This window comes from Bombina bombina, chromosome 3 (assembly GCF_027579735.1).
Source record: "Bombina bombina isolate aBomBom1 chromosome 3, aBomBom1.pri, whole genome shotgun sequence".
Classification (NCBI taxonomy): Eukaryota; Metazoa; Chordata; class Amphibia; order Anura; family Bombinatoridae; genus Bombina; species Bombina bombina.
Genome location: NC_069501.1, coordinates 1,114,523,789 through 1,114,667,967, shown reverse-complemented (window position 1 = coordinate 1,114,667,967; position 144,179 = coordinate 1,114,523,789). Strand labels below are relative to the sequence as shown.

The following is a 144,179-nucleotide window of genomic DNA, read 5'->3' as shown; positions in this document are numbered from 1 at the left end:
ATACAAAAGACGGAAGGGAACTGCACTCTCATACCGGACCGGGTACACATCCCATGACCCTGCAACATGCTCAGCCCTGGGTGCCACTGGCACTCACAGGAAGCTGTGCTGTCCCCAGAGCCACAAGCAGTTAACCCCAGACAGGTCTGGGTGCAAGAACCATAGGGAAAATTACAAAACAAATTAATACAACACACAGAGAAAACCCAGCACTCACTTACAAGCTCTCAGCTAAGATTTAAAAGCAAAAATGGAAAGGTTAGTCACCGCATCTGGCCAAATGGGACAAGCTCAGGTACCACGTCAAGGTCCTCTCCAATACCTGAGACCCTAAAACAGCCACACAATGCAAGCTTTCAAATCCAAACAAACTGAAAACAAGGGAAGGGTGCACAGGAATATGTAACCACCCTAGACATATACAAAAGACGGAAGGGAACTGCACTCTCATACCGGACCGGGTACACATCCCATGACCCTGCAACATGCTCAGCCCTGGGTGCCACTGGCACTCACAGGAAGCTGTGCTGTCCCCAGAGCCACAAGCAGTTAACCCCAGACAGGTCTGGGTGCAAGAACCATAGGGAAAATTACAAAACAAATTAATACAACACACAGAGAAAACCCAGCACTCACTTACAAGCTCTCAGCTAAGATTTAAAAGCAAAAATGGAAAGGTTAGTCACCGCATCTGGCCAAATGGGACAAGCTCAGGTACCACGTCAAGGTCCTCTCCAATACCTGAGACCCTAAAACAGCCACACAATGCAAGCTTTCAAATCCAAACAAACTGAAAACAAGGGAAGGGTGCACAGGAATATGTAACCACCCTAGACATATACAAAAGACAGAAGGGAACTGCACTCTCATACCGGACCGGGTACACATCCCATGACCCTGCAACATGCTCAGCCCTGGGTGCCACTGGCACTCACAGGAAGCTGTGCTGTCCCCAGAGCCACAAGCAGTTAACCCCAGACAGGTCTGGGTGCAAGAACCATAGGGAAAATTACAAAACAAATTAATACAACACACAGAGAAAACCCAGCACTCACTTACAAGCTCTCAGCTAAGATTTAAAAGCAAAAATGGAAAGGTTAGTCACCGCATCTGGCCAAATGGGACAAGCTCAGGTACCACGTCAAGGTCCTCTCCAATACCTGAGACCCTAAAACAGCCACACAATGCAAGCTTTCAAATCCAAACAAACTGAAAACAAGGGAAGGGTGCACAGGAATATGTAACCACCCTAGACATATACAAAAGACGGAAGGGAACTGCACTCTCATACCGGACCGGGTACACATCCCATGACCCTGCAACATGCTCAGCCCTGGGTGCCACTGGCACTCACAGGAAGCTGTGCTGTCCCCAGAGCCACAAGCAGTTAACCCCAGACAGGTCTGGGTGCAAGAACCATAGGGAAAATTACAAAACAAATTAATACAACACACAGAGAAAACCCAGCACTCACTTACAAGCTCTCAGCTAAGATTTAAAAGCAAAAATGGAAAGGTTAGTCACCGCATCTGGCCAAATGGGACAAGCTCAGGTACCACGTCAAGGTCCTCTCCAATACCTGAGACCCTAAAACAGCCACACAATGCAAGCTTTCAAATCCAAACAAACTGAAAACAAGGGAAGGGTGCACAGGAATATGTAACCACCCTAGACATATACAAAAGACGGAAGGGAACTGCACTCTCATACCAGACCGGGTACACATCCCATGACCCTGCAACATGCTCAGCCCTGGGTGCCACTGGCACTCACAGGAAGCTGTGCTGTCCCCAGAGCCACAAGCAGTTAACCCCAGACAGGTCTGGGTGCAAGAACCATAGGGAAAATTACAAAACAAATTAATACAACACACAGAGAAAACCCAGCACTCACTTACAAGCTCTCAGCTAAGATTTAAAAGCAAAAATGGAAAGGTTAGTCACCGCATCTGGCCAAATGGGACAAGCTCAGGTACCACGTCAAGGTCCTCTCCAATACCTGAGACCCTAAAACAGCCACACAATGCAAGCTTTCAAATCCAAACAAACTGAAAACAAGGGAAGGGTGCACAGGAATATGTAACCACCCTAGACATATACAAAAGACGGAAGGGAACTGCACTCTCATACCGGACCGGGTACACATCCCATGACCCTGCAACATGCTCAGCCCTGGGTGCCACTGGCACTCACAGGAAGCTGTGCTGTCCCCAGAGCCACAAGCAGTTAACCCCAGACAGGTCTGGGTGCAAGAACCATAGGGAAAATTACAAAACAAATTAATACAACACACAGAGAAAACCCAGCACTCACTTACAAGCTCTCAGCTAAGATTTAAAAGCAAAAATGGAAAGGTTAGTCACCGCATCTGGCCAAATGGGACAAGCTCAGGTACCACGTCAAGGTCCTCTTCAATACCTGAGACCCTAAAACAGCCACACAATGCAAGCTTTCAAATCCAAACAAACTGAAAACAAGGGAAGGGTGCACAGGAATATGTAACCACCCTAGACATATACAAAAGACGGAAGGGAACTGCACTCTCATTCCGGACCGGGTACACATCCCATGACCCTGCAACATGCTCAGCCCTGGGTGCCACTGGCACTCACAGGAAGCTGTGCTGTCCCCAGAGCCACAAGCAGTTAACCCCAGACAGGTCTGGGTGCAAGAACCATAGGGAAAATTACAAAACAAATTAATACAACACACAGAGAAAACCCAGCACTCACTTACAAGCTCTCAGCTAAGATTTAAAAGCAAAAATGGAAAGGTTAGTCACCGCATCTGGCCAAATGGGACAAGCTCAGGTACCACGTCAAGGTCCTCTCCAATACCTGAGACCCTAAAACAGCCACACAATGCAAGCTTTCAAATCCAAACAAACTGAAAACAAGGGAAGGGTGCACAGGAATATGTAACCACCCTAGACATATACAAAAGACGGAAGGGGACTGCACTCTCATACCGGACCGGGTACACATCCCATGACCCTGCAACATGCTCAGCCCTGGGTGCCACTGGCACTCACAGGAAGCTGTGCTGTCCCCAGAGCCACAAGCAGTTAACCCCAGACAGGTCTGGGTGCAAGAACCATAGGGAAAATTACAAAACAAATTAATACAACACACAGAGAAAACCCAGCACTCACTTACAAGCTCTCAGCTAATATTTAAAAGCAAAAATGGAAAGGTTAGTCACCGCATCTGGCCAAATGGGACAAGCTCAGGTACCACGTCAAGGTCCTCTCCAATACCTGAGACCCTAAAACAGCCACACAATGCAAGCTTTCAAATCCAAACAAACTGAAAACAAGGGAAGGGTGCACAGGAATATGTAACCACCCTAGACATAAAAAAAAAATATATTATATTATATTGACCATGTTGTGAAAAGAATTAGACATGTGCGATTCGGAAATTCGGAAAATTCTGCAAATTCAGAGATTCGGATCGAACCGAATTTCCGAATTAAAATAGTGCCGAATCTACCAAATAAATCCGAATTACTTCGGATTTATTCGGTAGATTCGGATGGCCATGGATTACACTAGTATTGTACAGTATATTAGGTTATATCACTCTGCTATGGGTTACACCTAATATACAGTACATAATACTAGTCTAATCCCACCTAACACTTACCGAAATTCCGAATTTCCGAACCGAATCGAACCTAATCCAGCCGAATTTATTCGAATCCGAAAGAATCCGAACCGAATTTATTCGAATCCGAATAAATCTGAAACAAATCCGAACCGAATCGATTCAAATTTTTCCGAATTCGAATCGCTCCGAACCGAAATTCGAAAAAATCCGAATCGATCCGAACCGAACCGAATTTTTTCGCCATGCACATGTTTAACTAAGAATCTGCTACATTGCTATAGTTATATTGTAGCTAGCTTAGGTTTTATTTTTATTTCACAGGTAAGCTTGTATTTATTTTAACTAGGTAGACTGGTTAGTAAATAGTTATTAACTATTTACTAACTACCTAGTTAAAATAAATACAAAATTACCTGTGAAATAAAACCTAAGCTGTCTTACACTAAAACCTACCATTTAAAAAAATAAAAAACAGTAAAATTATAAAAAAATAAAAAACCTACCATTACAAAAAATAACAAATGAAATTATCCAAAATAATAAAAATTATTCCTATTCTAATACCCTTTTAAAAAAATAAAAAACCCACCCCAAAATAAAAGAAACCTAATCTATAATAAACTACCAAGGGCCCTTAAAAGGGCCTTTTGTAGGGCATTGCCCTAAAGATAACAGCTCTTTTCCTAGAAAAGAAAAACAAACACCCCCTAACAGTATATAAACCCCCACCCCCCAGACACACAAAATAAAAATAAAGTAAAACCTAATCTACCCATTGCCCTGAAAAGGGCTTTTTCTTTTCATTTATTAAATGCCCAACCCCTAATCTAAAATAAAAACTCACCCCAAAACGAAAAAAAAAAACATTACACAAAATAACTAACGAATTATCCAAAGTAATAAAAATTATTCCTGTTGTAATACTTATTTAACCCCTTAATGACCACAGCACTTTTCCATTTTCTGTCCGTTTGGGACCAAGGCTATTTTTACATTTTTGCGGTGTTTGTGTTTAGCTGTAATTTCCCTCTTACTCATTTACTGTACCCACACATATTATATACCGTTTTTCTCGCCATTAAATTAACTTTCTAAAAATACCATTATTTTCATCATATCTTATAATTTACTATAAAAAAAATTATAAAATATGAGGAAAAAATGGAAAAAAACACACTTTTTTTAACTTTGACCCCCAAAATCTGTTACACATCTACAACCACCAAAAAAAAAACATGCTAAATAGTTTCTAAATTTTGTCCTGAGTTTAGAAATACCTAATATTTACATGTTCTTTGCTTTTTTTGAAAGCTATAGGGCCATAAATACAAGTAGCATTTTGCTATTTCCAAACTACTTTTTTTCAAAATTAGTGCTAGTTACATTGGAACACTAATATCTTTCAGGAATCCCTGAATATCTATTGACATGTATATATTTTTTTTTAGAAGACATCCCAAAGTATTAATCTAGGCCAATTTTGGTATATTTCATGCCACCATTTCACCGCCAAATGCGATCAAATACAAAATATCGTTCACTTTTTCACAAATTTTTTCACAAACTTTCGGTTTCTCACTGAAATTATTTACAAACAGATTGTGCAATTATGGCACAAATGGTTGTAAATGCTTCTCTGGGATCCCCTTTGTTCAGAAATAGCAGACATATATGGCTTTGGCATTGCTTTTTGGTAATTAGAAGGCCGCTAAATGCCGCTGCGCACCACACGTGTATTATGCCCAGCAGTGCAGGGGTTAATTAGGGAGCTTGTAGGGAGCTTGTATGGTTAATTTTAGCTTTAGTGTAGTGTAGTAGACAACCCAAAGTAATGATCTAGGCCCATTTTGGTATATTTCATGCCACCATTTCACCGCCAAATGCGATCAAATAAAAAAAAAACGTTAAATTTTTCACAATTTTAGGATTCTCACTGAAATCATTTACAAACAGCTTGTGCAATTATGGCACAAATGGTTGTAAATGCTTCTCTGGGATCCCCTTTGTTCAGAAATAGCAGATATATATGACTTTGGTGTTGCTTTCTGGTAATTAGAAGGCCGCAAAATGCTGCTGCGCATCACACGTGTAGTATGGCTAGCAGTGAAGGGGTTAATTAGGAAGTTTGTAGGGAGCTTGCAGGGTTAATTTTAGCTTTAGTGTAGAGATCAGCCTCCCACCTGACACATCAGACCCCCTGATCCCTCCCAAACAGCTCCCTTCCCTCCCCCACCCCACAATTGTCCCCGCCATCTTAAGTACTGGCAGAAAGTCTGCCAGTACTAAAATAAAAGCTTTTTGGGGGGTATAGGTTTTTTTTTTTTAAAAAAATAATAATTATTCTGCTGTATAGGACCCCCCTTAGCCTCCAACCTCCCTGATCCCCCCCAAAACAGCTTTGTAACCTTCCCTATCTGCCTTATTGGGGCCATCTTGGGTACTGGCAGCTGTCTGCCAGTACCCAGCTTATACAAAAAAGTGCTTTTTTTTCTTAAGTTTTTTTTTTTCTGTAGTGTAGCTTCCCCAAACCCCCCCCCCACCACCACCACAAACCCCAACCACCTCATTGATTGTTTTTTTTCTTCAGTTATTTTAAACTGATTGCACCTTTTTCTGTAGTGTAGCGGTTCCCACCCGCTCCCTCCCCGTGCACGCGCCCGCCCCCGCCCTCCCGTGCACGCGCGCGCGTCCGTGCGCGCCCCCGGGCATCCCCGCCCACGATCCCGCCCCCCTCCACATCTCCAGGGCCATCGATGGCCGCCACCCGCCTCCCGGTAATGCTCCCACCCACCAACGAAGGAAGCCACCGATCTCCGGTGCAGAGAGGGCCACAGAGTGGCTCTCTCTGCACCGGATGGCTTCAAAAGGTTATTGCAGGATGCCTCCATATCGAGGCATCACTGCAATAACCGGAAAGCAGCTGGAAGCAAACAGGATCGCTTCCAGCTGCTTTCCACACCGAGGACGTGCAGGGTACGTCCTCAGGCATTAACTGCCTTTTTTTTGAGGACGTACCCTGCACGTCCTCGGTCGTTAAGGGGTTAAAACACCCCAAAAATAAAAGAAACCTAATTTATAATAAACTACCAATAGCCCTTAAAAGGGCCTTTTGTAGGGCATTGCCCTAAAGATATCATATATTTTTCTGAAAAAATACAAAAGACCCACTAACATTACGAGACCCCCACCCCCTCAAACCAACAAAATAAAAAAACCTATCTAAAAAACCTAATCTACCCATTGCCCTGAAAAGGGCATTTGTATGGGCATTGCCCTGAAAAGGGCATTCAGCTCTTTTGCTGCCCTTAAAATGGCATTTAGCTCTTTTAAGAGTGCCCACCGTAATCTAAAAAAAAACCACCCCAAAAAACCTTTAAAAAACCTAACACTAACCCCTCTTTAGGTACGATCTTCATCCAGGCAGCATCTTCAACTAGGCGGCTCCATCTTCATTCATCACGGGACCGGCATCTTCTTCATCCCTGCGGAGGCCAGACGGCGATGCGCAAAGGCGGAGGTCCAGGCAAAGGTCCAAGGCGGAGGTCCAGGTGGAGGTCCAAGGCGGAGGTCCAGGCTGCTTAAATCCTATTGGCTGATTTGAACAGTCAATAGGATTTTAGCAGCCCTAATTCCTATTGGCCGATTCAAATTTTTTAGCCAATAGAAATGCAATGGTACCCCAAGTATAAAAGGGGTACCTTGCATTTCAATCCTCAGTGTGCGGCGGACGATCGCATGAAGAAGACCTCCATGTCGGATTGACGGACCTCCGTCTGGACCTCAGCCTAGGACCTCTGCCTTCAGACTTTAGGAACTGTAAGTGGATCTTCGGGGGTTAGTGTTAGGATTTTTTAAACTTTTTTGGGAGGGGTTTTTTTTTAGTTTAGGATTTGAGCTTTTCTTAAAAGAGCTAAATGCCCTTTTCAGGGCAATGCAAAAGAGCTAAATGCCCATACAAATGCCCTTTTCAGGGCAACGGGTAGCTTAGGTTTTTGTTAGAGTTAGGTTTTTTTATTTTGGGGGGTTGGTTGGGTGGTGGGTTTTACTGTTGGGGGTTCTTTGTGTTATTTTTACAGGTAAAAGAGCTGTTTAACTTAGGGCAATGCCCTACAAAAAGGCCATTTTAAAGGCTATCGGTAGTTTATTGTAGGCTAGTGTTTTTTTTTATTTTCAGTGGGCTTTTTATGTTTATAGGGCTATTAGATTAGGTGTAATTATTTTTTATTTTTGATAATTTAGTTTTTTATTTTTCGTAATTTAGTGTTTGTTATTTTTTGTAATTTAGTATTTTGTAATTTTTATAGTAGTGTTAGGATTTTTTTAATGTGTATTTTGGTTTTCTTTAATTGGTAGTTAGTTTCATTTTAGTTTATTAGTTATATTAGTTTAATTGTTAGTTTAAACTTAGTTTTTTTAATTTGACAGGTAAGTTTTAATTTAAGATAGGGAAATTGTAATTTTAATATAAAGTTAGGGGGCGTTAGGTTTAGGGGTTACTAGTTTAAATTAGTTTATTGCGATGTGGGGGGTCTTTCGGTTTAGGGGTTAATAGTTTAATTTAGCATATTTCATTGTGGGGGCTTCCGGTTTAGGGGTTATTAGGTTTATTATAGTGGCGGCGGTGTCGGGGAGTGGCAGAATAGGAGTTAATATCTTTATTATAGTATGGGCGATGTTGCGGTGAGGGGGAATAGGGGTTAATAACTTTAGTATAGTGGCAGCGATGTCGGGGAGCGGCGGAATAGGGTTAATACATTTTATTAGTGGCGGCGATGTTGGGAGCGGTAGATTAGGGGTTAATAACTTTAATATAGTGTTTGCGATGCGGGAGGGCCTCGGTTTAGGAGTTAATAGGTAGTTTATAGGTGTGAGTGTACTTTGTAATACTTTAGTTATAAGTTTTATGTAACAGTTTTGAAGTCATAACTACTGCTCTCAGATTGCGAAACGGATCTTGTCGGTATAGGCTGGAACGCAAGCCTTTTAGACTCACCGCAAAACTCGTAATGGCTGCGCTATTGAAACATGAAAAAACGTAATTTATACGAGTGCGGGGCTGATGTTGCGTTACAGGCTAAAAGGCTTGCGGTACAGCTATACTGACAAGACTTGTAATGGCTGCGGTGCTGTTTTAACCTTGAAATTACCATTTTTCAGCATTAAAACCCGAATGCAAAACTTGTAATCTAGGTGTGTGTTTGTTATAGATTTGAATGGACACAATCAGAAATTATGCCATAAATGTATATTCCCTCACTGAACACTAGATGGCAATAAAATATGCACTACAGTCCCTTGAAAATATGAGAGCAAATTCTTATATTTACTATCAATACTTCAGTACTGCAAAACAACTGTTATTCTATGACATTAATATATTGCTATCTGAATTTGAGGATATATTAAAACATCTTACAATAAGCAGGCAATATACATGTAATGGTAATGTCCAGTGATAATAAAATATGCTTTAAATAAGTCTAATAAAAAATATTTAAAAAAAGATATTGCACATAAACGTTATAAGAGCTCAAAGATAGGAGGTCTCATGTGCTAGAAAAACAAAAGCAACAACTGTTTGGATTTAACATAGACATACATACATATAGTGAAGATTGGAGTAGCAAGTATTGCAGTATGCAGTGATACCTTTTTTATTGGACTAACATAATATTTCAAAGACAAGCTTTCGAGAGTTTTCCTCTCTTCCTCAGGTCTAAAGCAATACTGATCATTCTGATATAGATACACATCACATACAACAAATGGAAGGGAGGGGGGTTAGAGGGGGGTCATAAAAGCTGAGAATGTGTCTGAAGGAGAAAATAGCTGAGAATAGCCAGAAAGAGTAAATAAACAGAGGAGAGTAAATAGGCCAGATGAGACGAAAAACAAAAGGAAAAAGAAACCAATATAGGACAATAAGATGAGAGATTATAGAAAGTTATGATAGTGTGTGAGAAAGCCAGAGTCTACATTAAGTCCTTCATTTCTGGTATTGAAATGTGTGATCATTTTCATCTCAAATGTCTTTCGTTCATGAGAGTCTTTGAAATTCCCTTTAAGAATTTTAATCCTGAGGTTAAGGATGGAGTGACCAGTCTGGGTGAAGTGATGACCAACAGGGGTACAATATTCATTTTCCTTGTGATTTTTGATCGAGTGTCTGTGTAGATTCATTCTGAGATGCAGCTTTAGGCCAATTTCTCCAATGTAGCAACCTCTGTCACACGCTGTACACTGTATCATGTACACCACATTAGCAGATGAGCACGAATAGGATCCTTTAATATTGTATGACGCGTTGTTGTGTCTGGCTGTGTTGTTGTCACATATATGTTGACATAGTTTGCAGAGTGATTTGTTGCATCGTGCAGTGCCATTCTGTGTAAGCTTCTGTTCTGTGGTTAATTTGCTGCGGACCAATCTCTGTCTCAGGTTAGGCGTTTGTGCCCATCGCTGTCCCTGTCATTTGTAGGTAGTAATTGTTGTTAAAACTGAAATAGTTGTGTGTGAGTATGAATTCTATAAGCTGGGCAATAGTTGCACTATCATATTTGTGTGTTATTTGGTGCGATGAGAGAAATTTACTGCAGGCCTCAATACCATCCTTATGCGGGATGTTGCTGTATAAGGATTCCACATCCAAATCACTCTGCAAACTGTGTCAACATATATGTGACAACAACACAGCCAGACACAACAACGCATCATACAATATTAAAGGATCCTATTCGAGCTCATCTGCTAATGTGGTGTACATGATACAGTGTACAGCGTGTGACAGAGGTTGCTACATTGGAGAAACTGGCCTAAAGCTGCATCTCAGAATGAATCTACACAGACACTCGATCAAAAACCACAAGGAAAATGAATATTGTACCCCTGTTGGTCATCACTTCACCCAGACTGGTCACTCCATCCTTAACCTCAGGAATAAAATTCTTAAAGGGAATTTCAAAGACTCTCATGAACAAAAGACGTTTGAGATGAAAATGATCACACATTTCAATACCAGAAATGAAGGACTTAATGTAGACTCTGGCTTTCTCACACACTACCATAACTTTCTATAATTTCTCATCTTATTGTCCTATATTGGTTTCTTTTTCCTTTTGTTTTTCCTCTCATCTGGCCTATTTACTCTCCTCTGTTTATTTACTCTTTCTGGCTATTCTCAGCTATTTTCTCCTTCAGACACATTCTCAGCTTTTATGACCCCCCTCTCACCCCCTCCCTTCCATTTGTTGTATGTGATGTGTATCTATATCAGAATGATCAGTATTGCTTTAGACCTGAGGAAGAGAGGAAAACTCTCGAAAGCTTGTCTTTTAAATATTATGTTAGTCCAATAAAAAAAGGTATCACTGCATACTGCAACACTTTGTTTTTTGAGCATATATATATATATATATATATATATACATACTGTATATATATATATATATATATATATATATACATATATATATATATATATATATATATATATATATATATATATGTGTACATACAGTCATGGCCAAAAATATTTGCACCCCTGCATTTCTGTCAGATAATGTAGCACTTCACCCAGAAAATTGTTGCAATTTCAAATGTTTAGGCATTTTCATGTTTATTTCTTTGGTTTGTATTGGTATGACACAAAAAGTGGAGAAAAAAAAGCCAAATCTGACACATTCCACGCAAAACTCCAAAAATGGATTGGACAAAAATTACTGGCACCTTCTCAAAATTGCAAGAAATAATTGCATTCCAAGTTTGTGATGCTCCTGTAATTTGTAAGTAAACTCACCTGTATCAATTAACAGGTGCTGATCATATAGAAATCACACCGGCAACCAGTTAAAATGGTCAAAAATTTAATACAGCAAAGAATTCTATGAGGATTTGAGAACAAAAATTGTGGAAAAGCATGGACAATCTCAAGGTTACAAGTCTATCTCCAGAGATCCTAATGTTCCTGTGTCCACTGTGCGCAACATTGTCAAGAAATTTACAGCCCATGGCACTGTAGCTAATCTCCCTGGATGTGGACGAAAGATAAAAATTGATCAAAGATTGCAACAAAGGATTGTTCAAATGGTGGATAAAAAACCTCAATCAACTTCTAGGCAAATTCAAGCTGAACATCAGGCACAGGGTACAAATGTGTCAGCTCGCCATCTGAATGAAAAGGGACGCTATGGTAGGAGACCCAGGAGGACCGCACTGCTGACACAGAAACATAAAAAAGCCAGATTGGAGTTTCCCAAAACTTACCTGAGGAAGCCAAAATCCTTTTGGGAGAATGTGATGTGGACAGACAAAACAAAATTACAGCTTTTTGGTAAAGCCCATCAATCTACTGTTTTCAGAAAAACAAAATGAGTCTTTTAAAGAAAATAATACAGTCCCTTCAGTCAAACATGGTGGAGGTTCACTGATGTTTTGGGGTTGCTTTGCTGCTTCAAGCACTGGATGTCTTGACTGTGTGCATGGCATTATGAAATCTGTAGACTGCCAAAGAATTATGTGGTGCAATGTAGGGCCCAGTGTCAAAAAGTTGGGTCTCCGTCAGAGGTCATGGGTCTTACAGCAGGACAATGACCCAAAGCACACGTCAAAAAGCACCCAGAAATGTTTTAAGACAAAGCACTGAAGAGTACTGAACTGGCCAGCTATGAGGCCAGATCTCAATCCCATAGAGCACCTGTGGAGAGATCTCAAAACAGCAGTTGGGAACAGGAACCCTTCAAATCTGAGACACCTGGAGCAGTTCGCGAAAATAGAATGGTCCAAAATTCCAGTAGAGAGGTGTAAGAAACGCATTGATGGTTACAGGAAGCAATTGATTTCAGTTATTTTTTCCAAGGGGTGTGCTACCAAATATTAAATTGAGGGTGTCAATAATTTTGTCCAGTCCATTTATGGAGTTTTGCGTGGAATGTGTCAGATTTGTTTTTTTTTTCCCTCCACTTTTTTGTGTCATACCAATACAAACAAAAGAAATAAACAAGAGAATGTCTAAACATTTCTAATTGCAACTTTTTTCTGGGTGAAGTGGTGCATTATCTGACAGAAATGCAGGGGTCCCAATATTTTTGGCCATGACTGTATGTATTTATAAAATATATACAATACCTGTTCCTTCCTGCACACCTTGCAGCATATCTAACAGTCTAGGAAAACATTGCTGAGGTGGCAGTCATGGGACCCCACTACTGTCAATTTATGGCAGCAATGATAAAATTGCTGGCGGTAGTGACTGCATATATCAATGAAAACATCATTGTCCCAAAGTGGATTGGGCATCCCATATTTAGTGTCGCTAGATATTAAAATCCAACCATGGATACTTTACACCATCCTATTACATTTTTTTGTGATAAGCTTTTCTTTTCTTTGACATCTTATAAATAAACCAGAAAAAGGTTCTTAGGGTACTTTCCGCTTATCAATATATTGTTTGTTTGTGTGGCAAAAATAATTCTAGAGTAGAAAAAGAAACAGAACATTGGTAAAATCTTAAATGTTTGTTCATCTGGATTTGTGAAATAAAACAGAGAGGTCACTGCACCCCATATCCAGTCAAGCATTAGAACCTCAGCAAGCTATCTGGCCACATTTTACATTTCTAGAAATTTGATTTTATTCAAGACAAAATAACACATTTCTATATAAACAAATTTCATATTAGTGTAAGTGACATTGCACAAAAGGTCATATATTTACAAATCCAGAAACATACACATTACCAAGAACAGCTGCCTCGGAGCCCCAAGCCTGAAACTATAAGTAGTAGCAGCCTTAAAGGGATACTAAACCCAATTATTTTATTTAATGATTCAGATTGAGCATGCAATTTTAAGCAACTTTGTAATTCACTCCTATTATAACTTTTTCTTCGTTTTCTTGCTATCTTTATTTAAAAAGTGGGAATGTAAAGCTTAGGAGCTGGCCCATTCTTGGGTTTAGAACCTGGGTTACGCTTGCTTATAGGTGACTTAAGGTAGCCCCCAATAAGCAAGCGCTATCCGGGGTGCTGAACCTAAAATGGTGCGGCTTCTAAGCTTTACATTCCTGCTTTTTAAATAAAGATAGTATGAGAATGAAGAAAAATTGATAATAGGAGTACATTAGAAAGTTGCTTAAAATTGCATGCTCTAGCTGAATTATTATTTTAAAAAAAATCAGTTTAGTATCCCATTAAGTCCTAAAACAGGGTGGATTGAAATCATCTTAATCCGATCGGGATGATTGACAGCCCCTGCTAGCGGCCAGCAAGCAGGGTACCGATTGCATAAGCATTTCTTTTGCAATGCTTGTGGAATGTTAAATGTGGACAGTGTATCCTCGCAGCGAGGTCAGGTGGACATGATTTGCTACCGCAAATCATGTCCACCCGACCTATAATAAATGGAGACCAACCATAGCATCCATAAAGAAAAGGTCTGAATAAGTCAACTAAATAGAAGTGGCTGCCTGTGTGTTGCAAATGGAGACAGAGGAGTGAGATTAGAAGTTGTGTCAGCAGTTGTAAAAACAATGGCAAATATTTCACATACAATTGCCAATTTTAAGTTTGTTTGAATGCAAATATAAAATGTATTTTGTTTTATGAAATAGTTTTCTGCTAATGTTCATTTTACATGTACGTGAGAAACAAACACAAATGTAGCCCCACAGGTGACATTTTAGACACCCCTATCAGACAGATAGTTGAATTACTGAATTCTATGTGGATTCTACCCTATGTCAAAAGCATTAAAGTTAAAGTGGTATTAAACTCATAATTTAATCTTCACATAAAATATTTAAATAAGGAAAATAAAATAACTGCACTATATAGCCATTATTCATATTGTCAGCGATATATATATATATATATATATATATATATATATATATATATATAATACCTCTGAAAGTGTTTATTCTCTTTTAGTGAGACTAGAGAGTCTCCATCATACTTAAGTATAATGAAATGTATCTGAACCTGCAACTTCCTGCACAGTGATTGCTTAGGTCAGATCACAAGCTCAATTATATCTGTTCCAAACTTGGCCACTCCCAAGGAGGCCAGTGGCATAGATTCCACAAGACTTTTCAAAAGGTGCATCCCTGAACTGTTCTCAATTTACAAAACCATGTAACTTATGCTTATAATGACAACACACAATTATATATATGCTACGAATTTAATATCACTAAATGTTGGTATAATATGTTTTGAATGTTTCATAAAGTCATCTCAACAAGTGTTCTGAATCTCATAAGGGGTCCATGGAATTTTCGGAAGATAACCTAGCTCCTAAAAGGCTGAGAAATTATAATCAATGTTCCTTTTAAAATATTACCTTTTCATTTATCAGATTAATTGTTGTAAAATGCTACAAGGTCAAACTCTTGATTATTTCCATTTTCATCTTTTCATTCTAGTTTGAATTTCAAAATATTGTCAAAGATTTTCTCCAGAGACAAAATTTTGAAACAACAGGAGAAACCTTGAGTTTTTCCTATACATTTAAAGTTGATGCATTTTTTGATCTATTTCATCTTCTGGGCCTAAGCAAAAAGACATGTCAGGTCAATGGGAATATCATTAACTTGTACTGCACAACTCCAAGCAAGAAGGACACCGTAAAAATGTTTTTGTCAAACATGTCCAACCCTCTCATAAGGATTGGAAGTTCTTCAGACCGCAGATTTAGTACATTTTCTCTTGGTAAGTTTGTTTGTCTAAGGTTAGACACATTGATATCAAATATTTAAAAAGTGGTGGTAAAGATGACATCATTTACATGGTTATGTATTATTTACCTAATAATGTAAAATGTTTGCTTTTTTTTTTCTTTCTATAATCTCAATTATTTTATAAATTATTTAAAAACCTTGTCCTACTGGCAATATCGGTCCCTTGTACCTTTTTATTCATCTTGCTGTAGTGAAGTGATATATACAGTGGTTTCATCCCCTCTGAACTTTTTACAAAATGCGAGCACTCATCTTAAGTTAGCCCCACAGGCTTCTCTTTCTGAACTACTGCACTTGAGCAAAAGTTCCTGTAGCTCGATTATTAGTTGGGAGCGAGCCTGTATTACTGTTTCGGGGGGGGGGGGGGGGCAGGTAGCAGGGCCAATAATAGGTTACAAAATTAAATAAATTACTTTTTGGGAACAAAATGCACTGCTTTAAAAAACCAAAATACTGTATATTTACTATAACTTTAAACATATGTTTTAGCCCAGCAAGTCTGCCCAAAATTTCCTAAAAGTGTAAGCTTATTTAGCTTGTAAGATAGCCATCTACTTATCCCAGGAATTCTTGAAGTATCCCAGTTTTTGCCCTTTCCACCTTTAATGGAAGTTAATTGTACCTTCCGAAAATTATACCTGAACCAAAAACCCTTCAACTTGAGATCATGACCCCTAGTTCTGGAATTGCTCTTTTTTGCTAAAAAAAATAATATTTACAACCTCAGTTTATTAAGCCCCTTAATATACTTGAAAGTTTCTGCCATATCTCCTATTTCCATTCTCTCCTGTAAGCTGTACATATTTAGGTCATTGAGCCTTTCTTTGTAAGTTTTATGTTTTAGACCATGTACAATTTTAGTAATCCTCTTTTATACAGATTCCGATTTATTAATATCTTTCTGAAAATATGGCTTACAGAACAGCAGACAAAACTCAAGACAAGCCCTCAATAGTGAACTGTAAGGCATAAGAACCTCTATCTCTGCTAAAAATACCTCTACTTATATAATCAAGCATTCCACTGGCCTTACTTGCTATATTATTAAATTGTTTTTAAAATTTCAAATAATCTGAAATACAGGTATACCTCACTTTACAGCGCTTCAATTTACAGTGCTTCGCTAATACAGCGCTTTGTGGAGCTGAAGTTCAACTTCCAAATATTTGAAACAGTGCTGTAATCTTCGTGAGATTGCAAGAAAAGTGACTGGCACCATTTTGTTATGCACAGTTCACTCTGTTTACAGCATTACAGTGCAATCTGTGTCTCAGTGTTATAGTCTGGCAAATTTTACTACAGTAATTGTAACTATTTTACAGGTACAGTATTTATTGAATACTGTGCTGAACTAGTGTTAAACTATACATAGCAATATTGCACCTCTAATATATGTTAGTTTAAACATGTTTTTAAGTTTTTAAACACACTGACAAATAAAAAGAAAGCTAAAACTGCCTGGTTTCACTTTAAGGCGGTTTTCACTTTACAGCGGGGCTCCGGTCCCTAACCCGCTGTAAGAGCAGGGTATACCTGTAATAATTCCCAAGTCACATTCTTCTTTTGTAAAATGTAATTGATTTCTGTAACTACGCTTTGGATTTTTCTCTCCTAAATGAATAATTAAAAAAAAATTGTATAATCTGCAAACAGACATAACTTCCCCTGTAGCCGTTTGCTGATATCACTGATAAACAAAACACAGGCCCCAGAACTGACCCCTGAGGAACACCACTAGTAACTGCCCCTCTTCTGAATACACTCTGTTGTCTAACCTTAGCCAGCATTCTACAGTTTTCACAGTTTGTGAGTCTAGACCAAGGAAATACAGTTTGTGAGTTAGTTAGTTTGTTGTGTGGGATAGTGTCAAAGGCTTTGCTGTAATCTAGATACATTAAATCTACGGTTACACTTTAGTTACATAATCAAATAGGTCAATTAGATTAGTCTGACATGATCTTCCTGAAATAAAGCCATGCTGTTTTTGGTCCTCTAAACTGTTTGTCTTTATGCTGTCATAATTCTTTCTTTTGAGTGAGTTTCCATTAATGTCCCAACTACTTAAGTCAAACTGACTGGCCTTTAGTTAACAGATTCTTCCCTACTGCCCTTTTTATGAAGAGATACTACATTCACTATTCTACAATCATCTGCAACAACTCCTGATTTAACAGATCAGTTAATGGGGCAGCTACCACAGACTGAAGTTTTGTTAAATCCCTTGGATGAATATAATCAGGACCCACTGACTTTTGTACTTTTATCTTTGATAATGCCATTAAAACCTTATCCTCTGTAAAAAAAAAAAAAAGTTCTAAGCTCATTTCCATTTTGTAACACCCTTAATGTAGGCACTCTATCTTCACAATATTTTGTGAAAAAAAGAACAGAAGTAATCATATTGGTTTCCTATATCTAGGACTTTTACAGACATCCCTAATACGATGTGCAGTTGCATCTAAAATGCCCCCCTTCAAAATTCTCACTGTTCTTATGCCCCTGAAATAAGAGTTTACCCTTTTAAATAGTTATTTAGGTATTTTCCCATCAATAAAAATCAGCCTTTTAAAAATCTAAATTATAAATGTAAACATATATACAATCACCTAGATTACGAGTTTTGCGTAAAACAGGGTGCAAAACTAACACCAAAAAAGTTGCGTTATTTCACCCTCCATAGTGCTGCCAATACGAGTTACTGAAAAGCCTCCTTGTGCGTGCGATATGGTGGCGCTAAGCTCCATACCGCACAAAAGTCAAGGGCTGCTTTGAAGTGCTCATGCACGCTTTCCACCATAGACAACAATGGGGAGAGTGTGTTAGAAAAAACCTAACACCTGAAGTACGGAATGAAAAATCTCCGTAATGCAACCCCATTGATGTCTATGGGGAAAAAAAAAGTTACGTTTAAACCTAACACCCTAACATAAACCCCAAGTCTAAACACCCCTAATCAGCCGCCCCAATATCACTGACACTATAATAAAGCTATTAACCCCTAAACCTCTGGCCTCCCACATCTCCGCCACTAAATAAACCTATTAACCCCTAAACCGCCGCCCCCCCCACATCGCAAAACACTAAATTACACTATTAAGCCCTAAACCTAACACCCCCTAACTTTAAATTAAAATTACAATATGACTCTATTTAAATAAATAAAACTTACCTGTGAAATAAAAATAAACATAACATTAAACTATAAATTAAACTAACATTACTATTCTAATAAAATAAAAAAATACTACTATATAGTAATGTTAGGTTAATTTATAGTTTAATGTTAGGTTTATTTTTATTTCACAGTTAAGTTTTTATTTATTTAAATATAGTTATATTATTTTAATTTAAAGTTAGGGGGGTGTTAGGTTTAGGTGTTAATAGTTTAATTTAGTGTTTTGCGATGTGGGGGCCAGCGGTTTAGGGGTTAATAGGTTTATTTAGGTGCAGAGATGTGAGAGGCTGGAGGTTTAAGGGTTAATAGCTTTATTATAGTGTCGCTGATGTCAGGGAGCGACGGAATAGGGGTTAATAACTTTATTATAGTGTCGGCGATGTCGGGAGCGGCAGATTAGGGGTTAATAAATTTATTAAATAGTCGCAATGTGGGTGGCAGATTAGGGGTTAATAGGTTTAATATAGTGTTTGTGATGCGGGAGGGCAGCGGTTTAGGGGTTAATAGGTAGTTTATGGGTGCTAGTGTACTTTGTAACACTTTAGTTATGAGTTTTGTGAACAATTTTTGTGGTGCAAAACTCATAACTACTGCTCTCAGATGGCGGTATGGATCGTGTCGGTATAGGCTGTAACACAAGCATTTTAGCCTCACCACACAACCTGAAATACCGGCACTATGAAAATCCCACGCAAAAACGTAATTTATTTGAGTGCGGAATGGACGTTGCGTTATAGGCTAAAATGCTTGCGGTATAGCTATACCGACACGACTCGCAATAGCTGTGTTAATGCTTTTACGCTGAAATTGCTATTTTTTCAACGTTAAAAGCCATAACACAAAACTCGTAATCTAGGTGAATGTTATTTTTCACTTGAAACATGTTATACATTTACTATTTTTCCTTTTTTGCTAACTGGCAAATTGAACAGGCAAAATGGTGCCCTACGTTAATCTGGTGTCTGTTCTTTACTGATGTGTTCTTTAGTGATATTGTGTATCTTCTGAATAAGGAAACTTGTGACATTCACTTTTATCAACACTGAGGTTTAGAGAAGAATTGAAAGGAAAAAAAAAAGAAAGAAATTAAATAAATAAAAATAAGCTCAAATTACTTTGCCAGTTAATTTATATATTTTCTTTAACAAGACCATGGCTGTTCTATTTAGATATTAATTTATTTTTGTCTGAAAAAAAACTAAGCATTAATCTTAAATATATATAATTATATAGCTATTTTTTTTTTTTTCCAGATGTGATCAGCGAAGACCCATTTTCAACAAATGAAGAAGACATAACACCAATTTCACCATTAGCATCTTGAAAAAAATAATGATCATCTAGGTCAATAGAAATGTATACAAAAAACTACAATGGTTTAGTAAATTATAGAAATAAATATACTGCATCTGAACAATTGCAGTGTGTATTTATGTTGCAGTGAAAGTGACCAAAACTCAATATAAATTATATACAGTATCTCACAAAAGTGAGTACACCCCTCACATTTTTGTAAATATTTTATTATATCTTTTCATGTGACAACACGGAAGAAATTACACTTTGCTACAATGTAAAGTAGTCAGTGTACAGCCTGTATAACAGTGTAAATTTGCTGTCCCCTCAAAATAACTCAACACACAGCCATTAATCTCTAAACCGTTGGCAACAAAAGTGAGTACACCCCAAAGTGGAAATGTCCAAATTTGGCCCATTTAGCCATTTTCCCTCCCCGGTGTCATGTGACTTGTTAGTGTTACAAGGTCTCAGGTGTGAATGGGGAGCAGGTGTGTTAAATTTGGTGTTATCGCTTTCACACTCTCTCATACTGGTCACTGGAAGTTCAACATGGCACCTCATAGCAAAGAACTCTCTGAGGATCTGAAAAAAAGAATTGCTGCTCTATAAAGATGGCCTAGGCTATAAGAAGATTGCCAAGACCCTGAAACTGAGCTGCAGCACGCTGGGCAAGACCATACAGCGGTTTCACAGGACAGGCCTTGCCATCATCGACCAAAGAAGTTGAATGCACATGCTCAGCGTTATATCCAGAGGTTGTCTTTGGGAAATAGATGTATGAGTGCTGCCAGCATTGCTGCAGAGGTTGAAGGGGTGGGGGGTCAGCCTGTCAGTACTCAGACCATACGCCGCACACTGCATCAAATTGGTCTGCATGGCTGTCATCCCAGAAGGAAGCCTTTTCTAAAGATAATGCACAAGAAAGCATGCAAACAGTTTGCTGAAGACATGCAGACTAAGGACATTACTGGAACCATGCCCTGTGGTCCGATGAGACCAAGATAAACTTATTTGGTTCAGATGGTGTCAAGCGTGTGTGGCGGCAACCAGGTGAGGAATACAAAGACAAGTGTGTCTTGCCTACAGTCAAGCATGGTGGTGGGAGTGTCATGGTCTGGGCCTGCATGAGTGCTGCCGGCAATGGGGAGCTACAGTTCATTGAGGGAACCATGAATGCCAACATGTACTGTGACATACTGAAGCAGAGTATGATCCCCTCCCTTCAGGGCAGTATTCCAACATAACGACCCCAATCACACCTCTAAGATGACCACTGCCTTGCTAAAGAAGCTGAGGGTAAAGGTGATGGACTGGCCAAGCATGTCTCCAGACTGTGGGGCATCCTCAAACGGAAGGTGGGGGAGACAAGGTCTCTAATATCCACCAGCTCTGTGATGCCGTCACGGAGGAGTGGAAGAGGACTCCAGTGGCAACCTGTGAAGCTCTGGTGAACTCCATCCCCAAGAGGGTTAAGGCAGTGCTGGAAAAAATTGGTGGCCACACAAAATATTGACACTTTGGGCCCAATTTGGACATTTCCATATAGGGGTGTACTCACTTTTGTTGCCAACAGTTTAGACATTAATGGCTGTGTGTTGAGTTATTTTGAGGGGACAGAAAATTGACACTGTTATATAGGCTGTACACTCAATACTTTACATTGTTGCAAAGTGTAATTTCTTCAGTGTTGTCACATGAAAAGATATAATAAAATATTTACAAAAATTTGAGGGGTGTAATCACTTTTGTGAGATACTGTATATATATTTAACTCTTGAAGGTGCTCTTTTATGTATTATCCTGATTGCCCCTTAGTCTATTTATTTTTTTTTTTTTTTAAATCTGATGAGTTGGGCAGTACGGCCTATCATAACTAGGGATGGACGAATGTGTTTGTATTCGAATTTGAATGTTAGAACGAATGTTATTGTAGAAATTCGATTTACATAATAGAATGTTGATAAGAACGAATATTCTTAAAAATTCAATTATCGAATGTTATTTACAGTTTTCGAATGTCAATTTCGAAGTCGAATGTGACATTCAAATTCGATTGTTACATTTGAATTCGAATATTACATTTATAAAACACAGTTGAAGACTTGAAATACTATTTCCAATTTAAATGCTAAATTCAAATTCGAATGCAACATTCGAATTTGAATATTAAATTTATACAACACAGTTGAAGACTAGAAATACTATTTTGAATATCACATTCGAATTTGAATGTCACATTCGAATTCGAATATTATATTTATAAAACACAGTATTAGACTAGAAATACTATTTCAAATTCAAATTCGAATGTAGCATTCAAATTTGAATATTACATTTATTAAACACAATTGTAGACTAGAAATATTATTTAGAATTTGAATATTACATTTAAAAAACACAGTATTAGAATAAAAATACTATTTCAAATTTGAATGTGACATTCAAATTCGAATGCAGCATTCAAATTTAAATATTACATTTATTAAACACAGTTGAAGACTAGAAATACTATTTCGAATTCGAATGGGACATTCGAATTTGAATGTGACATTCGAATTTGAATATTACAATTAAAAAAGACACAGTATTAGACTAGAAATACTATTTCGAATTTGAATGTGACATTCAAATTCGAATATTACATTTCGAAATTGAATGAATACATAGATAAACATTCTATTATTCGAACAAATATTTTTGAATTTTATTGAAAAATTAGAAAACGAAAATTTGAAAATAGAATGTTAGAATATTATATAAACATTCAAAATTCGATTCGAACAAACGTATCAAAATTTGTTTTAAATTTCAAATTTTTAGAAACATTCGCCCATCTCTAGTCATAACTGGACTCCAGGTGATTCAGGCCTAGATTACCAGCAAAGCACTATCTAGCGATAACTGCGCTCAAATTAATTTAATAATGCATATATACCAAAAGCGTCTTTGCAATCGTATTACAAGTTGAGAGTAAAGTTTTTTCACTTGAGTGTAAATATCATACACACACAAATTTTCAGATTACCAAGTAAACCATATTTTACATTGTTAAAGAGACATTAAACCCAAATTTTTCTTTCACGATTCAGACCTTGGGGCCCGATTTATCATATGTTTGTCCGACCTGATCATGCGGAAACGGGGGCATTTGGCCCTTGATAAATTGGCCCCATAAAATAGAAATTTTTACAACATTTAAATTTACTTATATTATCTAATTTGCTTCATTCTTTAGATATTCTTTTTTGAAGAAATAGCAATGCACATGGGTCAGCTGATTACACGAGGCATCTATGTGCAGCCACCAATTAACAGCTACTGAACCTATCTAGATATGCTTTTCAGGAAAGAATATCAATAGAATGAAACAAATTAGATAATAGAAGTAAATTTGAAAGTTGTTTAAAATTGTATTCTCTATCTGAATCATGAAAGAAATAATTTGGGTTTAATGTCTCTCAAAGTTTTCAGAAACATACCAGTTTCATGTTAAATAATTGTAAATCACTAATAAAAAACAGAATTTATGTTTACCTGATAAATTACTTTCTCCAACGGTGTGTCCGGTCCACGGCGTCATCCTTACTTGTGGGATATTCTCTTCCCCAACAGGAAATGGCAAAGAGCCCAGCAAAGCTGGTCACATGATCCCTCCTAGGCTCCGCCTACCCCAGTCATTCGACCGACGTTAAGGAGGAATATTTGCATAGGAGAAACCATATGGTACCGTGGTGACTGTAGTTAAAGAAAATAAATTATCAGACCTGATTAAAAAAAAAACCAGGGCGGGCCGTGGACCGGACACACCGTTGGAGAAAGTAATTTATCAGGTAAACATAAATTCTGTTTTCTCCAACATAGGTGTGTCCGGTCCACGGCGTCATCCTTACTTGTGGGAACCAATACCAAAGCTTTAGGACACGGATGAAGGGAGGGAGCAAATCAGGTCACCTAAATGGAAGGCACCACGGCTTGCAAAACCTTTCTCCCAAAAATAGCCTCAGAAGAAGCAAAAGTATCAAACTTGTAAAATTTGGTAAAAGTGTGCAGTGAAGACCAAGTCGCTGCCCCACATATCTGATCATCAGAAGCCTCGTTCTTGAAGGCCCATGTGGAAGCCACAGCCCTAGTGGAATGAGCTGTGATTCTTTCGGGAGGCTGCCGTCCGGCAGTCTCGTAAGCCAATCTGATGATGCTTTTAATCCAAAAGAGAGAGAGAGAGGTAGAAGTTGCTTTTTGACCTCTCCTTTTACCGGAATAAACAACAAACAAGGAAGATGTTTGTCTAAAATCCTTTGTAGCATCTAAATAGAATTTTAGAGCGCGAACAACATCCAAATTGTGCAACAAACGTTCCTTCTTTGAAACTGGTTTCGGACACAGAGAAGGTACGATAAGCTCCTGGTTAATGTTTTTGTTAGAAACAACTTTTGGAAGAAAACCAGGTTTAGTACGTAAAACCACCTTATCTGCATGGAACACCAGATAAGGAGGAGAACACTGCAGAGCAGATAATTCTGAAACTCTTCTAGCAGAAGAAATTGCAACTAAAAACAAAACTTTCCAAGATAATAACTTAATATCAACGGAATGTAAGGGTTCAAACGGAACCCCCTGAAGAACTAAATTGAGACTCCAAGGAGGAGTCAAAGGTTTGTAAACAGGCTTAATTCTAACCAGAGCCTGAACAAAGGCTTGAACATCTGGCACAGCTGCCAGCTTTTTGTGAAGTAACACAGACAAGGCAGAAATCTGTCCCTTCAGGGAACTTGCAGATAATCCTTTTTCCAATCCTTCTTGAAGGAAGGATAGAATCTTAGGAATCTTAACCTTGTCCCAAGGGAATCCTTTAGATTCACACCAACAGATATATTTTTTCCAAATTTTGTGGTAAATCTTTCTAGTTACAGGCTTTCTGGCCTGGACAAGAGTATCGATAACAGAATCTGAGAATCCTCGCTTCGATAAGATCAAGCGTTCAATCTCCAAGCAGTCAGCTGGAGTGAAACCAGATTCGGATGTTCGAACGGACCCTGAACAAGCAGGTCTCGTCTCAAAGGTAGCTTCCAAGGTGGAGCCGATGACATATTCACCAGATCTGCATACCAAGTCCTGCGTGGCCACGCAGGAGCTATCAAGATCACCGACGCCCTCTCCTGATTGATCCTGGCTACCAGCCTGGGGATGAGAGGAAACGGCGGGAACACATAAGCTAGTTTGAAGGTCCAAGGTGCTACTAGTGCATCCACTAGAGCCGCCTTGGGATCCCTGGATCTGGACCCGTAGCAAGGAACTTTGAAGTTCTGACGAGAGGCCATCAGATCCATGTCTGGAATGCCCCACAGCTGAGTGACTTGGGCAAAGATTTCCGGATGGAGTTCCCACTCCCCCGGATGCAATGTCTGATGACTCAGAAAATCCGCTTCCCAATATTCCACTCCTGGGATGTGGATAGCAGACAGGTGGCAGGAGTGAGACTCCGCCCATAGAATGATTCTGGTCACTTCTTCCATCGCTAGGGAACTCCTTGTTCCCCCCTGATGGTTGATGTACGCAACAGTTGTCATGTTGTCTGATTGAAACCGTATGAACTTGGCCCTCGCTAGCTGAGGCCAAGCCTTGAGAGCATTGAATATCGCTCTCAGTTCCAGAGTATTTATTGGTAGAAGAGATTCTTCCCGAGACCAAAGACCCTGAGCTTTCAGGGATCCCCAGACCGCGCCCCAGCCCATCAGACTGGCGTCGGTCGTGACAATGACCCACTCTGGTCTGCGGAATGTCATCCCTTGTGACTAAGGTTGTCCAGGGACAGCCACCAACGGAGTGAGTCTCTGGTCCTCTGATTTACTTGTATCTTCGGAGACAAGTCTGTATAGTCCCCATTCCACTGACTGAGCATGCACAGTTGTAATGGTCTTAGATGAATGCGCGCAAAAGGAACTATGTCCATTGCCGCTACCATCAACCCGATTACTTCCATGCACTGAGAAATGGAAGGAAGAGGAACAGAATGAAGTATCCGACAAGAGTCTAGAAGTTTTGTATTTCTGGCCTCTGTCAGAAAAATCCTCATTTCTAAGGAGTCTATTATTGTTCCCAAGAAGGGAACCCTTGTTGACGGAGATAGAGAACTCTTTTCCGCGTTCATCTGAGAAAGGCCAGGACAATGTCCGTGTGAGCCTTTGCTTGAGGAAGGGACGACGCTTGAATCAGAATGTCGTCCAAGTAAGGTACTACAGCAATGCCCCTTGGTCTTAGCACAGCTAGAAGGGACCCTAGTACCTTTGTGAAAATCCTTGGAGCAGTGGCTAATCCGAAAGGAAGCGCCACGAACTGGTAATGCTTGTCCAGGAATGCGAACCTTAGGAACCGATGATGTTCCTTGTGGATAGGAATATGTAGATACGCATCCTTTAAATCCACCGTGGTCATGAATTGACCTTCCTGGATGGAAGGAAGAATAGTTCGAATGGTTTCCATCTTGAACGATGGAACCTTGAGAAACTTGTTTAAGATCTTGAGATCTAAGATTGGTCTGAACGTTCCCTCTTTTTTGGGAACTATGAACAGAATGGAGTAGAACCCCATCCCTTGTTCTCTTAATGGAACAGGATGAATCACTCCCATTTTTAACAGGTCTTCTACACAATGTAAGAATGCCTGTCTTTTTATGTGGTCTGAAGACAACTGAGACCTGTGGAATCTCCCCCTCGGGGGAAGTCCCTTGAATTCCAGAAGATAACCTTGGGAGACTATTTCTAGCGCCCAAGGATCCAGAACATCTCTTGCCCAAGCCTGAGCGAAGAGAGAGAGTCTGCCCCCCACCAGATCCGATCCCGGATCGGGGGCCAACATTTCATGCTGTCTTGGTAGCAGTGGCAGGTTTCTTGGCCTGCTTTCCCTTGTTCCAGCCATGCATTGGTCTCCAAGCTGGCTTGGCTTGAGAAGTATTACCCTCTTGCTTAGAGGACGTAGCACTTTGGGCTGGTCCGTTTCTACGAAAGGGACGAAAATTAGGTTTATTTTTTGCCTTGAAAGGCCGATCCTGAGGAAGGGCGTGGCCCTTACCCCCAGTGATATCAGAGATAATCTCTTTCAAGTCAGGGCCAAACAGCGTTTTCCCCTTGAAAGGAATGTTAAGTAGCTTGTTCTTGGAAGATGCAGCAGCCGACCAAGATTTTAACCAAAGCGCTCTGCGCGCCACAATAGCAAACCCAGAATTCTTAGCCGCTAACCTCGCCAATTGCAAAGTGGCGTCTAGGGTGAAAGAATTAGCCAATTTGAGAGCATTGATTCTGTCCATAATCTCCTCATAAGGAGGAGAATCACTATCGACCGCCTTTATTAGCTCATCGAACCAGAAACATGCGGCTGTAGCGACAGGGACAATGCATGAAATTGGTTGTAGAAGGTAACCCTGCTGAACAAACATCTTTTTAAGCAAACCTTCTAATTTTTTATCCATAGGATCTTTGAAAGCACAACTATCCCCTATGGGTATAGTGGTGCGTTTGTTTACAGTGGAAACCGCTCCCTCGACCTTGGGGACTGTCTGCCATAAGTCCTTTCTGGGGTCGACCATAGGAAACAATATTTTAAATATGGGGGGAGGGACGAAAGGAATACCGGGCCTTTCCCATTCTTTATTAACAATGTCCGCCACCCGCTTGGGTATAGGAAAAGCTTCTGGGAGCCCCGGCACCTCTAGGAACTTGTCCATTTTACATAGTTTCTCTGGGATGACCAACTTGTCACAATCATCCAGAGTGGATAATACCTCCTTAAGCAGAATGCGGAGATGTTCCAACTTAAATTTAAATGTAATCACATCAGGTTCAGCTTGTTGAGAAATGTTCCCTGAATCAGTAATTTCTCCCTCAGACAAAACCTCCCTGGCCCCATCAGACTGGGTTATGGGCCCTTCAGAAATATTATTATCAGCGTCGTCATGCTCTTCAGTATCTAAACCAGAGCAGTCGCGCTTACGCTGATAAGTGTTCATTTTGGCTAAAATGTTTTTGACAGAATAATCCATTACAGCCGTTAATTGTTGCATAGTAAGGAGTATTGGCGCGCTAGATGTACTAGGGGCCTCCTGAGTGGGCAAGACTCGTGTAGACGAAGGAGGGAATGATGCAGTACCATGCTTACTCCCCTCACTTGAGGAATCATCTTGGGCATCATTGTCATTGTCACATAAATCACATTTATTTAAATGAATGGGAATTCTGGCTTCCCCACATTCAGAACACAGTCTATCTGGTAGTTCAGACATGTAAAACAGGCATACACTTGATAACCAAGTACAAAAAACGTTTTAAAATAAAACCGTTACTGTCACTTTAAATTTTAAACTGAACACACTTTATTACTGCAATTGCGAAAAAACATGAAGGAATTGTTCAAAATTCACCAAATTTTCACCACAGTGTCTTAAAGCCTTAAAAGTATTGCACACCAAATTTGGAAGCTTTAACCCTTAAAATAACGGAACCGGAGCCGTTTTTATATTTAACCCCTTTACAGTCCCTGGAATCTGCTTTGCTGAGACCCAACCAAGCCCAAAGGGGAATACGATACCAAATGATGCCTTCAGAAAGACTTTTCTATGTATCAGAGCTCCACACACATGCAGCTGCATGCCATGCTGTTCTCAAAAACAAGTGCGCCATACCGGCGCGAAAATGAGGCTCTGACTATGATTAGGGAAAGCCCCTATAGAATAAAGTGTCTAAAACAGTGCCTGCCGATATTATTTTACAAAAAATACCCAGATTAAATGATTCCTCAAGGCTAAATATGTGTAAATATGATCGATTTAGCCCAGAAAAAGTCTACAGTCTTAATAAGCCCTTGTGAAGCCCTTATTTACGATCGTAATAAACATGGCTTACCGGATCCCATAGGGAAAATGACAGCTTCCAGCATTACATCGTCTTGTTAGAATGTGTCATACCTCAAGCAGCAAGAGACTGCTCACTGTTCCCCCAACTGAAGTTAATTGCTCTCAACAGTCCTGTGTGGAACAGCCATGGATTTTAGTGACGGTTGCTAAAATCATTTTCCTCATACAAACAGAAATCTTCATCTCTTTTCTGTTTCTGAGTAAATAGTACATACCAGCACTATTTCAAAATAACAAACTCTTGATTGAATAATAAAAACTACAGTTAAACACTAAAAAACTCTAAGCCATCTCCGTGGAGATGTTGCCTGTACAACGGCAAAGAGAATGACTGGGGTAGGCGGAGCCTAGGAGGGATCATGTGACCAGCTTTGCTGGGCTCTTTGCCATTTCCTGTTGGGGAAGAGAATATCCCACAAGTAAGGATGACGCCGTGGACCGGACACACCTATGTTGGAGAAATAACCCTTTAGCAGGTCTATCCCTTGCATTTGGATTGTAAATAACATGATTTTTTTGTTCTAGAATAAAGACTACAACATTATTAAATACAGTAAAATTGTATATTCAACAAGAGCATAACAAAAATGTAGGTTTTTTTTTAATTTTGAGGGGTTTTGCTATATTTTACAGGGACTTTAATTGATCACTTCTAATGAAGATGCGCTATAACTTACTTTTTAATCTAGCAGTGCCATTTTAATCCACCACGCTCTATACGTCCACTTCACAATTTTTTGTGAGTTAACGGTTTGAACTGTTCTCCAATCAGTGCCGTTAGCTCACAAAAATATGAGTTTTGAAGTGGGTGGCAGGAACGCATGGTATTAGAATGGTTAGATTAAAAAGTAAATGACAGCTCATCTTCATTAGAAGTGATCAATTAAAGTCCATCTAAAATATTGCTTAGATTCTAGACCTGATTTTAAAACATTTAAAGTTTACTAATGTGTAGTAAGCAATTTTACAGTAATAATGCATATACATAACACATACTATACAGCTCAAATGGAGTAATCAATATTGTGGTTATGTCATTTTCAAATACCATTAATTCAATTTCCTCAAAATATTTTGTTTCTGTCACCACATCACAACCTGAGATACTGTATTTTCATAATAACGTCTATTACATACTCACATTTTTCATCTTAAGGAGACAATAAAGAAAAAAAACCTTAAATGTATTGGATAGAACATGAAATTATAAACAACTTTCCACTTTATTTCTATTATTAATTTTGTGCAGTTCTTTTGGTATCCTTTGATAAAGAGGGGAGCTCAGGAGCGTGCACATGTCTTTAGACATCTGGCAGCAGAGTTTGCAACTGTGTTTATAGCAATGTTATACATAGATACAAACACTGCTGCCATAGACACATGCACGCTCTTAAGCTCCTATCAGACTACTTAGATATACTATTTATACAAAGGATACCAAGAGAACAAAGCAAATTAATTAAAATTGATAATAAAAGTAAATTTGAAAGCTGTTTTCATGAAAGTTTCATTTGAACTTTCCTGGCCCTTTAATATTTCTGAAAACCCTTGCAATGGAGCTTAAAAGTGAAAAAAACACCCCTTAAGCACAAAATATACGGCCGTGTACCTTCACATGCTTAAGGAGGAAAATAGTGCTTTGAAAAATAAGAATACTGTAAATTAATATTACTTTTTTTTAATATAAATGTTGTAATTGTAATATATATAATTCTCACATTTCTATTGGTTGTCGTGTGCTGTGCAACATGAAATATACATGGCCATTTAAAGTGTTTCAATATTTAAATTTTAAGACCAACCAAAAGCGAAGGACTTGAAAACAGATATGAATATAGCATTAATTAATCTAGACCGTTGCATATTACGTACATCTGAAATGACCACAATAATTAAGCATCAACTTGTAATATGAGCGCTAGTTTCTTGCTTGGTCTTTGTCATTGAAAGTATAGGTAGCTGTATTTATCTCTCGCATATTCACGTGAACTTGCAATATTTTTTTAAAGCCCGCCTTGTTATATGGATTCAAGCAATAAAATTATTGTGACCTTGAGCTATTATTTGTGTGACTTGTGATGACGATAATACAACACTTGAAATCTAGGCCTCACTGATTATTTTGCTAAGGTGGGTCGAGCAGAACAACAGTCTAAGTAGGGTTGCCACCCGTCCCTTAAAATACAGAACACTTATGTTACACATGCTGCAGGGTGTGCAGGGAGGAATATGAATAGTGCTGTCCAGAAACACAATACATGTTCCTCCCTGCACACCCTGCAGCATGTGTAACTTATAAGTGTCCAGGATACATGGCTGAGGTTGCAACCCTAAGTCTAAGAGAGAAAGAATCATAGAAGCAGAGGCACCGGAAGCACACTCCACTCAGTAAAGCAGGATTGGCTGTATCGTCTGCTGCATCAAATTAGAAAACAAGTTTGGGAACCAGTGGAGTCCTGGACAGTAACTAAAATAGCACCCACTGTTTTCAGATATTTACGTAAGTATAATGGATTTTGGTCACATGTACCAGCAACATTCTGCACCCCCCCCCCTCTGCAATTATTTAGATGTCATGCATGTATTTTGCTGTCTGATATTGACATCAGACCACCTACAACTCTTCAGTTTGCTTTTGTATCAAATTTGCATAACTTTAAAAACTATTTTATATTTATATTATTGTAAACTACTTAAATCCAGGAGCTATATTTTTATACAGGGGTATGTCATTAAATGGTGAGATTGACTAAGGGCTAAATATCGTTACACACACATATGCTAAACATAATAACATACAATTAGATTATAATCACATTTTAGCAAAGAAGTATTATTTAATTGTATCAATGATGGAATTTTCACCGGTGTATTGTGTAGTCTAATCGGTGATGGGGATTTTCACTGGTGTAATGTGCAGTTTAATCAGTGATGGGAATTTCCACTGGTGTAATGTGTAGTCTAATCGGTGATGGGGATTTTCACTGGTGTAATGTGCAGTTTAATCAGTGATGGGAATTTCCACTGGTGTAATGTGTAGTCTAATCGGTGATGGGGATTTTCACTGGTGTAATGTGCCGTTTAATCGGTGATGGGAATTTTCACTGGTGTAATGTGCCGTTTAATCAGTGATGGGAATTTTCACTGGTGTAATGTGCAGTTTAATAAGTGATGGGAATTTTTACTGGTGTAATGTGTAGTCTTATCGGTGATGGGTATTTTCACTGGTGTAATGTGCAGTTTAATCAGTGATGGGAATTTCCACTGGTGTAATGTGTAGTCTAATCGGTGATGGGGATTTTCACTGGTGTAATATGCAGTTTAATCAGTGATGGGAATTTCCACTGGTGTAATGTGTAGTCTAATCGGTGATGGGGATTTTCACTGGGGTAATGTGCCATTTAATCAGTGATGGGAATTTTCACTGGTGTAATGTGCAGTTTAATAAGTGATGGGTATTTTCACTGGTGTAATGTGTAGTCTAATCGGTGATGGGAATTTTCACTGGTGTAATGTGTAGTCTAATCGGTGATGGGAATTTTCACTGGTGTAATGTGCCGTTTAATCAGTGATGGGAATTTTCACTGGTGTAATGTGCCGTTTAATCAGTGATGGGTATTTTCACTGGTGTAATGTGCCGTTTAATCAGTGATGGGAATTTTCACTGGTGTAATGTGCAGTTTAATAAGTGATGGGTATTTTCACTGGTGTAATGTGTAGTCTAATCGGTGATGGGAATTTTCACTGGTGTAATGTGTAGTCTAATCGGTGATGGGAATTTTCACTGGTGTAATGTGCAGTTTAATCAGTGATGGGAATTTTCACTGGTGTAATGTGCCGTTTAATCAGTGATGGGGATTTTCACTGGTGTAATGTGTAGTCTTATCGGTGATGGGGATTTTCACTGGTGTAATGTGCCGTTTAATCAGTGATGGGGATTTTCACTGATGTAATGTGTAGTCTTATCGGTGATGGGGATTTTCACTGGATTACACATTATTAGTAGGTATAGTATAAATGTTAACTGTTATAAATATTATGTATTCTGCCATTTGGATCGGTTCTATTATAATATAATAGAGACAGAGTAACCAAATAAGCAAAAGTGATAATTTCCATAGCTGAGCCCACTCTGCTTCATTCTTAGGGGCCGAATTATCAAGCTCCGAATGGCTCGCCAGAAACAGCAGTTATGAAGCAGCAGTCTTAAGACCGCTGCTCCATAACTGGTCCGCCTGCTCTGAGGCTGCAGACATCAATCTGCCCGATCCTATACGATTGGCCGCAAATCTGCAGGGGGCGGCATTGCACAAGCAGTTCACCAGAACAGAGCTTATGCTGTCTGAATTCATCGATGTCTTTAGAACATGACCCGCTGAGCAGATCATGTCAGACAGACTGATGATAAATCGGCAAATCTGTAAACTACAGACTATTCACAGATGCCAGTTTAACAAGTCTATTATTTTATTATTCTGTTGTTCTAATGTAAAGAGCAAGGGACTCAGAGACCCCAATATGCAAAGAAATATATTAAAAAAAGACTTTGTTCTGAGTCCCAACCAGAGACCAATGAAAAGCGCAAAGCTCAGGGCAGATTTTTATAAAGTGGGACAGACTGTCGTGAAAACTGGCAACTATACATATGGTAAACTGGGTATCCTACAAGGGCATCACATATGTAAGACCAATTGACCCATACCTGTCAGTGTCACTTGAGAATGACACTTAAGAAAAATGGCATATTTAGGAATCCAAGTTGTGATAATGTGCCAGTGGGCAATTTGTAAAATTAATGAGACAAAAAAAAAATCCCTCATGGGCATTTTAAACTTTAAAAGTTGCCTCTCTCTAGATTTAATGAAAACTTGCTGATTATAATTGTATGTTGTGTGAGTTTTCTTATATATATTCAGATATGAAGATAACCATATTACTTTATCTAAAACAAGGTATGGAAAGAGCAGAAGTTTCATTTTCTGAAGTAAAATTCCTGCAAAATAATATTGTTTTTACATTTTTAATAAAAAATTACCTGCATGCAAACATTTGTATTTATGCTAATTTTGTTGTGATATATATATATTGTAATGTACAACTTGGATTTACTTCTATATGATGGGGCCGAATTATCATTGTGCGAGCGGACATGATACGATATTGCGGATCATGTCCGCTGCAAATCGATAAATGCCGACAGCATACACTGTCTGCATTTATCATTGCACCAGCAGTTCTTGTGAACTGCTTGTGCAATACCGCCCCCTGCAGATTCGCGCCCAATTGGCCGCTAGCAGGGGGTGTCAATCAACCCGATTGTATTCGATCAGAAACACGGGGCATCAAGCACCATATGAAGCTTGATAAATATGCCCCGATATGTCTGTTTTGCCTAATATTCAAACCTCAATAAAAATCATATTTTTCTTTTTACAAATACTGGTACTATAATATATACAATAGCTATCAACAGAGCCATATGTTTTTAATAGATAGCACAGTAAGTGTGCTCAGGCACGACCCAAAATGCCACCGTAAAATATAACGCTTTTTGAAACCTGTAAATGCAAGTAAATCATTATCACTTGTTAATTTGCATATCAAATATATGAAAATGCCATGGAAATAAAGAATTTAAGTTATATTTAGACAATAGTTAAAAGGACAGTCTACTCCAGAATTGTTATTGTTTAAAATGATAGATAATCCCTTTATTACCCATTCACCAATACTGTTATAAAAATATACTTTTAACCTCTGTGATGATCTTGTATCTAAGCGTCTGCAGACTGCCCTCTTAATTCAGTGCTTTTGACAGACTTGCATTTTAGCCAATCAGTGCTGATTAATAACTCCACAGGAGTGAGCACAATGTTATCTATATTACACACATGAACCTGCAGTGTCTAACTGTGAAAAGCTGTCAAAATGCACTGATATAAGGAGGGGGCCTTCAAGGGCTTAGAAATTAGCATATAAGCCTACCTAAGTTTAGCTTTCAACAAAGAATACCAAGCGAACAAAGCAAATTTTATGTGAAAAGTAAATTGTAAATTTGTTTGAAATTTCATGCCCTATCTAAATCATGAAAGTTTATTTTTTACTAGACTGTCCCTTTAAGAAAGAAAAGTTTGCGGCAGGGATATAGGTTGTGACAGGGGGAAGGACAGGAAGAGGTCAAAGGTGTGTTTGTTTGTGTGTGTGTGTGTGTGTGTAATTGTAAATGTGAAGTGTTTTAAGTTTAAATGTCATTAACATAGTACAGCACAGAAGTACATGAAGAAATCCACTATTTGAGCGGATTTTTACGTTCCATCGCCTTAGTGATCAAGTTTTATTAATATGAATTTTACTGCACACCCACATGGCAGTCTGTTATGTGAGGAATTTAGCGAACCCACTCTGACATGCAGATATTAGCACGCACTGATGAAACAGGTAATGCTGGCTAAGAAGCAGGCTGCAGTTGTTTTTAAATAAACAGCTTTGATTTTATATTGAAACAAGTCATTGCTTTAATCCTGGTTGTGCTGTCTCAGTTCCAGGGGAGGTGGTGCTTTTTATGGAGTTCTAGTCAGTTGGAGATTGTGAATGCCAGCTCGCCTTTCTATCAGTAACTTGTTAGCGACAACTTAAATAGTGAATTACCATTTGGGGTAGTATTTCAGCCTTTCCTATTGCAGTTACACTATGTGGCATCCCTTTGTTTATTATATTTCAGAACTGGCTCCAAATGTGTCCCAGATGTTGTTAAGAGAAGTTGCCTATAGTGGACTGGACAGATTGCTTATAAGGATTTTTGTTATAACCAGTGGTATTGTCTATAGTTCATTACCAAATTTAGGACTTTGTTATCCAAGGACTCAACCTATATAAGGTCCAGTCATTTATTCATATTTTTATATTACATTAGAGCAATAGATCCCTGCCTGTGGCCATTTTTTATTTCACCGCACAATTGCACTGATATTTTTGCCATCCACTTGTAATGTAGCCCACAGTATATAACACATTTCCCCTCATTATTTCCCTGTAGCTTTTACTGTAAGTTACACATAACTCCCAAAGAGATAACTTGCTGTTGGGTGTAATATATTTATATAATATTTTCAATTTATTTTGTTAAAGCATTAAGTACTAGCCTTTTACAACAAACAGCATAGAGCCATATGCTCCACCCTTGCTATCAACAATATACAAGCTGTAGAAAGTTATTAACAGTAGATAACTATTACTGTATAAATCCATATTAATGGAACGGTATGTTCAGAGACAATGGGGCATATCTATCAAGGTCCGTGTGGCTCGCCAGAAACACCAGTTATAAAGCAATCGCATAGCATAAAGCTCCGTAATGCAGCCCCATTGATGTCTATGGGGAAAAAAAATGTATGTTTAAAACTAACACCCTAACATAAACCCTGAGTCTAAACACCCCTAATCTGCTAACCCTGTCATCGCTGACACCTACATTACATTTATTAACCCCTAATCTGCCACCCCCGACATTGCCAAAACCTACATTACACCTATTAACCCCTAATCTGCCGCCCCCAATGTCGCCGCCACCTACCTACACTTATTAACCCCTAATATGCCGCCCCTAACCTACACTTATTAACCCCTAATCTGCCACCCCCAATGTCGCTGCTGCCACTATACTAAAGTTATTAATCCCTAAACCTTTGGCCTCCCACATCACTAACACTAAATAAATATATTAACCCCTAACATAATCCTAAATCTAACCCTAACACCCCCTAACTTTAACATAATTAAAATAATTCTAAATAAAACTTACTATTAATAACTAAATAATTCCTATTTAAAAATAAATACTTACCTGTAAAATAAACCCTAAGATAGCTACAATATAACTAATACTTACATTGTAGTTAGCTTAGGTGTTATTTTTATTTCACAGGTAAGTTTGTATTTATTTTAACTAGGTAGACTAGTTAGTAAATAGTCATTAACTATTTACTAGCTACCTAGTTAAAATAAATGCAAATTTACCTGTAAAATAAAACTTAACCTGAGTTATACTAACACCTAACATTACAATAAAATTAAATAAATTAGATTAACAAAATACAATTATCTAAATTACAAAAAATAAACACTAAATTACACAAAATAATTTTTTTTTTATAAAAAATAAAAACAAATTACTCCTAATCTAATAGCCCTATCAAAATAAAAGAAAGAAATCAGCTCTTTTACCTGCAAAAAAAATACAAACAATCCCACAACAGTAAAACCCACCACCCACACAACCAAACCCCCCAAATAAAACCTGATCTAAAAAAAACCTAAGCTCCCAATTGCCCTGAAAAGGGCATTTGGATGGGCATTGCCCTTAAAAGGGCATTTAGCTCTTTTACATTTCCCAAAACCCTAAAAATAAAACCCACCCAATAAACCCTTAAAAAAACCTAACACTAACCCCCGACGATCCACTTACAGTTTTTGAAGACCGGACATCCATCCTCATCCAGGCGGCAGAAGTACTCATCGAAGCTGGCAGAAGTCTTCATCCATCCGGCACGGAGCAGGTCCATCTTCAAGACATCCGGCGCGAAGCATTCTCTTCTTACGATGGTTGCTGAAGAATGAAGTTTCCCTTTAAATGATGTCATCCAAGATGGCGTCCCTTACATTCCGATTGGCTGATAGAATTCTATCAGCCAATAGGAATTAAGGGGGGGGGGAAATCCTATTGGCTGTTGCAATCAGCTAATAGGATTGAGCTTTCATCCTATTGGCTGATCCAATCAGCCAATAGGATTGAGCTTGCATTCTATTGACTATTACAATCAGCCAATAGAATGCAAGCTCAATCCTATTGGCTGATTGCAACAGTCAATAGAATTTCCCCCCTCTTAATTCCTATTGGCCGATAGAACTCTATCAGCCAATCAGAATGTAAGGGACGCCATCTTGGAGGACGTCATGTAAAGGGAAACTTCATTCTTCAGCAACTATCGTAAGAAGAGGATGCTCCACGCCGGATGTAGTGAAAATGGACTAGCTCCGCACAGGATGGATGAAGATAGAAGATGCCGCCTGGATAAAGACTTCTGCAGGCTTCGAGGAGGACTTCTGCCCACTTGGATGAAGACTTCTGCCGGCTTCGATGAGGACTTCTGCCGTCTGGATGAGGATGGATGTCCGGTCTTCAAAAACTGTAAGTGGATCATCAAGGGTTAGTGTTAGTTTTTTTTTTTTAAGGGTTTATTGGGTGGGTTTTATTTTTAGCTTAGGGTTTTGGGCAATGTAAAACAGCTAATTGCTATTAGATTAGGAGTAATTCGTTTTTATTTTTGATAATTTCTTTTTTTTTGTGTAATTTAGTGTTTATTTTTCTTGTAATTTAGATAACTGTATTTTGTTAATTTAATTTATTTAATTTTATTGTAATGTTAGGTGTTATTTTACAGGTAAATTTGTATTTATTTTAACTAGGTAGCTAGTAAATAGTTAATAACTATTTACTAACTAGTCTACCTAGTTAAAATAAATACAAACTTAGCTGTGAAATAAAAATATAACCTAAGATAGATACAATGTAACTATTAGTTATTTTGTAGCTAGCTTATGTTTTATTTTATAGGTAAGTTTGTTTTTAGTTTTAAATAGGAATTATTTATGTAATAATAGTAGGTTTTATTTAGTTTTATTTTAATTATATTTAAGTTAGGGGGTGTTAGGGTTAGGGCTAGGTTTAGGGGTTAATAGGTTTATTATAGCGGCGGAGTGGACGGACAGCAGAAAAGGGGTTTATTATATTTAAATAGTGTTTTTGATGCGGGAGGGCAGCGGTTTAGGGGTTAATTATATTATAGTGGCGACGATGTCGGGGAGCGGCGAAATAAGGGTTAATACATTTTTAAGTGGCGGCGATGTCGGGAGCGGCAGATTATGGGTTAATAAGTTTAATATAGTATTTGCGATGTGGGAGGGCCTCGGTTTAGGGGTTAATAGGTAGTTTATGGGTGTTAGTATACTTTGTGACAGTTTAGTTATGAGTTTTATGCTACAGCTTTGTAACGTAAAACTCCTAACTACATATGGCGGTACGGATCTTGTCATTTTAGGCTGTACCGCTCACTTTTTGGCCTCACAGCAAAACTTGTAATACCGGCGCTATGGACGTCCCATTGAAAAAGGACTTTTTTAAAATTGCGGTACTGTCGTTGCGTGACGGCCAAAAAAGTGTGCGGTACAGCTATTCTGACAAGACTTATAATAGCAGTGGTAGGGAAAAAGCATCGTTATGGGCCATAACAATGCTTTTTTACTCATAACGCCAAACTCATAATCTGGCTGATTGTTTTTTTAACTATGAATGAGAATGTAGGATTTGTATCTGTTTGGTGATGTTGCTTCATCTAATATAGCATTGGAAATTTTAGTGTGATTAGCCCCTGCACAAAACCAATGTGCCATTCAAAAACTTCTTGGGGTACTCATTGATAAAACAGTGTTGCCCTAAATTTTTGTAGGTCTTTTAGCTGTGGCATTTGATAAGGGAAAATGGTCTTCTAAATAGGTGGATCAGCCAAACCGGATTGGCACACCTTTTACATTATACAGCTCTTTTTGACAAAGCAATATTCCTGCTGATAAACAATGAAATGAAAAGGGCTTATTGGCAGCCATTTACATGTCAATAACAACCAAATGACAGATTGTGACCAGCCCTACAATTATTAAGAGCACTGTGCTGGTCTTGGACATTTGGAAATCACTATCCCTCATGGACAGCAAATAATCAGAATATAACACCAGTACTAGAGGTTTTTAAAAGATTATAACCAATTTGGACACATACTCTCAAAAGAGGTTCACCACCCCTGCCCTATATGAAGAATATTAAAGACATGTTTCTAGCAACAGGTAATTCTTATCTTTGTCACATAAATGCTAGCCAGTAGTTTGCATCTTAGACTATTCATTTCCCTGATAAAAGTTTATAACATAAATCATGAATAGAAAACTGCTCCAAGAATAAAATAGCAAACAAAACAGCGGTCTGTGTACAGCTCAGTAAATAGTTACCCATAATCCATTGTATTTTGCTCTTTAGAATTGTGTCACATTTGAATTGCATTGTATGTACAGTTGCTCAGCACACATTGATAGACAATTACACTATCTATGGCTCTTTTCTACGGCATTTATATAGGAAGACAGCATACATTCCGCATATTTCTTTATTCTATAGTACATTTAGATTTAAATATTTTTATGATGTTCAATAAATTGCTTGTTTTATTTTGTACCTGAAACAAAAGAAATATTTTAGCATAAGACTCTTCTAAAAATATAAAAAAAGGAATTTACAACAGTTAACCTTTTGCTAAGTATGCACAAATTGTAACAGATGAGTGCCATATAGGGGCATATTTATCAATGTGCGAAGGGACATGATACAAAGTAACGTATCATGTCCGCTGCACATCGATAAATGCCTACAACATACACTGTCGGCATTTATCATTGCACCAGCAGTTCTTGTGAACTGCTGGTGTAATGCCGCCCCCTGCAGATTCGCAGCCAATCGGCCGCTAGCAGGGGGTGTCAATCAACCTGATCGTATTCGATCGGGTTGATTTCTGTCCGCGACCCCATAGCAGGCGGACAAGTTATGGAACAGCGGTCTTTAGACACAAGAAACAAGGGGCATCAAGCTCCATACAGAGTTTGATAAATATGCCCCATAGTATTGTTTTATACAGTGGTTCCCAGCTTTTTCTACCTTGACACTCCTAAAATAATTCTGAAGTGCATGCAAGTTGCCTGAATCATTTTTTTAGTTCTTGACCCACCTCAATGAAACCCACATTTTTTCTTTCATGATTCAGATAGAGCATGCTATTTTAAGCAACTTTCTAATTTACTCTGAATTTTTCTTCATTCTCTTGATATCTTTATTTGAAAAAGCAGGCATGTAAGCTTAGAAGCTGGCCCATTTTTGGTTCAGCACCTGGGTAGCGCTTGCTGATTGGTGGTTACATTTAGATACCAAGGAAGTGAAAACATATATGCATGTAACTGTAACCTAAAGTATAACATAATTGTACAAATAGTAGATATTTGTCAAGTTGTAACAAGCTTCTGGTAACCTCATTTAAATAAGGGGGATGCATGTGGAAAACTCCTTGTCGCAAATACAATAAGGCATTTCCTAATTGACTTTACGAAGTACTACCTCAACCCTTGTACCAAAGAAGGAAATGCAAAGCCTAATTTACAGTAAAAAATTAGGGGCCTGATTATCTAAAGCTCTCTGGGTTTGTGAGATTTTCTAAGAAATCTAATCAGTGCTATGAAGCCCTTTATCTTAATTTTCTAAAGGAAGATTTTACCATGAGTGCAGTATGTCTCACAAAGGGGTATTCCCAGCTTTTAAGCACATGAATGTGATGCATACATTAAAACAGGGTTTATAAAAAAATAAAAATAAACATATAAAACAAAATTTCTCTGCCCGGTCTGGAGTGTTCTTTTAACATTTTACCTCTGCAAGTCTTGCTGTTTCGTATGCAAAAAGTAAGGTTCCGAGATTGTGTCAAAATATGCAAAACACCTATTACCTAATAGAAAAAGACACGTATACGAAAATTTGGTGATCCTAAGGTTTTATACGTTTAAAGGTTCAGTCTATTCCAAAATAAACTTTCATGATTCAGATAGGGCATGTCATTTTAAACAACTTTTCAATTTACTTTTATCACCAATTTGCTTTGTTCTCTTGGTATTCTTAGTTGAAAGCTAAACCTAGGTAGTCTCATATGCTAATGTCTTAGACCTTGAAGGCCGTCTCTTATCTGAATGCATTTTGACAGGTTTTCACCACTAGAGGGCATTAGTTCATGTTTGTCATATAGATAACATTGTGTTCACGCACGTGAAGTTACCTAGGAGCCAGCACTGATTGGCTAAAATGCAAGTCTGTCAAAAGAACTGAAATAAGGGGGCAGTTGGCAGAGGCTTAGATACAAGATAATCACAGAGTTAAAAAGTATATTAAAGTGAATGTAAAGTTTCATGAATTAGTGCCCAGTTTTTAATAATTCTATTAAAAACAGGTGCACTTTCATTGATGAAACTTTATATTGCACAGTATTTGTAGTAATACTTACCTTTTACTTCTCCAAAGCCAGATTGCCGATACCCCGCCTCAGCTCCTCTGTACGTCAGAAATGACGAAACCGGCATCCTCCAATCATGGCTTCCCCCCCCCCAGAGCGTCCTTGTCGTGATGCAGTGCTTGGAGTGATTGGAGGAAGCCGGTCTTGTCATTGCTGTGTAAGACAGCAGGAAGAAGCAGGCGGGGGGTCGTCGAGCTTTGGAGAAGTAAAAGGTAAGAATTTCTACAAATACGGTGCAATGTAAAGTTTCATCAATAAAAGTGCCCGTGTTTTTTATAGTATTTTTAAAAACCGGGCACTAATTGATGAAACATCACATTCACTTTAATATAACTGTGTTGGTTATGCAAAACTAGGGAATGGGTAATAAAGGGATTATCTATATTTTAAAACAATAAAAATTCTGGTGTAGACTGTCCCTTTAAAGAAGAGTAATCAGATTTCTATTGGCTGCAGTATTTAAATTTTAAAGTGCGCCTCCTGCTGTATGTTAATGTTTCCCTCACAAAGTTTCCCATTCCAGCAAGCTCCATTACTTTGTATGGGAGAGATCTTGCACCTCAAAGCCCCTGCAAAGTGTTTTTCTCCTCTGGCCCAGCGAAGTTTTGATTATTGGGCCTTAGATTCTTTGTGCACTATGTCCAAGCAGATGCTAGATGGTGCTACATTATCCCAAACCTGTCAACAAACATGTCTTCTTAAGTGTAAAAGCCCAGTGCTCTTACCATCTATTACCATCTAACTAGCAGGGAGCTAGTTTCCTAGGACAATGTAATGGAGTTTCTACACACAAATTGTGTCCTTCTAATACGTTGGCCATAAATGTTACATTTAGGGCTTCCACCTCAGCCATGTTTTCCTGGACACATGATTTACACATGCTTCAGGGCATGCAGGGAGGAACATGAATAGTGCTGTCCAGGTGCACAATGCCTGTTGCCCTCTGTGAACCCTGCAGCATGTGTAACTCATAAGTGTCCAGAAAACATGGCTGAGGTGGCAACCCTGGTCACTATTTGCAAGTTAGCAGCTTCCTGTTGCATCACACTTTAAGACTATATTATCTAGCAACAGTTCTCTGGTCACAATAAAAGCTTTGAAACATTTAATCTGCGTTTGCAAGTTAGAAACTGAAGCTAAAAAGTAATAGCAAATACAGTGGTATTACCTGTGTGTTTGGGATCCTTTAATATAAACATATTTCACCTATTTCATATGTTTTTATTAGTTTGGCAGGTACACACATATTCAAACACACATACAAATACTATACAAACACACACAAAGGTCAATAGCAGCACACACATACACACCTGTACTCACACACTTCCTCTAACCCCCATTTAATTCCCTACAGCTCACACTTTATTAACCCTTTCCATAATATATTTTCTCTACCCCAATCTATGCCAGTTTATTTCCCTTACTCGTATGCATTTATTAACCCTTGGATCACCAGCTGATTTTTTCCCCAGACATCCCTATGTTACATCTGAATTCATTCCTGACCTACCACCCTTCATTAATTCTGTACCCCCTATTTCCACTGCTATTAAACCTTACAGTATGCACTTTCCGAAATCAATTTTTTTTTTTTTTAATTTCTGGATTTATTTCCTTTAGTTTCTTTTTGTGTATTTTCTTTTTGTCATCTTTTCTTTTATGCATAGTTTTTGGTCTTATTTTTGTTTTTTGCTAATTGCTTTTTGTATGGTCTCTTTTTTTAGGTTAAGTTTATTTTGGGATTAAAAAAGTAAGATTTTACAATTTTTTGTTGTTTTCTGGAGTGTTTTTTGTTCAGTTATGGATAATTGTTGTGAGAGGAAAGGGTGAAGCAAGATGCGAGGGGGGGCAGATGGGTAATAGTTAGTTAGTGTAGTTAGTAGTATTAATGGGGAGATGAGCAGCGCTGAGACAGGGCTGGACAGGGAAAGTAATGGTTGAGGGGGGCATTCTGCTGCCAAGGAGGAGAGGGCAAGAGGGATTAGAGATGGCAGACAGGCAGTTTGCACTGCAGGTCAGGGAGCTCTAGAGGGAAGACATAGGAAGGGCAGCTTGTTTCCTGGTCTGTAGAGGACGGGGGAGGGGTTAGGACAGAAATGGGGCAAGTCAAAAAAATGTGATGACACACCAGTCCTCTCCAACCACCATGGGCGCGATCCGATATACGGCGTAGTTTGCGGCGCAAGCGAGGGAACCCGCGACGCCCGCAGTTTCAGCTTGCATCTCGAGCTATCCAATATACGGCGCCGTCAGATGCTAACGTGCCGTAAGTCGGATAAACCAGCGATGTCCAGAAATCTGCGCAAGTACAAATTTCTGGCGTCGCCAGTGACTTGCGCCACGTTAGAAACTGCCGGCGCCTACAAAACCTGACTAAAGTATGAAATCTCCAGCACTGTCTAACACGCCTCCCTAACATAGCCCGACAAGTCTAACACGCCTCCCTAACATAGCCCGACACGTCTAACCCTCTATCCCCCCTCACTAGCCTAACAATAAAATATGTATTAACCCCTAAACCGCCGCTCCCAAACCCCGCCGCAACATAATAAAGTTATTAACCCCTAAACCGCCGCCAGCTATATTAAATCTATAACCCCCTAAAGTGAGCCCCTAACACCGCCGCCATCTACCTTACCTACCCCCTAAAGTGAGCCCATACCCCGCCGCTATCTATTTTAAAATTATTAACCCCTAATCTAATCCCCATACCCCGCCGCCATCTATATTAAATTATTTAACCCCTAAAATACTAAACTATCCCTACCACTAAACCTAAGTCTAACCCTACAAATAGCCCTGAAAAGGGCTTTTTGCGTGGCATTGCCCCAAAGTAACAGCTCTTTTGCCAGCCCTTAAAAGGGCTTTTTGCGGGGCATGCCCCATTGCCCCAAAGAATTCAGCTCTTTTGCCAGCCCTTAAAAGGGCTTTTGGCGGGGCTTTGTCACAAAGTAAACTGCTCTTTTGCCTACAATCTACATCCCCCTACACCGCGGCCACCTATAATAAATGTATTAACCCCTAATCTAATCCCCCTACACTGCCGCCAGCTATATTAACTATATTAACCCTAATTATATTAGGGTTAATATAGTTAATATCGTTATTATATTATATATATATATATATATATATATATATATATATATATATATATATATATTAAGTATAATAACCCTATCTAACTCTAACATCCTAACTAAACTCTTATTAAAATAAATCTAATATTAATATTATTAATTAAAATATTCCTATTTAAATCTAAATACTTACCTATAAAATAAACCCTAAGATAGCTACAATATAATTAATAATTACATTGTAGCTATGTTAGGGTTTATATTTATTTTACAGGTAAATTGTTAATTATTTTAACTAGGTATAATAGCTATTAAATAGTTATTAACTATTCAATAGCTACCTAGTTAAAATAATTACCCAATTACCTGTAAAATAAATCCTAACCTAAGTTACAAATACACCTACACTATCAATAAATTAAATAAACTACAAATATCTATCTAAAAATACAATTAAATAAACTAAACTAAATTACAAAAACAAACAAACACTAAATTACAAAAAATAAAAAAAAGATTACAAGATTTTTAAGCTAATTACACCTATTCTAAGCCCCCTAATAAAATAATAAAGCCCCCCAAAATAAAAAAAAATCCCTACCCTATTCTAAATTAAAAAAAGTTCAAAGCTCTTTTACCTTACCAGCCCTTAAAAGGGCCTTTTGTGGGGGCATGCCCCAAATAAAACTGCTCTTTTGCCTGAAAAAACCCCCACAATACCACCCCCCAACATTACAACCCACCACCCACATACCCCTAATCTAACCCAAACCCCCCTTAAATAAACCTAACACTACCCCCCTGAAGATTTCCCTACCTTATCTTCACCACGCCGGGCCGAACTCCTCATCCGTTCTGGGTGATGTCTATCCAAGCGGTAAAGAAGAAATCTTCATCCCGGCGATGTTTTTATCCAAGCGGCAGCAAAGTCTTCTTCTATCCGCCAGCATCTTCCATCAAGCGACATCTTCAATCTTCTCTCCACCGACGCGGAGCATCCATCCCGGCCAACGACTGAACGACGAATGAGGTACCTTTAAATGACGTCATCCAAGATGGTGTCCGTCGAATTCCGATTGGCTGATAGGATTCTATCAGCCAATCGGAATTAAGGTAGAAAAATCTGATTGGCTGATTGAATCAGCCAATCAAATTTAAGTTCAATCCGATTGGCTGAACCAATCAGCCAATCAGATTGAGCTTGCATTCTATTGGCTGTTCCGATCAGCCAATAGAATGCGAGCTCAATCTGATTGGCTGATTGAATCAGCCAATCAGATTTTTCTACCTTAATTCCGATTGGCTGATAGAATCCTATCAGCCAATCGGAATTCGACGGACGCCATCTTGGATGACGTCATTTAAAGGTACCTCATTCGTCGTTCAGTCGTCGGCCGGGATGGATGCTCCGCATCGGTGGAGAGAAGATTGAAGATGCCGCTTGATGGAAGATGCTGGCGGATGGAAGAAGACTTTGCTGCCGCTTGGATAAAAACATCGCCGCGATGAAGATTTCTTCTTTACCGCTTGGATAGATATCACCCGGATCGGATGAGGAGTTCGGCCCGGCGTGGTGAAGATAAGGTAGGGAGATCTTCAGTGCGGTAGCGTTAGGCTTTTTTAATGGTTTATTGGGTGGGTTTTATTTTTCGCTTAGGGTTTGGGCTGAAAAAGAACTAAATGCCCTTTTAAGGACAATGCCCATCCAAATGCCCTTTTCAGGGCAATGGGGAGATTAGGTTTTTTACTTAGGATTTTATTTGGGGGGTTGGTTGTGTGGGTGGTGGGTTTTACTGTTGGGGTGTGTTTGTATTTTTTTTTTTTTACAGGTAAAAGAGCGGATTTCTTTGGGGCAATGCCCAGCAAAGGCCCTTTTAAGGGCTATTGGTAGTTTAGTTTAGGCTAGGGTTTTTTATTTTGGGGGGGCTTTTTTTATTTTGACAGGGCTATTAAATTAGGTGTAATTAGTTTAAATATCTGATAATTTCTTTTTTTATTTTGTGTAATTTAGTGTTTTGTTTTTTTTGTAATTTAATTAATTGTATTTCATTAATGTAATTTATTTAATTGTAGTGTAAGGTCAGGTGTTAGTGTAAGACAGGTTAGGTTTTATTTTACAGGCAAATTTGTATTTATTTTAGCTAGTAAATAGTTAATAACTATTTAGTAACTATTCTACCTAGTTAAAATAATTACAAATTTGCCTGTGAAATAAAAATAAAACCTAAGCTAGACAATGTAACTATTAGTTATATTGTAGCTAGCTTAGGGTTTATTTTACAGGTAAGTATTTAGTTTTAAATAGGAATTATTTAGTTATTAATAGTAGGTTTTATTTAGATTTATTTTAATTACATTAAAGTTAGTGGGTGTTAGGGTTAGACTTAGGATTAGGTTTAGGGGTTAATAACTTTAGTATAGTGGCAGCAATTTTGGGGGCAGCAGATTAGGGGTTAATAACAGTAATGTAGGTTGCGGAGATGTTAGGGACAGCAGATTAGGGGTTAATAATATTTAACTAGTGTTTGTGATGCAAGAGTATGGCGGTTTAGGTGTTAATATGTTTATTATAGTGGCGGCGATGTCCAGAGCGGCAGATTAGGGGTTAATAATTTTATTTTCATGTTTGTGATGCGGGAGGGCCTCGGTTTAGGGGTTAATAGGTAGTTTATGGTTGTTAGTGTACTTTTTAGCACTTTAGTTATGAGTTTTATGTTACAGCTTTGTAGCGTAAAACTCATAACTACTGACTTTCAGTTTTCGGTATGAATCTTGAAGTTTTAGGGTGTACCGCTCACTTTTTGGCCTCCCAGGCAGACTCGTAATACCGGCGCAAAGGAAGTCCCATTGAAAAAGGACTTTTTGAAAGCTGCGGTAGTTACGTTGCGTTACAGCCAAAAAAGTGTGCGGTGCACCTAAATCTGCAAGACTCGTAATACCAGCAGTAGTGAAAAAGAGCCATAACGCTGCTTTTTCACTCATACCACAAAACTCGTAATCTAGCTGAAACTTACCTGTGAAATAAAAAGTAAAACCTAGACTGCCTTACACTAAAACATTACAAAAATAAAAAACCTACCATTACAAAAACTAAAAAAACACTAAAATTACAACAAAAAAACTACCATTACAAAAAATAACAAACAAAATTTTTATAACAATAAAATTGATTCCTAATCTAATAGCCCATTTATAAAAAAAAATGGTCTTTTGTAGGCCCTTTAAAGAACTTTTTGTAGGGCATTGGGCTAAAGAAATCAGATCTTTTGCTAAAAAAGAAAAACAAACCCCCCCTAACAAACCCCCACCCCCCAAACCAACAAAATAAAAATAAAGTTAAACCTAATCTAACCATTGCCCTCAGCTCTTTTACTGCCCATTAAAAATAAAAAAAATGGCTATTCTAAAATAAAGACAAAAAGAAAAAAAAAGAAAAAAAAAACATTACACAAAATAACAAACGAATTATACAAAATAATAACTATTATTCGTATTCTAATACCACGGTTTAAAAAAAAAAAAAAAAAAAAAAAAAAAAAAAACACCCCAAAATAAAAACAACCCTAATCTATAATAAACTACCAATAGCCCTTAAAGGGTCTTTTGTAGGGCATTGCCCTAAAGAGAGCAGCTCTTTTGCTACAAAATAAAAACAAGCACCCCCTAACATTACAAACCCCCACCCCCCAAACCCACAAAATAGAAAAAACTAAAAAACCTAATCTACCCATTGCCCTGAAAAGGGCATTTGTATGGGCATTGCCCTTAAAATGACATTCAGCTCTTTTACTGCCCTTAAAAGGACATTCAGCTCTTTAAGATTGCCCAATAGCCATAATCTAAATTAAAAAAAACTTCATCACAGTTGCTGAAGCCCGGTTTGAACGATCTTCATCCCAGCGGCTCCATCTTCATCCAGGCGGCTCCATCTTCATCAATTCAGGGACCGGCATCTTCTTCATCCCTGCGGAGGCAAAGCGGTCAATGGGTGGAGGCGGAGGTCCAGGTGAAGGTCCAAGGCGGAGGTCTATCGATCTGATGAGGAGGTCCTCTTCATGCGATCGTCTGCCGCACACTGAAGATTCAAATGCAAGGTACCCCTTTTATACTGGGGGTACCATTGCATTCCTATTGGCTGAAAATTTTAAATCAGTCAATAGGATTTAAGCAGCTCTCATTACTATTGGCTGATTCGAATCAGCTAATAGGAATGAGCTGCTTAAATCCTATTTATGAGATTATTACATTTGCATATGTTGTGACAGAGATCAGTGGAATGAGTAGTCTTTCCTCTTTCAAAAGATTGGTTACTGCCCAGATGGTGGTGTGAGGGTCTAACCTGCGGTATGATAGGCTATGTATGTCTATATACAAAGAATGATGGCTGCACTCTTGAAAGCTCAAATCTTCACATTTATTAAACAAACAAACACAGGAGGCACTAGACGTCCATCTTACACATTAAATGCTACATAGAGCGCTTACTCATAGATTAAGTCATGACTCCCAGATACATTTTTAAACATATTGTAACCATTCACATTAAAATATTTATACTACGTGATACACAATTTCTCATATGAATGTGATCTTATTTCCATATTGCTTATGTACCTAGAAAACTAGCATGTTATGAAAAAACAAAGCACAATATAAAATACAATTGGAGAGTATAAACAAATTAACAACTGAATGTATGAAAAAAGCAGTTATCTGTTTTTCAGAAAACAAATCTTCGCATCCCATAGAAAGTAATAGAAGCCGTTAATTGATAAATTATACCAGGTTTCCAAAGAAAGCGCAAACCGTTAATACACTGTCGGAGGCTGTCAATACATTGAGAAATATTAGACCTAGCTTAACTAGGTGTAAATGAGGAAAAAGGAGCTTTTTGAGGACTGTTTCTCATTGAAATTGCAAATCCTGTTTCAATGTAGAAATAAGATTATGGGGCTGAATTATCATTGTGCGAGCAGACATGATCCGATATTGCGGAACATGTCTGCTGCACATCGATAAACGCCGACAGCATATGATCTCGGCATTTATCATTGCACCAGCAGTTCTTGTTATTTGCTGGTGCAATGCTGCCCCCTGCAGATTCATGGCCAATCAGCCGCTAGTGTCAGGGTTTTTTCCCTGTTGTGTTTGCCTTGTGCTGCTGGCAGCCATTTTGCTCACCTCTCTTCCTGACTGTGGTGCATTGTGGGGGATGCTGCTCATTTCCTGCACTTCTTTTTATGGCCCGACTGGTGTGCATCATCCATGTGAGACAGGATGCAGTCTCAGAATTGTGATGTCATCACTTATTATTTAAAGGGCCTCTGTTCAGTATGCTTTGCCTTTGCGTTGTCTCAGACCTGTTTGTGAGAGTTCCTGTGTATTACCTGGCTGCCTGACGTCCTTCCTGGTTCCTGATCCCTGGCTTGTTCCTGACTCTGCTGTTTTCCTTGTTCCTGATTCCGGCTCATCTGACTATTCGCTTTGGCTCCTGACTCGGCTCGTCTGACTACCAGCTCTGGTTTTGACTCCTGGCTTGTTATTTGACTTATGGACTTATTATTTTTTGCTATGAATAAAAATGTGATTATTTTTGCATTTCTCGTCTCAGTCTGATTCCTAGCACCCTGACATTAGGCAAAGGCCATGAATCTTTATGGTGCTAATAATCCACCTTTACCTGCCATCATTTCCAGGATGGATTAACAGGATCACCGCTTGGATCAATTTGCACTAGTCCTGCAAACCCTGCTGACTCGCACTGCACTTTTGGACCAAAGTGTCCCGCAAGTTATGGCTGCTCCTGTTTCCGCTGCTGCACCTATGCCTACCAGGAGCATGTCCGGTTCTGCACCTCTACCTCAGCGATATGGAGGCGATCCTATTCAGTGCAGAGGGTTTTTTAACCAGGTGGACATTTACTTTGAGATGTTACCTCAGACGTTTCCCTCTGACAGAGCTAAGGTGGGATTTCTCATCTCGTTACTCTGACACAGCTCTTGCCTGGGCTAATCCCTTGTGGGAGACTAATAAACCTGTGATTTCAAATTACCCTGAATTTGTGGCCTCCTTTCGAAGGGTATTTGATGTTCCGGCTCGCTCATCCTCTGCTGCTAAACGACTCATGTCCATTCAGCAAGGTACAAGATCTGTTGCTCAGTATGCTATTTAGTTCCGTACGCTTGCCGCAGAGGTAGGTTGGAACAATGAAGCCCTTGTTGCCGCCTTCTTTCATGGGCTCTCTGATGCGATTAAAGACGAAGTTACTGCCAGAGATTTACCAGAGGATCTCGAGGCATTGGTGTCTTTTTTTATCCTAATTGACATCAGACTCAGAGAGAGGCCCTCTTTCAAGGAGCGCTTGTGGAAGCCTCTGGTTCCATTGTCTCCTACGTGTTCATTCCCACCCATGCCTCCCTCTCCTCCCATGCCTCCTGGTCCCGAGTCACCAGGTAGTGCTGAGCCGATGCAGCTGGGATTCACGTGTCTCTCCGTGGCAGAGAGGGCTTTTAGGAGGAGGGAGGGGCTCTTCCTCTATTGTGGGTTACAGGGTCACCTTTTGAAGTCTTGTCCTACACGGCCGGGAAATGCTCACACCTAAGGTCCTGTCGGGGGGGCAGACCGGTATGTTGCCTCCTCATCGGTCTTACGATTGTGCCATAGACCTGCAACCCGGAGCCATTCCTCCTCGGGGCCGGGTGTACTCTCTGTCTGTTGCAGAGAATTGTACCATGGAGGAGTATGTTGCTGATGCTCTGTCGCGGGGGATCATCCACAAATCCTGCTCTCCTGCAGGGGCTGGCTTTTTCTTTGTGAAGAAAAAGGGTGGCGAGTTAAGACCATGTATCGATTATAGGGGTCTTAATCGTCTTACCATTAAGAATGCTTACCCTATTCCGCTTATTACAGAACTCTTTGACCGCCTCAAGGGAGCTACGGTCTTTACTAAACTTGATTTGAGAGGAGCATACAATCTTGTTAGGATTAAGGAGGGCCACAAATGGAAAACAGCATTTAACACCAGGAGCGGGCATTATGAGTATCTTGTAATGCCCTTTGGCCTATGTAATGCTCCTGCTGTTTTTCAGGAATTTATTAATGATGTCCTACGAGATATGTTGCAACAGTGTGTTGTGGTGTACTTAGACAACATCCTCATACACTCACCCACACTTGAGGCTCATCGTTCTGATGTTACACGGGTTCTTCAGAGACTACGTGAGAACGGCCTGTTTTGTAAACTCAAGAAATGTGAGTTCCATCAGACTCAAGTAACCTTCCTAGGTTATGTTATCTCCGTTACATGGTTCTCCATGGATCCTGACAAGTTATCTGCAGTTCTGCAGTGGCCTCGCCCAGTTGGTCTTCGGTCTATTCAACGTTTTTTGGGGTTCGCCAATTACTATAGAAAGTTTATTAAAAACTTTTCTTCCTTGGTCAAACATATCACAGACATGACCCGTAAAGAGAATGATCCACTCCATTGGTCACCTACTGCCATTAAGGCCTTTGATAGTCTTAAGACTGCCTTTGCTGCCACTCCAGTTCTGGCTCATCCTAACCCTGTCCTGCCTTTCGTTCTTGAGGTCGATGCGTCAGACTGGAGTAGGTGCCCTCTTGTCTCAACATCCTACGCCTGACGGTTCCTTGCATCCGTGGGGTTTCTTCTCTAAGAAATTGTCTCCAGTGAAGTGCAATTATGAAATTGGCGACAGGGAATTACTGGCCATAATTTTGGCACTTAAGGAATGGAGGCATCTTCTCGAGGGTTCTAGCGTGCCAGTGCTCATTCTTACTGACCACAAGAATTTAACTTATCTATCTGAAGCAAAATGTTTGTCGCCCCGGCAGGCCAGATGGGTGCTATTTTTGTCTCTATTTAATTATGTGGTCTCCTACCTGCCTGGTAGTAAGACTGTTAGGGCTGATGTCCTCTCTCAACAATTTTTGCCTCTGTCAAAGGAGGAGTCTGTACCTACTCCTGTTATACCTCCTGACCATATTTTGGCTACAATACGTATTAATTTGACTTCTCCCTTGGGGGAGGAGATCCTGGCTGCACAAACCAATGCACCTCCTGAGAAACCTAGTGGTAAGTGTTTTGTTCCTGAGAATCTTCGAACTAAACTTTTGCACACTTACCACTATCCTAAAGCCGCAGGTCACCCAGGCAAGAACCAAATGATTTGGTCTGTCACTCGACAATTCTGGTGGCCAAGTCTTCGTTCTGATGTTGCTGCGTATGTTGCCTCCTGCTCAGTTTGTGCACAGAATAAGACTCCTCAACGTCTTCCTGTGGGTCTTCTTCAACCTATTGCTAATGGTGAGTGTCCTTGGACACATCTTTCCATGGACTTCATTGTCGAGCTCCCTGTTTCCAATGGCAATACTGTTATCCTTATGGTAGTTGACCATTTTTCTAAAATGTCACATTGCATTCCCTTGATGAAGCTGCCTACCTATCAGGAGCTTGCTTCAATTTTTGCCCGGGAGGTCTTCCATTTACATGAGTTACCCAAGGAGATAGTGTCGGACCGGGGTAGCCAGTTTGTCTCCAGATTTTGGCGTTCCTTTTGTGCTCAAATAAGGATCCAGCTTTCCTTCTCCTCGGAATATCACCCTCAATCCAATGGGGCTGCGGAACGGTCTAATCAAGCTCTGGAACAGTTCCTCCGTTGCTATGTCTCAGATCACCACAATAATTGGTCTGAACTGTTACCTTGGGCAGAGTTTGCTTGTAATAGTGCTATTAATGCTTCCTCCAAGTTATCCCCGTTCATGGCAAATTATGGGTTTCAACCATCCTTGTTGCCCGATTAATTCATGTCTCAGGGTATTCCGGCTTTGGAGGAGCATCTCCGGCAACTCCGTTCCACGTGGGTGCAGATTCAGGATTGCCTTCATCGTTCTATGCAGCGCCAAAAGTTCCAGGCTGATTGTAGGCGTCTGCCCGCACCTTACTACCAGGTTGGCGAGAGAGTTTGGCTGTCCTTCCGCAACTTGAATCTTCGTGTGCCTTCCAATAAATTGGCTCCCCATTATGTTGGTCCTTTTTGAATACTCCGACGGGTTAATCCTGTGTCCTACGCTCTTGACCTTCCTCCTGCTATGCACATCTCCAATGTTTTTCATGTCTACCTCTTGAAACCATTGGTTTGTAATCGGTTTACCACTGTGTTGCCTCGTCCCCGTCCCATCTTTGTTGACAACCATGAGGAGTATGAGGTCAGCAGCATTATTTACTCTCGTATGTCCAGGGGCCGTGTACAGTATTTGGTTCACTGGAGGGGATACGGTCTGGAGGAGCGTTCTTGGGTTCCCTCCTCTGATGTTCATGCTCCCACCCTCCTCCATGCCTTCCATACCCGTTTCCCCAATAAGCCTTTTGTCCTCCCACGGGGGAGGGTCGTTGAGGGGAGGGTACTGTCAGGGTTTTTTCCCTGTTGTGTTTGCCATGTGCTGCTGGCAGCCATTTTACTCACCTCTCTTCCTGACTGTGGTGCATTGTGGTGGATGCTGATAATTTTCTGCACTTCCTTTTATGGCCAGATTGGTGTGCATCATCCATGTGAGACAGGATGCAGTCTCAGAATTGTGATGTCATCACTTATTATTTAAAGGGCCTCTGTTCAGTATGCTTTGCCTTTGCGTTGTCTCAGACCTGTTTGTGAGAGTTCCTGTGTATTACCTGGCTGCCTGACGTCCTTCCTGGTTCCTGATCCCTGGCTTGTTCCTGACTCTGCTGTTTTCCTTGTTCCTGATTCCGGCTCATCTGACTATTCGCTTTGGCTCCTGACTCGGCTCGTCTGACTACCAGCTCTGGTTTTGACTCCTGGCTTGTTATTTGACTTATGGACTTATTATTTTTTGCTATGAATAAAAATGTGATTATTTTTGCATTTCTCGTCTCAGTCTGATTCCTAGCACCCTGAAATTAGGCAAAGGCCATGAATCTTTATGGTGCTAATAATCCACCTTTACCTGCCATCATTTCCAGGATGGATTAACAGGATCACCGCTTGGATCAATTTGCACTAGTCCTGCAAACCCTGCTGACTCGCACTGCACTTTTGGACCAAAGTGTCCCGCAAGTTATGGCTGCTCCTGTTTCCGCTGCTGCACCTATGCCTACCAGGAGCATGTCCGGTTCTGCACCTCTACCTCAGCGATATGGAGGCGATCCTATTCAGTGCAGAGGGTTTTTTAACCAGGTGGACATTTACTTTGAGATGTTACCTCAGACGTTTCCCTCTGACAGAGCTAAGGTGGGATTTCTCATCTCGTTACTCTGACACAGCTCTTGCCTGGGCTAATCCCTTGTGGGAGACTAATAAACCTGTGATTTCAAATTACCCTGAATTTGTGGCCTCCTTTCGAAGGGTATTTGATGTTCCGGCTCGCTCATCCTCTGCTGCTAAACGACTCATGTCCATTCAGCAAGGTACAAGATCTGTTGCTCAGTATGCTATTTAGTTCCGTACGCTTGCCGCAGAGGTAGGTTGGAACAATGAAGCCCTTGTTGCCGCCTTCTTTCATGGGCTCTCTGATGCGATTAAAGACGAAGTTACTGCCAGAGATTTACCAGAGGATCTCGAGGCATTGGTGTCTTTTTTTATCCTAATTGACATCAGACTCAGAGAGAGGCCCTCTTTCAAGGAGCGCTTGTGGAAGCCTCTGGTTCCATTGTCTCCTACGTGTTCATTCCCACCCATGCCTCCCTCTCCTCCCATGCCTCCTGGTCCCGAGTCACCAGGTAGTGCTGAGCCGATGCAGCTGGGATTCACGTGTCTCTCCGTGGCAGAGAGGGCTTTTAGGAGGAGGGAGGGGCTCTTCCTCTATTGTGGGTTACAGGGTCACCTTTTGAAGTCTTGTCCTACACGGCCGGGAAATGCTCACACCTAAGGTCCTGTCGGGGGGCAGACCGGTATGTTGCCTACTCATCGGTCTTACGATTGTGCCATAGACCTGCAACCCGGAGCCATTCCTCCTCGGGGCCGGGTGTACTCTCTGTCTGTTGCAGAGAATTGTACCATGGAGGAGTATGTTGCCGATGCTCTGTCGCGGGGGATCATCCACAAATCCTGCTCTCCTGCAGGGGCTGGCTTTTTCTTTGTGAAGAAAAAGGGTGGCGAGTTAAGACCATGTATCGATTATAGGGGTCTTAATCGTCTTACCATTAAGAATGCTTACCCTATTCCGCTTATTACAGAACTCTTTGACCGCCTCAAGGGAGCTACGGTCTTTACTAAACTTGATTTGAGAGGAGCATACAATCTTGTTAGGATTAAGGAGGGCCACAAATGGAAAACAGCATTTAACACCAGGAGCGGGCATTATGAGTATCTTGTAATGCCCTTTGGCCTATGTAATGCTCCTGCTGTTTTTCAGGAATTTATTAATGATGTCCTACGAGATATGTTGCAACAGTGTGTTGTGGTGTACTTAGACAACATCCTCATACACTCACCCACACTTGAGGCTCATCGTTCTGATGTTACACGGGTTCTTCAGAGACTACGTGAGAACGGCCTGTTTTGTAAACTCAAGAAATGTGAGTTCCATCAGACTCAAGTAACCTTCCTAGGTTATGTTATCTCCGTTACATGGTTCTCCATGGATCCTGACAAGTTATCTGCAGTTCTGCAGTGGCCTCGCCCAGTTGGTCTTCGGTCTATTCAACGTTTTTTGGGGTTCGCCAATTACTATAGAAAGTTTATTAAAAACTTTTCTTCCTTGGTCAAACATATCACAGACATGACCCGTAAAGAGAATGATCCACTCCATTGGTCACCTACTGCCATTAAGGCCTTTGATAGTCTTAAGACTGCCTTTGCTGCCACTCCAGTTCTGGCTCATCCTAACCCTGTCCTGCCTTTCGTTCTTGAGGTCGATGCGTCAGACTGGAGTAGGTGCCCTCTTGTCTCAACATCCTACGCCTGACGGTTCCTTGCATCCGTGGGGTTTCTTCTCTAAGAAATTGTCTCCAGTGAAGTGCAATTATGAAATTGGCGACAGGGAATTACTGGCCATAATTTTGGCACTTAAGGAATGGAGGCATCTTCTCGAGGGTTCTAGCGTGCCAGTGCTCATTCTTACTGACCACAAGAATTTAACTTATCTATCTGAAGCAAAATGTTTGTCGCCCCGGCAGGCCAAATGGGTGCTATTTTTGTCTCTATTTAATTATGTGGTCTCCTACCTGCCTGGTAGTAAGACTGTTAGGGCTGATGTCCTCTCTCAACAATTTTTGCCTCTGTCAAAGGAGGAGTCTGTACCTACTCCTGTTATACCTCCTGACCATATTTTGGCTACAATACGTATTAATTTGACTTCTCCCTTGGGGGAGGAGATCCTGGCTGCACAAACCAATGCACCTCCTGAGAAACCTAGTGGTAAGTGTTTTGTTCCTGAGAATCTTCGAACTAAACTTTTGCACACTTACCACTATCCTAAAGCCGCAGGTCACCCAGGCAAGAACCAAATGATTTGGTCTGTCACTCGACAATTCTGGTGGCCAAGTCTTCGTTCTGATGTTGCTGCGTATGTTGCCTCCTGCTCAGTTTGTGCACAGAATAAGACTCCTCAACGTCTTCCTGTGGGTCTTCTTCAACCTATTGCTAATGGTGAGTGTCCTTGGACACATCTTTCCATGGACTTCATTGTCGAGCTCCCTGTTTCCAATGGCAATACTGTTATCCTTATGGTAGTTGACCATTTTTCTAAAATGTCACATTGCATTCCCTTGATGAAACTTCCTACCTATCAGGAGCTTGCTTCAATTTTTGCCCGGGAGGTCTTCCATTTACATGAGTTACCCAAGGAGATAGTGTCGGACCGGGGTAGCCAGTTTGTCTCCAGATTTTGGCGTTCCTTTTGTGCTCAAATAAGGATCCAGCTTTCCTTCTCCTCGGCATATCACCCTCAATCCAATGGGGCTGCGGAATGGTCTAATCAAGCTCTGGAACAGTTCCTCCGTTGCTATGTCTCAGATCACCACAATAATTGGTCTGAACTGTTACCTTGGGCAGAGTTTGCTTGTAATAGTGCTATTAATGCTTCCTCCAAGTTATCCCCGTTCATGGCAAATTATGGGTTTCAACCATCCTTGTTGCCCGATTAATTAATGTCTCAGGGTATTCCAGCTTTGGAGGAGCATCTCCGGCAACTCCGTTCCACGTGGGTGCAGATTCAGGATTGCCTTCATCGTTCTATGCAGCGCCAAAAGTTCCAGGCTGATTGTAGGCGTCTGCCCGCACCTTACTACCAGGTTGGCGAGAGAGTTTGGCTGTCCTTCCGCAACTTGAATCTTCGTGTGCCTTCCAATAAATTGGCTCCCCATTATGTTGGTCCTTTTTGAATACTCCGACGGGTTAATCCTGTGTCCTACGCTCTTGACCTTCCTCCTGCTATGCACATCTCCAATGTTTTTCATGTCTACCTCTTGAAACCATTGGTTTGTAATCGGTTTACCACTGTGTTGCCTCGTCCCCGTCCCATCTTTGTTGACAACCATGAGGAGTATGAGGTCAGCAGCATTATTTACTCTCGTATGTCCAGGGGCCGTGTACAGTATTTGGTTCACTGGAGGGGATACGGTCTGGAGGAGCGTTCTTGGGTTCCCTCCTCTGATGTTCATGCTCCCACCCTCCTCCGTGCCTCCCATGCCCGTTTCCCCAATAAGCCTTTTGTCCTCCCACGGGGGAGGGTCGTTGAGGGGACGGTACTGTCAGGGTTTTTTCCCTGTTGTGTTTGCCATGTGCTGCTGGCAGCCATTTTACTCACCTCTCTTCCTGACTGTGGTGCATTGTGGTGGATGCTGATAATTTTCTGCACTTCCTTTTATGGCCAGATTGGTGTGCATCATCCATGTGAGACAGGATGCAGTCTCAGAATTGTGATGTCATCACTTATTATTTAAAGGGCCTCTGTTCAGTATGCTTTGCCTTTGCGTTGTCTCAGACCTGTTTGTGAGAGTTCCGGTGTATTACCTGGCTGCCTGACGTCCTTCCTGGTTCCTGATCCCTGGCTTGTTCCTGACTCTGCTGTTTTCCTTGTTCCTGATTCCGGCTCGTCTGACTATTCGCTTTGGCTCCTGACTCGGCTCGTCTGACTACCAGCTCTGGTTTTGACTCCTGGCTTGTTATTTGACTTATAGACTTTTTATTATTTTTTGCTATTAATAATGGTGTGATTATTTTTGCACTTCTCGTCTCAGTCTGACTCCTGGCACCCTGACAGCTAGCAGGGGGTGTCAATCAACCCGATTGTATTCGACCGGGTTGATTTCTGGTGATGTCTGTCCGCCGCCTCAGAGCCGGGGGACAGGTTATGGAGCAGCCTGCCAATGCATTTGGACCCGACACAGCCCCTGGCAATGAGCATAGAAGGAGATGCCGCGACCCTAGCAACGGCTAGAGCGATGCAGCGTGACACATATTTATCAAGCTCTGTACGTAGCTTGATGCCTCTTAACCAAACATTTTCATACATGAGATGAAATGAGATAAAGGACACCTACTGTATATGGGTGTCTTTATTGTATAAGACAAAGAAGCCCTATGGATAATATAGTGGACCCTGACAGCAGCTATACATAGAACAACAACAAGGGAGGAATATTCTTTTGCAAAATATTCCTAAAACATAAACAAAGAACAAAAGAAAGTGGAGGCTGTGGACAGCTCTGAACAGGAATACACTAAATTATATAATATGTAAAGATCTTATAAAAACCATTTGTAATGCTGCATAGAACCCACAATAGGATATATAAGATAGTGAATACAGTAAGAAATGGGAGCGATTTATAATAAACAATGCACAGTCCATGTAGGCTATAAGTATACGTAGAAGGAGAGTCCAAACACCAAACGCCCAGAAGGTATATAGGGATGGGTGGATCGAGGAAGCCAAGCAATCACTGGAATTAGCACTGTGAAGACACAACACAGATCCCTTTAGGGCATATACTCACAGGAGAGAACCTCAATCAGAATGAGGTAAGTGACAGGCATAGATCCGTGCTTGGACTTGGGTAGAAACTCTCCTCCCGGTCTATGACAGGACATTCCCCTTGTATGCAATGTCAGAGGCAGGTCTTGGTCATTGAATATATAGGCAGAAAGACAAAACGGATACCAATACTAATTCAACTCTGTTTATAATTTGCACCTTTAAAAGGGAACATATATACACCAGCAGCGGTACAAATGTACACTCACATAGAGGACCTCAATGTAATGAGGTAACAAAAGCGCCTATAAATATTATACCATCCTGGAAGATAAAAAACGATAAGAAACCTTCACTTGATTAGAAGGTAAAGTCTGCAAAACGTCTTCAGTCTGGTCAGAGTGTTAAGGTTCGGTAACTGACTGTTAAATCAAGCCTGACGCATTTCAAAGGAATAGGCATCCTTCTTCATCAGAGGCTGTAATTACCAAACTGACCCGAGCACCGTTATTTAAAGCTGGTCGCTTGAGACGCCGACATGCCCACTTTGGATCTGAGTGTTGACGGATTGGAGGAGACTGAAAACATCATTAGCCCTACATCACCAAAGGCTAGAAACTAGTCTAAGTGTGCGATCAGGGAGATTCACTGACTCCCTGGCTTGGAGATATTAAAAGTATAATTACAGGTGTAAAGATAAAATTGGGAGGTAAAATTTGAACAAATAAAGAATTAGTTTAAGACTATCAACTAGTTTGGATAGACAATTAGTAGGATATATTACAATAAACATAAATCGTATTCATGGGTTAGATTTTTAAGGGTTATCATACAAAACTTGCATATTAAGATACTTGCGTGCTACTAATGCTTTAAAACTACTTACGTTTTAAGGGTGGACTACATTCTCATCATAATAGAAATTATAGTTATAAGTATAAAATATATGTAAAAAGTATATATAAAAGAGTTATATATTATATTATATAAAAATGGTAATAAGGGGAAGAAAAATTAAGGAGCATACAGTTATGGTACGAACCTTAACCCTTACAGACATAACAAATTGCAGACTTTGTAAAAACATGTGAGTGGTTAAAAAATAGGTAATCATAAGCAATAGATAATTAATAAGTAATAAAGTGAACCAGTGCATAATATTTTAAAAGCTCTGCTTGTATCATACTTAGACTAAGCTAACAAATATGAAAAAAATTAACTAATTGAAAGTTGAACCAGATCCACAAAACATGACTTTACAAGTTCCTATTGTTATTATTATTACTCAGCACAAAAGTCGTAATAAAAAAAAAATCTAAAAATCATCTAAAAAACACATGACGCATTATTTCAATACATTGTAAAAGTGCAAAGCATATAGTATAAATAATATATATGTGGTACACTACACTGGATCTTTTCACAGTATATTACCAGAGTGTTAAAAATATTAGATTAGAAAAGCAGCTAAATCTATATCCTTATTCAGACCTAGCGGTACTAGAGTACCCATTTTATGAATCCAAAAGGTTTCTCTTTTGTGCAGGTCTATAGTTCTGCTACCACCACTTTTATGTGGATTAATTATTTCTAAAATAGTACCTTTTAGCCCCTGTTGATCTTTGCTTTGAAAGTTCTTGAAATGCATGGATACATTATGAGTAGTTAATCCTGCTTGATATTGCTGATGTGTTCTAACAATCTCACTTTAAAAATCAAATTCTTTATTTGTTAAAATTTTAGCTCCCAATTTTATCTTTACACCTTTAATTATCCAATTTTATCTTTACACCTGTAATTATACTTTTAATATCTCCAAGCCAGGGAGTTGGTGAATTTCCCCGATCTAACCTTTTGTGACATACGGGTAATGATGTTTTCAGTCTACTCCAATCCGGCAACACTTAAATACAAAGTGGGCATGTCGGCGTCTCGAGCGACCAGCTTTAACCCCTTAATGACCACAGCACTTTTCCATTTTCTGTCCGTTTGGGACCAAGGCTATTTTTACATTTCTGCGGGGTTTGTGTTTAGCTGTAATTTTCCCCTTACTCATTTAATGTACACACACATATTATATACCGTTTTTCTCGCCATTAAATGGACTTTCAAAATATACCATTATTTTCATCATATCTTATAATTTACTATAAAATTTTTTATAAAATATGAGGAAAAAATGGAAAAAAACACACTTTTTCTAACTTTGACCCCCAAAATCTGTTACACATCTACAACCACCAAAAAAAAAACCTATGCTAAATAGTTTCTAAATTTTGTCCTGAGTTTAGAAATACCCAATGTTTACATGTTCTTTGCTTTTTTTGCAAGTTAATAGGCAATAAGTACAAGTAGCACTTTGCTATTTCCAAACCACTTTTTTTCAAAATTAGCGATAGTTACATTGGGACACTAATATCTTTCAGGAATCCCTGAATATCCATTGACATGTATATATATTTTTTTTTAGAAGACATCCCAAAGTATTGATCTAGGCCCATTTTGGTATATTTCATGCCACCATTTCACCGCCAAATGCGATCAAATAAAAACAATTGTTCACTTTTTCACAATTTTTTTCCACAAACTTTAGTTTTCTCACTGAAATTATTTACAAAAAACTTATGCAATTATAGCATACATGGTTGTAAATGCTTCTCTGGGATCCCCTTTGTTCATAAATAGCAGACATATATGGCTTTGGTTTTGCTTTTTACTAATTAGAAGGCTGCTAAATGCGACTGCGCACCACACGTGTATTATGCCCAGCAGTGAAGGGGTTAATTAGGGAGCATGTAGGGAGCTTCTAGGGTTAATTTTAGCTTCAGTGTAGTGTAGTAGACAACCTCAAGTATTGATCTAGGCACATTTTGGTATATTTCATGCCACCATTTCACCGCCAAATGCAATCAAATTAAAAAAAACGCTAAATTTTTCACAATTTTAGGTTTCTCACTGAAATTATTTACAAACAGCATGTGCAATGATGGCACAAATGGTTGTAAATGCTTCTCTGGGATCCCCTTTGTTCAGAAATAGCAGACATATATGACTTTGGCGTTGCTTTTTGGTAATTAAAAGGCCGCTAAGTGCTGCTGCGCATCACACGTGTATTATGGCTAGCAGTGAAGGGGTTAATTAGGTAGATTGTAGGGAGCTTGCAGGGTTAATTTTAGCTTTAGTGTAGAGATCAGCCTCCCACCTGACACATCAGACCCCCTGATCCCTCCCAAACAGCTCCCTTCCCTCCCCCACCCCACAACTGTCCCCGCCATCTTAAGTACTGGCAGAAAGTCTGCCAGTACTAAAATAAAAGTTTTTTTAAATAAAAAAAAAAAAACATCTTTAGCATATTTACATATGCTACTTTGTAGGATCCCCCTTAGCCCCCAACCTCCCTGATCCCCCCCAAAACAGCTCTCTAACCTCCCCCTTCTGCCTATATATTCCATGACCAAGACCTGCCTCTGACATTGCATATAAGGGGGACGTCTAGGGATGGGCGAATGTGCAAATTTTCGAATTTCGAATGTAGAACGAATGTTATTACCGAAATTCGAATTCTAAATTCGAATGTCGATAAGAACGAATATTCTTAAAAATTCGAAAATCGAATGTTATTTACAGTTTTCGAATGTCACTTTCGAATTCGAATGTTTATAATTATATCGAATGTCTACATTCGAAATTCGAATTTTTCGAATTCGAATATAAATTCGAATTTTTCGAATTCGAATATAAATTCGAATTTTTCGAATTCGAATATAAATTCGAATTTTTCGAATTCGAATATAAATTCGAATTTTTCGAATTCGAATATAAATTCGAATTTTTCGAATTCGAATATTGCATAATTCGAATATTACATTTAAAAGCATTAGAAATACTATTACAATCTAAATTCGAATTTTTCGAATTCGAATACACGTATTGCATAATTCGAATATTATATTTAAAGAAAAAGCATTAGAAATACTATTACAATCTAAATTCGAATTTTTCGAATTCGAATATTGCATAATTCGAATATTACATTTAAAGAAAAAGCATTAGAAATACTATTACAACCTAAATTCGAATTTTTCGAATTCGAATACACGTATTGCATAATTCGAATATTACATTTAAAGAAAAAGCATTAGAAATACTATTACAATCTAAATTCGAATTTTTTCGAATTCGAATACACGTATTGCATAATTCGAATATTACATTTAAAGAAAAAGCATTAGAAATACTATTACAATCTAAATTCGAATTTTTCGAATTCGAATATTGCATAATTCGAATATTACATTTAAAGAAAAAGCATTAGAAATACTATTACAACCTAAATTCGAATTTTTCAAATTCGAATACACGTATTGCATAATTCGAATATTACATTTAAAGAAAAAGCATTAGAAATACTATTACAATCTAAATTCGAATTTTTCGAATTCGAATATTGCATAATTCGAATATTACATTTAAAGAAAAAGCATTAGAAATACTATTACAATCTAAATTCGAATTTTTCGAATTCGAATATTGCATAATTCGAATATTACATTTAAAGAAAAAGCATTAGAAATACTATTACAATCTAAATTCGAATTTTTCGAATTCGAATACACGTATTGCATAATTCGAATATTACATTTAAAGAAAAAGCATTAGAAATACTATTACAATCTAAATTCGAATTTTTCGAATTCGAATATTGCATAATTCGAATATTACATTTAAAGAAAAAGCATTAGAAATACTATTACAACCTAAATTCGAATTTTTCAAATTCGAATACACGTATTGCATAATTCGAATATTACATTTAAAGAAAAAGCATTAGAAATACTATTACAATCTAAATTCGAATTTTTCGAATTCGAATATTGCATAATTCGAATATTACATTTAAAGAAAAAGCATTAGAAATACTATTACAATCTAAATTCGAATTTTTCGAATTCGAATATTGCATAATTCGAATATTACATTTAAAGAAAAAGCATTAGAAATACTATTACAATCTAAATTCGAATTTTTCGAATTCGAATACACGTATTGCATAATTCGAATATTACATTTAAAGAAAAAGCATTAGAAATACTATTACAATCTAAATTCGAATTTTTCGAATTCGAATACACGTATTGCATAATTCGAATATTACATTTAAAGAAAAAGCATTAGAAATACTATTACAATCTAAATTCGAATTTTTCGAATTCGAATATTGCATAATTCGAATATTACATTTAAAGAAAAAGCATTAGAAATACTATTACAATCTAAATTCAAATTTTTCGAATTCGAATATTGCATAATTCGAATATTACATTTAAAGAAAAAGCATTAGAAATACTATTACAATCTAAATTCGAATTTTTCGAATTCGAATACACGTATTGCATAATTCGAATATTACATTTAAAGAAAAAGCATTAGAAATACTATTACAATCTAAATTCGAATTTTTCGAATTCGAATACACGTATTGCATAATTCGAATATTACATTTAAAGAAAAAGCATTAGAAATACTATTACAATCTAAATTCGAATTTTTCGAATTCGAATATTGCATAATTCGAATATTACATTTAAAGAAAAAGCATTAGAAATACTATTACAATCTAAATTCGAATTTTTCGAATTCGAATATTGCATAATTCGAATATTACATTTAAAGAAAAAGCATTAGAAATACTATTACAATCTAAATTCGAATTTTTCAAATTCGAATATTTTCGAATGTAATCGTAAAATTCGAAACCGAATATTCGAAAATCGAATGTTAGAATGTTATGTAAACATTCGAAATTCGATTCGAACGAACGAATGTGTTAAAATTCGTGCCGTTTTTCGAATGTTGCGAAACATTCGCCCATCCCTAGGGACGTCCTGTCATAGACCGGGAGGAGAGTTTCTACCCAAGTCCAAGCACAGATCTATGCCTGTCACTTACCTTATTCTGATTGAGGTTCTCTCCTGTGAGTATATGCCTTAAAGGGATCTGTGTCGTATCTTCACAGTGCTAATTCCAGTGATTGATTGGCTTCCTTGATCCACCTATCCCTATATACCTTCTGGGCTTTTGGTGTTGCGTTTGGACTCTCCTTCTACATATACTTATAGCCTACATGGACTGCGATTATTTTTACCAAACATTGTTTGAAGTGCACCCCTCCCATTTATTACTGTATTCCCTATTTTATATATCCTATTGGGGGTTCTATGCAGCATTACAAATGGTTTTTATAAGTTCTTCACATATTATATAATTTAGAGTATTCCTGTTCTGCTCTGTACACAGCCTACACTTTCTTTTGTTTTATATATATATATATATATATATATATATATATATATATATATATATATATATATATTTTAAAGAGGGCACTAACAATAAACTTAATCCTGCAACCCCCTATTAAGCCAATCAAATACAAATGTACAGACACCGTCCCTTTAAGAACAAATCAGCGTATACATCACACTCATATTGAGATAAATCAAATTAATATTTATTAGGGCAATAAAAAACAAACAAATTCAACTGAGCCTATATCAGGGATCCCTGAATAAATGTTACCGGTATAAATGTTGCAATTTAAAAGATATCATAGCCATGTAATGTGGCACAACGTAATCAGCAATCTGTTAAAGTTCCACCTGGAATAGTGAACAATGCATCCACAACATGTTGCAGTTCATATAAGTGTAACAAAGCAGGGCTAAGTAAGCCTCTCTTCTTAGTGGCAGGGAATTCACAGTATAAACACTGCAGCATGTAAACAAACCAATGGTCCTCCAAGCTCAACGGACCACAAGATCTTCCGCAGGGACTCACCAGCTCTGGCTAGGTATATGTTAATATGCAGGTCTTCTTACCCCTTATGCCAGGACCGGTGGTCTAGTGAGCTTGGTCTCTAGTAGAACCGCTGGTCTGTTTACATGCTTCAGTGTTTATACTGTGAATTCCCTGTCACTAAGAAGAGAGGCTTACTTAGCAGTGCTTTGTTACACTTATATGAACTGCAACATGTTGTGGATACATTGTTCACTATTCAAGGTGGAACTTTAACAGATTGCTGATTACGTTGTGCCACATTACATGGCTTTGATATATTTTAAGTTGAAACATTTATACCAGTAACATTTATTCAGGGATCCCTGATATAGGCTCAGTTGAACTTGTTTGTTTTTTATTTCCCTAATAAATATTAATTTGATGTATCTCAATATGAGTGTGATGTATACGCTGATTTGTTCTTAAAGGGACAGTGTCTGTACATTTGTATTTGATTGGCTTAATATATATACACACACATATAGGGGCCAATTTACTAATGTCTGTCGGACATGATACGCGACAGACATAGCTAAATGCGGACAGCATACCCTCTCCTGCTTGTGCAATGCCACCCCCTGCAGATTCACAGCTAATTGGCCGCTAGCAGGGGATATCAATAGATCAGATCAGATCCGATCAGGTTGATTGCAGCTGAGAGGCAGCGGATCCAGTTAAGGAGCAGCAGTCTTAAGACCGCTGCTTCTCAACTGCTGTTTCCGGCGAGCCTGAAGGCTCGCACAGGAACAGGGGCCATTCAGCCCTTATTAAATCGACCCCATATTGTGTTGTTTAAATTGTATGGTCTACCTAAATTATAAAATAATTTTTTTGGGTTTCATGTCCCTTTATTGTTTCTAATAGAAATACTTGAAATTCCAATATTCTTCAATTAGAAAAGTAATGTTCTTTTAATTTTTAAATATGTATATATACATATATATATATATATATATATACACACATACACACAAACAACACAATATATTATATATAGTGATATATATATATATATATATATATATATATATGGGAGTCAAAGGGTAAACAGCGCTTATGGAGATTCTTAAAAACTGAATAATATTAAAATCTCGGCAGTGTTGGTGGGTAAAGAAAAAAAAAAAAAAAAAAAAAAAAAAGGGAAGAGAAGTATATGAATATACGTATATATATTAGAGTCTTTGATAGGATATTGGAATCCTAGTGTAATGAAGGCGTAATAGATACCCTTACCAAAAGTTACCTCAATCCTATGAGGTAAGTTTGCCGCATTGGAGGATGTATCTAGTGGTTGAATGAATCCTGGATGTTCTGGTCTGTATAAAATCGCTGCCTCTTGGAGTAGAATGGATGTGGGTCCCCTTTGTGCTGGTTTCTTTAGGAAACTTCCTGTATTTATTGCCTCTTGGAGCTTGGTTTTCTTGTCTTGGTATGAACTTTAGGATGTCAGAGCAGGTGACGTGGTTACAGGGTACTTATTTCTTTTTTCTTTTCTTATTTTTTCTTCATTTTCCTTAGAGTTGTGTCAGCAGATACAAAACTCACGTCTGTGGTACACAAAGATATTTCCTTCCTTCCTAGTACTGTGTGCATAAAATATTTCCAAGCACGCCACTCACAAATTTCCCTTTTCCGACTCCGAGTCGGAAAAAAATCGACTCGGAGTCGGAAAAGGGAAATTTGTGAGTGGCGTGCTTGGAAATATTTTATGCACACAGTACTAGGAAGGAAGGAAATATCTTTGTGTACCACAGACGTGAGTTTTGTATCTGCTGACACAACTCTAAGGAAAATGAAGAAAAAATAAGAAAAGAAAAAAGAAATAAGTACCCTGTAACCACGTCACCTGCTCTGACATCCTAAAGTTCATACCAAGACAAGAAAACCAAGCTCCAAGAGGCAATAAATACAGGAAGTTTCCTAAAGAAACCAGCACAAAGGGGACCCACATCCCATTCTACTCCAAGAGGCAGCGATTTTATACAGACCAGAACATCCAGGATTCATTCAACCACTAGATACATCCTCCAATGCGGCAAACTTACCTCATAGGATTGAGGTAACTTTTGGTAAGGGTATCTATTACGCCTTCATTACACTAGGATTCCAATATCCTATCAAAGACTCTAATATATATACGTATATTCATATACTTCTCTTCCCTTTTTTTTTTTTTTTTTTTTTTGTTTTCTTTACCCACCAACACTGCCGAGATTTTAATATTATTCAGTTTTTAAGAATCTCCATAAGCGCTGTTTACCCTTTGACTCCTATTTTTCCTATATTGTATAGACTTAGTCTATCATACAATATTTGTACCTTCATAGCTGCTCTATGAGATTTTCATACCTCTGACTAGCGCATTTACTTGAGTAACGCCTGTTTCCACTCACTGACACTGAATGGTAACATTCTACTTAATTCTATATATATATATATATATATATATATATATATATATATATATATATATATATATATATATATATATATATATATATATATATATATATATATATATATATATATATAAATAATAGAACATTTTCTTCTAGTGAAGAAAATAGGAATTTAAAGTATTCCTAATGTTGGCGTTGTCAGGGTTTCCAAAGTCCTGAAGTTAGCGCGTCTCAGTCTTTCACTTGCGGTCTATCTTTTTACTTTCAAGTGTAATACTTGAGCTAATCCAACCGTCCTAATTTGTTATCTTGAACACAGTTAGCGATCAAGAGCGATAAAAAATAAAAAAATAAATTTAAAAATTAGCACGCTACCTGTAATCTCCACATATGTGTGGCCTTTTAAAAGGACACTCAATTTTAAACAACTTTCCAAATTTACTCTCATTAACAAAAATGTGCACAGTCTTTTTATATTTACACTTTTTGAGTCACCAGCTCCTACTGAGCATGTGCAAGAATTTACAAATATATGTATATGCATTTGTTAGTGGCTGATTGATGTCACATGACACAGGAGTGGAAATAGGCATAACATTGAAATTTGTCAGAAAAAAAAATCTGAAATTTAAATTAAGACTAAGTGCTATTGCATTGTCTTTTTATCATGCATTTGTTGATTATGCAAATCTGTATTTTACTAGTCCTTTAAGTGATCCAAATCAACATTTCTATACAGGTAGTGAATGGCAATCCAAATATTTAAACTTCCTTTTACACTTGTTAATCCTGTTAAAAGTTACAAGCAAATTAAAAAAAAAAACCCATATCTGTATCTGTCTGTATCTATATTATTTTATTCTCTAAAATTAAATGCTATATTGACTGAAACCTTATACATCCACTTTAATACCTGGGGGTAATTTAAGATATCTTCAAATCAAATATTAATGCCACATGAACTCAACAGACCCTTTATAAATTATCTATATTTGCATTAATATACTTTAAAACGATATTATTAAGAATTATTTTCATCACAAAAATAGACTCATTGCTTCTAAAGTAATTTGACATAGTTTTTCAATAAAACTGAATATAAATTGTATAAGGAAATAGCTCAAATGTATAAATAGAAACGTGGTCATATTACCCCAGAATATTAAAAAGAATCTGCTGCCACAGAGCTCATTGACAATGTATCCACCAGTTTGTTACTGGGGTCAGATAACATTTCTCTCAGATCAGCTCCTCCCCCATGCGGTCACTGCCTGGCAACCTGAGCGTCCTAGATCTAAGGACTGGAACTAATCCAGGATGTCAGCCCTCGCCCTGACATGAGTGAGCTGGAGATGCAAGCAGAGCCCTCCAAGCCTCAACAGTCTGCTCTTCCCAGGGCTGAGTGACTCGCTACCGACAGCAGCTGAGCCTGGAACTTAGAGAACAGTACAGGATCTTCAGTTCCATCCAAGAGAAAACCACCACCATGATTACCACACAGGTGATAAACTGATCGCTGCTTGTGCAATCTGAAACCTTTATAGTGATTTGTGTTAGAATTTAGAACTAAATAGCTACCAGCAGGAGGCACCATATATGGAGGTGCTAACTACCTGGCACTGAATAGGTTAACTGAATTAGCTTCTGTTGTATTTATTGGGGGTGGGGTAATAAATAATTCGCTAGTAGTTTTTATAAGTCTGTGTACAAGGGGACAGGCATGTGTGTATCTTTCAGTATGGTTTTTTTGTTGTGTCATGTTGTACCTGTTTATATGTAAGCATGTTAATTTCACTTTGCATATGTATGTGTTAGTGTATACTGATATACATTTGTGAGCACATGAATGAATTCCAGCCCATTCTCTCCTTTTTGTGTATAAAGCTGGATCTTCCAATCACATTTTTATTTTTTATTTGGCACTTTATCTCCCTATACAATTTCTACCTCTCCATATCTGCTTTTTTATAAGCTTATTCTTTTATTTATATCTGGTATCTATATTGGCTTTCTTTCCTTTATAGGTGTAGTCTATTTATAGTTGTAATAATTTGCTATAGACATCTTAGTTTGATTTAATTTTTAGTAAATTAATATATATTGTAAAATATGTTCCCCATCCCTGCAGATCTTGTCAGTTCTTGAAGTTGCTGAGGGATAATATACTTCTTTATTTATCACTGTATTAGCTCTTCACATCAAAGGTACCAGCTGCACTGAATTTGCAAAGCTAAGGAGGGGAATAAGGGAAATGTAAATACATTACAAGTATTAGGAGATGGGCACCCACTTAACACATGAAAGCTTTTTAATTCACTATTTCACAGCCCCAAAGTTTTATGTTGTAGAGCCACAACTCCTACAAATAAAATAAATTCCAATCCCCCCATCCAGTTTGTGTGCCAATATTTTTTTTAACCATCATCTTGTTTTTTTTAAATTTTTTATCACTTCATCTCTTTTGCAATGCCTGTCCCTCCAAAAAAATTAACCCCTCACTCATTTTTAACATACTCTCATTATTTGGTAATTGAACATCTAGATTTACTTACAACCAAGTTCTATGTTCCTCAGGTGTTATGTAGTAATTATTTTGTTGACAGCTGAATGGTGATATCCTGAAGCCTCAGTTCATGGAGCAACTGAGCTATTTAAAAGAAAGAAGTAAGTCTCCAGTAGAGATGGATCGATGTGATCACCTGACCACTTGCCTTCTGCTGTCCTGTAAACTAGAAAGCAGTAACACCCATCCCAAACCCATAGCTAGAACACCACAGAGACCCAAGACCGCTATGGCAGCTCTAGGTAAGATAAGCATTGATAAAGGAACCTTTTATAACTTTTATTCTCATAAACTAAATCACACCATTTAGTAAGGGGTTGTGAAACTCTTTCAGGATGTAATAAAAAATGTTTGCTTATGAGTAGCAAAAAACCTTTTATAATATACTTTCATTATTTCTTTGATTTAACTTTGAGAATTGTGGGGTCTTAACAAGGTGAATCTTACGATAAATCTGTGTCTAATTGGCCTCAGCATAGTTGGTGATAAGATAATGCAAAATATATATATATATTTTGCTACAAAATGACTGTATCTAGCCTTGTCTACTCAAGTCTGGATTTACTCCTCAAATTAGGTGTCAAATGTTCAGAAATTTGTTCAAATGAGGCCTGTGGGATAAATTATTACATAAAAGGCTTTAAAGGGATATGAAACACAATTTGTTTTTCTTCAATGATTCAGATAGATCATGTAATTTTTAAGCAACTTTCTAATTTACTCCTATTAAGTTTTCTTTGTTCTCTTGGTATCTTTATTTGAAAAAAGCAGGAATGTAAGCTTAGTAGTGGGCCCATTTTTGGTTTAGCACCTGGGTAGCTCTTCACTAACCTGACTTTCAGAGAAGAACTTGCCCAAAATACCTGAGTATTTTTTAGCATTTTTGCGATCACTCCAATTAGGTTAGAGTTAGGTTTACCTGTCAAAACTATATATATATATATATATATATATATATATATATATATATATATATATATATATATATATATATATATATATATATATATATATATATATATATATATATATACACACACACACACAGTGGGGCAAAAAAGTATTTAGTCAGCCACCAATATTGCAAGTTCTCCCACTTAAGAAGATGAGAGGCCTGTAATTTTCATCATAGGTATACCTCAACTATGAGAGACAAAATGTGGAAACAAATCCAGACAATCACATTGTCTGATTTGGAAATAATTTATTTGCATATTATGGTGGAAAATAAGTATTTGGTCACTTACAAACAAGCAAGATTTCTGGCTCTCACAGACCTGTATCTTCTTCTTTAAGAGGCTCCTCTGTCCTCCACTCATTACCTGTATTAATGGCACCTGTTTGAACTTGTTATCAGTATAAAAGACACCTGTCCATAACCTCAAACAGTCACACTCCAAACTCCACTATGGTGAAGACCAAAGAGCTGTAGAAGGACACCAGAAACAAAATTGTAGACCTGCACCAGGCTGGGAAGACTGAATCTGCAATAGACAAGCAGCTTGGTGTGAAGAAATCAACTGTGGGAGCAATAATTAGAAAATGGAAGACATACAAGACCACTGATAATCTCCCTTGATCTGGGGCTCCACGCAAGATCTCACCCGTGGGATCAAAATGATCACAAGAACGGTGAGCAAACATCCCAGAACCACACAGGGAGACCTAGTGAATGACCTGCAGAAAGCTGGGACCAACGTAACAAAGGCTACCATCAGTAACACACTACGCCACCAGGGACTCAGATTCTGCAGTTCCAGACGTGTCCCCCTGCTTAAACCATTACATGTCCGAGCCCGTCTGAAGTATGTTAGAGAGCATTTGGATGATCCAGAAGCGGATTGGGAGAATGTCATATGGTCAGATGAAAACAAAGTAGAACTGTTTGGTAGAAACACAACTCGTCGTGTTTGGAGGAGAGAGAATGCTGAGTTGCAACCAAAGAACACCATACCTACTGTGAAGCATGGGGGTGGCAACATCATGCTTTAGGGCTGTTCCTCTGCAAAGGGAACAGGACGACTGATCCGTGAAATACATGAAAGAATGAATGGGGCCATGTATCGGGAGATTTTGAGTGCAAACTTCCTACCATTAGCAAGGGCATTGAAGATGAAACGTGGCTGGGTCTTTCAGCATGACAATGATCACAAAAACACCGCCCGGGCAATGAAGGAGTGGCTTCGTAAGAAGCATTTCAAGGTTCTGGAGTGGCCTAGCCAGTCTCCAGATCTCAACCACATAGAAAACCTTTGGAGGGAGTTGAAAGTCTGTGTTGCCCAGCGACAGCCCCAAAATATAACTGCTCTAGAGGAGATCTGCATGCAGGAATGGGCCAACATACCAGCAACAGTGTGTGACAACCTTTTGAAGACTTACAGAAAACGTTTGACCTCTGTCATTGCCAACAAAGGATATATAACAAAGTATTGAGATGAACTTTTGATATTGACCAAATACTTATTTTCCACCATAATTTGCAAATAAATTCTTTCCAAATCGGACAATGTGATTGTATGTCTGGATTTGTTTCCACATTATGGCAGAACTTGCACAATTGGTGGCTGACTAAATACTTTTTTGCCCCACTGAATATAATGTAGAGAAAATAAGTCATTGTGTAAACCATTTACAAATCTAGACAAGTCAGAAGACTTGCTTTTACCCCAGAAACTCTCTGATTACACTGTCTCCAATGCAGCAAAGGATTCTGGGTGATATATGCAAATGAGGTTCATAATGACTCACTTTTTTACTTCTAGCCTGCTTTTTAAGGCAGACTTCCCTTTACGCCATAGCATCGCCGCATTACACAGCTTCTAAGCTTTGCTGCATTGGAAACAGTGTAATCAGAGAGTTTCTGGTGTAAAAGCAAGTCTTCTGACTTGTCTAGATTTGTAAATGGTTTACACAATGACTTATTTTCTCTACATTTTGGATTTAGTGGAGGATTTTAAACTCACTTTCGCCTCCCCATATTTTAAATTGCTCTTGTATTTCCCCCAGAAAACAACTTTATCAATTAACCTACTCCCAGCTGTTGAGTGGCAATAACCACGAAGCAGCTGTCCTGGGATTGGTCTGAATCACTGTACTACCCCTAGCTAAGCTTAGAAGCGGTGTAATGCGGCAATGCTATGGCGTAAAGGGAAGTCTGCCTTAAAAAGCAGGCTAGAAGTAAAAAAGTTTGTTGTGAACCTAATTTGCATATATCACCCAGAATCCTTTGCTGCATTGGAAACCGTGTAATCAGAGAGTTTCTGGGGTAAAAGCAAGTCTTCTAACTTGTCTAGATTTGTAAATGGTTTACACAATGAGTTATTTTCTCTACATTTTGGATTTAGTGGAGGATTTGCAATCATGGCACAAATGATTGTAAAAGCTTCTCTGGGATCCCCTTTGTTCAAAAATAGCAGACACACATGGCTTTGCCATTGCTTTTTGGTAATTAGAAGGCCACTAATTGCAGCTGTGCACCACACTTCTATAATTCCCGACAGAGAAGGGGTTAATCAGGTAGCTTGTAAGGTTAATTTTAGCTTTAGTGTAGAGCTTACCAACCCTCTGATCCCTCCCTCACCCCCCCGTGGTCACCACCATTTAAGCTACTGACAGACATTCCGACAGTATGCAGTTCAGGTTTTTTTTTTTTTTTTGTTTGTTTTGTTTTTCTGCAGTGTAGCAATCCCCCAAATAGCTTGCTGCAACATTCACCCTCTCACTGCAGCCTTTTTTAGTACTGGCAGCTGTCTTCCGGTACCCATAAATGCTTTTTCTCTGTAGTTTAGTGGTCCACCCACCTCCCCACTTTCCGGAGATAGTTATATATAGGACCCCCCCACATTTGTAACTGTAGTAGCTCCCCATCCCTCCATCTTCCATTATTTTTATTCTGCAGTGTAGGTCCCATCGCACTTCTTTCCCCCTCCACTGCTGGACGGCCACCCTCCAGTTTGCCTCCCACACAACCTACCAGCACCATCAACAATCTTTACAGATGGTGACACACATCATGTCACCGTCTGTAATGATCAGGCACCTGACTTCATATAGAACCTGGAGCTTCAATCGGGCTTCACTCCATATGAAGACAGATAACATACGCTCAGGAACTCCAGCTCTTGGCTGTAACTTTACAGCCAAAACTGCTAGAGCTTCTTGCAGCTCGGACATGTGTGTGTAATTTACACATATAACTAATATGTCTTTATGTAAAATGAATTTATTAGTGAAACTTCTCTTGTTCTGGTGAGTGAATTGTAAGGAGACCATCCGTCATGAATTTGGGAAGCCTGTTACTAATTTTTCAAAGGACTATTCTCAATCCCGCATTTTGCTTCTGTGTCCTGAATTTGTCCCCCACAGCACTGTGCCTGTAAGCTGTGGTATGTACTGCACGGGCTTCTAAAGGGAAGAGTAGGTGGGTGGAGCAGCCTAATGACGCTGTATGCACCATTAGGGACGGAGTAACACAGAGTGGGAAAAGCTGGGAATAGAGCTGTTGGCACCACTGGATACTGAGCACCATGGGCCCTGACTTGGAGGAGCTGAGTGACAAGAAACGGTTGGTACAGGGCCCAGGTGACCTGGCAACATTGTAGTCTAGAGAGCTGTTCTCCTCCCTGCTACCCTGCAGCCTGGCACAGTCTATCCTGTGCCCTCTCTGCCAGTAAATCGCCTGTACTGGGGTTTTGCTGTACCAGAGTCAGGATGGCAATTGCTGTTGTTCTATTGTGGTTTTCTTTTTTTTTTTTTTTTTTTTTTTTTTTTGTTTACCTGCCCTGAACTTTGTTTATTGTAATTGATATTCCAGTCTCTCTCTACTCTCTTGTATGTATCTCTCCACTCATTCAGTAACATTATAGAGTTGTAGGGGGCACTGTTTTTGTTTTAATAGATTTTTTTTTTTCTTTTTGGCTACTGGAGTCCGGAGATCACTGGCTGCACCCGCGTCTCTTTGTGGGAAAGACATATTACATCGATCTCTGAATACGATCGATAGGGACTGTTAGCTATCATTTATCCACCTTTATGGTGTATTTATGATTTCTTGAAGATAAGTGACTTTTTTGCCTGCGGTTTTAACTATTTAGAGATATTTATTTATAGTTGACTTTTTAAAAAAAAATATTTTATTTTAGTTATATACAGGTATTTTATTTTGTGATTTGTTTTATTCTGTCTGTTTTGCGCTTTGCAGTTGTTTAATTAAGGAAGAAGACGGGTTCATCAAGTATTAATAGGATAGATAAAGTTAAAAGGGGATAAGAAGGATTATTATGGTTTGAGTAGCAAGGTTATTATTAGTAAATAAATAGTTCAAAAATATTTTTTCTAGAAGAAACACATGTGGCGCCACGTAGCGTATCCTGTGGAAGGATGACACCCCAACACCTAACTGTTCTTTATTTGGGTACTCACATATTGGAAGTCACCAAATGAATTGTCTTTGCCTATACCCACAGGAGCCAATTTTCAGCAAATATTTTAATTTTTTTTTAAATCTATATATTCAGAAAAGAAAAATACAAAAATGTTAAAGCCAATAAAATAGTTATTTACACTTGTTCACTACGCATTTCTCAGCCTATGCGAGTATACAGTATGGCTGTTTCATCAGTTGATCCTTTAGAGATTACTAATTTTATTTGACTAAAGTATTTAGTTTTTTTGTTAAACCTCTCCAACACTAAATTCAGGTTCTATATTTTCTCAAGCTAAAGGTTATTCAGTTTCAGATGGCACAAACATATAATAATAGTAATTACAACATACTGTTTGAAGCCTAATGGGAGTATAAGGTGTAATTACATACTACTTACAATTACAGTTTTTAAAAGTACATAAAACCCAAAAATGTTTCTTTCATAATTCAAATAGATCATGTAATTTTAAACAACTTTCCAATTTACTCCTATTATCTAGTTTGTTTTGTTCTCTTGACATCCTTAGTTGAAATCGCTACCTAGGTAGACTCAGAAGGTGCTTATTGGTTGCTGCACATATGCCATGTCATTGGCCTTCAGTTAGCGCACAGTAATGCATTGATGATCCTTCAAAAAAGGATACAAAGAGAATGAAGCAAATTAGATAATAGAAGAAAGTTGTTTAAAATTTTGTTCTCTGTCTGAATCAGGAAATAAAATGTTTGGGTTTTATGTTTAACACATTTTGTGCATTTCCCTGAACACACAAACATAGTTTTGCGTTATGAGTAAAAAAGCAGCGTTAAGGCTCATAACGCTGCCTTTTTACTACCGCTGCTATTACGAGTCTTGTAGGTACAGCTGTCCCGCCACTTTTTTGGCCGTACCGCAAATTAACTTACGCAATTTCCGTAAAGTCTTTTTTCAATGGGACTTCCATTGCGCCGGTATTACAAGCTTTTTTTTTTAGGCCAAAAGGTGAGCAGTACAGCCTATTCCGCAAGATTCGTAACGCATTCTAAAGTCAGTAGTTATGAGTTTTACACTACAAAGCTGTAGCATAAAACTCATATCTAAAGTGCTAAAAAGTACACTAACACCCATAAACTACCTATTAACCCCTAAACCGAGGCCCTCCCGCATTGCAAACACTAAAATAAAATTATTAACCCCTAATCTGCCACTCTGGACATCGCCGCCACTATAATAAACATATTAACCCCTAAACCGCTGCACTCCTGCATCGCAAACACTAGTTAACTATTATTAACCCCAAACCTGCCGCCCCTAACATCGCCGCCACCTACCTACATTTATTAACCCCTAATCTGCCGTCCCCAACGTTGCCGCAACTATATTAAATTTATTAACCCCTAAACCTAAGTCTAACCCTAACACCCCCTAACTTAAATATAATTAAAATAAATCTAAATAAAAATTCCTATCATTAACTAAATAATTCTTATTTAAAACTAAATATTTACCTTTAAAATAAACCCTAAGCTAGCAACAATATAACTAATAGTTGCATTGTATCTCGCTTAAGGTTTATTTTTATTTTACAGGCAAGTTTTTATTAATTAATTTATTTTAACTAGGTAGAATAGTTACTAAATAGTTATTAACTATTTACTAACTACCTAGCTAAATAAATACAAATTTACCTTTAAAATAAAACCTATTCTGTCTTACACTAACACCTAACCTTACACTACAATTAAATAAATGACCTAAATTAAATACAAATACCTAAATTACAAAAACCCCCCACTAAATTACACAAAATAAAAAAACAAATTACAAGATATTTAAACTAATTACACCTAATCTAATAAATCAAAATAAAAAAAAGCCCCCCCAAAATAAAAAAAAAACAACCTAGCCTAAACTACCAATAGCCCTTAAAAGGGCCTTTTGCGGGGCATTGCCCCAAAGAAATCAGCTCTTTTACCTTAAAAAAATAATAAAAACAACCCGCCAAATAAAACCCTAACTAAAAAAACCTAAGCTCCCCATTGCCCTGAAAAGGGCATTTGGATGGGCATTGCCCTTAAAAGGGCATTTAGCTCTATTGCGGCCCAAACCCTAACCTAAAAAAAAAAAAAACCCACCCAGTAAACCCTTAAGAAAATCTAACACTAACCCCCTGAAGATCCACTTACAGTTTTGAAGTAAGTCAACGAAGCCGGGAGTAGTCCGCAACGAAGCAGCAAGAAGTCTTCATCCAAGCCAGGAGAAGTGGTCCTCCAGACGGGTAGAAATCTTCATCCAGGCGGCATCTTCTGTCTTCATCCATCCGGCGCGGAGCGGGTCCATCTTCAAGACATCCGGCGTGGAGCATCCTCTTATTCCGACGACTACCCGACGAATGAAGATTCCTTTATGTGACGTCATCCAAGATGGCGCACCTTAGATTCCGATTGGCTGATAGAATTAGCCAATAGGATTGAGCTTGCATTCTATTTGCTGAATGAAACAGCCAATAGAATGCAAGCTCAATCCTATTGGCTGATTGAATCAGCCAATAGGATTTTTTCAACCTTAATTCCGATTGGATGATAGAATTCTATCAGCCAATCGGAATCTAAGGGACGCCATCTTGGATGACGTCACTTAAAGGAACCTTCATTCGTCGGAAGAAGAGGATGCTCCACGCCGGATGTCTTGAAGATGGACCCACTCCGCGCCGGATGGATGAAGAAAGAAGATGCCATTTGGATGAAGACTTCTGCCCGTCTGGAGGACCACTTCTCCCGGCTTGGATGAAGACTTCTCCCGGCTTCGTTGAGGACTTCTTGCAGCTTCGTTGAGGACTTCTCCCGTGTTCGTTGAGGATGGATGTTGGCTCTTCAAAACTGTAAGTGGATCTTCAGGGGGTTAGTGTTAGGTTTTTTTAAGGGTTTATTGGGTGGGTTTTATTTTTAGGTTAGGGTTTGGGCTGCAATAGAGCTAAATGCCCTTTTAAGGGCAATGCCCATCCAAATGCCCTTTTCAGGGCAATGGGGAACTTAGGTTTTTTTAGTTAGGATTTTATTTGGGGGGTTGGTTGTGTGGGTGGTGGGTTTTACTGTTGGGGGGGTTGGTTGTATTATTATTTTTTTTTTAAGGTAAAAGAGCTGATTTCTTTGGGGCAATGCCCCGCAAAAGGCCCTTTTATGGTCTATTGGTAGTTTAGTTTAGGCTAGGTTTTTTTTTTATTTTGATAGGGCTATTAGATTAGGTGTAATTAGTTTAAATATCTTGTAATTTGTTTTTTTATTTTGTGTAATTTAGTGTTTGTGTTTTTTTTGTAATTTAGGTATTTGTATTTAATTTAGGTAATTGTATTTAATTTAGGTAATTTAATTGTACTGTAAGGTTAGGTGTTAGTGTTACTCAGGTTAGGTTTTATTTTACAGGTAAATTTTGTATTTATTTTAGCTAGGTAGTTAGTAAATCGTTAATAACTATTTAGTAACTATAGACTAATTCTATTTAGTAACTATTCTACCTAGTTAAAATAAATACAAACTTGCCTGTAAAATAAAAATAAACCCTAAACTTGATACAATGTAACTATTAGTTATATTGTAGCTAGCTTAGGGTTTATTTTACAGGTAAGTATTTAGTTTTAAATAGGAATTATTTAGTTATTAATAGTAGGTTTTATTTAGATTTATTTTAATTATATTTAAGTTAGGGGGTGTTAGGGTTAGACTTAGGTTTAGGGGTTAATATGTTTATTATAGTGGCGGCAAATTAGGGGTTAATAAGTGTAGGTAGGTTGCGGCGAAATTGGGGGCGAGTATAATGTAGGTGTCGGGGCCGGCAGATTAGGGGTTAATAAGTGTAAGATTAGGGGTGTTTAGACTCGGGGTTCATGTTAGGGTGTTAGGTGTAAACATAAATTTTGTTTCCCCATAGGAATCAATGGGGCTGCGTTACAGAGCTTTACGCTGCTTTTTTGCAGGTGTTAGACTTTTGTTCAGCCGGCTCTCCCCATTGATGTCTATGGGGAAATTGTGCACGAGCACGTACAACCAGCTCACCGCTGACTTAAGCAGCGCTGGTATTGGAGTGCGGTATGGAGCTCAATTTTGCTCTACGCTCACTTCTTGCCTTTTAACGTCGGGTTTATAAAAACCTGTAATACCAGCGCTGTAGGTAAGTGAGCGGTGACAATAACGTGTTAATAATAAAGTTAGCACCGCACCCCTCATAACGCAAAACTCGTAATCTAGCCGTTAGATCAGAGCTTTCTAAACTTCTCATGTTCGTGACACACTTTTTAAACCTACATAATTTCGCGACACAGTAATTCAGTTGTACCAGCAAACAGGAGGTTAAACTAACTTGTTTTAAGAGATACGGACACATACATAGATTATATAATAACAAAATGTTTTTAAAAGTAACAGTATGTATGTGCAAGAATTAAAAAAAAGTTTAATAACACCAATAACTACTTACTATTTTAATGGGTTGTATAAAGTTGATGGGATGAACACAGTTTCTGAATATTTGGTGGAATATTAGATACAAACACTCACATTTCATCATCAAGCATTTTTAAGCTTCCACTTCCTATGCATATATCAAGAGCAGGAGCAGCAATGCATTACTGGGAGCTAGCTGCAAAAATCCAACACTTTCACTTCTGACTTTAGCTCAGCAACACTTTCACTTCTGACTTCCGCCCTCAGAGCTCTGCGAGTTGCACTGACTACTGCCCATGCTGCAAACAAACTGCTATCCCACTCACTGACTACACATGCAGTCACGAGCCGATTGAGGAGACTACACATGTAGTCAGGAGCCAATGTGCTGCCGAAGCCTCCTAAGGGAATAGTTTCATATCCCACTGAGCTGCGTCATTAGGTTAAGATGATCTGTGAACCACTAGGTATCAATCACGAGTCAACCATGTGATATGCGTAGCAAGCAGGCGGAAAGTCGGAAACCAAACAAAATGTTTTAAAAAAAATTGTGCTGAAGAGGGGAAACACCTACACACTGCTACAGACACACTCATGTGTCACGACACACAGTTTGGAAAGCACTGCGATAGATAATAGTGTACCCCATGTCATATACAACTGACCTGAGAAACATAGAAACATAGATATTGACGGCAGATAAGAGCCATAGGCCCAGCAAGTCTGCCCGACCTTACCTAACAGTATAAACTTATCTAGTTCGTAGGATAGCCCTATGCTTGTCCCATGCATTTTTAAAGTCTCCCACAGTGTTTGTTGCTACTACCTCTTGAGGAAGTTTATTCCATAAATCAATCACTCTTTCTGTAAAGAAGTGCTTCCTCAAATTACTCCTGAATCTACTACCCTTTAGCTTGAGCTCATGACCCCTTGTTCTTGAATTTTCCATTTTATGTAAAATACCCACAGCCTCAGTTTTACTAAACCCTTTAATGTACTTGAAAGTTGCTATCATATCACCTCTTTCCCTTCTCTCCTCTAAGCTATACATATTTAGGTCATTGAGCCTATCCTGGTAAGTTTTATTTTTTAGACCATGTACCATTTTGGTAGCCCTCCTTTGCACAGATTCAAGTTTGTTAATATCCTTCTGAAGATATGGCCTCCAGAACTGCACACAATACTTAAGATGAGGCCTAACTAATGATCTATAAAGTGGCATAAGAACCTTACTATTTCTGCTGCAAATACCTCTACCAATACATCCAAGCATTCTGCTAGCCTTACTTGCTGCATTACTACATTGTTTACTAAGTTTTAAATCATCTGAAATAATAATTCCCAAGTCCTGTTCCTCGTCTGTAACAGTCAGTAAAGTGTCATTGAGTCTGTAATTAACATTTGGATTTTCTTCCCTAAATGCATTATTTTACACTTTGCTGTGTTAAACTTTAGATCCCAGTCGTTTGTCCAATCCTCCAATTGTTGTATATCACTTCTCATTTTGTCTACCCCCCCTGAAACATCCACTCTGTTGCAAATTTTTGTATCATCTGCAAAGAGACATACTTTCCCCTGTAGCCCTTTGCTGATATTGCAGATAAATATGTTAAACAAAACAGGCCCCAGAACTGACCCCTGAGGAACACCACTAGTAACAGCCCCCTCTGCTGAATGAACTCCATTTACTAAGACACTTTGTTTTCTGTCCTTAAGCCAGCATTCCACCCAGTTCACAATTTTTGAATCTAGACCAAGGAGATATAGTTTGTGAATAAGTTTATTGTGTGGGACGGTGTCAAATGCTTTGCTGAAATCTAGATATGCTACATCAACTGCTCCTCCCTTGTCTAATACTTTTGTTACATAATCAAAGAAGTCAATTAGATTAGTCTGACATGATCTCCCTGAAGTAAAACCATGCTGATTTTGGTCCTCTAAATTGTTTGTCTTTATGTAAGTCATAATTCTTTCTTTTAAGAGGCTTTCCATTAATTTCCCTACTACTGAAGTTAAACTAACTGGCCTGTAGTTGCCAGATTCTTCTCTACTGCCCTTTTTATGAAGAGATATTACATTTGCTATTCTCCAATCATCTGGGACAGCTCCTGTTAATAGTGACTGATTAAACAGATCAGTTAATGGGACAGTTAGCACTGATCGAAGTTCTTTTAAAACCCTTGGATGAATATTATCAGGACCCACTGCCTTTGTAACATTTATTTTTGATAATGCTAACAAAACCTCATCCTCTGTAAAAAGATTACTGTTAAGCTTGTTTCTATTTTGCGTAGCATCCCTTAATGTAGACATTGTATCTTCACAATCTTTAGTGAAAACAGAACAGAAGTAATCATTGAGACAGTCTGCAATCTGCTTATCTCCTTCTATTATTCTACCATCAACTGATTTCAATTTTACTATTCCTACCTTATTTTTTCTTCTTTCACTGATATATCTAAAGAATGTTTTGTCCCCATGTTTTACTGACTGTGCTATCTTCTCTTCTGCATGAGCTTTAACCTTCCTAATTAACTGCTTAGTCTTTTTTTGTTGGAGTCTCCATATTTTCATATCATCATCTGCTTGTGTGTGTCTGTAATTTTTATAAGCTATCTTTTTTGTCTTTACAGCATGTGCTACTTCTTGGAAAACCAAATTGGTTTCCGCTTTCTTTTACTTTTACAGACATGTCTAATACAGTGTGCGGTTGCATCTAAAATGGCACCTTTCACAAATTCCCACTGTTCTTGAACCCCTGTAATAAGAGTTTTCCCCTTTAAATAGTTTTTTAGGTATTCTCCCATTAATGAAAAATCTGCCGTCCTAAAGTCTAAAACTTTTGTTTTAGTCTGGGTGGACAGTTCCTGAACATGAATACTAAACCAAACAGATTGATGATCACTGGATCCTAAGTTCTCACCTACAGACACATCTGAAACTGTATCACTGTTTGTAAGTATTAGATCTAATATAGCTTCCTTATGAGTTGGTTCCTTGACTAATTGTTCAAGTGATTCCCCTAGCAGAGATTCAAGAATATACCTGCTTCTAGCCGACTTTGGAAATTGGAGATAAAAATGTTTTTAGAATAGGGGTTGTATATAGGCCTCCATTGCAGGATGAAAAACTGGACAATCTGTTATTAGATGAAATAACCAAAATGACCATGAAGGGTAAGGTTATAGTACTGTGGGAAAACTTTTTAACAGAGATGTAAAACTACTTGTTAGATGAATTTTGCCTATTTTGCTATTGGACGCCACATAGTGCTGTTCCCTAAGGAGATAGGACCTGCGGTATCTGTAGAAGGATGAAAGTGTAAACTAATTCACAAATTCATCCAGTAGTGCCTGTACCATTATCAAGATTTAGCTGCTCTGACACCTCCAAAATCCCTATTAGCATCTAAAGAATAGTATACAGTTGTACATGAGATCATTTTGTTACCCAAAACGTGTTGCCTTTTCCCCCCATTCAACACAGCATTGTGCTCGTTAGGGAGATTACCACCAGAGGAGGAACAGCAAGAAATGACGGGACAAATTCATCCAGTAACATTATCAAGGCCAAGCCGCACTGACACAGAGTACCCTGGTGTCAAGTGTTACATCACAAAGCCCACTTCCTGTTATATATGAGATATGGTACTTTTGGGAAGTGAGTCTGATAAAGGAAGGAACTATCCCTCTCTGCTAGGCCAAATGTGAGGTATATTGCAAAGTCTGAAAGAAAAAAAAATACTTGGTGTTTGTACTATTTTGCAGCTTTCAATGTGTTCTCTAACGTGACAGGGGACACAGAGTGGTAAATGTGAGACATTGCTTGTATGTGATGTTGCAGACTCAGGCCAGACACCAGTAACAGGATGCCCTGGTGAATGGCCTTAAAGGGACAGTCTACACTAGAATATTGTGTTAAAACATAGATAATCCCTTAATTACCCATTCCCTAGTTTTGCATAACCAAAACAGTTATATTAATACACGTTTTACCTCTGTGATTACCTTGTATCTAAGCTTCTGCAAATTGCCCCTTATTTCAGTTCTTTTGACAGACTTGCATTTAAGTCAATCAGTGCTGGCTCCTAGGAACTTCACGTGCATGAGCACAGTGTTATCTATATGAAACACCCTCTAGTGGTAAAAACTGTATAATGCCCTGAGATGAGGGGCCTTGAAGGGCTTAGAAATTTAGCATATGAACCTCCTAGGTTTAGCTTTTAACTAAGAATACTAAGAGAACAAAGCAAAATTGGTGATAGATGTAAATTTGAACATTGTTTAAAGTTACATGCCCTATCTAAATAATTGCAGTTTGTTTTGGATTAGACTGTCCCTTTAAAATGAAAAAATCCAAATGACACAAGAGAAGAACAAGATCTTCAGTTTTACAGGATTATTTTATTATTATTATTATTATCGGTTATTTGTAGAGCGCCAACAGATTCCGCAGCGCTAACAGATTCCGCAGTGCCAGGATCTCAGCAAGGTCACAAAATCATTGTATTAGTGTTGTGAAGCTTAAAGGGATATGAAACACAAAAATGTTCTTTTGTGATTCATACATTATACAATTTAAAAAAAGTTTCCAGTTTACTTCTATCATCAAATTTGCTTTGTTACCATAATATTCTGTGTTGAAGAGATACCTAAGTAGATATCTAAAGTACTACATGGCAGGAAATAGTGCTGCCATCTAGTGCTCTTGTAAATGGATAACATTCTAGCAAAACTGCTGCCAAATAGTGCTCCGGAACTGGGCCATCTACTAAGAATATGTCCCTGCTTTTCAACAAAAGATACCAAGAGAAAGAAAACAAATTTGATAATAGAAGTAAATTAGAAAGTTGCAGACATTGCAAAACATACATTTTAGGTCACATGGTTTTTGTAGCAGAAGTCCTATATTGATCATGGGCAATAAACTAACTAGAGCTATTTCATGGTGTCTCCTAGCAACGCTTCATAAGAAACTTTCTACCTTTAGCCTTCCTGTTGAGGCCTCCTCTTCCTTGAGTGGCTGGGACAGGAAGTAAAGGACACTTCAGAAATGAAGTTAAAAAAATGATTTAAATGAGGTAAAATCCTTTAAAAATGATGAATAATAAAAATTGCAATGATTTCTATTAAGTATAAACCACTGCTTAGTGCTTTTTTGTTACTACAATGAAATTCAGCATTAAATTTTCAGGCAAATTAAATTGAACAGCATTATATACTTTGTATTTATAATGCTGTTCAATTCAATTTGCCTGAAAATTTAATGCTCAATTTTCCAGCTTGGGCAAACTGAATTTCAAATGAGAGACGACAAAATGTGAGGTGAGCTGGGATCACCGGGGATTTAGAATGCTGGCAAGAAATGAGTTAATGGTCAACTAAGAAGAAAGCAGCCTAGACAGTATTTTTCTGTTCCCAGTAGATTAAGGAATCAGAACAAGGAGGCAAAAGAAAGAGGTTCAACTCGGGAGACTTTTTACTATCTTAGAGGAGGTATTCTCATTTCTTGGGTAATTGGTGGTCCAGAACAAAGGAACCTTTAGCCCAAAATGCTGCTGAAGAGGAGGACAATTGCATTCAGCTACTGCTGCAAGGAGCTTCTTCTGATATGTCAGGATTCTGCCCTTATCTCCTCTAAAGTGCTAATAAAAAATCTCTCAGGGACATGTCCAGGCAGCTGTCATGACTGGCAGCATTTTCTACTTCGGCAAGCAATGAAACCAATATACCACTGAATATCAACCTTTTCCCTTGTCATCTAAATTTGCAAAGTAAAGATATATTATCTCACAACTCCAAGCAACGATCACTACTAATCTTTTCTGTATGTTTCATGTTGAAAACTGGGATGTCGGTGGCCATGCTTGAGAAGGCCTCAACACCCAGCCACAAGTAACAGGGTAATCGGAGAGCTAACATTGTTCTGACTTCATCTGCATGGCGCTTACAGATTCACTACAAATATATTAGTTACTAGCCATGGAGGAGAACTACCATACTGTATAAGCACTCTTGCAGGACTTTGAAAATAAATTTTGTGAGAAGATGGATAGCTTGATTCAGTTGGTTCAGTGTGGGAGCATACAGACAGTTGGACCTTTGTCAGCATGTGGGATCAGTGATACGACCGCAAGTTTGAGTAACAACAAGTGGCCTAAAACTTACCTGCCACCTTCCTCTCTAACGCGGGAGTTATATTCTGAAACTGCTCAGGAGGGTAATGTGAGAGTTGCACCTAGGTGGATGCCGAATACCAGCCTATCTCCTGTAACCTCACTAATGTACATCGATGACCACAAAGGTGCCCCTCTTCTAGTTTTCAGACTGGGGGATGCGGCCGACCCCCAGGAATGGGACACGGAACATATGTGTTGAAACAGAGGATCGTGCAGTAAATGTCAAGCAACTTGCTGATACGCATGCATATAGGGACACTGAAACATCAGACACCTCAGCTTTCCAGAGTGTCCTGAGATCCGCGTCATATGCTACTAGTAGCCTTTCTGAAGAACTCCAACAAAGGGAATATCAGATCCTTCCTATGGAGCTAACGAAGCAGCTTCCAGGCACACATAGAGGGTTGTTATCATCGCTAAGCGGCATTCTCAGAGGCAAACCCACTTAAATCATCAGAAGGCTTGACAAAACTAAGTTCACTATTGCAGGATACAGCAATGATAGGAAGGGTATCAGATAGATATTGGATATGTTCCCTTGCTTACCCCTCAGACTTACTCATGTATCTTGAGAGTTGGTAAACTTTTCTGCCCTAATAACTTTTTACCTGCCAACGGTGACAACTATGAAGGCTCCCTGCCAGATGACCTACTGTTAGTACTGTAATGTCATTAGTGTAGTTAATCTGCAAAGATGCTATTGCTAAAGTACACATACTTTGTGTTTTCTTTCTTTTTTCTTTTTTTCATATTTTGTTTTCCTGTAACAGAATTTGTTAATCCACTTATAGTCCATGCAAGGACACTACTTTGAGAATGTTTATTGGATTAATTGCTCTGCCCTACATACAAAAGTCAGTACTGACACGTGACGGTCTTCTCATTAACTGACTCAGACTTCCCTGTGCACTTCATCTCGACTTGTTTAGCCCCCAAAAATGGAGTTAGGTGTCTATAGTGATATTGTAAGCTGTTTCCTACATGGTTTCTGGTTACTTATATTTTAAAGATGTCTGTTAGTACCATATAATTGCTCTACAGTTAAATTTGATTGTATCTGCAAAAAAAATCTCTCAATGTTGTTTTTTATTTTATTTTTAAATCTCAATAAAATTCTAAAAGTAAAGTGCACCAAGCAGTGCTCTTAAAATTTATTATGTAACATATATTATCTTGAAGCAACCATTTTTTTTAATGTTTTCCATAAAATTGAAAAGGAAGACGCCAACCATGGAAATCTTAAAAACAGAAGCAAAATGGTTAACCCCTCAGCGTCAGCCAACGTCGGTTGTCTTGTGTTAGAGCCCTTTAACGACAGCCGATGTAGCCTGTATGTCGGCTCCTTTGCACGTTTAGGAGTAATATTGTAGGGAGGATGAAGAAATAGCACCGCTGTCTCTACTCTGTTGACGAGAGCTGTGTTGCTAGTGCCATTTAATCCCCTTGGTACAGTTGACGAACTGTTGTTAAGGGTTTAAATGAAGTGCACTGCATTACAGCCATGCATTTCTGCAGTAATAAAATCCCACTGTTTTATCAATTATTGTGGTTTAATTCTTGCGTAGGAGTTGCAGTAATTTGCTCAGAACCAGCTTGGACGTGTGTCTGTTGCCCGGCATTGACCAGGTGGTTAATGGGACATTCTTAGAAAAAAAAAAATGGTCTAATTCATTAGAATTGTTTCTATTTTAAGACTAGGCTAGGGTGACAAAGTTTAAGTAGTGACATTTTTTTTCCATTAGGGAAAGCTGCTATACCTTTTGAAGATGTTATATATTTTTTTTACATTGTAATTTCCTGTCCCTGCAAGCAAGTGGGAATTGCAACTGGTCCACCTTACTTTGGTTAACGCCAGCAAGACTAATGGACTTTATTCTCAGTTTCCTAGCAACCTGTATGCATGGGTGCGTGCCAGATATTTCAGAAATAATTAGGAAGAGGGCTTTCTCCCCTTCCCTGTGCGCAGTTACCAAAGTAAGTTGTGGGAACCCACACTACTATTTGAAAGAAGGGCTCCTGCCCTCATTGATCCTTCCCTTAGCATGCTGTGTCTTCTCTACTCTCACCATTGATACTATGCTCCACTTTCATATTGAAAGAGAACCTCTGGTGAGCACTGAGGAACCGAGGGACACTAAGCTTGAGATGAGAAGGAAGGATAACTAGTAAGTAATTAAAGGGACATGAAACCCAAAATTTGCTTCATTCTCTTGGCAGTCTTTGTTGAAGAGATATCTAGATATGCAGCGTGCACATGTCTAGAGCACAACATGACAGGAAATAGTGCTGCCATCTAGTGCTTTGCTAGAGTATAACATTGTTGCAAACCAGCTGCCATATAGTGCTGCAGACCCTTGCACGCTACTGATCTTACCTTCCTGCTTTTCCACAAAGGATAACTGGCAAACAAAGACAATTTGACAGAAGTAAATTGGAAAGTTGTTTAAAATGTTATGCTCTATCTGAATCGTGAAAGAAAAATGTTGGGAGTTATATCCCTTTAAGTACTATTACTTTTTTTTTTTTTTTTGGCAAGTTTTACACAATTTCATATTAAAACCCATGGTAAATGTTAGTTTTCAATACCTTTTTAATTATCATTTGTTACATAGGGGGACAAAGCTGAAGATTAAGTTCTCATATCTACAATAGTTGAGAGGAATATAAATGTGCTCCAGTTGTTTCAAGTGTAGCGCAAAATATAGCTTTAGCTAAAGCAATATTTGCGCTCCATTTTGTAACACCAGCGCAAGCAAATGTGGGCTGGTATTACAGGTGATGTGCAATGGGAACGTGACCTCGTGTTCGCATTGCACGGAAGCCTTGTGCTCATTAGAGCACTCTTCCATAGACTCAAATGGGAGCCGTGAGACACGGCATGAGAACTAGAGCAGCGCAGGAGGTAAGTGACACAGCAATGGGCAGCAAATGTAAATGTATATGCTTATATACATATATATATATTTGTGTATATACACACGTTAATAATTATATATTTACAGGTAACACACAGTTCCCATAGACCCCAATGTAAGGGCACGTTTCAGGGCCACTGACTTTAGCCCCCAACAACTGCTAAATAACCCTTAAGTTTGGGGGCAATTGGGGGGCATTTAGAAAATTAACCAGAGGTCTGACTTCTGGTTAATTTTCTGAGCGCTAATTATTTATTGCGCACCCGCAAACGGGCAGATTTGCTGTTTGCGGGCACACAATTTTACACTCTACTTGTAATCTAGCCCATAATGTTCAAAACAAGATTGGTAAACCTTTAAAATGATCTGGAAAAAGAATAATTTTGAAGGGCTAAAAAGGTCCACAGTGCAAGGTTGCCATGGTGATATACATTTCAGGGAATTAGGAAGCAAGGACCTCCAATGTAGTATTTTCTGAGATATTAACAGTGCCATGTGTTAACCCAGTAAGTAAGTCGGAGATAAGGGCACTACAATACTGGTTAAAAACATGGTGTAAAAATGAGGGCTTTGACTTTTTATAGCAGTGGACTGACTTTTCACTTGGGTACAATTTGTACCGTAAGGATGGGTTGCACCTGAATGACATGGGTGCAGTTGTGTTCGAGGAGAGGCTTTTAAAGTAGGAGAGAGGGGTGGGTCAGTCCAAACATAATAGAATTGACAGATCAGTGTCTGATTATGATACATCTGGAATATCTCAAAGCTTGGATCATGGAAGAGTACACTTAGGAAATTTGGAGGCAAGAGCACCAAGTAGCAACAGAAAACACAAGAAAATTAAATGTATAGCAACAAATTCAAGAAGCATGACTGGTAAAATGGGGGAGGGAGCTCTTAGTAGAAGAAGAGGAATATGATATCATTAGCATAACTGAAACCTGGTGGGATGATTCACATGACTGGGGGTAACAAAAGGGAAGGAAGAATTTCCGTGTATATTAAACCTGACCTTTAAAACTAAATTAAGGAAACATTTTTATGATGATATTGGTGATAATGTAGAGACCCTGTGTGTTGAAATAGAGAGGGGGGGGATTTTTTTATTAGGTATATGCTACAATCCCCCAACATTAGTATGGTGGAAACTCAACTGCTAGATCTAATTAGACAACATTGAAAATAAGAGTTCTAAGACAAACCCCAAAAAAGGCTAAAAAATATAAGAAGGGAAATTATAGGTACATTTAAATGTGAGAAGGGTAGCATGATTAGCAATGACTGGAGAAGGACTGAGGGGCTAAACCATTGCTTTTCTTCAGAATAAAGATGAGAGGAGCAAATGAAAAGACTTTGAAACAAACTAGAACAAATGGAATACACCTAACAGTTCTAATGGAACTTGTCATATTGAAAACTTCCAGTACCCCATTAGTAGTAGATCATGTCAAACTAATATTCTATGAAAAGGTAAGAAAATATAGATAAAGGGGAATCAGTTGATGTGGTTTACTTGGATTTTGCAGAGTATTTTGATACAGTGCCACATGAAAGGTTATTGTACAAAATTAAGGGACTGAGAATATCTGAAAATGTTAGTTCATGGATAAATAACTGGATAAAAGACAGGAAGCACTATGTTGCGGTTAAAGGATCATACTCAGGAAAAAAGTAATTAGTGGGGTCCCCCAGGAAAAAGTAATGGGTCATGTTCTTTTTAAAATTTTTATAGATGACTTGAAGGAAAGATTAAATAGCAACAGATCTAGTTTTGAAGATGATACAAAGTTGTGTGTGGTGATTAGGCCAGTGCAGGATGTAATTGTTTTGTAAGGGGATTTACAAACAATTGTAGGAATGGACTGGTAAATGGCAAATAAGATTTAATATTGGTAAATGCAACGTTCTACAGTTTGGAACATTTTTGGACTTTGCAAAACAGAGGAGGAAAATGATTTAGGTGTACTTATAGATAACAAGCTAAAATTGTGTAAATTCTGTTGCTGTATAAATCCCTGGTAAAACCTCACCTTGAAGTGAAGTTCTGTTTATCATTTAAAAAAAGGGACATTGCAGAATCGGAAAAAGTTTGGAGAAGAGCCACAAAACTAATAAGGGGGATGGAGGATTTAAAATATGAAGAGGGTTAGCCAAATTGAGTCTGTTTACTACAGACTGAGGACTGGATTGAAAACCTCTGCTCTAGAAAAAAAGGCACATCAGAGGTTATATGATTACAAAATTTAAAGGGACAGTAAAGTCTTATTAGACATTCATTATTTAGATAAAGCATACAATTTTAAACAACTTTCCAATTTACTTCTATTATTTAATTTTGCTTCCTTTTCTTGTTATCCTTTGCTGAAAGGTTTATCTACATAAGCTCAACAAATGATACCAAGAGAATGAAACACATTAGATAATAAAAGTAAGTTAGAAAGTTGTTTAAAATTGTATGTTCTATCTGAATCATGAAAGAACATTTTTGGGGTTTATGTCCCTTTAAGGCTAGAGGAAAGTTGATTTATTCTTCAGCAATGTAAACAGGTTTTTTACACAGTAAGAGCAATCAAATTGTGGAACACCTTAGATACATTTAAAAATTATTTAGATACATTTCTGCTTGAAATACATAGTTTAGGGATATAATTTTTTAATGTTAAATGGATCCGATTTTTAATTGTTTAATGTAAGTTTAATTGTCAGCTTCTTTAGCGTATTTCAGGTAATCTCTGTATAGGTTGAACTCGATGGGCTTCTGTCTTTTTTCATCCTCATCTACTATTTTACTATGTAAGTAAATTGCGCCTTGCAACTAAATTTGTGAGCCCTAGTATTGCCCTAAAAGACTACTGCCATATCACTGTTTGATTCATTAGCCAGGCAAAATTTGCAAGGCTGTAATTGTACACTGTGACTAATGGCATTATGTGTGGGCAGAGCAGCATGATGGGAATTGTAGTTCACATGTGATTCATAGCTTAGTAATGGAGTCCACTCTGTGATCGTTCACTCAAAATATGCAAACATGCTATATTTTTCGTCATCACATAATTCTTCTCAGATATGAAGGTACATTATGGTGCATCTTAAAATTTGAGTTTACTATCACTTTAACTATCTGTTTAACCTCATTTCAGGGGTTAGTAGCTATGTCCATTCTGACGTATTATTATTATTATCAGGTATTTGTAGAGCGCCAACAGGTTCCGCAGCGCTATGAACATGGGTGGTATATAAAAAAAGATTACAGGGAGGGGGGAGAGAGGTCCTGCCGAGAGTTGCACTGTTGTAGTCGGCTGTTATGAAGGTGAACTACAAACAGCTGGGCTCATAGGCTTACATGCTATGGGGTTTTAGGGGATAGCAGTGGAGATAGGTTTAGTGTAGGTTGTAAGCGTCCCTGAACAGTAGAGTCTTCAGGGAGCATTTGAAGCTTTTAAAACTAGTGGAGCGAGGCATACAGTTCCATAAGATAGGAGCCAGTTTTGAGAAATCTTGTAGATGGGAGTGTGAGGAGGTAACAAGAGAGGAGGAGAGTAGGAGATCATGAGCTGAGCGAAGGGGACGGGAGGGAGAGTATCTGGATACAAGGTCTGAGATGTAGGGGGGAGCAGTGCAGTTGAGGACTTTGTTTGTCAGAGTGAGAATTTTGTGTTTAATCCTGGAGGCAAGAGGAAGCCAGTGAAGGGATTGGCAGAGAGGTGCGGCAGATGAAGAGCGACGTGCAAGGACGATGAGCCTGGCAGAGGCATGCATTATGGATTGTAAAGGAGCTAGGCGGCAGCTAGGGAGACCAGAGAGGATAGAGTTGCAGTAGTCGAGGCGGGGAATACTTTGTTGTGTCTTCTGTAAGGAAATGTCTAATTTTAGCGATGTTTTATTAAGGTGGAAGTGGCAGGCTTTAGCCAAGCACTGAATGTGAGGAGTGAAAGATCTGAGTCAAGTGTGACCCCAAGACATCAGGCATGTGAGGTTGGGGTAATGATGGAGTTATCAACAGTTATAGAGACATGGGGGGTGGTAAAACATGAAGATGTTCAAGCTTAAAGCTTACTTCTTCCACCTCAGACAAAACATTAACACTGTCAGAATCAGAAATTTCACCCTCCAGAATGAACTGAGGTAACATCCTCCCTAGAATTATGAGGAAGATCAACCTGTATAGTAGCTGCTGAAACAGGCACTTTACAATCTATTAAGTGTTTAGTTTTCCTCTTGCATTTTCCTAAAACAGGAAAGGCAGATAAAGCTGCAGATACCGCAGAAGATAGCTGTGTGGCGAAATCTGCAGGCAAATATACCACCCATCAGCTGATTATTTCACCTGTGCACCGGTCAGTGGTGTCACTAGGGGGGTGCGGGCCGCACCTGGGTGACACCCTCCAGGGGGTGACACCAAAAAATTTTTTTTTTTTTTTTTTTTTAATTTTATTGAAATTCAAAGAAATACAATGTTGAGATGCATAGATTATTTTATTAGAGGCTGGCATTTGTGAACATTAGTGGGACTGGGGAAGTTGTAGACACACAATATGTTTGCCCCTTGAGCCAGTGCTGCAATTTCAACAAATAGTTTTCCTGGCTGCTTTTGCTTGTTTGTACTTTGCTCCTCCCCTGCCCAATTTCACTATGAATGTTGTGGGTGTGCCGTGGGGCTTGCAAAGTTGCGCTGCTAGCCTAAACCTGCCTTCCTATCTGTGCTCACTGCTCAGTGACATGCGGCCCAGGGCTGTGCACTGACAGACTTGGAACAGAGTCAGAGAGCAGAATTTTCATAGTTTGCGCGCCTAAACCTTTTCTTCAGTGATTTATTTTAGAGTGCTCTGTTTATCTTTAATTTGATGTTCTGCTGAGTCAGGGAGCAGCTCTAGGCATGAGATTAATAATTAATGCAGTGCAGTTTACATATTTTGTATGTGTGTGTCTCAGTGTTTTTGTGTGTGTGTTTTTTGTGTGTGTGTCTGAGTGTGTTTCCGAGTGTTTGTGTGTGCATCTGAGTATGTTTTTAAGTGTGTCTGAGTGTTTGTATGTGTGTTTGCCTGTGTTTTTGTGTGTGTCTGCTTTCTGGGGGGGGGGGGGTGACACCATGACTTACCGCACCGGGTGACACCAACCCTAGTGACGCCACTGGCACCGGTTCAGCTATATTGAAAACCTGGCATGTTGGGGGTACTTGAGGACCGCAGTTGAGAAACAATGGCCTAGATCAATATCTTGGGTTTTCTGCTAAAAAAAAGATATAGTTTTGATAGGTAAATAAAAAAAAAAAAGACTATTTCTGTTTAAATGGAGTGATAGCAAAAATGCAAAAAATTGGCTTTGTGCAACATATTAGGGGTTTTGTGTGTTTGTTTTTTTTTCTATTTGTTTTCTCAGTTGACTTCTATGGGGAATACATGAACGCGCACGCGATTTGGCTGTTTAGATTACGTGGCTTAACATGCGCAAAATAAGATATTTTGCAACTTGTAATAGCTGTGCAACCCCAAATGTGTAAAAGCCATAACGAGCGCGGTGTTCTCGCAACTGATTTGCTGCACAACTTGTAAACCTGCCCTTTATGTGGTGCTGGGCGACTCTACAAATCAGTTTTAATCAGTTACTTGTATGATAAAATTTACATCCTGAACAATATATTCCGTCCATTCATATATATTTTTTAGGAGGTGCTTCTTGAAGTTGAAGTCACAACACTCGTGATGAAAAATAATTGTATGAGAGTAGGTTGGACCAGAGCTGTGGAAAAGATGAACCTGCATATTTTGTAAATGTTGGAATGGAAATATCGCAGAAATGTAAGCCGAAGGGGCATACTTATCAAGCTCCGAATGGAGCTTGATGCCCCGTGTTTCTGGCGAGACCGCTGCTCCATAACCTGTCCGCCTGCTCTGAGCAGACGGACAGACATCGCCGAGACATCGCCGAGTACGATCGGGTTGATTGACACCCCCCTGCTGACGGTCTATTGACCGCAAGTCTGCAGGGGGCGGCGTTGCACCAGCAGCTCTTGTGAGCTGCTGGTGTAATGCTTAATCAGGTCCGACAGACCTTGATAAATAGAGGCCTATGAGATCAGCTGTTTGTAGTTCACCTTCATAAAAGCCAACTACAACAGTGCAACTCTCGGCAGGACCCTCTACCCATTTGATCCCTGTTATCGTTTTTTATATACCACCCATGTTCATAGCGTTGCGGAACCTGTTGGGGCTCTACAAATACCTGAAAATAATAATAGGGTATATTGATTCACATATACTGTACCCTTTTTGGTATGTGTTTTATTTTCTAACAGGTGCTTTATTATTGGGGGTGTAAGTTACCAGGGTAACCCCTTGGTGGCTTTTCTGGTAGTGGGAGGGGCCTAATGCCTTTATATTGATTGTCACTTTATTCACTATTGTTGGTCTGATGAAGGGGTTTTCATTTTCTTTTATGTTTCAGAAAGAGCTTACGATTTTAAACAACTTTGCAATTTACTTCCAAAATCTAATTTGCTTTGTCCTTTTGGTATCTTTTGTTAAAAAAAAATAGTTAGGGAGGCTCAGGAGCTTGGTGCTAGCTGCTGATTGGTGGCTGCACATATATGCCTCTTGTCATTGGTTTACCAATGTGTTCAGCTAGCTTCCAGTGGTGCATTGCTGCTCCTTTAAGAAAGGATTCCAAGAGAAGTAAGCAAAATTGTAAAAAAAAAAAAAAGTAAATTGGAACATTTTTTAAAATTTGGGGTTTCGTGTCCTTTTTTTAGGAAAATTATAGTCTTTCTCTTTATTTAAATGGTGACTTTCCCCAACCCCCCACCCCACAAATGTTCAGTGCTATACTGTCACGTAGATAAAAGTCAAATCAGATGTGAACATTTTCTACTTTCCCTCAATATTCAGTTATTTCATTGTAAATTGAAAGCCCCAACTTTCTTGTGGGTCTCATTGTTAGTAAGAGGTACCAAGCACACATGGACTTGTTATAAGCAATTAATTGTTTGGAAGTCACATAAAATTCCTTTTAATAATATGACTTGGCTATTACCAAGCAACAATATAAATGCAGTGCAGACCTCTGTGTTCTCTGCAGTAGAGCTAGGGAGAAAAAAAGTAATTCCCGTCACAAAGAACTGCTGATCAAAATTATATAAAAGGATTAATAACCTAATTCTTAATTTATTAATTGGGGCCGAATTATCAAGCTCCGAATGGCGCTTGATGCCCTTGTTTCCACACGAGCCTTTAGGCTCGCCGGAAACAGCAGTTATGAAGCTTCAGTCTAAAGACCGCTGCTCCATAACTTGTCCGTCTAGTCTAAGGCTGCGAACATCAATCCACCCGATCCTGCTAGCGGATTGGCCGCAAATCTGCAGGGGGTGGCATTGCACAAGCAGTTCAACAGAACTGCTTGTGCAATGATAAATGCAGACAGCGTATGCTCTCTGCATTTATCTATGTACGGCGGACATGATATGCTACATCGTATCATGTCCGCTCGCACTTTCATAAATCGGCCCCTATGTATTAAAGGGATGTGGAAATGATGCAGTGATTAATACCTCAGTTTCCTTCCAGAATTTCAGAGGCTCTGGCCTGCCTAGTCTACACTACATTACAGTGCTAGACCACAAGTGAATGTAATTTATCCACCTAGTATCAAAATATTTTTATTCATACAGTATTATGCTATGTGGGGATTGTCTCTTATATTTATAGAGCACACATCAGAGTGAAACACACTCCTTGCAGTTGTTCCTGTCATATATACCTGGAGAGAGTTCACCGGACAACTCAGAGGATCCGGTCTGCTTAGTTTGCACTACATTACAGTGCTTGAATACATGTGAGTGTATTTGATTCAAAATTGTATATCTAGCATATATTTGCAGAATCAAACTATGTTGACGCCTTCTCCCTTTTCTATAGATCCTTCCAGAATTTGCAAGTAATTTTTTTTAAATATATCTTTTCTAGCTCTTTTGCAAAGCCTTGTTTTTAAATATAAATTAGCAAAGGCAATACAGCCAATGAAAGACTGTAGTGCATGAGCCTTTTAGGTGTTCTAAAATAAGTATATGTATACCATAAGAATGTGTGCACTACGTCCCTTCCGGTGACGTGTAATCAGCTGTTGGAGGGGTGTGGCGCTCACTGCGCATGCGCAAGAGACCGAGCCGCCTCCAAACAGCTGTTTAAGGTGACTTATTTGAGAACGGGTCGAGGAATTCTATGGGCCATGCCGCGCATGTGCACACGGCCCTACTCTTCACTCATCAGACAAGGCACTAGCCGCACACTGGACCCTATTGGTTGTACAGCCACTGACTTCAGACACACGGACCAATCAGATAATGCAGTAATGCTTTTTTAACTATGTATTATCTGATCAGTCCGTTTGATTTTCCCACCTCCATTCAATTTCCAAATTGTTCCATCACACGCCGCCGACTTGCCGTGCCGGGGGGGGGGGGAGTTTGTGCTTATGGGGTTTACAGGGGGTGCTGATTTCTACAATTCAACATATTTCTCTATAAATATTTTGGTCCAATACAAGTTACAATTGTTAGATTTAGTTTTTAAGGTATTTTATTATTCTGCTTCACAGCTTATCCACCTGCTCCCTCTGCTGGTCATTTTATTTATCAGTTATAATATAGATATTTTTTACTCCACTCCACAGCTTTAGAAACAAGTCATATCATTTTTTATTTTTTTTGTTAAGGAATAATTTTTTATTTCAACTTATAGCATACAAGGGTCAATAAGGAAAGAAAACACGACAATAGCAATAATACAGTCCATAATCACATTTGAATCTAAATTAAAAAATTCGTACCATTGAGATCTTGTTTACTTGGATCGACAATTGTTAATGTCCATTTGGGGCTTGTTTCAAAAGTCTGTAAAGAATTCTAGAGTCTTATTTAAGGCTCGAATATCTTATTCTGTTTGTGACCCTTTACACTTCTTATTTATGAACTTCCAAGACCTTTTTTTTTTTTTTATATAAACAAATAAAACTATAAACAATAAATTCCATGTAGCAAACAATATATAAGAGTATATACTGATCCTGATCTATACAGATTATTAAACGCTAAGATTCACTCTGTGGTGTCATTTATGAAAAAGGGGGTGGGGGGTGTCCCTAAATATTTTTATTAAAATGTAATGTTATAGTAGATGTGGAGTGGTTTGTCATTTGGTATGGTATGTGAAGGAGTGTGATGTGGGGGAAGTTGAGATATCTAGGTGGATCTTGCTTACCATGGAACATTATGTCTGCGTATGTTTCAAGTGTGTTTGATAGAAGGTAGTGATATCTTTCCAATTTGAGGTTGGTTTGTGTTTTATGTATCCACATTTGTAGGGTCGGGATTGTTTCTTTTTTTCTACATTCGTGGGATGAGTTAGTGAGCACTATTTATCATGATTTGTAACAGTTTAGTGTGTAATTTTGACTTGAGTTTAGGGTATCTATGGAACAAGAAAATTGTGGGATCTGTGGTTATAGGGGATTCCAGAGTGTTTTGTATGTATGGTATGATAGAGGCCCAAAATGATTGGAATTTTGGGGCATGACCACCAGATGTGGAACAGCAGGGTACCCTCGTTTGAGCAAAGCCTCCAACAGCAGTTTGAGGAGTTAGGAAATATGTATTTAAGTCTTTGTGGTGTGTAAAGTACCATCTGGTCATACGTTTAATATTAGTCTCTAATAGTTTAGCTGAGTGTGATGATTTTTTTTTATCAAGATGAAGACTAAGCACCATTCCGCTGATGGCATTCGAAACGGTAAGTCTCTGTCTCATGATTTAGTGTAGGTCGGCAGGACATTCTCTTTTGGTGTGGTCAGGAGTTTGTAGGTTAGTGAAATGGACTGATGTATAGGTGAAGAAGAGCTACACAGTTTTTTGGGGGTTTTTTTATACGGGGTTCGTTGTCTTGTTAAATTGTGTTTTTATGTAGTTTGGAGAAAATGGTTGAGCTGAAGATATCTAAACCATTGTGCAAAGAATCCATCCCCTAGGTGCACAATAGATTGTTTGGGTAATAGCCTTCCACTAAGATGTAGGTAGGAGGAGATGTATGTCTTTGATACCAGTGGGGGTGAATGTGAGACCTGGTTGGAAACTGTTGTTTTGTAGTGGGTGTAAGTGCGGAAGGGGAATTGTGGAGAGATTATGGTGAGAGTTAACTATGCTCACCCATTCATTGTGTTTCTGAGATTATTGGGTTTTCAGGATTTTTTGTTTTAACTTGACAGATTTCTGTCCAGCATGAGGCTCCTAGTTGTGGGTAGTTTGAAAGATCATGTTCGAGCTTGACCCATTGATTATGGTGGTGTTCCTCATATGAGCACCAGTCTATTATTCTGGAAAGGAAAACAGCATTCTGATATTCGTGTATGTTTGGGACTCCTAGGCCCCGATGAGAGGGTCTCTGTATAGTGTTGATTTGACAACCCTCGGTGGGTTGGATTTCCAAATATAAGAATTGATTTTTTATTGCAATTTTTGGATCATAAGGTTTGGGAGGGGAAAAGGGACAGTCTGTAGTCCATATAGGATTTTAGGGAGTAGTGTCATATTGGCCCCTTCGATTCTTCTAAGCCACAATATAGATTTGGGAGTCTATTGTGTGGTGTTTTAGGATATATTTGAGGTGAGGGAATCATAGTTTAGTTTAGTTTAATCAGGTCAGCCAAGTTTGAAGATGTATGCCTAGGTATTTAAGGGGGTGGGTTCTGGGTGTAAATGGGGCTATGGTTTGAATGGATACTAGGTCTTCTCTTGCTATATGGACTGGGAGGAGATTACATGGGAAGCTCACAAATGTGTCATTAGGGGCATACTGATGAAACATAAAGCAATCAAAAACAAACAAGACAAAAATATTGAACTTGCAGATGAGAATTAAGAAGCCATGGTCATCAGACTGCTGCTATTTAACTCACTTTTCCATCTTTTATGTGGTGTATCTCAACCCTACAAAATATATAGATATGGTGTGTGGAAGCACACCAATCCTCAAGGGGGCGCTCTCAATCTTAACAAATGTAACACAATGTAATAAAGACAATAGTAATGTGTACAACAACACTCTAAAAATGAACAGCAGAATACCAGAGGAAAAAAATAAAAAAAATATAACCTTGTGACTGGAAACACAATAACTAAATGATATCCTGTAAGTCACAATAGCTCCAGAAGATTGCAAAGGTCAGCTCTCTGTCGTAGGGGGTCAAAATCCTGATGATAACAGATGGTCTGAAAAAAGAAACACAGAGGCGCCCAATGGCCTAATACCACAATACCAGGGGACAAGCAAAATATCAAAAAAGTCAACCCTCCCTTTGACTTTTTCCAACCGGGGAGATTGAAGACTCCTGCTTGCCCGCAATTGGCTGCATGGGGGCAGAGTTGCACACTGGCGGTTGTGTTGAATGATAAATGCGGGGACTCAATGCTGGGTGGACTTTGATAAATCTGGACCTGTGTTGCTTCCTCTTTTGTCTTTTCCAGACAAACCATAGCAAAAGGATGGTATGCATCATCTAGTAAACATAGCTATTATATTTTAGCACAGGCAGTGTGTAGTTCTTCCCTCCCTCATACACTTTCTCCCCCCCCATCCAATCAGCAATGTTCTTGTCATAATTCCTATGTGGACTCACATGTCTTGAGCACTATATGGCAGCACTGTTGCAAAAGATATTTAGTGCTCAAGACTAAATCTAAACCTACCTACGTATGCACTGCAACAAAGGATACCAAGAAAACAAAGTTTCAGAATTAAATTGAAAAGTCTTGTAAAATGTCATGCCCATTCTGAACCAGTTTAATTTTGACTTTACTTTCCCTTTAGCATTGTTGATGCACTGGGAGACCAACCAAGCAATGTAAATTGAAATTCCATTATGAAAAAAATTACAGTTGAATCCAAGATATACAATATTATGTAATATTCTAGGGTTTGCAAATGCTTGAATTCATCAAAAAGTGCATAGTAATGATTTGATTTCATAGAACATATTTTCATACATTATTTCTAGGAGGAAATATATGGGACCCATATGAAACAACAATGAATCGTGAGTACACACATAAGGGCTGTCCACAAACTCAAGCAGTACGGTAAGTAAATGTAAAGACTATAAGACTCAGAAAATATTATCTTTATCCAAAAGACAACTTGAACTTTTTTTCTTAAATCAAATTTATAACGCACACAAAACTAGATATATATATTTTTGTTGTTTCCCATCTTTGAACAACCAACATTGTTATATTAATAATACTTTATAACCTCTGAATTTCTGTCTGTTTCTAAGCATTTGCAGGCTGCCTCTTATCTCAGTGCATTTTATTAGCTTTTCACAGACAGTGCTAGTTCATGTGTGCCATATAGATGAACACTGTGCTCACTCCTGTGGAGTTATGCAGGAACCAGCACTAATTGGCTAAAATGCATGTCTGTAAAAAGCACTGAGATAAGGGGGCAGTCTGCAGAGGTTTAGAAACAATGTAAAAGTATAACAGTGTTGGTAATGCAAAACTGTGAAATGGGTAATACAGGGGTTATCTATATATTTTTAAACAATAAAAAATTTCAAATAGAATGTCTCTTTCTGAAAAAAAAACAAGAACAAAAGCCTTAATACATTTAAACAGTCTAATTTTATCAATATGTTGCAAATATAAAAGAAAATCTAGTATAGCAATAATCATATAATATGAAGCTATTTGATATTAATTTAGTTATACATTTTGTTTATTAACTAACACCTAGATTACAAGTTTTGCGCTATAGAGGGTATTTAAAGTTGCGTTATTTCACCCTTCATAGCGCTCCCATTACAAGTTTTAGAAAAGCTGGCTTGTGCGTGCGATATGGTTGCGTTGAGCTCCATACCGCACAAAATACAAGCGCTGCTTTGACGTGCTCATACATGCTTTCCCCATAGACATCAATGGGGAGAGAGTGTCAGAAAAAAGCCTAACACCTGTGATCGCGGAATGAAAAGCTCCATAATGCAGCCCCAATGATGTCTATGGGGAAAAATTTTTACGTTTAATGACCCTAACATAAACCCCACGTCTAAACACCCCTAATCTGCTGCCCCCAGACATCGCAGCCACCTACATAAAGTTATTAACCCCTAATCTACCGCTCCCGATATATCGCCTCCACTATACTAAAGTTTTTAACCCCTATTCCCCCGCACCCCAACATCGCCCACACTATAATAAATATATTAACCCCTATTCTGCCACTCCCCGACATCGCTGCCACTAAATAAAGTTATTAGCCCATAAACCTCTGGCCTCCTACATCATTACCACTAAATAAACCTATTAACCCCTAAACCGCCAGCCCCCCCACATCCCAACAACCTAAATTAAACTATTAACCCCTAAACCTAACCGTAACCCTAACACCCCCTAACGTTAACATAATTAAAATAGAGCTAAATTAAAGTTACAATTATTAACTAAATAATACCTATTTAAAACTAAATACATACTTACCTGTGAAATAAAACCTAAGCTAGCTTACAGTTAAACCTAACATTACAAAATAAAAAACCTAATATTACAAAAAATAACAAATAAAATTATCCAAAACAATAACAATTATTCCTATTCTAATACCCTGTTTAAAAAAAAACACCCCAAAATAAAAGACCCTAATCTATAATAAAAGGGCGTTACCTTAAAGAAATAAGCTCTTATTCTACAAAAGAAAAACATACACCCCCTAACAGTATACAAACTCCCACCCCCCAAACCCACAAAATAAAAAGAAAGTAAAACCTAATCTACCCATTGCCCTGAAAAGGGCATTCAGCTCTTTTGCTGCCCATTAAAAATAAAAAAATGTCTAATCTAAAAAAACACCCCAAAACGAAGAAAAAAAATGTACACAAAATAACAAACGAATTATCAAAAAATAATACAAATTATTCCTATTCTAATATCCCTTTTATTTAAAAAAACAAACAAAAAAACCCCCCCAAAATAAAAAAATCTATAATAAACTACCAATAGCCCTTTTAAAAGGGCCTTTTGTAGGGCATCGCCCTAAAGAAATCGGCTCTTTTGTTCACAAATAAATACAAAGACCCACTAACATTACAAACCCCCACCCCCCGAAACCCACAAAATAAAAAACTATCTAAAAAAACTACCCATTGTTCTGAAAAGGGCATTTGTATTGGACATTGCCCTGAAAAGGGCATTCAGCTCTTTTAAAAATGCCCACCCTAATCCAAAAAAAAACCCACCCCAAAAAAACTTAAAAAAAAACCAACCTAACTCTAACCCCTCTTTAGGTACTCACAGTTGTTGACGTCCTGCTTGAACGATCTTCATCCATCGCGGGACCGGCATCTTCTTCATCCCTGCACAGCGGCGATGCACGGAGGTCCAGGCGGAAGTTCATTGAACTGGCGCGGAGGTCCTCTTCATGTGATCGTCCGCCGCACACTGAGGATTGAAATGCAAGGTACCCCAAATCAGCCAATAGGATTTAAGCAGCTCTCATTCTATTGGCTGATTTGAATCATGATCACATGAAGAGGACCTCCATGTCGGATCGATGGACCTCCGCCTGGACCTCCGTCTCCGTGCATCGTCGCTCCACCTCCGCAGGGATGAAGATGATACTGGTCCCGCGATGGATGGAGATGGAGCCGCTGGGATGAAGATCGTTCAAGCAGGACTTCAACAACTGTGAGTACCTAAAGAGGGGTTAGAGGGCAATGTTAGTGGGTTTTTGTATTTATTTGTGAGCAAAAGAGCTGATTTATTTATGGAAATGCCCTACAAAGGCCCCTTTAAGGGCTATTGGTAGTTAAAGATAAGGGATTTTTTTACCCTTTGAGTGCTAATGACGGCTGTGAGCCGTTACAGAGTTTCCCACTCTTGTGCTCAGAGCCGTCACTAGCACTCTCCCATCTTGAGGGAGATCTGGGGGCTCCCACCCGCTCCTACTCTGGCGATCGTGCCTGTAGAGTGACAGGCATCACCGGGGCTTCCCGTTTTGCATGGTGATGTCACGCGCAATAACGTGATATCATCACCGTGCAACTTTATTTATCCTTAACAATGTTAAGTATAGGAGCAGGGGGCATGCTACTTAGAAGCCTGTATCTCAGGCATCTAAGTAGCTACAGACCCCCAAGACCCACCATTGGAAAGGTAATCACCTAACATTTCCAACAGTGTAAGTCTTGGGGGTCTGTAAAAAAGTTAAAAAAATTGTTTTAAAAAATTAAAAATCTTAGCACCCAGGTGGGAAAGTGCTTAGCACTTAAAGGGTTAAAAAAGGGGTATTAGAATAGGAATAATTTTTATTATTTTTGCTTGTTTTTTTTTTTTTTTGAGAATAGACATTTTTTTATTTTTAATGGGCAGAAAAAGAGCTGAATGAGCTTTTAAGGGCAATGCCAATACAAATGCCCTTTTCAGGGCAATGGGTAGATTAGGTTTTACTTTACTTTTATTTTGGGGGGTGGGGGTTTGTATTCTTTAGGGGGTGTATGTTTTTCTTTTGTAGAAAAAGAGCTTATATCTTTAGAGCAATGCCCTACAAAAGGCCCTTTTAAGGGTCCTTGGTAGGTTGTTATAGATTAGGGTTTTTTTTAAACAGGGTAATAGAATAGGAATATTTTTTATTGTTTTGGATAATTTTGTTTATTTTTTGTAATGGTAGGTTTTTTATTTTTTTTAATTTTATTGTTTTTAATTTTTTTGTAATGGTAGGTTTTTTTATTTTGTAATGTTAGGTTTCAGTGTAAGGCAGCTTAAGTTTTATTTCACATGTAAGTTTGTATTTATTTTAACTGGGTAGTTAGTAAATAGTTAATAACTATTTACTAACTAGTCTACTAGTCAAACTTACCTGTGAAATAAAAATAAAACCTAATCTAGCTACTATACAACTATTAGTTATATTGTAGCTAGTTTAGGTTTTATTTCACAGTTAAGTGTGTATTTAGCTTTAAATAGGTATTATTTAGTTAATAAGTGTAACTTTAATTTAGCTCTATTTTAATTGTTAGTTAGGGGGTGTTAGGGTTAGGTTTGGGGTTAATAGTTTAAGTTAGTTTTGTTGCGATGTGGGGGGCTGGCAGTTTAGGGGTTAATAGGTTTATTTAGTGGTAGTAATGTAGGAGGCCAGAGGTTTAGAGGTTAGTAACTTTATTTAGTGGCGGCGATGTCGGGGAGCAGTGGAATAGGGGTTAATACAATTTATTAGTGGCGGCGATGTCGGGAGCCACAGATTAATACATTTAATTTAGGGTTTGCGATGCGGCAGGGCCTCGGTTTAGGGGTTAATAGGTAGTTTATGGGTATTAGTGTACTTTGTAGCACTTTAGTTATGAGTTTTATGTAACAGTTTTTTTGCGTAAAAATCATAACTACTGCTCTCAGATGGTAGTACGGAACTTGTCGTTATAGGGTGTAACGCAAGCTTTTTAGCCTCACCGCAAAACTTGAAATGGCAGCGCTATGGAAATCCCATGCAAAAACGTAATTTCTTTGAGTGCGGGACTGATGTTGCGTTACAGGCTAAAAGGCTTGCGGTATAGCTATACCAACAAGACTTGTAATGGCTGCGTTGCTGTTTTACCGCTGAAATGGCCATTTTTTTAGAGTTAAAACATGAACGCACAACTTGTAATCTACCTGTACAGGTTTTAAGCAAAAAAAGTGTAGTATTTTATCTTTGGTATAAACATTTATAATTATATTTGTAAGCTTTTTAGCTGGTGTCAAAATGTAAACAATATGGACTAGATTACAAGTGGAGCACAAAATTATTGTGCTCCCACAAACCGGCAAATTTGCTAGTTTGTGGGAGCACAATAATTAACCAGACATTACAAGTGTCTGGTTATTGCTACCCCAAATGCCCTCAAAATAAAGGGCATTGTAGTTTTTTATTAAAACAATTAAAAAAGTTTTTTTTTTTTAAATTAAACAACTGCACTAAGCAGTTCTGGGGCTTTAAAGTGCCTTTAAGTTCTGATGCCGTCTTTGATGCCTATGGAAGCGCACTCTCTTGAGCGCAGTTCTTCCCAGCAATGCTAGGTAAGCTCTCATTCGCATTGCATTTAACTTTTAATACCAGTGCTCATTACAAGTGCCTGGTTATTGCTACTGCAAGTGCCCCAAATGCCCTCAAAATAGAGGGCATTCTAGTTTTTTATTAAAAAAGTTTTTTTTAAAAATTTTTTTATTTTAAATTAAAAACTGCACTAGGCAGTTTTGGGGCTTTAAAGTTGGTGGGAGTGGGTTGTTAGAAAAAAACGGCACTGAAAAGTGCCTTTACATTGCGGTTTATGGGAATCATATATATGCATATGATTATATATATATATAAATTGTATGTACAGATATTAACACATAAATATATATGTATATAATCATATACATATATTTTAAAAAAATGCTGCTCTACTTAGCCCCTTCCCTGCGCGAGGTTCTGATCCGTCTCTGATGGCATCAGAACAAGGCTACCGTAGGAGCCTATGGAAGCGCACCCTTGAGCGCAATTCTTCCTAGCAATGCTAGGCGAGCTCTCATTCGCATTGCGTTTAACTTTTAATACTAGTGCACATTATCTTGCACTAGTATTAAAAAGTGAAGAGATAATATAGCTTGCTTGCAGCAGTTTGTTTTGTGTATTTCAGTTCCTAAAACAAATAGTTTCCAAATACAGGCATACTTCATTTTATTGCGCTTCGCTTTATTGCACTTCGCAGACTCGCAACCCTGTTTTGAGCAAGACTATCGGTACAAATTTTCACATACATACATACATACATACATACATACATACATACATACATACATACATACATACATACATACACATATACACACCTATTTATACACACCACCAGCAAAAAGATTATGACTTTCTATAAAGTGTTTTTTTTTTAGACATAATGCTATTGCACACTTAATAGACTACAGTATAGTGTAAATATAACTATTATATGCACTGGGAAACAAAAAAATTGTGTGACTCTCTTGCTATATTCGCTTTATTGCGGTGGTCTGGAACCAAACCCACAATATCTCTGAGGTATGCCTGTACTCATAATGCCTTTGTTTCTCAGAGGCAATGATTTTGTCATCAGTATGGGTCATTTTACAGGTCTGTGTCAGTGATCCACATATTCTATTCATTTATTTTTCCAAAGTGGATTTAAAATACCCTGAAGGTCTAGTTTCTTGTTGATGGCATTTCTTCTCTTATAGCCCTAAAACATCAAAAGGCTACAGAAACCCATACATCCTTAGTGATCCAGTTGGGATAAGTATTTACAGTGATGAGTTTTCTTGGAAACCGTATTCTAAGCCTGAACCAATTAGAGCAGCAACAGCTTCTGGAGCAAGAAGTAACAACCCTATTCCTAATCAGGTAAAGTTTTAATATTAACAGGGCATTTATTAGGCTCATTTGGGATTATCCGATTGAGGAGGAAGGCAGCCGCTTACTACATTTGTTACTTTGCTGCACTTTTAGAAGAGGAAATCCACCACCGAAAACTAAAATATGTGCAAATCCAGATCATAGTGTGTTGCACTTTCACAAGCTGAAACCTAGCTCCGAAAAGAGCCAAATTCCCACAAGCGACCACCTTCTTCCACAATCGGATCATCGCAAATGATTTGAGTGCACGTCTAGTATTTATAATTGAAGCTGTGATTTTTGGGTATTTTATGGACATGGGACATTAAAGTCATGTTGTAATGCATAAAATAATTTCTGATACATAAATAAAAATATATCTACATTCCCTGACCTTTCCTTCAACAAATGACAGCAAGAAAATGATGCACGTTTAAAAAAAATAGTATTTTAATATATGCTGTGTCTGAAGTTTATTTTTTACTTACATTCCCTTTAAGTATTTGTTGGTCAGGCTGAAAAAATATTGGAGGTTGAAAGCATAAGAACTGTAAAGTAGATCATGTTCAAAAATAAAAATATGTAGCATAAGATATTGTGCTTCACTAGAGGATTGTCATTAGTCTCTCTAGACTCCCCAGCTTTACCAGTCTCTTAAGTATGTGATTTACTCTGCAGCAGATTCGCTGAAGAACTGAAAGATGAGTAAACTTTAGTGAATTATCTATAGAAAATAACTAGGAACTGTGACGCTGGATATGCTAAAAAGAACTGTAGGTTTCATACACAATTAGGGCAAGATTACAAGTAGCGCGTTTTCCGCGGGCGATTAGGGGGTAGATTTATCATGGTGCAGACAGACATGATCCGCTACAGCGAATCATGTCCGCCGCACATCGATAAATACTGACAGCATGCGCTGTCGGCATTTATCATTGCCCCCTGCAGATTCGCGGCCACGAAACACATAAAAAATACATTACAAAGTACAGTTACACTCATATTAACACTCAAATAAATATTATTTTAAAAAAAATATTGCACATAAAAGTTATAAGGGCTAGGGGGGGCGGAGCGTGCGGGCGTACTGAATGGCTGCACCACACTAGAGCTCCTGAATCGGTAGTGGCAGAGCCCTCTCCCAGGCATGTAAAACGCGACATAGATGCAGTGATTGAACGGCAGAAATATCCAGGATCGCCACCGGTCTTTGCAGCCACTTTGTTCGTGCTTTAAATAGCACTTTCTACCCCCTGATGTGACTTGCAGTGCAGGCCGCATCCAAGGTGCTCCTTGATTAAAGCCCTCGCACGGCGAGGCAAGAAGGCCTTTACACAAAGAGCCCAGCAGAGGGCAGGTAGATACCGGAGCACAACTTAGAATCCCCTTGCTTTTTTGAACAAACCGGATTGCAAACCAGAGACTGCTCGTCATGACAGGGTCAGAAGACTGACGCACCTTCTTTGTGGAATGCCATCTTGGGGGTAAAATAGTACGATGGGCTTGCCCTTCTCACCTTAAGCACCTTTCAAATATAGCCCCAAGATATCATCTTTTTAGCTCAGCTGCAACTCATGTAACATTACTGATGTGTTTTACAATACCACTTACGTTCTAAAAGACGTTTTGGCACAAATAAATACTCCTTATCCCAAAAGTTTTTACGTGCTGCAATTTTATAAACAGTTTGACCACGTTTTGAGCAGCAATTACTGAACTGGGACTCGCTATATGCTTATTTGGCCATCCAATGATCACATTTAGTAACGCTTTCAAAAGCTCTGCCTAACTTCTGTATTATGGGGTAACAAAGTAAAGACAAAGGAAAAAGAGAACAGGTTTACTCCTACCTTGCAGTTTTCAAGCACACTGCTCTGTTACGTGCATTGGATGTGTTCCTTGTTCAGACCTCTTACCTGGCAGCACTAACTCTTATACTGAGCTTCACACTTAAACAAGAGACCCCTATCCTGGCAGCACACTATCTGTAAAGCCTTCCTTGTGTTTCTAATCACATTTTAAAGGTCTTTCCTTCAAAGTCCTACAACTTTATAACCTCATAACCCCAGCCCTGATCTAGCTCATTGCAAAAATAACCTCTGTTCTGCACACCTACCGTAGTACTCAGACCACGGCCCACGAAATGGCGTTGCGAAGAAACTCTAAAATGTACTGCCAATACTGTGAACACCTTTTTTAAGAGCGCAGACAGACTAAAGAAGGCAGAAGTTTCTTAAGTAGGTAGCGGCAACGAATCCACGCCTGATAACCTAGATACCTCTTAGGCGCCCTCACCTAATATACTTGGGCAATCTACAGATGAACCAGTGACCCTAAAGGCTATGGAGGCCATTATAAATCAAGTTAAGTCTTGCATCAAATCTGAATGTGCGGACTTGAAAAAAGATATATATATATATATATATATATAAATGAAATGGGTCACTGTGTGGAGGTCTTAGAAGGAGACAAAGAGGAACTAACCAAAGAAATGTCAGACATGTCCCACTCCATCGAAATGCAACAAGCTCAGATTGTGGAACTAGAAAACGAGTTGGACGATAGAGAAAATAGAACACAAAGGAACAACCTTCGATTTCGTGGGGTGCCTGAATCCGTAAGCAGAGAGGATATACCTGATCATCTACAGAACCTGTTTCAGTCATTGGCTATCGTCAATCAAAGGGTGATTGAGGAGATACCCCTAGAAAGGGCCCACTGTGCTCTACGACCAAAGACCAAAGGTAACCAGCCTCCTAGAGACATCATTGTGTGATTCCAAAGCTACAGAGATGGAGAAAACATATTTCAATTAGCCAGAGCACAACCATCCTTCTCTTTTATGGGCACTAAAATCCAAATATATCAGGATCTCTCGGCACGAACGCTGCAGCTTAGAAGAGAATTTGCCTTCTTTACTAACCACCTTCCCTCACTAAAGATACCTTTTTATAGATGGGGTTTCCCTTACCAGTCCTTACAAGTCATTAAAGATGGAAAACGACATGAATGCCACAACCCCGCCAACATCCTGTAAACAGCTCGACCTTCCTCTTCCTGAAGTACCTGAGTCCCTTCTGCTAAAGGATGCATCACTATCTGCAGGGCTGTGGAGAAAGCTGTGGTCTAAGATTGCTAGCAAGCAAGCTAAAAAGAGACAAAGTCCTGATCCGTCTAACCCAATGGAAACATAACAGGGTGAACTGTAAGCTCAGGATCTAGTGAGTATCGAATGCAGGATACGTCTGCCCTGTATTTTGCAATTTTGAAATTGACTCTCACACTAAGAGACCACTGTTTACATTAGCCCATTAACTCTGGAACTAATTGCTCTCTTGGTCATTAAGACAAATTTGAAGTTGGCAAGCATTTATAGTCTCTCATGTTCACCTGTTTAGATTTTATTTATTTGCTATAAGCTGTTGACCAATGTTGTTGAAATGTAAAACTGAGTTGATTTAACTTGTGCCAGGTCTTCCCTAGAATTTTTACCATGTCCTATTTGTGGTCTTGAGGGAAGTCACTGTTAGAACTTATACTGTGCCCCATGTTGTTGATATTGCATTATTCCTTTTGCCCATTTTAAGTTGCAGGAGTTTTGATTGTTTTATTGTTATATCATGATCTTGACTGCACTATCTCACTCCTCCTAAGTAAAGTTCCTGCATTCAAATGTCAATGGTTCTGTATTTGTGCCTGTTGGGGAGGGTTCCGTTGAGCCGCACTTCCTCCTTCTGTCTTATTTCTTTACTTGTCTACTACTTTTTTATTTCCCTGTTGGATTAAACTCTGCCTAATTATTTTTCTCCCCTCTCTCTTTCCTCTCTCTTTCCTATCCTCTCCCTTCCCTTGAACCCCTCCCTCTCCTCCTCCCTTTTTCTTTAGTTTAAGTTCATGATTCTTTACTTGACTACAAGCAGTGTTTATTTTCGGTACAGAGTACACCTTAATAGCAGCAGTAGCAGTTTCCTCCAGCCACATACAAACTGCATCTTATTCCAAACACTTGCTAGCTCCCTTAGGTATCAATGTCACATCAGTCCACAGTAAGTCAATTTAAGATCGCCTCACAAAATGTTAAAGGCTTTTTATCTCCACAGAAACATTCCATAGCAGTCCATGATTTTCTTCAAAAAGCAAATAGATAGCATAATGGTCCAAGAGACACATTTCAAAAAGACCAATGAGCCTACCCTTTCACTTTTTATATTATGATCAACACTTCCTGAACTCAGGACCATCAAAGCATAATGGAATGGGTATCTCTTTCAAAAGAGGTTCAAAATATCAAGACCAGTAGGGTAGAATTCTAATCCTGGTTGGATTATATATTTGGTAGACCCCTAACTTTGTCCAACATATATGCTCCCAACCGTCCTTCCCCTCCTTCTTTCGCACAGTAACCAATAAGTTAGTGGACATCTCCAAAGGCCCAATACTAGTGGGAGGGGACTTCAACTTCCCAATTAACCCATCATTGGATACATCCTCAGGTAAATCTTATATATGATGTAACCAAATAAAAGATAACTGGCATGCTATTAGGACAATCCCCCTTTTTGACACATGGAGGATTACACACCCTAACACAAAAGACTTCATATTTTTTCCCCACCCACAACATTCTTACTCCCTCATAGATTACATTCTCTGTGACCTAAATGCCCTTTCCACACTAATTGACTCCAGACTATACCACACCTCATGGTCCGATCACAGCATGGTCAGCTCCATCGTCTCGTGGTCTTCCAGCCCTCAGCACCAACAACACTGGAAACTTAAGATCACATATTTTCAGACCCACTCATAACCACAGACATAGTGGAAAAAAACACTGAATTTTTCACATTTAATGATCCCACTGTTACCTTGGCTATTAATAACTGGGAGGCTTACAAATGTTTTATTAGAGGAGTGATATTGAGCCATACCCACAAACTACGTAAACAGAGGGCGGCACAATACCTATCCTTAACGACAAATTTCCAAAATATTGAAAAAGCACTGAAACAAAATCCACTTTCCCCACAACTCTTATTGCAATCACAACAGGCTAGGGAGGCTCTTTATCAGTACCTACTTAAAAACGCTCACCTACGTGCACTTCCAAATCTAAATTCTATATTTAAAATAATAAAACTGATCGTTTACTGGCCAGGTCTCTCAAAAAGAAGAGATATAAAACCTTTATTTCAAAAATGTTGGGCCCCTCTGGTTTCTTGCTCTCTAATAACACAGAAATAGTTAACCAATTTGCAAATTACTACTCCTCTCTATATAATCTTCCAACCTCAAACTCACAATCTAAACTTGCTATGATCAATAAATATCTTTCACAAGTCCAACTCCCCACCCTCTCTGCGGAGGACAGTGAGTCCCTTGACTCACACTTTACTCTACTGGAAATTCTTATAGCAATTAAAAATCTCCCTCAAGGTAAAGCCCCTGGCCTGGATGGGTTCACCCCTAAATTTGGCTTCTCTGAAACACTTGTTTCCTGCGTCAAAGCCCTATATAATGGCCCAACTGTAAGTATTAGTGCTAATAACACACTGTCCCTGAAAATCCCTATTAGAAATGGTACGAGACAAGGATGCACCCTTTCTCCCCTGCTATTTGCCCTAACAGTTGAGGTACTAGCTAGCAGGGTTAGAAATGATAACCAGATTGTGGGCATGTCCTTGGGCTTGTCTCAACAAAAATGCTTTTTATATGCGGACGATATCATATTTATGATTCGCTCCCCGTCTACTTCTCTGCCAGCGCTCCTTTTGAAACACTGTGCACAACCCCCTCTATGATGAGATCTCACATCTCCACAATATACAAATTACTTAAATGCTCCTTCCCGGCCAAACGACCCTCATATATATCTAAATGGGAGAAAGAACTTGATACCGTCCTCACCGAAGCTCAGTAGAGCCACATTTTTGAGGAAACTAAAAAATCGTCCCTCTCACTAGTGTTCACTGAGATGAACTATAAGCTACTATCCAGATGGTACCTAACTCCACACAGACTGCATAGTATATTCCCAAACTCCTCCTCTTTTTGTTGGAGACACTGTGGTGGGTCGGGAACCCTTTCACACATCTGGTGGTCATGCCCACTCCTACAAACATACTGGAAAGATAACACTAAATGTATTAATGCCACACTAGGGCTTAATATCACACTTTATCCTAGTATAGTTCTGTTACATGACATTCCCCCTATCTCTTGCATATACCGTAGACAGTTATTTTGTTGCTGTGCTAAATGCCTAATACCTAGATTCTGGAAGTCCACACAGAACCCTAATTTTCCCATGTGGTTGAGAGAGTTGGATCATATCTTATTCTTAGAAAAATACATTACACCTTTATAGGTAAACAAGATTTTATGCAGACATTCTATATATTTGGGAACAAAGGAAGTCTTGACTTTGGATTGCTGTTCGTATAATGCCAACTTTAAATACGTGAAATATTGTATTGCTCTCTCTAGAACAAGGAATAAACCTGAATGCAATATCTAACCATGTGTTAACTGATGTGGTAAACTGTAATCCTTTCTTTATGGCTGTGGCTCCATTAGGAGCGCTGAGACGGATTGCTCTCTTATGTCATGGACATTCTTATCTCTGAGTCGCTCTCTGTTTTACTAAATGTTGACATCTTGTTGTAACCATGCATCCTAATTTTGTGCCACCACTGCTGTTGTGATGGAAATCTTATGTACAATTGCATTCTCTGTAATTATTCTCTGTATTATTATATAAAAAAAAGTTATAAGGGCTAATATATATATAAACTCCTAACTTTTATGGCTTATGTTGGTATATTTGTAAAGTGCTTTGAGTCTCACAGGGAGAAAAGTGCTATATAAATTGCAAATTATTATATATATATATATATATATATATATATATATATATATATATATAATCGCTATAAATTGATATCAGTCCAAAAATCATCATGTATATTAAGAAATATTTATTTATAAATAGAACATTTTGTTGCAAAACCATTTTTGCAATATGAAATATTCGCATTTTCATGTACACTTTTCAAGGAGAATGCGTCATGGGATTTGCGCAACATATTAGTGTTTTTGTGTGTTGTTTTTTTTTTTTTTTTTTCTATTTTCTCCATTGACTTTTATGGGAATACGTGAATGCGCACACGATTTGGCTGTTCAGATTACGCAGTTTAACACTTGCGCAAAATAAGTTATTTTGCAACTTGTATTAGCTTCACAACCCCAAATGCAAAAAACCTATAATGCACACAGTATTTTTGCAACTGATTTGCCGCACGACTTGTAATCTTGCCCTTAGAGGGGTGACATTATAGTGGAAACATGACATGCTCTATTTTGTTGGCGCATGAGATTTTAACACTAGCAAACCTGCACCTCAATGTGCTTGTTTAATGGCCAAAAAGGGGATAGACACAAAGTTAAAATACAGTCTGGGAGCTACAGAACACTGCTGGCCCTGAACAGTATTTAAATTATGTGTTTAACATCTTTAGGACACTCCATCTCATGCATTGCAGGGGCGCTAGTGCTAAAATTACATCCAAATTACAGCATATAAATGAGCTGCTACACTGATCAAGCAATCTATGTAGATTATTATGTTATCAGACATCCTGCAGGACGCACTCCAGCCCTTTTGGGACCAATGTAAAAAACTCCAAAACATTTCACAGTAAAGAGGACAAATTAAAAACAAATGGCAGTAAATTACATTCTTTTTATTGCAAAGTAAAACATATTTTTTTTTACATTGAGGTATTTTATTTATGCATCAGGAATAATTGACAGGATTTCAAAAGGATGTAAAGTAAATGTTTTAAAACCATTGAAACCGTCATTTTGTTGGTAAAATATGCATTGTTTTGCGCACTGGACACACCCGATGAAAAGTCTATGACATGTTGTTTGTTTACTTTTGCTGTGGCCAATTATGGACATATTTAAACAAGCTCCTGCACCTATCAGCCAATAGCTTTGCAGTATGTAGGAGTATCAGGGATCTGCATTCCACAGAATGCACTCTACCTTTTCTGGAGGGGGGGGGGGGGGCACTATAATTTTCAGAGAACATTTACAGAAAAAAAGGCAAAATAAATATTGAGAGGATATTGCAAATTGTTTTTGTTATGCATAAGTAAACATTTTATGAGGGATTACATTTTTTGTGTTTAATGCTCCTTTATAATTATACCATCAGGCCTTTATGATATGGAGACTCCCACGTGAAGAAAAAAACATGTCTGATAATCGTTCACCTTTAAAGAAGCCATTGACTCCTTTGAAGACGCCAACAATTGAAGAGATTAAAAAAGCAATGAAGGCCCAGTATTGTACCACTTATAGAGACGACTATGTAGGAATACCACAAGGTAGATGACATGATTTATATACTTTTAACAAGGCTTGATTTAATAGCAAGGTGATGCTTATAATGGCAGTTAACAGATGAAATAAAAAAAAATGGGTAAAAATAGGACATCTCATTCAATGATCTGCACGGAAAATTTTAAAGGGACATTAAACACCAAATAAATGCTAGATACTATGATGCATTCAAATGAAAGATTAGTCTGAGAATAACATGTAGATATATTTTTTAAAGTTTCATCAGCTGTTAAAATATTGACAAAATAAGTGTGACATTTTAGTGTCTATAAAACAATGGGAGCTGCCATGTTGTAACTTAGGTTACTTTCTCCGCTGTGGCCAATTAGGGACAGTTATAAATAGGTCACTAGAGTGTGCAGCAAATGGCTGTGGGGAATATAACAATAGTTTTATTTTTTATTTATACAGTTTATCATTTTATATTACCATCTCAAATTGTTTAATTTCCCTTTTTAAAGCTACCTTATATTCTGTTTAGTGAAACTTAAAAAAAAGATTAAAATAGTACAAAATAAGGTTTGATCAAAATGGAGGATATTTGGGTTATCAAAATAAAAGTTTTTAAAGTGAGATTCACTAAAGGTGGCAGGCATCACTTAAAACGTATAATAGGTGGTGGGGGAACATCATTTAGAATACTTAACCAAGAAACACCTAACTGACAGCTTGGTTATTTTATAAATTCTATTTATTTATAACATGTTTTAGAAGGTCTTTAATATCAATATGAGCAAAAAGTGTTGAAAATGGCGGCGCTGTGTCACCTCCAGGGAACCAAGCTGCCCGACGTCCTCTAAGTCAGCCTTGTTGCTTTCACCTCCAAAATAAGAGCTCACAATAGTGTAGCAGATTTCAGACAATGTGGTAGGCACACAAACTGGTTATACTCACAAGATTGCAGTTAAAATAAGCATTTTATTAAAATCATCTCAAAGGTGTCTTCAGGTGCAGCTTCAGGTTTTATTTAAAATACAGCTCAACACCTTTTTCGGTTAACAGAAGCCTTTATCAAGAGCATAAAGTTAAAATAATTTCTGAAACACAGCGTCAACACTTTCTGCTTCTATACACGGTTTGGGAGAACCGGGGCTGACAGCGAGCACCTGAAAGGAAGTGCTAACATTGCTTCATACTTTATCCTTTCTAATACGCTTTAATATCAATATAAAGACAGGTAAAGCAGCAGAAATATAATGTATATTATAGATTTTATTTTGTGTTTATGGAATACTTCTAGGCTTTCAAGTGAAATATGCCATTAATTCTCCAACCAACTGGAAAACAGAAATCCCTCATCCTCCAGACACAGAGACGAGATTTAACTACCAGATTCAGCCCCATGCTCCCGAACTCCTGGATTTCACTCATAAGTATGGATGTTACGCAAACAGACGTGTTCCTGCTAAAGGATCTGGTAAATGTCTTCTAGGTTCTGAGTTGTCCTGGTCATGAAGCATCCATTATCTAGATGCCAACATCCAAAATTTGTGAGAACAGTTTTAAAATTACCCTCTCCCTTAACTTAGTGCCAAAATATGTATCATGTGCCAAAAATTGTTATCCTGTTGTATTCACAATATTAATGACTAGTTAATTTTTATGTTATTCTAGATTACATCCTGAAATTGCCTTTTCTTTAATTATTTCATATTAGTTCCCACTGTGATATATTCTCACATACGTAATCAGGAAAATAGAAAACACTTGACCACATATCAGAGGCATTACGGTAAAGAATATGTTGACCTTGCTGCACTTGCAAGCTCTTTGGATCCAGAAGACCTGAGGAAGTATTTGAAGTGTGTTCTAAAAGATGGTAAGATATAATGTAATACGGTAACTGATTAAACACTCCACGAAATTCCACTGTTGTTCCTGGAAAAAAAATATTAAAAAATAATAATTAAAGAGTATTTAATAAAAACAATCTTATAACAATGTCTCTTTATATAGGAAAATACATTATTTTACTTAGAAAACAACTAATGTGATATCATCTATATACTTAAAAAATTATCTAAAACGGTAATATACATAACAGATCTTTCAGTGTAATTTTATAACATTAAGGACCAAATTAAAAGTAACACACTAAATTTTTGTTTTGGCTCGTGCGGAAACAGCACTCAAAGTAAACTTTTAAAGCAGGCAGGTTAGTTTACGTATTACAAGTTGAAAGTAAATTGCGCAAAAGCAAAACCCAATGCTAATTTCAGGACTTTAGGTATCTTCACAAAAACTTCAAAGGGATATTGCTTTAATTTTAAAAAACAAAAAACTAAGCTATTGCTTATCGCTTGCACGTTAACCTAACATCGTGCAAGCCCCACAATGCTGAACCCAAAGGTAGTTATGAATATTTCACATTCCAATGTTCTTCACATAGAAGAAAAAAATATTTTTTAATATATATTTCTCTCTCTATAAAATTGAGAGCATTCTTGTTTTTTTAAATAAAGATACCAAAGGAACAAAGACAATTTGATAATGGGTGTAAATGATAAAGTTGCTTAAAATTGCATGCTCTATCTGAATCATGAAAGTTTTATTTTGACTGGACTATCTCTTTAAAGAAGTAATATAGAAATAAAGACCCTGTTATGGTAAAACTGCTGCTAAGTGTATGCAAATCTAATTGATGCTGATTTTAAACAAATCCTTTTATTTCCAGGTTTTCAATTATGCTGCATAATTATGTTTGCAAGTTTATTCACATTTATTAGCATGTCCAAATTATAATAATTTGAGAATGCTAGTTGTATTCTTAGCTAACAGATTTTTCAAATTCATTAGATTCTTCTTTTTTCTGATCTGTTTTATTTATACTTAAACCCACAGAAAGAAGAGCACATGAGAAATTTGCTAAAACTGCCCGTGGAACTGACATTCAAAATGTAACATCAAAATTACCTCAAACCCAAAACACCAAATACTTCCAGCAACAGAAAAAGATGTGAATATTTCTTTAAAAACAGATTTAAGGGTGTTTTTTTTTTTTTAATTGTGGTACCTTTTGTGTTAGGTTCCACAATGATATCGTGCCTGTAAAAATAGTGGCTAAATTAAAATATATTGACCTATGGCTCTTCCGTCTCTATTTAAAGACTGCTATTTTCCTTGAATGTGGAGAGGGTATTGATAACGGAATATTGGAGCCTTTGAAAAAAATTTTTTTAAAAGTGAGAGGCTCCAACATTTAATTCATTAAAATATTTTTAAAATAATTACATATTACCCATCATCCCTACAATTTTAGGAGATGACCTCTTGTGCCTGACTGTCTGCTATAAAATATCTGCTATACTTTTAACTGAGCCAGTGGGAACAATGAAAACTACAGTGATATTTGTAAGCTGTGCTTTGTGTTCCTGTTTTGTATTGTTGCACCCCAAAACCTTGAGTGCCAGCTGTCCTACATTTTCAAGGGGGCTCCTTTTAAATGTCCAGTGCTCTACCCAGAAAAAGGAGGATTTTAGAAACAAATGGTACAAATAGTTCCCCTCCAGTACCACATTGCACCTTTTAATATTGAGCTTTATGGTCAATTAAGTTAACACAACATCTCAAAATGTTATGGTCTAGAACCACATGAATGAATGTAGGTGCCACATAAATGTGTTTTACTAACACCATACTCCATTTATATGAGATTAATATTTGCCCAATGGCCCAGGAATAACTGCTGTGAATGCATCAAAAGCAGTGAAAAGATTTTAATCAAAATCAGTAATTCATGTTTAGTTTTTACTGCTCAGAAAAAGGAAAATGTTCTTCATGAACCTCTCTGTTTCTAGAAGTATTATTGGAAATTATTAAATAATTTGTTTTCCGTATAAAAAATAAATTATGTATATTAAATTAATAGGGGTAATAAGCATGGCTGTTAACGAGAAAATAGACAGAAGAATCATCCTCATTATCTTTTACATTTTTTGTTGTTTCTACATTCAGGTTGTGCTTTGTAAGATAGATTTCAGAAGAACACAAGGCAAGTCTAGATGAGCATAAGACCGATAATTATGATTAATGGAAAACAATGATCCCTTGATAACCTGATAATACTAATTTATAGGTTTTAATTAATATCAGGGTTAGAAAACAAACTGCCAATCTTAGACCCCTAATTAGCCTTCATAAATGGTGGCATTACATTCTGCAAGTTGATTTAAGAATGGAGATCACTTTTGTACCTATTGGTTATAGATTTAAAGAGAGAGAGTTAATTCATAAACAGAACATTCTTACTCTAAAAATGTACTTATACACATATGAAATTATTCACAAAAAGTGGTTTCAAATTTGGGGCCTCAAAACCACATAGATTTGATGTGATCATTCAAATGAGGTAATTACTTAACCCAGTGGAGAACAGTCATAAAAAATAAAATCATATATGAGAACAATCTGCACCGAATGTAAACTATTTACACCACAAAAAATAAATAAAAAATAGATCTAAAGGACCAGTAAATACAGTAGATTTGCATAATAAGCAAATACGTGATAACAAAACAATGCAATAGCACTTAGGGGCCTATCTATCAAACTGTCAACCGCAAATACGCCCGAATTCCGCAGCGTAATTGTTGCACGCTTGATCCGACCTAGTTATCAAATCCTACAGACTGGCAAATGTTGAAATTTGTTTCGTAACATACGATCCGCCGGTCTCAATCCAATACAGATTGATGCTTACGTCATTACAGATGTTCCAAATACACATTCGTCTCTATTTGATACTTTTTTTTCCCAGTTTACAAACTTTTAACAGGTACGCTCGCAGCTATTCCGGCCCAGTGTACCTGGTTTTCAATCTGCCACCCTGGAGGCCACAGATGCCATAGAAATCAATGGGAGTCTGAAAGCACCGAAAGCTTATGTTCGATGCTGCCAGATATCCCATTGATTTCTATGGTTGAAAACAAGTTACGTTTACACCTAACACCCTAAAATAAACCCCGAGTCTAAACAGCCCTAATTTGCCGCCCAGACATCGCCGCAACCTAAATAAAGTTATTAACCCCTATTCCGTTGTTCCCCAACACCGCCGCCACTAAATAAACGTATTAACCCCTAAACCTCTGGCCTCCCACATCACTACCACTAACTAAACAACCAGCTAACTTTAAATTAAAATTACAACATCCCTATCTTCAAATAAATTTAAACTTACCTGTAGAATTAAAATAAACTGTATTAAACTATTAATTAACCTACCCTAACTATTATCCTACAACTAAATTAAACTACCAATTGAATAAAATAAATTACATATTAAAAAACCTAACCCTACTCAAATTAATGAAATATACAATTAAACATTATTAGAAGTACTAAATTACAGAAAAAAACAAACACTAAATTACGAAAAATAAAAAACCACGTTATCAAAAATAAAAAAGAATTACACCTAATCTAATAGCCCTATCAAAATAAAAAAGCCCCCCCCCCCAAAAAAATAAAATAAACCCTAGCCTACATTAAACTACTAATGGCCTTTTGTGGGGCATTGTCCCAAAGAAATCAGCTCTTTTACCTTTAAAAAAACAAAAACAAACACCCCCCAACAGTAAAACCCACCACCCAACCAACCCCCCCAAATAAAAAAATCTATCTAAAATAACCTAAGCTCCCCATTGCCCTGAAAAGGGCATTTGTATGGGCATTGCCCTTAAAAGAGCATTTAGCTCTTTTACATGCCAAGACCCTAATCTAAACATAAAACCTACCCAAAAAACCTTAAATTAACCTAACACTAACCCCCGACGATCCACTAACAGTTCTTGAAGTCCCGCTTGAAGGATCCATCTAGCCAGCAATAAGTCTTCATCCAGGCAGCCTCTTTGATCTTCTTCCTGCCTGGATGAGGACTTCACTGGCTGGATGAAGTCTTCATCCAGGCGGCATCTTCTATCTTCATCCATCCGGCGTGGAGCGGGTCCATCCTGAAGACATCCGGCGCGGAGCATCCTCTTCATACAGTCACCGTTGTAAACTGGAACTTCAATGCAAGTGACGCCATCCAAGATGGTGTCCCTTGCATTCCTAATGGCTGAAAGATTTCAATCAGCCAATAGGATGAGAGCTGCTAAAATCCTATTGGCTGTTCCAATCAGCCAATAGGATTTGAGCAGCTCTCATCCTATTGGCTGTTCCAATCAGCCAATAGGATAAGAGCTCAATCCTATTGGCTGATTGGAACAGCCAATAGGATGAGAGCTGCACAAATCCTATTGGCTGATTGGAACAGCCATTAGGATTTTAGCAACTCTAATCCTATTGGCTGATTGAAATCTTTCAGCCATTAGGAATGCAAGGGTCGCCATCTTGGATGGCGTCACTTGCATTGAAGTTCCAGTTTACGACGACGACCATATGAAGAGGATGCTCCGCCCTGGATGTCTTCAGGATGGACCCGCTCCACGCCGGATGGATGAAGATAGACGATGCCACCTGGATGAGGACTTCGCTGGCTGGATGAAGAACTAAGAGGCCGCCTGGATGAAGTCTTCTTGCCGGCTGGATGGATCCTTCAAGCGGGACTTGAAGAACTGTAAGTGGATCGTCGGGGGGTTAGTGTTAGGTTTATTTAAGGGTTTTGTTGGGTGGGTTTTATGTTTAGATTAGGGTCTGGGCATGTAAAAGAGCTAAATGCCCTTTTAAGGGCAATGCCCATACAAATGCCCTTTTCAGGGCAATGAGGAGCTTAGGTTATTATAGATAGGTGCTTTTTATTTGGGGGGGTGGTGGGTTTTACTGTTGGGGTTGTTTTTTTTACAGGTTAAAGAGCTGATTTCTTTGGGGAAATGCCCCACAAAAGGCCCTTTTAAGGGCCATTGGTAGTTTATTGTAGGCTAGGGTTTTTTTTTTTTATTTGGGGGGGGGGGCTTTTTTATTGTGATAGGGCTATTAGATTAGGTGTAATTCTTTTTTATTTTTGATAAGCGCTGCGGAATATGTTGGCGCTTAATAAATAAAGTATAATAATAATAATAATAAAATAATATGGTTTTTTATTTTTCGTAATTTTTTATTTTTTTTGGAACTTAGTACTTTTAATAATGTTTAATTGTATATTTAATTAATTTGATTAGGGTTAGGTTTTTTAATATATAATTTATTTTATTTAATTGGTAGTTTCATTTAATTGTAGGATAATAGTTAGGGTAGGTTAATAGTTTTAATATAGTTTATTTTAATTCTACAGGTAAGTTTAAATTTATTTGAAGATAGGGATGTTGTAATTTTAATTTAAAGTTGGCGGGTTGTTAGGTTTAGGGGTTAATAGCTTAATTTATTTTTTGGAGATGTGGGGGGCTGACAGTTTTGGGGTAATAGGTTTAGTGTTAGTGATGTGGGAGCCCAGAGGCTTAGGGGTTAATGCATTTATTTAGGGTCGGCGCTGTCGGGGAGTGGTGGGGATAGGGGTTAATAACTTTATTTATGTTGTGGCGGGGTCGGGGAGCGGCGGTATAGGGGTTTAACACTTTAGTATAGTGGAGGTTTTTAGTGACAGGGTATAAATAAAGTTTGGAAAAAGCCGAATAGACGCAAGATCAATGACTGCTAGTTAACAGTCCGATGCTCATTACCCCGTACTTGGTGTGCGTCTTTTTGCCGGCTTTTTTCATAACTAAGGAGAGCGTGTTTAGATACGCGGCAACGATGTTAGGCGAGCGCATTGATGCCGGCGAATGCAACACAGTTGACGGCATAATAGATATCCCCCATAGTCGTAACTTCAAATGAGTAGCAGATTTTTTTCTAACAAATTTCAAGTTATGTCTATTTCCACGCCCACTGCATTATGTGACAGCCATCAGCCAATCACAAATGCATATACGTATATTCTGTGAATACTTGCACATGCTCAGTAGAAGCTAAGGGAATCAAAAAGTGTAAATATAAAACACTGTACACATTTTGTTAATGGAAGTAAATTGGAAAGTTGTTTAAAAATTGCCTGCTCTATCTGAATCATAAAAGTTAATTTTGACTTGAGTGTCCCTTTAACACACCCAAGATTAAAATAGTAGGGAAAAATGTTGGGGCCAATTATCAAACACACAGGTGCCAATCATCAATCCTGAGTGCAATTAATACTAAAAATATGCTTGTAATAACAAGGTTATATAGCTGTGAGTGCATTTTGTAAGCTGGTATTTTATGGAACACAAGTAGAAGACACCACAGGCTGCAGTATTTATGGCAGAAGACATAGCTGGACAATTTGAATGTTTTAAGTCTTTGTAGAGACTGCTGTTATGAGTGGCTTTGACATTGTACTATACTTAAAGGGACATAAAACAGGTTGAGATTTGTGCTTTTCCTAAAAGGACTAATTCATGAAAAAATAGCTTGCATAAATCAAAATGTTTAAAAATTTCTAGCAAGTATTTTAAAATAAATTTCAAAAATAAGCAAAATGAATTACATAGCTAAGCTGCCTGGAGCAGCCAACTCCACTCTTCTTATCAGTGTTTAGACACAGGCATTGTAGTTCACAGCTTGTAGGCATGCTCCATCAGATAATCCCTATTCACTTTTGCATTCTACCGAAAGAACATTAGATATAGATACAGGCATAGAAGGAAATGTGTGGGGCGAGTTAGAACTTTAAAATTCAGAAACTATAAAGAAAGGATTAATGGCGAGGCACTGCAGTATAAATTTTCAGATAAAGTACATATTATATTTTGTAGTCCACAAAATCATCTGGATTCCTAGGTTTACCCGCATTTTCTTTACAGAGAGTTTTGGCTTGGAATATGTGTGCATTTGGCAAAGCATGGGCGTTTATATATAAGCTTATTATACAGGGAGTGCAGAATTATTAGGCAAATGAGTATTTTGACCACATCATCCTCTTTATGCATGTTGTCTTACTCCAAGCTGTATAGGCTCGAAAGCCTACTACCAATTAAGCATATTAGGTGATGTGCATCTCTGTAATGAGAAGGGGTGTGGTCTAATGACATCAACACCCTATATCAGGTGTGCATAATTATTAGGCAACTTCCTTTCCTTTGGCAAAATGGGTCAAAAGAAGGACTTGACAGGCTCAGAAAAGTCAAAAATAGTGAGATATCTTGCAGAGGGATGCAGCACTCTTAAAATTGCAAAGCTTCTGAAGCGTGATCATCGAACAATCAAGCGTTTCATTCAAAATAGTCAACAGGGTCGCAAGAAGCGTGTGGAAAAACCAAGGCGCAAAATAACTGCCCATGAACTGAGAAAAGTCAAGCGTGCAGCTGCCAAGATGCCACTTGCCACCAGTTTGGCCATATTTCAGAGCTGCAACATCACTGGAGTGCCCAAAAGCACAAGGTGTGCAATACTCAGAGACATGGCCAAGGTAAGAAAGGCTGAAAGACGACCACCACTGAACAAGACACACAAGCTGAAACGTCAAGACTGGGCCAAGAAATATCTCAAGACTGATTTTTCTAAGGTTTTATGGACTGATGAAATGAGAGTGAGTCTTGATGGGCTAGATGGATGGGCCCGTGGCTGGATTGGTAAAGGGCAGAGAGCTCCAGTCCGACTCAGATGCCAGCAAGGTGGAGGTGGAGTACTGGTTTGGGCTGGTATCATCAAAGATGAGCTTGTGGGGCCTTTTCGGGTTGAGGATGGAGTCAAGCTCAACTCCCAGTCCTACTGCCAGTTTCTGGAAGACACCTTCTTCAAGCAGTGGTACAGGAAGAAGTCTGCATCCTTCAAGAAAAACATGATTTTCATGCAGGACAATGCTCCATCACACGCGTCCAAGTACTCCACAGCGTGGCTGGCAAGAAAGGGTATAAAAGAAGAAAATCTAATGACATGGCCTCCTTGTTCACCTGATCTGAACCCCATTGAGTACCTGTGGTCCATCATCAAATGTGAGATTTACAAGGAGGGAAAACAGTACACCTCTCTGAACAGTGTCTGGGAGGCTGTGGTTGCTGCTGCACGCAATGTTGATGGTGAACAGATCAAAACACTGACAGAATCCATGGATGGCAGGCTTTTGAGTGTCCTTGCAAAGAAAGGTGGCTATATTGGTCACTGATTTGTTTTTGTTTTGTTTTTGAATGTCAGAAATGTATATTTGTGAATGTTGAGATGTTATATTGGATTCACTGGTAAAAATAAATAATTGAAATGGGTATATATTTGTTTTTTGCTAAGTTGCCTAATAATTATGCACAGTAATAGTCACCTGCACACACAGATATACCCCTAAAATAGCTATAACTAAAAACAAACTAAAAACTACTTCCAAAACTATTCAGCTTTGATATTAATGAGTTTTTTGGGTTCATTGAGAACATGGTTGTTCAATAATAAAATTAATCCTCAAAAATACAACTTGCCTAATAATTCTGCACTCCCTGTATATGGACAACCAGAGAAAGTTAGATAAACCTTCCTTAATAAAATAAAATGGAGTATTTTCATTCTGTTCTGAGATTAACCAAGCCGAATTCAAATTATCCAAACAAAGACCTTATGCATTTCTTAATGTTTTTGTTTAACCAATTAAATCTCTCTCTAAATAGTGATTAATGAGAGGATCAAGTGTAAAGCCTCTTATGGCATTTGCCAAGTGAAATTTCCAAATGTTCATGTTTTTTTTTTAAAAATGTTTGTAATTCCACTGGTTGCTTCTAATTTGTCCTTACCTACATGTTATAAGTTACTGCTTATAAAACATAAATAAATATATATATATATATATATATATATATATATATATATATATATATATATATATATATATATATATATATATATATATATATAGCCAGTTTACAAGTTGATCGGTAATTAACGATTCTGCTCAAGTGATAAGCTTTTTGCGCTAGTCGGGTTGCACTCGTATTATGAGTTGAAAGTAGAATGTTTTTGATCACGCGCTAACCCGATGACCGCAAAAAGCCGAACTTACAATATTGTGTGCATGTTTAAGTATTCACCCATAGAAGTCAATGCAGAAAAAAAACTGCATATTCTTAAGTGCGCTAATCCGACATGAAATATTAATATTTTACATTCAAATGTTCTTCACATACAAGAATATGTACTATATATTCACATACAAGAAAATGTTCTATTTAATCATAAATATATTTCTACATCTATATGATGTTTTTTTTGTAAAATATATATAAATATATATATATCAACACACAGAGAAAATACAGCGCTATAGAAGAATACCAGTACTGTCCTAAATTTGTAGGTCTCCCCTGTATTGTCCAAGCACACCAATCCAATGATGTTTGGAGGGAGAAAGGTGTATCTTTCACCCGCAGCCTAATTCCAGAGTAAGAGTGAAGTTCCCCTGAGGACTGGAAAGCTTCTGGGAAGGAATCTGGAACAGAAGAGGGAAGGGTGCACAGCAAATGGAACCTCCTGGTGTAGTATATCAAAAAAACACTTGCTATTTTTCTGATGTAGTCCAAAAATTTTTTTTATGTGTACAAGTTTTCACAGGCTACAACCTATAAGCTTGAACAGTAAGAGCTGTGGTGAAGACTTGATGTTTTTATATAGCCGGTTTTATGTATGGTATATGCTTCTATGACAAGGGTATATGAACTTGTATGAGCTTTCAAACTGAATAAAGCACACAATTTTTTTTTGACTACATCAGTGTGCAGGCTATATATCATCCCTCTCCCCATAAGAGGCCATCAAAACCCTCCCCCTCCAATACAGATCACATATCCACCTTTCAAAGTGGTTCATCTTCTGCTGGGGAGGTGAGGATGGAATCTCAGGAGGGGAACGGATGCTGCAATAAGAAGGGGATTGAATTGCCTTTATCAGTGGTTATTCACCACACAGAGCATTATCCATACCTCATAGGAGTTGAGGTGGAAGCACGTGAGTTTCCATTTGGCATTATTCTGCAGAAAAATAGCAAGTGTTTTTTGATATACTACACCAGGAGGTTCCTTTTGCTGTGCGCCCTTCCCTCTTCTGTTCCAGATAAATATAAATATAAATATATATATATATATATATATATATATATATATATATATATATATATCCATCCAAATTTCAGCTCAGCCCACACACTGATAACTGCCTGGGTGCAATCTTGAAATGAATAATACCAAGCAAAAAAGGTGCACTCTCAGGTCTTTTTCAAGGTGAAGTAAACAATTACTTTATTGTAACGTTTTCGGGGATCTAGTCCCCCTTCGTCAGCATAAGTGAGTAAATAACAAAACCAAACATATATAGTGAACAACTAACAAGATACTCAAGATGACACTAATCGCATTCTTTTTGCACCTATCTCCAGGCAGGGCCGCCATCAGGGGGTGACAGGGATGACTGCTGTCAGGGGCCCAATAGGCAAAACATTTTTTTTTTCAATTTTGGCAGCCACCAGTTGGTACTACAGCAGAGTGCTAATTGAGCATGGGAAATGTTATTACAAGGAGTAAAGTATTAGCATTTGAGAGGATTTCTGAGTGTGCACTAAATCACTATGCACAGTGTGAGACAGACTTGGCACTTTGTTTGTACAGTGTGTGCCTGAGTCAGACGGCCGATCACTTTCATTTGCAGAGAGGGTAGGACTTACTTAACGAATGTTTTTTATTTCTTTGTGCAATTTCAGATTGTAACTTCAATGTGGTAGTATTTGTATGGTGGGGCCAGGGGTCCATAAAAACACATTTTCTTTTAGCAGCAGTGTATTTATGATTATTTACAAATGCTGCAAAATTTAATATTTAAAACCATGCAGAAATGTTTCCTCCTCAATACACAAATGGTAGGTGCCCTTTTGGCAGATTATATATATATATATATATATATATATATATATATATATATATATATATATATATATATAATTCCAGTTTACTGCCCCTTTATGCAAGGACTTTCCAGATGCAAGGAGGCATTTTATCATTTATATTTTTACATCTGCATAAAATGTTATACTCTCAGACTAAGGTTGCTCAGTGTTTGAAATGAGACAGGTTAACTTAAACTGGTCAGTTTACACTACAGCTGACTTAATTTTGAAATACATACCAACAAGCCTAAATCCTGCATTTAACCAGATCTAATGGTATGAGTACCACAGCTTATGGTTCCACCAAGACCATATAGAGTACAGCATTTTCAAAATCCATAAGTACAGCTGACAGATGGGAACATTTGTACACTATATTTGAAGTGGTGCTCTTGGTTCGGGGAAAAAACAAACATATGTCAACCTTTTAAAAGTACTTTTCTTCATCTAGCAATCTACCCAGATCATTAATGTACAATTTTGAATTCACAGAATTATTTTTGTTTGCACATTTACAAATATGATTCTTTAAAAAGTGATCTCTTAATTGCTGCATTTTTTTTTATCATGCATGTCACACACTGTTGATTTAGGGGATGCAAGGTGCATAAATATTTCCTCCTGTGTTTCTGAAGGGTGTCTGTGTTTATGTCTTTGTGCTTTGGTTTGTGTCTCTGAGTGTATGTATTTTTTTTCTCTGGATGCCTCTGTGAGGGTGGGTGTGTATGTCTGTGTTTTCTGTGGATGTCTCTGTGAGGGTGTGTGTTTTCTGTGGGTGTCTCTGTGAGGGTGTGGGTCTGTCTTTGTGTGTTTTCTGTGGATTTCTCAGTGAGGGTGTTTGTATGTATGTCTTTGTGTGTTTTTATGTGGTTGTCTCTCTCTGTGTGTATGTCTTTGTGTGTTTTCTGAGGCTGTCTATGTTGGTGTTTCCTTGGATGTATGTGCAAGTTTGTGTGTGTGCATGTCCATTGTCTGTTCCTTTTTAGGACATTTTGACCTTACTACTGATTATTCACATCTTTCTACAGACTTTGAGCTAACCAGACCTTTCAGGAAGTCACTAATTCACCATTTAACCTTTAAATTATTGTTTAGGCAGTTCAGGGCCCTTCCTTTCAGCTATTGCATGCTGTTGTCATAATTTTGTTTTCTAAATCTCCTTTTTTTTTTTACAAAATTGTAGTTTACCTCATTACTTGTCAGGTCAATGTAAACAAGTGCTGAGTGTCTGTTTGGGTGTCTGTGTCTGAGTGTGTTTCTTTGCATGTCTGCTAGAGTGTCTATATGTAAATCCTTATGTGTGAGTGTGTGTTTCAGTGTGTGAGTGTGTCTGTGTTTGTGTATGTTACTACCTTTACAACATTTCCAAGTTTAAATAGACACTTAAGAATAAAGTGCATATACGTTTTAGTCACTTGGTAAAAAATTGCACATGTCAAAGAAGGGGGGGGGGGCCCTGATCAATGGTTAAGTCAGGGGCCCCAAAATTTCTAGTGGCGGCCCTGTCTCCAGGACAACGGGTGAGACTCCTTTAAACCTTTATTATGCTTTACTCAAACTAAAGAAAAGGGAAATAGATTTATCACTACATGGTAGCTACTTATCTGACTACCATAGAACAGGATATATACCTAGAGGGTTTAGGGTACATAACGTTCCAACCATAGGAAGGGAAAACCCTGAATTTAGAAATAAATAGTGTTAAATCCTTAATAAATGTTCTCTTGACTTAATTATTTTAGTTATTGAGGAGGTCACTGTGATATTATCTAAAGTTAAAATTGAAATACATTTGTTTGAGACAATACATAGTACACCTTGTCTAATGACCAACAAAATTGGTTGTCAAAAATTACACAACAGGTTGAGAAATACAGAAATGACTTAATTGTATTCAATAATAGAAAGTTGGAGACAGTCAATTCTGATTATGCACAGGGTAAAGTGTATAAATGGCTTACTGCTTCAAGGGAAGCACAACCTAGGAGGAGACAGAGAGATAGGAGAGTGCGATTTGACACAGTGGACACCATTGGAGTGGAGTCCTCTGACACAGAAAGACAACACACCAACAGAGCATACACCTCACCAGGAGTACAGGGCCCCCAAGAACAGTATGATGCACATTCTACCACAAGACATTTTTTAGGGGTTACCACACGTTCACGAGGGGGATGAACAACAGACCCCATATTAGGCAGGCGGGGTCCCAGACACAGACCACCCAGGAGAGACCGCCAGAGGATGTAGTTATAAATTTGAGTTCTCATGTTCTTTCAGCCAGTGAACATAAACTGTTAAACAGAGGTTTATCCTTTGTGTCCAGTACTACTATTGATTAAAACGGATTCCAAATGTAGTTACACCACAGGGGTAAAGACAAACATCAAAGGGTCATATCGTGGCTTGGGGTGTACCACCTGTAACGGATTAATCAACACCAAATTCTTTCATCACCCACATACTAATAAGAACTTTGTCATCAGACATTCCATAACGTGTACCACTACATTTGTGGTGTATCTGCTGTCCTGTCCCTGCTCCAGGTTCTACGTGGGAAAGACGTCTGGCACCCTTAGAGAGCGGATGGCGAATCACAGACACGCTATCAGGTTGGCACTTTAAAATGGAGACTCTGACCAACCCACAGCAAGACATTGTGCTAGGAAAAATCATTCAGTATCTTCCATCAGATACACACTAATAGATCATGTCCCTCCCTTGGACGGGGGTGGGGGGTGATTGAAATAAAATATTGCTGAAGCGGAAAGTGCAATGGATATATCGACTCGGCACCATATACCCAGGGGGTCTGAATGCAACTCCAGACTTCAAGGTTCTCTTGTAGTTCCATCTGAGTGTGGTACATACTTGGGGTACATTCCTGTGACGCTATGACTCTGTGTAGTATGTGTGGTGTGGGGGTTCCACTTGTTGGTGCCTTGGCCTACCATTTACTCACAGCACATATCATGGGGAGCATGTGGTATCCCTTATGATTAGTGGAAGTCTAGTAGCCCATGGGTGGTTACCCAGTTAATACACACAAGATTGGTGCTTTAGCTACAAGATACAGGTGTGTGACACTCTACCTATGTAGAGATATAAGTGGACTGATATGGTAAAGCCATAGTGGATGAACTCCAATTCTTTTTAGAAATATGTTGCATTTATTCATCTTGCAATGAGGTTCAGCATGATTGTCATATTGAGATTTAGATGTGAAGATTAAGATAGTTATATCACACAAGTAACCAACCTTCTAGGAGGTGGGATCTAGTAACTCATATCTAATACAATCTATGATAATCTATTACAGAGGTCAGATTGATAAAATTGAGCCGTATATGAGCATAGGATCTATGTAAATACAGCCCTTATGTAATTTGCTTTAGATTTTGATCTTAATTTTAATTTGTTGATGGTGATGCTTATAATACAGTCACAACCTCTAAGATGTCAGGTTCATTAACCCCTATGTGGGGATTGTAATATTGGCGTAATTGGTTTGTGTTTGAAGTCTCTATGTGAGATATGTTGTATGACCGGAATGGTCTGTTACCCTATGATTTTGTATTTAATTCAAATCAGCAGGAGTTCTAATACTGAAAATATTGCTATCCGCACAAACCACTGCTTGTGTATATGCATCCATGGCAACAGTAATGTATATATGTTTCTATGGCAACAAAAAGCCATAACATGTTATGATATGATTTGTTCTTTTAATAAGTATATGACACATTCTTTTTGCTGTGTTTTGACACCCAATTTATACACATAGTGCAGTGCGATAATATGCATTAATTATATAGCACAGAATATTATGATTTACACAACCGGAAGTGACGTATGTGAACTTCCGGTCTTACGAGACAGTGGAACGCAAGCTGCGTTCCAGGACGGATGTTTGGCGCCACAGATTAAAGGGACAGTCTAGGCCAAAATAAACTTTCATGATTCAAATAGAGCATATAATTTTAAACAATTTTCCAATTTACTTTTATCACCAATTTTGCTTTGTTCTCTTGGTATTCTTAGTTGAAAGCTTAACCTAGGAGGTTCATATGCTAATTTCTTAGACCTTGAAGCCCACCTCTTTCAGATTGCATTTTAACAGTTTTTCACCACTAGAGGGTGTTAGTTCACATATTTCATATAGATAACACTGTGCTCGTGCACGTGAAGTAGTCTGTGAGCAGGCACTGATTGGCTAGACTGCAAGTCTGTCAAAAGAACTGAAAAAAGGGGCAGTTTGCAGAGGCTTAGATACAAGATAATCAAAGATGGTTAAAAGTATATTATTATAACTGTGTTGGTTATGCAAAACTGGGAAATGGGTAATTAAGGGATTATCTATCTTTTAAAACAATAAATATTCTTGTGTAGACTGTCCCTTTAAGCTTGGTATGAGATTTCATTGTTTGCTGTTCACTATATATGTTTGGCTTTGTTATTTACTCACTTATGCTGATGAAGGGGACTAGATCCCCGAAAACGTTACAATAAAGTAATTGTTTACTTCACCTTGAAAAAGAACTGAGAGTGCACCTTTTTTGCTTGGTATTATATATATATATATATATATATATATATATATATATATATTTGGATAAGTGCACTCTCACAAACAGTCACATGCCAGGGTGCTAAGAAGCAAGTAGATAATGGATATAGTACAAAGCACTCGCTGGTCTTGAAAAGTGTCCAAACCTAATTTATTTTATGTGATGTTTTGGGGTGTTCACCCCTTCATCAGACCAACAAAAATTAACAATAGAGCAAACCATATAAAGTGGCTAGGCCCCTTCCACAAGCACACCCAACCCGAAAGCTAAAATGGTATATAAGTGCCACCCTTATCCTGTACAGCCGGTTAGACATAAGCCAGTTATCCTAGCACTCAATATTCTAACATGTCAAGCTATTACAGAAAACAGTGCCAGTCCACTCCTGCATTCAAACCTTTTGGGTGTACTGTGTCCAATTTATAAATCCAATGTGCTTCTACTTGTAGCAATCATTTGTTTCTGTCTCCCCCTCTAGGTAGTGCAGGTACGTGATCAATGAGTTGAAATCTCAGGTGTTTTACAGTGTGGCCATAAAATGTCTCGCCACTGGTTGGTCACTGTCTCTCTTCTCAATTGCTGTGCGGATGGAACTACGGTGATTTGCCATCCTTTTCTTGATGTCATCTGAGGTTTTGCCTAAATAAAATACTAGATTGGCACAACAACATTGGAAACAGTGCAAGAAGTTTCCCTTTAAACATAACTTCACTCGTGTAGAGAGGGAAGCAGTGACCAATCTAGCAAGAAACACTGCGATTGTAATATGCCCAGTGGGCAAGGGTTGGGCAATAGTGATCCAGGACTACCAGAAATATAGGGATGAAATCCTTAAAGGGACACTGAACCCAAATATTGTCTTTCATGATTCAGATAGAGCATGACATTTTAAGCAACTTTCTAATTTACTCCTATTATCAAGTTTTCTTCATTATCTTGGTATCTTAATTTGAAATGCAAGAATGTAATTTTAGATGCTGGCCCATTTTAGGTGAACAACCTGGGTTGTTCTTGCTGATTGGTGTATAAATTCATCCACCAATAAAAAAGTCCTGTCCAGAGTTCTGAACCCCAAAAAAAGCTTAGATGCCTTCTTTTTCAAATAAAGATAGCAAGAGAATGAAGAAATATTGGTAAAAGGAGTAAATTAGAAAGTTGCTTAAAATTGCATGCTTTGGGTTCAGTGTCCCTTTAAAAATCTTTCTGACCCGCATACTTAGAAGAGTCTACCAGGTGATCCCACGATCAGATTAAAACAACAGATTGATACTATTGTGGGTGATGCACACACTAAAGGATAGATTTACACTAACACTAAGGACTGGCTGATGGTTGAATATCCAGTATGACCAATCATGTATACCTTGCCAAAGATCCACAAAGACCTACAATCGCCACCAGGCCGCCCCATAGTGTCAGCAAGGGATTCTTTACTACAGCCACTGGCTATTTTCCTTGACCATATTTTACAACCTATGGTAAGGAATATGAAATCCTACCTATGAGACTCTTGGGCATTGATCGAATTGCTGTTGCACATCAATGGAATAACACCTGATGATCTCCTAGTAAGCATGAATGTCAACAGCCTATATACTGTGATCCCACATGATGAAGGCATAGAGATAATACTGAACTGTCTGAAAAAGTACCCATATGTAGGACCACCAGCTGACTTCATCAATCAACTTCTTATGCTATGTCTAAAAAGCAAGTACTTCTGATTTGAGAAGAACTACTATATCCAACTAACTTGGACGGCCATGGGCTCCAACATGGCACCATTTGCTAACCTTTTTATGGAGTACGTAGAGAGAAGTTTTACAGATATACCAGAATCCTAAGGTAATATTTTACCGGCGATATATCAATGACATCTTACTGATATGGAGGGATGGAGAACAGACCCTTAATTATTTGATTGACACATTGAACAACTCTAATTGCCCTACTAAGTTCAAAGTAACAGCGAGTAAACCCACTATTGACTTTTTGGATCTTCGAATCTTTAATGAGACTAACAGACTGGGCACTACATTATTCTAGAAACCTATAGACAGGAATTAAATTCTACATGCCACCAGTAGTCATCCCAGACCTCTGATAAGGACTATACCAAGGGCACAGATGCTACGAGTTGCCATAAACAACTCCTCGGAAATGCAAAAAATGCTACTATTGCAACAAATGGAGGAGAAATTTGCAGCCAGAGACTATATTAATGAGGATATTAAGATAGCGAAGTGAACAGTTGAACTAACCTCACAACAAGAATTGTTGTCAACTGTGAAACCACAGGATGACACATTGAGAGTTAACTTTATCACTACATACTGCCCACAACTTAGAAATATGGGGAGTATACTAAAAGAACATTGGCATATGGTCAACAGCGATACATCACTACCTTATGAGAAACATGGACCTCCAAGGGTTGGCTTTAAACGTGGCAGGAGCCTACATGACTTGTTGGTACTGACAGATCCCCAACATTGTTATAAAAAAGATTCATGGCTACAGTCTACTAAGAAGGGGTCATATAGATGCCCGAGCTGTGTTACCTGCCATTCTATGACACAGGGCAGTACGTTTAGACACCCTCACACCAACCAATGCTATCACATCAAACTTCATCAGACCTGAGATTTCAACACATTGATCACGTACCAGCACTACCTAGAGGAGGAGACTGAAACAAATGATTGCTACAAGTAGAAGCACGTTGGATTTATAAATTGGACACAGTATACCCCAAAGGCTTGAATGCAGGAGTGGACTGGCACTGTTTTCTGTAATAGCTTGACATGTTAGAATATTGAGTGCTAGGATAACTGGCTTATGTCTAACCAGCTGTACAGGATAAGGGTGGTACTTATATACCATTTTGGCGTACGGGTTGGGTGTGCTTGTGTACATTTACATCTGTTTATATGCATGGTTAGCTTTTACCTTATATCTTTTTGCATTATACTTGATCTAGTCTAATTGGCATTTGTCACTGATCTGGACATTAACAGTATGATCACATTATGTGATAGTATGCATATTTACTTTGTGTATATTACACATAGATTACTCCATTTAATGTGGATAAATCTTGAAATATTGGGAGTTATGTGACAGGCTCATCAGGCATCATTTACAACCATGACATTGACATTCATTCACAGACAATCATTATGATTGTTTGTGAATGAATGTCAATATGTCATGTATAGTTTGTAGGAGGCATGGCATGACAGCACAGTACAGTGTGTGTGTGTGTATATATATATATATATATATATATATATACTGTATATATATCCTGTATTAAGCTACAATGTGTGATTTTGTAAAATTTTGGGATGGTGGTGTGCCACAGGATTTTTTAATGTAAAAAAGTATGCCATGGCAAAAAAAAGGTTGCAAATCACTGGTGTAAATAAGCTGCCATGATCACTTTTCTGCATTTGCTCTCCCCCTATTTTAACACATGGCATTTGGTACTGGCCTATATGGTAGTACATATTACTGTTTCATGTCCATACACTTTATTTGTAGATAGCCCCCCTACATACGTAATATGCTTTAGGTATTTTATTTTCCCTGTTCGGCTTTTCATATATTATAGATTTGACCCGTATCTAGCCATTAAGCATTCTTTATTTTATACTAGCTTCCTAGGAGGTTTGGTACTGATGACTGACATGTATTGCACAGTCCACACTACTACCTTTTTAACCTGCCCTTGTTTGATCATGTGGTACGCATCTACTGATACATAGAACTGTAACACTACACATTTGTGCACTTGTTGCTAGCTCTCTTAAGATAGCCTTGATACGATATGATGTTACAATTATACTTAGCATTTACACTTAGTATCCGATGTTAAGATCGCACCAAAGACATGGCCACAACGTCATAATGACGTTGGGGGCATGTGCTTTCTTCCATTAAGCCTAACACGCTTCAGCGCATCTTTAATTGGTCCAGCGGTTTTTTTTGTGCTTACCATGGTGGGCAGTGGGGAGGTTTGAGATATGAATAGTCTGTCCTATAGCCACGGTAGTTTGTGATAGGATTAAGTCTGCTCTATAGCTATTTTGGCAATTATATTTTGATATTTTTGTATATATTTTGCTTATCCTATGTATATACTCTGGGGGCACTTTTATGATGGTTGTATTATCAGTGTACTCACTCTATATATATATTTTCACTTGTGGGTATAGGATATGTACATTTATTTGTATATTCTCTTGTTTGTTTTCTTTATTGTGTAGTTGTTGCTATGGTAACCCTTTTGGTGTTTTTTGTTAGTGGGAGGGGCCAAACCCCTTTATATTGTTTGCTGTATTGTTCATTTTTGTTGGTCTGATGAAGGGGTATAAACCCTGAAACGTCACATAAAATAAATTAAGTTTGGACACTTTCCAAGACCAGCGAGTGCTTTGTACTATATCCATTATATATACTGTATGTATGTATGTATATACAGGTGGCCCTCAGTTTACAACGGTTCAATTTACACCGGTTCAGAATAACAACCTTTTTTCCAGTCATGTGACTGCTATTGAAAAGCATTGAGAAGCAGTGCATTGATTAAAATAGCCAGTAGGTGGAGCTGTCCGCTTGTGTTGTAGCAGAGCCAAGCAAGCTGAAATTAATCAGTTTAACCAGACCTGAGCTATTGAACAGATTTCAAAGGAATAAGATCTTCCTGTCTATAAATCAGTCCAGATTGGAATGCATAGAAAGAACTGTTTGCAGAAAAATGCAAGTGAAGTCTGTGATGTGTGATTATTTTATTAGGTTTATAATACTGTTAAGCAAATGTTTTTGTTCATTTAACTTAGTTTAATTATATATTCTGTGTTGTGTGATTATTTTATTAGGTTTATAATGCTGTTTAGCATTTAATGTCTTCATTTCAAGGCTTTAAAAATAGTGTATTAGGTGTTACTTATGAAAATTTTGAGAGGGGCCTGGAACCTAACTCCATCACTTCCCATTGACTTACATTATAAACTGGGTTTCAATTTACAACGGTTTCGATTTACAACCATTCCTCCTGGAACCTAACCCCGGCGTAAACTGAGGGCTACCTGTATATATATATATATACACTCACACACAAAATTATGGATAAGCACTCAACAAGATGTAAATCTCCTATAAAACAATGTATTTAAGTATGAAATAAAATAATAATGCATGGGACTAAGGTGTACTCCAGAATAGACACCTCTAAATAATTCTAGTAACATATATTGATGTCCTGCACTAATATATAATAGTGTAAATACATACAGGTGTATATCATGCAGAATCCTGCAAAGATGCAAACACTGGCGTCCCCAGTCATATAAAAAACTAATAGACGTCAGTCCATGACATAAAGTGAGCCTTTCCCTTTTTAAGTATGTCCAGTATGTGACACAATGAGCCTCTGAAGCATGAACAGGCTTTTAGAAATGAATGCAGATGCATCAAGATTATATGCAAACGCTTTAAGGTGCAAAGCTTTTAAGCAGGGTAATTTGGAAGTATTAAGCAGGAAGATTGTCATATTAGAAGCAAAGAGTTAATGCAGATTTCCAATGTCCTTAGCTTAAAGTTACATGCAAGGTGTAGAGTATAATACGGGCACTTAAGGACAGAAGTCCGCCAGTAAATATAAGGCATATATACCATATATACCGCATATCCTATATAATAAAAGGCCAGGTATGTTTGTCAGATGCAGTAATGCGCAGTAGAGACTGCGCGAGGACAAACGTACATTGGCTTGAGTGGAAGTAAAAGTATTTTTCAGAAGCTGCCATGGAGTGGCGTGGCCGAACGGGAGCGACATGACAGGGGCGTGATCGGACGTGTTGTGATGGGGGCATGACTGGGCATGTTTTGATGGGGGCGTGGTCGAGTGATAGGGGCATGGTCGGCAGGCGTGGCAAGTGGGCGTGGTTGTGCGTGGGGAGAATGCAACAGAGGGGAGAAAGCAAAAGAGAGGAGGGTGTGAGAGAGAGCAAAAGAGAAGAGGGAGAGAGATAGAGCAAAAGAGAGGAGGGAGAGAGAGAGAACAAAAGAGAGGGGGGAAAGAGAGAGAGAGCGCAAAAGAGAGGGGTGGAAAGAGATAGCAAAAGAGAGGGAGAGAGAGAGCAAAAGAGAGGGGGAGAGAGAGCAAAAGAGAGGGGGAGAGAGAACAAAAGAGAGGGGGGAAAGAGAGAGAGAGCGAAAAAGAGAGGGGTGGAGAGAGATAGCAAAAGAGAGGGGGAGAGAGAGCAAAAGAGAGGGGGAGAGAGAGATCAAAAGAGAGGGGGAAGAGAGAGAGAGATCAAAAGAGAGTGGGGAGGGAGAGAGAACAAGAGAGAGGGAAAGAGAGAGAGAGAGAGAGAGAGAGAGAGAGAGCAAAAGAGAGGGGGATAGAGAGCAAAAGAGAGGAGAGAGAGATCAAAAGAGAGGGGGGACAGAGAGCAAAAGAGAGGAGGGAGAGAGAGAGCAAAAGAGGAGGGAAAGAGAGAGCAAAAGAGAGGAGGGAAGAGAGAGAGAGAGCAAAGGAGAGGGGGGGGGGAGAGAGAGAGCCAAAGAGAGGGAAGAGAGAACAAAGAGGGGAGAGAGAGAGCAAAAGAGAGGAGAGAGAGAGAGCAAAAGAGAGGAGAGAGAGAGCAAAATAGAGGGGGAGAGAGCAAAAGAGAGGAGGGAGAGAGATCAGAAGAGAGGGGGGAGAGAGAGAGCAAAAGATGGGGAAAGAGAGAGCAAAAGAGAGAGAGAGCAAAAGAGAGGGGCAAAGAGAGAGCAAAATAGAGGGGGGAAAGAGAGAGAGAGCAAAAGTGAGGGGGAGAGAGAGAGAGCGCGAAAGAGAGGGGGAGAGATAGAACAAAAGAGAGGATGGAGAGAGAGAGAACAAGAGGGGGGAAAGAGAGAGCAAAAGAGAGGGGGAGAGAAAGAGAGCAAAAGAGAGGGGAGAGAGAGAGCAAAAGAGAGGGGAGAGAGAGAGCAAAAGAGACGGGGAGAGAGAGCAAAAGAAATGAGAGAGAGAGCAAAAGAGAGGGCGAGAGAGCAAAAGAGAGGAGGGAGAGAGAGAGCAAAAGAGAGGGCGAGAGAGCAAAAGAGAGGAGGGAGAGAGAGAGCAAAAGAGAGGGGAGAGAGAGAGCAAAAGAGAGAAAGGGAAAGAGAGAGAGCAAAAGAGAGGGGGGAGAGAGAACAAAAGAGAGGGGGATAGATAGCAAAGGAGAGGAGAGAGAGAGCAAAGGAGAAGAATGGAAAGAGAGAGAGCAAAAAAGAGGAGGGAGAGAGAGCAAAAAAGAGGAGGGAGAGAGAGAGCAAAAGAGAGGGGAGAGAGAGCAAAAGAGAGGGGGAAAGAGAGAGAGAGCAAAAGAGAGGGAGATAGAGAGAGAGAGCAAAAGAAGGGTGAGAGAGCAAATGAGAGGGAGAGAGAGAGCAAAAGAGAGGTAGAGAGAGCAAAAGAGGGGAAGAGAGAGAGCAAAAGAGGGGGGAAAGAGAGCAAAAGAGGGGAGAGAGAGCAAAAAAGAGGCGAGAGAGAGCAAAAAAGAGGGGAGAGAGGGCAAAAAAGAGGGGAGAGAGGGCAAAAAAGAGGGGAGAGAGCAAAAGAGAGGGGGGAGAGAAAGAGAGCAAAAGAGAGGGGGGAGAGAGCAAATGAGAGGGGGGAGAGAGAGAGCAAAAGAGAGGGGGGAGAGAGAGCAAAAAAGAGGGAGGAGAGAGAGAGCAAGGGGTGGGACCGTGGTACTTAAAAAAAAATTGACCCGTGTACACAGGCTTTAGGACTAGTATACCATATTTGCTCAATTATAAGACAAGGTTTTTACAGAAAAAAAAACACTGAAAAAAGACCTTGTCTTATAATTGAGGTCGTCTTACTTTCAAACTCCGAAAGCCACGTAGAGGTCACGTGATCTGTGTTGGTTCACAAGAGCTGCGTGGGGGTTATGTGAGCGGGTTTCTTTCCGCCCATCAGAAAACCCTGACTGCCAATGAGGTCATGTCATTGCAGCGATGAACAGTAATACTAATTATCATGATAACAGTATAACAAAATGATATGCATTCTCTTCTTACTAGCGTATAGGCATACATTTATTATATAAATAAATCTTTTCCTACTGTAACGGGGTTTGGCCTAGGCCCATAATTACCCCTGTGGGTCTTTACCCCAGCTACCTACATGTGCTCTGCAGGGTGATCCTGAGTCTCCGCTACCTGTGAGTTGGGGTACATGACTGTGGCAGTGCCTCCACCTGACTGGGCATCCAGGGCATGAATGGGTTTCCCAGACAGGAACATAATAAATAACTACAACACACACAGTGATAACAGTAAAACAGTATGAACATGTATTAAAGGATTATGGCAAATAAAAGTAAGGCAAGTAATCCGGGGTCGAGTCCTAACAAATAAAGGTTGGGAACCAAGACTTCCACCCCCTCTTCGCAATTGATATTGTTTTATATATATATATATATATATATATATATATATATATATATATATATATATATTTTGGAGTAGCCGTGTTAGTCTAGAGATTTAGATATCAAAATAACAAGAGTATTGCATTGAGCAATGATACTTTTTTATTGGACTAACTATACATTTATAAGATGACAAGTTTTCGGAAGAATGTCTTCCTTTCTGAAGTCAGGACCACTAACAGACTTGCATTTTATGTAATGTAGGACGTGTAGCTGTCCATTACTAGATGATCTCACTATCCCTCTAACCAGACTGTACTCCAGCTCCTCCCACCAGCAACAGCAGTGTTTACTGAAGCATTCCTGTTCTCTGTCCAGAGGGAACTTAGTTCCTCCTGCAAAAATAGTGCAGGAACTCCGTTCCCATGCGTTCCCGCCCGACTTGACCCCTGTAAGTAATACAGTGGCTAACTAACACACCAACTCTGTCTAACCAGGCCCAGCACCATCCCAAACCACCTGCGAACCCACCCTCAGGCTTAACCCTAATAGCTGATGGGTATCAGTTCAGTTGGTGTACAGAAATGTTGGGGCCCTTTAAGGTAATCCAGATGCATTTAAACAGTTACAACTCATAGGAAGCTGCAATCCACAGGAAGAGGTGTTTCTAAGTTTCTGTGATGCACTGAATGCCCTGTCAGTATGACAAGGGGAGAGAATACTCCTTACCACTAAACAGGATGCAGCTGCACAGGCTGAAGTGGAACTCCAGGTTCTGCCAGTCATTTACTTTGTCTGGATCCTGCTCCACAGCTCTCTCACAGGGTCAGACTGCAGCTGGCATCATACACTAAATCAGCAGATCAGAGGAATTCTGTTACTTTACACAGAATAGAGTCTCTTTGCAGCTCACCTCACAGCCA

General features: G+C 38.5%; 2 protein-coding genes across 2 annotated transcripts in view; both read left to right on the top strand.

Moving 5' to 3' along the window:
• MEDAG (mesenteric estrogen dependent adipogenesis) overlaps nucleotides 1-19,935 on the top strand; it is a 76,134-nt gene extending 56,199 nt beyond the window's left edge. The window contains exons 4-5 of the mRNA XM_053708469.1: nucleotides 15,029-15,314; nucleotides 19,772-19,935. Coding sequence (XP_053564444.1) covers nucleotides 15,029-15,314; nucleotides 19,772-19,842 — 357 coding nt within the window. The 3' untranslated portion in view covers nucleotides 19,843-19,935. The remainder of the gene's footprint in view (nucleotides 1-15,028; nucleotides 15,315-19,771) is intronic.
• Nucleotides 19,936-71,773: 51,838 nt separating this feature from the next.
• TEX26 (testis expressed 26) lies at nucleotides 71,774-120,554 on the top strand. Its single transcript, XM_053705040.1, has 7 exons — nucleotides 71,774-71,955; nucleotides 102,687-102,768; nucleotides 108,907-109,069; nucleotides 117,282-117,453; nucleotides 118,710-118,886; nucleotides 119,127-119,288; nucleotides 120,311-120,554. The coding sequence occupies exons 1-7, from the start codon at nucleotides 71,784-71,786 to the stop codon at nucleotides 120,427-120,429; spliced, it is 1,047 nt and encodes a 348-aa protein (XP_053561015.1). The 5' UTR covers nucleotides 71,774-71,783; the 3' UTR covers nucleotides 120,430-120,554.
• The last annotated feature ends 23,625 nt before the right edge of the window (nucleotides 120,555-144,179 follow it).

What these genes read in the sequence shown, in the direction of transcription:
- TEX26 (XM_053705040.1), top strand. Translation starts at nt 71,784, where the DNA reads ATGGAGCAACTGAGCTATTTAAAAGAAAGAAGTAAGTCTCCAGTAGAG. An exon ending in GACCGCTATGGCAGCTCTAG is followed by an intron (nt 71,956 to 102,686) that starts GTAAGATAAGCA and finishes CATTATTTCTAG; the next exon opens with GAGGAAATATATGGGACCCA. An exon ending in CCACAAACTCAAGCAGTACG is followed by an intron (nt 102,769 to 108,906) that starts GTAAGTAAATGT and finishes CTTCTCTTATAG; the next exon opens with CCCTAAAACATCAAAAGGCT.